The 144179-nt window shown below is 41.8% G+C and overlaps 4 protein-coding genes across 6 annotated transcripts; 1 reads left to right on the forward strand and 3 right to left on the reverse strand.

The window, feature by feature from the left end:
* Positions 1-21322: 21322 nt before the first annotated feature.
* On the reverse strand, positions 21323-30262 carry mrgbp (MRG/MORF4L binding protein). Its single transcript, XM_083975619.1, has 5 exons — positions 30036-30262; positions 26828-26949; positions 26638-26719; positions 25747-25821; positions 21323-22821 (listed from the first exon to the last, which is right to left on the reverse strand). Exons 1-5 carry the CDS (start codon positions 30175-30177, stop codon positions 22526-22528), a joined length of 717 nt encoding a protein of 238 aa, XP_083831745.1. The 5' UTR covers positions 30178-30262; the 3' UTR covers positions 21323-22525.
* Positions 30263-36567: 6305 nt separating this feature from the next.
* hm13 (histocompatibility (minor) 13) lies at positions 36568-58996 on the reverse strand. Of its 2 annotated transcripts, XM_083975617.1 has the most exons (12): positions 58612-58996; positions 55394-55429; positions 47007-47105; positions 46814-46896; positions 46611-46699; positions 45141-45226; positions 44921-45046; positions 44746-44803; positions 43650-43770; positions 43452-43554; positions 41875-41960; positions 36568-37543 (listed from the first exon to the last, which is right to left on the reverse strand). In XM_083975617.1, exons 1-12 carry the CDS (start codon positions 58831-58833, stop codon positions 37471-37473), a joined length of 1182 nt encoding a protein of 393 aa, XP_083831743.1. In that variant the 5' UTR covers positions 58834-58996; the 3' UTR covers positions 36568-37470. The 2 variants fall into 2 exon arrangements, with proteins under 2 accessions (XP_083831743.1, XP_083831744.1); XM_083975618.1 differs by lacking the exon at positions 55394-55429.
* A 3790-nt stretch (positions 58997-62786) lies between these two features.
* Positions 62787-86977, reverse strand: LOC310988573 (deoxyribonuclease gamma-like). Of its 2 annotated transcripts, none has more exons than XM_083975224.1 (10): positions 86926-86977; positions 78290-78443; positions 78085-78173; positions 76375-76386; positions 72216-72305; positions 70107-70204; positions 69849-69961; positions 68089-68246; positions 65304-65400; positions 62787-63305 (listed from the first exon to the last, which is right to left on the reverse strand). In XM_083975224.1, exons 2-10 carry the CDS (start codon positions 78434-78436, stop codon positions 63186-63188), a joined length of 924 nt encoding a protein of 307 aa, XP_083831350.1. In that variant the 5' UTR covers positions 78437-78443; positions 86926-86977; the 3' UTR covers positions 62787-63185. The 2 variants fall into 2 exon arrangements, with proteins under 2 accessions (XP_083831350.1, XP_083831351.1); XM_083975225.1 differs by having other exon boundaries at positions 86863-86947.
* A 4407-nt stretch (positions 86978-91384) lies between these two features.
* Positions 91385-109209, forward strand: snx21 (sorting nexin family member 21). The gene is made up of 6 exons (XM_083976222.1): positions 91385-91585; positions 98359-98674; positions 101194-101390; positions 104149-104290; positions 104385-104550; positions 108614-109209. Exons 2-6 carry the CDS (start codon positions 98374-98376, stop codon positions 109140-109142), a joined length of 1335 nt encoding a protein of 444 aa, XP_083832348.1. The 5' UTR covers positions 91385-91585; positions 98359-98373; the 3' UTR covers positions 109143-109209.
* The last annotated feature ends 34970 nt before the right edge of the window (positions 109210-144179 follow it).

Genomic DNA, 144179 nt, shown 5'->3' on the forward strand with positions numbered 1-144179 from the left:
AGCACCTGCAGACAATGCATTCCTGTTTATCAATCAATCAATCAAACTTTATTTATAGAGCACTTTACATAGACAGAGAAGCAGGCCAAAGTGCTTTACATAAAACCATAGATTAGAAAAAATAAAATACCCACACACACATCATGCAGAATACAACAATCAAAAACACTGAGTAATTGAAAATTCTGAGGAAACACTGTCTGACCCTCAACAATTTCACATGAGGAAGCACCAGAGAGTTGATAAAAAGAAGAAAAGCAACATAAAAAAAGTCAAAATAAATGAGTAAATAACTGTTCAGGTCATAAAAGGACAGAAAAATTGCATTTAAAAAAAAAAAAAAAATACATGTGTGTATATATATATATATTTATATATATATATATAAGAGGGTAAAACTGTGTAAATTAGAATTCTATAAATCAATCAAAGGCAATTTAAAGCAAGAGAGGGTCGTTAAAAAACAATAGTGCTAATAGCGCTAAGAATAAATAAATTCTGTATAAAATTAAGTTAAAAGTCAGGCTTAAAACATAAATCTTGAGTTTGCCTTTTAAAAAGTGGCATGCAATTATATTTATTCTAAATTAATCTGTCTCTATACCTGTTGTTATTATTATTATTATTATTATTATTATTATTATTATTATTATTATTATTATTATTATTATTATTATTATTATTATTAATTTTATACAACTTGCTATTGGGATCAGTTTGATCAGACTGGCAGAATGACTTGCAGTAGATCTGGAGGCAAACCGCTGATCACTGGGCTTTGCCAACATGTGACGCGCTCTTAACCATTCCACCACCAAACACCCTTTTTAACATTGCTTTAATATTATATCTTGAAATTATACACGAGACAAATATTGAGAGCATTTTAGATTTTTTAACGATATTGAAATGGATTTTATGGGGTTTTTTAGCTTTGGTTTTTATACAAAACATATCATAGTTTGAATTGAACTAACCTTTAATGCAAATACATCATGTGGAAACTCATAATATAACAACATGCCTGGTGTAAAAATCAGCAGCACACAGTCATCAGTGTTGTTTCATGTCACTGCAAAGGACTCAACATCTGCACAACACAAAAAGAACATGAGCATATTTGTACAATAAACACCGTGTGAATTGTTCCTATTTTGTGTGTGTGTGTGTGTGTGTCAATCTAATTGAACCAGTGCCTTTTATTCTAAGATGTTATTCCTGCTGCTCTGGTGCTTCTGTTTTATCTACTCTATTAAAAACAGCACATAGCAGAAATTGTACGTGAGCATAATGACAAAGATTATTCTGTGATCTCTTCTGAAAAAACAACACAAAACATAACGTCATGCAGACCAGCTGTGTTTCTCAGTTTTGCTCCCAGTCAAGCTAAACATGGACCTGGACCTCCATGCCTATAGTGCACAGAGATTAAACGGACTTAAGTGTATTTATTTATAAATGTTTGCTTGTGTTGCTTGTGGGTGAGGATCAGTTGTTGCAGGTCACAGGCCAGAGGTCAGGCTGCCTCTCATCCTCCTGTACAGCTGGAAACAGACCGGGGGCGCGGGGTTCATGGAGCTGTTCACGCTGCCATGTCCTGACTGGAATGTGAAGTCCTGACTCTGTTAATGTCCCTGAGGAGACAGTAGGAGAATAATTTATGACTTCAGACGTTATATCACACTCAGGTTCTTTCTGCAGCTCGCCAGAGGACGGGGCGGCCGCTCCTCTTTACATCTTCTCTCATTTTCTTCCCCGCTCTTTGCTTTTTTTTTTTTTTTTAATTTCCTCCACCATTTCAGTTGAATTCCCATCTGTCCCCTGTTTTCTCTCTCGTCTCTGATTGGTCAGGAGAGACCCACGTCCACTTCAAAGACTAAAAACAGCATTGCTACTCTGCAGGGGAGGAGAATGAGCTACGGACGGAGAGAAAAGAAAGATTGAAGTCGACGGTGAAAAAGGAAAAGGTCTGATGGAGGGAGGATGAGGACGGGGGGGGGGGGGTTTCAGAAGCGTCTCATCCTACAGAAACAGTACGACTTTGAACTGAGCCGCAGGTCGACATCAACCACACACAAACTCCTAACTCCAAACTCTGCACACTTCAACACACTGGTCTATTTAAATATACACATGGTGCATGGAAGTAGATATAGAGAAATAAATATATAGAAGCTATGTCAGCTTCTATATTTCCACTGCACTGTTTATTATTGCATCTGTACATGGATCAACTGGGCTCTGAGCCTCTCTTCTGATTGGCTGACTGATCCAATAAAACTAGCTGATTTCAGGTAAACACAGAAACCAAATTCCGCAAGGTTGGATGGTGGGTCCAGGTTGGTTGGGCTTGTGACATAATATCGATCAATAAAAAATCGATCAATAAAAATATATACTGTAAGTATCAATCTTTTGTCAAATAAACTGCAAATATATTATTAAAGTGACCCAGAGGAGTTTGCTTTTGGTCATAAAATAATCTAATGTGGATGAATCTACATGGGGAGTCTACGTGGGTGGACTGCCGAACAGAATTGCCCTCTGGGATTAATAAAGTTGATCAAATCAAATCATCAAATCAAATGACACATGACACTTGTTAAAGACCCCATCCAATGGAAATCGTGTTTTCCGTGCTTTTCACATGTTCCTGTGGCATTTTTCCTATGTTAGAGGACATATGAGCAGAAAAGGAAGTGCAAAATTGCATTTCTGAGTTTTTCTGCCTTCAAATTGCTGTGAACCAATGCGTGTGAGGGGGTGGCTGGGCGGGGCAGTGCAGTCTCCGCCCCCCCTCCAGAAGTGCATTGCTAAGGTGCTGTGCAGAAGGAGACCCCTGGGAAATGGCACAGGTTTTGTGATTTTGGCTAAAAACTTCATAATCACAATTTAAAGACCACAGAGAATGTTTTAAAATAACCAAAAAGGGTCGTGGGAGGGGGACTTTAATGGGTCCATTTTATCGTTTTGTCTTTATAATTATTTTGATATTATTATTTAGTGGTCGACTTGCCCAGCATTTCCTAGTTGGCATCGTTTATGGACGGAACTTCAGCGATGAATTTGACCGAAATGTCTTTATGGGTGTCTTATAACCATTTTTAACGGACACCCTGCAGCCAATCAGCATTGAGCATTCACCCAGACCATGCTGCTACTACTACGTGACTCTGATCATCAACCTCAGAGTTCATTCATTCATTCTTCTGTAACCAACTTAAACCTGAAACTAACTTTACTCTGAAACCTAAAATCAAATCTTGACCTCAGTGTCAGAGGCCACCAGGACACACACACACACACACACACACACACCACACACTGTCAAAGCAGGACCTGTGTGTGTGTGTGTGTGTGTGTGTGTGTGTGTGTGTGTGTGTGTGTGTGTGTGTGTGTGTGTGTGTGTGTGTGTGTGTGTGTGTGTGTGTGTGTGTGTGCGTGTGCGTGTGTGTGTGCGTGTGTGAGTGTGTGTGTGTGTGAATACGCCTACTTACTTTTTACATAATCCAGTATGAATAAACATGAGATGATTTATGAATAAACATGGCCAGGGCAGCACTGTGAACACACACACACACACACACACACACACACACACACACCACAGTACACACTCTCTCCCTGCTGGGAACTCTCCGGAGTTGATGAATATTCATGCAGCAGCCGTTGTCGTTCGTTCTCACACTCGTCCGTTGTGTTTCCTCTCCGTCAGACTGACAGCTCTCTCAGGCTGGATTGACACTCGTCCCGCTAAGCTTCTCTCTTCCTCCTCCTTCACTTCTTCCTCTCCCTCTTCTTTTCCTCTTTTATTTTTCTCCTTCAGGGAACCAGTCCTCATGCCCTCCTCCTTCATTGTGTTATTCTTCCTTTTTTTTCCTCAGCTACATCCTTCTTTCCTCTCCTTCTTCCCTCTCTCCTTCCCCCTTGCTCCCCAGGTCAGGTTCATCCTCATCTCCTTCCTCTTCCCCTTGTTCATCAGGTTTGTCTTCCTTCCTTCTTTCCTTTCCTACATCCCCCTTTCCTTATTCACTGTCTCCTTCTTCTTTTCCTCACTTGCTTCCTTGTGTCCTCTTCACCATCTTCATCTCTTGTTCCATCTTTCCATCCTATGTCATTTCCTCTGTCCTCACTCCTGTCCTTTTTTTTCCCTTTTTCCTCTCTCTTCCTTCACTCTTACTCTCTCACAATCTTTATACTTCCTTTCTTCTTGTGCATCCTTCCCCTCCCTAATTATTTACAATTCTTCATTCCTTTACACCTTCTTGGATCTTCTTTCCTCTCCTCTTATTCTCTCACACCTTTCCCGACTCTTACCTTCTGTCCTCCTTTCCCTTCTTCTTCATTTTTCCTTATCCAGTCATTCTTTATTCCCTCCCTTTTATATTCTCCTTCCCCATCCTCTTTCCCCTTTTTGCTGACCTTCTCTACGTTTGTTTTATCTGACGTCACCTGGCTGTGTCTAAAGAAATCTGTGAAGAGCTTTTTCATCATTTGTGACATTTCACAGATTAAAAGATAAAAAAAAAAAAAAAAAATCTACTTATTACTCCAGAGTGATAATTATCAGCAGCTGCAGCTCAATAAAAGAGATTTGCAAAGAAGAAATGTAAATTCACAACTTCATTTCTTATTTAGACAAAATATTATAATCATTTCACACAAGCCTGAAAACAAAACTTTTAATGAAAAATCCTTCAAAAGCGAGCGGACCCTTTGACACTCAGGTCTCATGACAACTGACACAGAGAGGAATTCTGAGTCTGTTGTGTCTGTGAAGTGTTTGTGTGACACAACGACCACGCCAAAGAAAGCAGTGAGTCAACACACAACCCCCACACAACTGTATGAGATGAGACAAAGACCTCATACAGACACAGGAAGGGGCAGAAGCACAGGAAGTTCATTTTTACTTTCCTATTACAGTTTTTCTCGATTGCTAAGACACATTTCTTGAAACCTTCCCTCCTTTTCTCTGTGAACACAAACCCCAATTTTCAAGCTACATTCACAAAACCTCAGACTCTTCTTGCAAAACCAAACTTTCACCTCAAAACAGTTCAATCTGTGCCCAAAACTGAACTATGTTGTCAAATCGTGCCCTGAGTCAATCAAAATGACAGTAAAAACACTACTGAGCAGTCAAACACTATAGAAAAATAGAAAACACAATGCTCAGCTAGAAATAAATGTTTATTGTTCACTGTAGCTAAATGCATGTTGCAAAACAAAAAACCTGTGCATTTACTGTAGCACTTCTCTCCTTCCCTTTCTTTCACCCTCCTCCCTCCCCACATCCATTCCATCCCCTTTTCCTTCCTTCTTCTTTTTTCTTCCCAGTTCATCCCTCCCTCCCTCATCCTCTCTTCCTTCACCCTGTTGTCTCTCATCTTCTCCTCTTCCTCTCCTCCTCCTCTCCCTCCACAAATGCATGAATGAATTTATATTTATTTACGTGTCGTGCACCAGTTAAGGCGCCCAGCCTATCAGGGCTTACAAGACACATTATCATCATATTTAGACACCAAACAAAATCATCAGAGCACAGACAAAACCAAACAAAACCAAAAACCACATGGAATTCACATAAATAATTCACTTTTTCTTTTTGACCAGGCACTTTTTATGAAAGTAGGTCTAGTAAAGACTTCTTTTCTGAAGAACCATTCCAACTTTACCTCATCATCAACCCAAAACAACTCAGGTTTCACATTTTGCATGTTCTGAAACAAAAGCTGCCTGGCTTCGTCATATAACGGACAATGAAACACAAAATGCATGTTGCAAAACAGAAATCCTGTGCATTTACTGTACACGTAGCACTTGTACAGTACAAAAACGAACAGAAATCTTGTGCATGTAGCACTTGTATACAGTAAACCTACGTAAAAATAAAGTACAAAAATATACAAATGAGAAGTGCATTACTCAGCCACGCACAGCATCATTTCTCTGTACTGGATCAGGCCACAGGACTTCATCCTGAGCTGGTTTATATATGTTCCCTCACATCATTAGACACAAGTCTGATCAATTTTGAGTTGTTGTGTTTAACCGGTGACACCCGTGCTTTAGTTGTGTTTGACTTTTGCCACCTGTGCTCACCATTATGCAACACAGGTGCATCACAATGAAAACGTGTTGGCAAGTTGTGTCTAAACAGGTGAAAAGTGCTGATGGTTTTGCCAAAAGAGTGACTGATTCAATCAGTGGGTTCAGGAAACTTAGCAGTAGGGTTTAGTGTTTTAGCAATTGAGAAAAACTGTAGTATATTTTGAGTAGAACCAGTTTATCAGTGTGGGGGGAAAAATGGATTTCTGTGTATCACCCTGAAGTTTAGGTTTATACACAGAAATCCGTTTTTTTTCAGGACCTGAAAACCTGGTGTTCAGGTCCTGAACACCAGGTTTCCCAAAATAAACCAGCTGCAGCTCCTCCACCGTACTGATCACAGTCATCGCCGTGGCTCCCGCTGAGGAAACTCTTCACATTTTACAACCACAGTCACGGTGAGGAGAGGAGAAATGAAGCAGACGGTAGAAATGTGCTTTTCTTCAGCAGACCTGGAATCAGATCCTCGTGGTCGTATCTCTCCTTCCTGAGTGACAGCTCTGGACAACGACCAGAAGAGTTCTCCCAGAACATCATGATGTCCCAGTGAAGTCGACCTTTGACCTTTTGGATATGAAATGTCATCACTTCATCATTCTATCATGTTCCACATTTGTGATAAATTGTGTCATAACACATGGTCTCAACTTGAATCACTTTCAAATGTGAATTAGAAACAGACTCATTTCCATCAGGACTTATTTCCTCAGCATGTGTAGCTTCACACTGGGCTGTTTCTGAACCCAACTTCACCCTCTGCTCTGTACTTCATTCATATTGATAATATCTGAATTGATTAGAAATTATTTTTATGTCTTTGGTTTAGCGTCACTCCATTTCTTTCCATTGAGTCCCCGCTGTGTTTTTATGCTCTGTATAAATAAAGCAGTGTATAACAGAAACGCAGCCGTCTGCTCATTGAAGTTAACGAATCATTTTGCAGCAAATAACGACAGAAAGAAACTGTTGAGAAGCTCCTGCACAGCAACAATCAAACACACTCCACAATTTATATGAGACACAATTGGCCCCTGCAGCTTGTAAGTGGTAAGTAAGTGTAGTGTCTAGTCCACAGGGAGACACACTACAGGACTCGAGGTTGGGGACAGAAGGCTGAGGTAAGATACACCCCGTTTACACCTGGCATTAAAGGGATAGTTCACCCAAAATTCAAATTTCACTCATTATCTACTCACTCTCATGTTGACTAAGGGCTGGGAGAATTTCACAGCTTCTTTCTCATTCTTGATCAGATGATCAAACAACCAAAGCAAAGCAGCAGGAGAAGTGGAAGAGGAAGTCAGTATGTTTAGATGACATTTGAAAAAATGCATGCATGTGTTAGTCTGACTAAGACTGGATTTTTCCAAATCAGACTAAAACCCCCAGATGATGCGATTGGAAACAGGTTTTCTTCTCCATGTATATGCCTTAAAGGGATAGTTCACCCAAAATTGAAATTTCACTCATTATCTACTCACCCTCATGTCGACTAAGGGCTGGGAGAATTATCCATTCCTTCTCTGAGTTACGGGGGGGGGTCCGCGCAGCAGTATTTGTCCATATAATGGTTGTCAATGGATACCAACTTTCTTCGTCCAAAAAGACACACCAAAAAACATCCAAATACCTCCATGCTGCTCGTGTGTAATGTCCCTCTTGTATTGAAGCCCCGACATGAGAAATATTTCCGCCGGTCAGTGCAAATCACGAGAGATTTGCACTGACACAGGAAGAGCAGTGAACTGAGACACTGGGAGCTTCCGCTACAAACAAGCTTAAAGCAGAAGTAAGCGGAATATTTGTGTTAAAGGGACAACGAGGAGTTTTGGAAAAGCGAAGCGTTTTCACACTACATTTATGAGCCTCCGCACGCACCGTAAAATTCTTTTGACCGGCGTAAGACGGACTCATGTTTTCATTCATCAAGAATTAAAGTCAGAGGTTCAAAGAGGTTCACCTACCGTCGTAGTTCCGACCATAAACGGCGATTGAGCTGCGTTATTCTCATGACTCGTTGCGAAACCAAAGTAAAAAACGCTGGTCGGCTCGACCAGCATCTCCGCCACCACTAATAATAACAAAATAACGATAGAGACAGAACGATATATTTATCGAAAATGGGCCCATTAACAAGTGTGGGTAGCGGAGATTCATCCACATTAACGTGAGACTTTTTTATAACCGAATAGAAACTCCTCGTTGTCCCTTTAATATAAGTCTTAAATAGTTATATCTTCCGATGGCAATCACTTATATAGAGTGTTTGGTCTGAAACACGGGTCTGTCAGTCACTCTGCTCTGCTGTAAGCCGAGGGAAAACTTTCCTTGTATCCTACAACCTGTGTGTGCAGCCAAGGGATGCGCGTGAATGTGGTCACGTAGGGACGAGGACCAATACATCCATGACGAGGGCGGGGGCTGCTAACTCCATCGGCTGACAAGAAGTTAGCCAAAACGATCGGATCGCTTACTTCTGCTTTAAAATATAGACTTATTAAATTTTTTTCAGAACAATTTCTCATGTCGGGGCTTGACAAATACTGCTGCGCGGACCCCGCCCCCCCCCCCCCCCCGAAATTTGAATTTTGGGTGAACTATCCCTTTAACATGTGTTTTCAGTGATCAGATTGCAATCAGAAATCTACATGAACTGGTTCATTCATTCATTTATTTCTTTATTTCAGACTCAAGGTTCAGTTCAGTAGTTCAACTAAGTTCACGGTCCAAAACTGAACTAGTTCTTTTTTCTCAGCCCATACCACAAACAGCAATTAGTTACTAGTTACTTTCCCCAAAAAGTAACTGAGTTTCAACGTGATGAAAATAATTAAATTAATTCATTACCAGGAAAAGTAACTATTGCGTTACTATTTTATAAATTTCTCAAATATGTCAAATGACTTGGACTTCCCTCCCTAACCCCCGTTTATCTGGTACTAACCAACTGGGTCAGTATTCCTCTGCACAGCAGGCTCCGCGACGCGCTGTATCACTCCGCCTCTTCCATGTGTCGCTGATCCAAACAGCTGATAGGTGTTGCCAGATTGGGTGGTTTTTCCGCTACATATTAACGCCTGTTTACGGTGTGTTTTAGCTGGGTTTTTGCCTAGAAGGCTCTATGGAAACCTGGCACACTCCTGAACGAAGTCACACTTTGAGAAAGCGCCGAGGTGGCTGTGTGTAAGGAGGAAAGGACGTGCAAAACCAGACCTCCAGGCGGTCATTGACCTCTTGGCAAAACGGTTTGCATCGTCGCCCGCGGTGCGAGAGAGCAGGGTTCGAAATGTTCTTCCGTGTTTACATCATACATCCAATGGTTTACAACAACGAACAAACATCTTGCAGCAAATCTTGTGCACAAACATCAACAGAGCCACTGGGAGCTACTGCTACAACAAGGATAAAAACAGAGATCACATTCATTTTTTGTGGCGGCTTCAGGACACTTGGGTCAGTACAGATGAGCAGTATGGAGGTATCTGGATGTTTCATAGTGTGTGTTTTGGAAGATTCAAATGTGAACTCTATCCACCGCCATTATATGAAAATCCGTTGCCAGCCGGACCCCCCCTGGAACTCCTAAAGCGTTTTGATGACTCTGAAAGTTCTCCAAACCCTTCCTTGACATGACGGTGAGTAGAATATTGGTCAATTGTTGATTTTGGGTGTAGTATCCCTTTAACTCTGTTACATTTTTACCTAAATTACAGTTTTTCTCAGTCGCTTTGGTGCTATTCTCAGATCAGAATGAAAGTTCTCATAACTATGAGTTCAACCTCCACAACATGTAGTCATTTGTCCACATCATAGTAGCAGTTTCTCCTTCCTCTGAACAAATTGCAAATGCTTTTGGACATGTATCAGTTGCTTTCATACAATTCTCTGCTGTTTTACAACATTATCATTTGTTTATGTCATGTCAGTCAAAATGAACTATACTTTTGAAGGCTGAATAGTATTTCCCTATAAAACTAATAGTCCTCATTTCATTGCTTGAGTCATTACATACAAAATTCTTGAACTAGTTTTCAAAATCTGTCAAACTAGTTTTAAATGTTGGGAGAAGCACTGTGAAGTCAATTATTCAAACATTAAGGAACAACAGGTATGTATGGTATTGGACAGTAATTCAGCACTAAACAATCTGCACTGCTGTCATTGTGTCAGGCCTTACTGTAAGATACAGTGGGACAAGAACTTTTTACATTTACATTTAGACTTACAGCTTCACTAGAGAACAGATTTACTGTATTGTAATGTATTACAGCAACCACAGTAAAGATTCCCCATCTTTACAGTACGGTACTGTAATACAGCATTTTACAAGTAGGAAGCACTTTTACAGTATTGTACACTACAGTAATAATGGTTGATGCAGTACATGTACTGTACATTACTGTAATTTTACTCTGCATCACATAGGATTACAAGACAACCTCACAGAGCTGGAAGAGACTGAGCCCATTACAAACAATGGCATAAGGTTGAAAGAGATACAATGTAAGGATGACATTACTGTATCTTTGGGAATATTGAATCTGTTTCAATGGCTACAGTTGACAAGTGATGTAGATGACAATGTGACTGGAACGTCTGGATGTGCAGGAATGATTTACAGTACTCTGTAGGTTCACTTACTATATGTACTGAAACATTGTTTACGTAAAGTTGTACCCAAAGAGTGTTTCTTATGTTTGTTGTAGATGACTGTAGTGTATTTTTCCTTTGCACAACGCTGTGAACAAATCAGAATTGCAAAGAGCATACAGTATGCAGTAGAAATGTGAAACATACATATTCAGTATCTCCACTAAATACAGTAATGTGTAACTTTACTGTAGTTTTCACATGGCTGTACAGTACAAGTAGTGTATAGTGCTGTCTGGAGCATTTTCAGGTAGTATCATCACTTTTTGCATTGGAAAACACTTAGAGAATAAAGTGTCCTAATGAAAACATGACAAAGCCATTTGACCATCTTGTTCATAAACGATGGTGTCAGGACTTCTCATTTTGACGACACTGACAGTTTCATTGACATGAGTACTTGCTTTTGAGGGATGGACAATCCATTTTGAGCAAGTGACGCACTTTTGCAGGTCATCCACTAGGTTTTGCAGTTTGTGATAATTGTTCTGAGAAATGCACTAACTGTTGTGCAAATGTTAAGAGTGATGTGAGAATAGCACCAAAGCGACTGAGAAAAACTGTAAACGGCTTTGGAGCAATTGTGATGAACTAGTTCCAGGGAGAATGGAGGCTCTCTACCTTCCACCTAGTGTCTCTTGGCTGAAAACCAACCTTGTGAGATCAGAGCCTCCGACCCGGTGTCCCAGCTCTGGTCTCTGCGGCACCGCAACATTATCTACTGGACATATAAAACTGCTCTCAGGTGTGGTTGTCTGTGGTTTTTGCATGAAGAGCCAGGCGTTTGGTGAATGTAGTTTTTGTTTTTTATGAGTTGAGTTTTGAAGAAATTTAGCAATAGTGAAAAACTGTAATATCAATACAGAAGCAGCAGACGATGTCACAGACGCTAGTGCAGCTCACACAGGAGCATCACAGCAAACACACCTGTAATCACCTGATAGATAGATAGATAGATAGATAGATAGATAGATAGATAGATAGATAGATAGATAGATAGATAGATAGATAGATAGATAGATAGATAGATAGATAGATAGATAGATAGATAGATAGATAGATGAGTAATGACTACTACTAACCCTACCGCCACCACAAGAGGGCAGTAAATGATGAATGCAATGAATATTAGGCTACATCTACTTCAGTATTGTTCTAGTTAATGTATATCTCAGATTTAACTCTGCTTTTCTTATTAAATCAATCAAATATGAACGTTGAACCTTCATGTTGATAATATTTTCTTGATAATATTTTATCTTATTTTCTCTTTATATTTATTTATATCTTATAAATACCTCCTGTATGTTATTTATTGTTGATCTGATGTCCATATGTTGTTGTCTTCTTTTTTCACTTTGAACCACTGCATCATTGTCCAGTATCACCGACTGAATATATTTGGGTTTTTACTAACAAAGTGGAGTACTTGAAAGCATCAGCTTTGCTCTGATAACTCTGATATAGATAGATTTAAAAAAATAAATGTGTAGCCTATGTGTTCACGGATCTTTTAAAAAGAGTGTGACAGAAAAAAGTGAAGATTAAAAATGCTTCTAATGTACGCATATGTGTGAAGAGCTATTAAACAAAACTGGTCCAAACTAAATAAGTGAGTTGGCTGAAGGCTCCAGGGCCAAACAAATGGACAACAGATAAAAGGCGAACTCCTGCAGTCCTCAGACCTTTCTAACTGTTTGTTCATTGACTCTGACCTTTGTCTGACCTTTACCTGTCTGACACACACAGATCAATGCACATCTGCCACTCACGCCTACGTGATTCAGCTCCAGATTGCCTTGGTGCCTCTGCTGCTGCTGTTTGTTGATGAAACATTATTTTTTCCACAGACACCGTCTCAGAGTGGAGGTTTGAAGTGAAGTGAAACAATAGTCGCTCTGTCCCTGTCTTCTTCCTGTTCAAACAGCTGCAGATTGTTATCTGTGCTTCAGTCTGATTGAAATGATGTGATTATCGTAATGAGTTTAAAGGGTAATTCATGTTGTGGTAAGCAGACTGCAGGAGCAGCGCAGCAGGAGGGGGGGGGGGGGGGGGGGGGGGGGGGGGGGGCGTAGGGGTTTAATCATTTCATTTTATAAATATTTTTTAAAATAATGACTTGAATTGTTCATTGTCATTGTTAACGTGTCAGTTTTGTCTGCAGATGAAAACTTTTTAACATTTGGGAAGGAGCCGTGACAGTGAATGCAACATCAAAGAAAGGTGGATGAAAAGCAAGATGGCCGACGGTATTCCTTGTGCCTTGACCTCCATGAGGTCCGTGCATCGATGAGATGATCAATTAGAAACTAATATAAATGTAGTTCAACGGAATGACTGAGCACAGTAGGAGCAGCTGAGGAGCAGCGGTGGTCCTCCCCCTCTGCAGATGGACAGCGCCCCCATGTGGCTGCTCAGAGACACTGCAGCCTCAGCTGCTGGACAGACTGGGACAGGTCCTCCAGTCCACAGGAACCACAAGAACGATGGAGCTAAGGTTATTAAGGTGAAGGGACCCTATTGTTTTCACCAGTCTTCTTCTTCTTCCTCTTCTTCCTAGGAAATCCTACTTCCCATACATGCAAAATCACCAAACTTTGCACAAACCTCCAGTCCCATGCCAGATTTGCTCAGATGCAAAGACATGTCAATAGGACATGTTAAAATTCCTAACAAACCAACCGTACGTGCTACAGTTTTGCAACTTTCACCAAAATGTCACTCTAATCCTTTACTGTAGAACCATTTTTGTTCGATTAAATCCAGTGCAAATTATGAAGTCCATCATTCTGTTTTTTCAAACACTGTAGAATGTATGGCTCCAGCCTCCACTGCATCTTTAGAACGTCCTACACAAAGTTAACACCCACATTTTTGATATTTGAAAAAACTGCCTACAGGGCACCAAAATGTTTGACTATAAACAGTAGGCTACTGTAAACATGTACCAGCCAATTCTTGAAAAGAAATTACAATATTTTGGAGTCATGGTGGATGTAGTTTGGCAAATATCAGATTTTTTTTTATCTAAAAAACTGAATTTTTTTGAAACATTTAGAATTCTGTTCTCATGGGAACAATTGGAGTCATTGTGTGAGTGGCATTTTTAAACATCAGTTTTTCACTTCTGGAGCATAATGTGAAGCCACACAGTCCCTTAGCCCAATGAGTTAGGAGCTTCTTCTTAGTGTCAGAGGATGTGAGTTCGGGCCTCAGCTAATGCAAAATGGACATTGTAGAATAGTATAGAAAAATACTTTATTCATCCCCCTGGAGGGACATTTAAAGGGATAGTAGCATTTTTTTTAAAAGTGGGGTTGTATGATCTACAAATAGCCCCTAAGTACTTTAATTGCAGTAGAAGACTCTCTGTACTCCTCCCGTTAGCAACGCCAGCCCATAGCCCTGCCCAGAGATTTACAACATACATTGTTGTGAACAGACCCAAAGAAACGGCCTATTTTCACGGCCTAAAAGAGGTTTTACGTGAAAAAAAAAGCACAGTTCCATTGTTCGCTATAATATAATTTTTTCCAGCCCTTCAAAGTGCAGGAAAGACACTGTTTTTATTTGGACCTAACCAACTCACATATCCCTCCGCCCAGGGTTCGTACCTGCCGACCAGCAGTTGGTTAGGTCCAAATAAAAACTGCATTTTTCCTGCACTTTGAGGGGCTGGAAAAAATTATATTATAGCAAACAATGGAACTGTGTATTTTTTTTCAGGTAAAACCTCTTTTAGGCCGCGAAAATAGGCCGTTTCTTTGGGTCTGTTCACAACACTGTACACTCAAAAAAGTGAATGGGGTGGGTTGTTCACTGTATATTATTTTAATGCGTTCAGTTTACTTAAAATACATATCTTTGTTGAGGTCAAATATGTTTTTCTAATAAACTCAATGTAATTGTGTGTTTCGTTATGTGTACAAAATAATTATGTGTTGGTTAAACACAAACCATTTAATTTAAGTGAATTATGTGGAAATACTAATTAGTCCAGAAGGTGGCAGTAAGAAGAAGATTAAAATGCTTCAGACTGCGCATGCGCAAACAATCAAATCTTCCTTGATTTTCGCGGTGAAGTTGCCAACGGTTTGCTGTCAACAGAGGTAAGAGGACATTTTATTGTTTCATTTCATTCATACTGAGCATGATTTAGTTGTGTTTGTGATACAACACTCGTTCTATATTTGTGCTTGTGTTTTAGAGAGCTTGAGGGTCTGGCACTTTTACTAGCTTAAGTCGCACGTTAATGCCACGTTGACGGTAGGTCGGTCTGCTTTTATCCCTGTGAACACGTTAACCGTTAATATAATACATCCATGACGTTAACACGTTCACTGCTTCATATTTAAAATTTTCCATTTACAAACTTGTGGGGGGCTTTTATTTTGAAACAGGACAGGAAATGCTGCGTGTGTTAACAGCAAATTAACGTTGGGCTACTCGGTTGGTCGAGCATACCGGGACATGTCACGGGCATGCTCATCGGACCCGCTGGTTCACCGGCAGACCGAGGGGACTGCACCAAGTCTATCCCCGTTAACGTAAACAGAGCCACGGCTGAGCTAAGCTGCTGTCGCGGCTGTTAGCCGTTAGCTGCTAACGTTAGCTGTTAGCACGTCGTCCCCTACAAGTCAGAACACCGAACCGGAGGAGCAGCGCTACAAGCCGGTTCATGGTGCTTCGAGACATCGGTGGCATCAGACAACTCGTATGGTTCGTGTTCACACACACGTGTGTTTCCACTCTGGTCAAAACCATAGATGAGTGACCGGAAAAAGACATGTCATGTTTACATGAGAAAAATTATTTAGTTTAAATTTTTTTTTGGTCGTTTGAAACAGCATTTGCGTGTGCCTTTTTGAGTTTATATTTAAACACCACCTCTATAGAGGTGTATTGTAGGCCTATATAAATATTGCATTATTTTATTCATTTCCTGTTTGTCATTCATTTCCTATGCTTATAGAAATGCAAGGTGTAGTGTGTGTCTATGTGAAGTCCTAAAATAATTTTCTGTATGTTTTCTCTCTTTAGAATGAAACAAAGAGACTGGAGTGGATTCTCAGGGCACTTTGTATCCACCTGAATGAAGACCCCAACATCCTCTTCAAAGAATACCTGATTGGTAATTTTAATAGTTTAGTTTCTACCTGTATTAAATCAAATCCTGAATAATGAATCATGTTACTTTGTTAAAATTTGCATGGAGTCAGTTTGTTTAAGCTTTTTTGGAAACCTAAATACACTCACAGAGTATTTTATTAGGCACACCTGTGTAATCCAACAGCTCTACCATACTCTACTCTACTTTTACTAAGCTTATACATGTTCATTTTTTATTGACATTGTCAGAAAGGTGATAATTCTACTTTGTTTATTATTGAGTAAGTAAGAAAAGTGTTGTGTCTACCCTGTTAAAATACTTGAGGGTGGCAAAGTCTTAAGAACATTTTCTGACGCAATGTAAACAAAAATTTAAAATGTATAAGCTTAGCAAAGTAAAAAAAAAAAGATGGCATTGCTTTTGTATTGGATTGCATTAGATTGTTGCTAAAAAAAATGCTTGTTGAGTGTATATTAGAAATATCTGTGAAGGTTCTTGTTCGTCCAGGTCATAGTTATCTCTCAGAGTTGAATCCGGTCATCTCCACTTCAGTCGGTCAGTCAGTTCATGCTCTTCTGACTAGATTAAGCTAGTCTGACTATGGGGGGGTCGTGGTGCACATAATGAATGCAGTGTTTCCCTTACATTAATTTATTTGTGGCGGCCCGCCACAAATAAATTACGTCCGCCGCAAATAGATTTTTCGGCTTTTGGCTCGACCAACGCAATATCGTTTCGTTCCTTTTTCTCCGCATAGCGCTCTTTGTCCGTTATTGGCGTTCACACACACAGAGAGAAGCGCACATGCATGACAGCAGTACATAGTCAACTCTGAGAGATATATTAGAAGTATCATGCTATTTTCATTAAGGGAAACCTGAAAGGCAAACGTTAATCTTTGGAATTCTACAAAATCTGTGATTTCATAGATTGGTTGTGTCCTTTCTTTCTCCCCTATGTAAAGGATACTGATGGTGCTGCTGTCCAGAGGGAGCTTGAGCAAGTTACCCATGGCATCTACAGCATCAGAGTTGAGGGAGGTGATGCCACCACCACACCTCCAGCTGATGTTGGCATAGTGATCGAGGATGTTGAACTTCTACATGAACTGGGAGACGTTGCCTCTGCATGTGAACTCTTAATGGGTGTAGCACTGAACCTCAGTTATCCTAAGGAACTGTACTTCAGAGGCTCTTCCTTCAACTGGATGCTGGCAGACTCTCAACCAAGGTACAGATGCTCAAGAACAAACTGTATGAATGAACCAAACATTGATCTGGATGCCGAATGTGAATAAAATGGTTATCTGTTAGAAAATAGCAGAGTTGTTTATGCTGCATTAAGGTGGTTTATAATTGTTAATGTTGGGTAACTAACAATGCTACATCACAAGTGACATGTTTGTTAAAGGGATAGTTCAATATTTTGGAAAATTGGCCCATTGCCATAATTGCTATCGTCATAGCAGTAGGTTCGTTACCTTTAATTGTCGATGTAAGCTATTTTTAGAACGGCAGAGCAGAGCCGTGAGCTGCTCAGAGCTACACTACGGAGGCTGAAGGAATTTCTTGGTTTCCCTCATCCAACTCATCAAATACACAATCCAACAACTCCAAAACGCTGTCGTGGACAAGTTGTGATCTGCACATTCACCACGCTATGAGATAACAGAACGTTACCAGACAGAGTTGTTTTAGAGGTAAATTCATGCAAAACCACTGATGCACGTTGCGTGCAGGGACAGTTTTTCAGCAAGCAGACTCTGTACCCTGTATTTACCTCGAAAACGGCTCCGTTTCGTAACGTTCCGTTATTATCTCATAGCGTGGTGATTGTGAAGGTCACAACTTGTCCACGACAGCGTTTTGGAGTTGTTGGATTGTGTACTTTATGAGTTTGATGAGGGAAACCAAGAAATTCCTTCAGCCTCCGTAGCGTAGCTCTGAGCAGCTCACGGCTCTGCTCCGCCGTTCTAAAAATAGCTTGCACCGACAATTAAAGGTAACGAACCTACAGCTATGACTATAGGGATTATGGCAATGGGCCAATTTGCCAAAATGTTGAACTATTCCTTTAATTTAAGTACATTTCAGGGTATTCCCTCCACAATATTAAAATAAAAGTTGACAGCAGCAGGTGTCATGGTTAAATGATCATGCTGTTACAAAAAAAATGGAGAACTGCAAGCCTGTTGTATTGTGGGACTGCAGTTGGATGGTAGTTTAAAACTGTTAGTGTTGAACCATGCTGCACCATAATGTCTTGTGGGGTATTATTTTGTACCAAGTGGCAACAAAATGTTGAATGTATATTGGTGAATAAAGGAAATAACAAAAATATGTTGGGTTTACTAAATTCATTTGTGTGGAACCTGTTGACAAACTAGAATTAGGTCAGACTAATAAGTATAAGTTAAATTGGATGAAAACCTATTTTAATAAATTGAACTTAAATGTATTATGTTGAAAGGACAAATGTAAAATATGTAGCCTGTAAATATATTATTTATGTCCATATAACATAACTAAATTAGATTGGGTGAGCTTAAATATCTCTTGTTGATCAGAAGTAATTTTATCTAGTTGGGTCAATTCACATTGTGTTAAGGTAATACAAATACATTAAGTTAGATGAACCTATCATTTTTGCTTTAAACTAACATAATACACTTGTGTGGAACCTGTTGACAAAATAAATTTAATTAAAGTCAATGTTTCATTTTTTTGAGTGTATGTTGTAAATCTCTGGGCAGGGCTATGGGCTGCCGTTGCTAACGGGAGGAGTGCAGAGAGTCTTCTACTGCAATTAAAGTACTTAGGGGCTATTTGGAGATCATACAACCCCACTTAAAAAAAAATGCTACAATCCCTTTAAGTCGTCCAGCAGTTTACAAGAACACGCGACAAAACGCACACACAGAGCAATAAATAACCATGCGCATTACAGATGTCAAAGGACCTGAGTCTTCTCAAAAAGAAGAGCCTGCTTTGTGTCTTTTTGTACACAGCACTTGTACATCAAGGTGTTTACTTCAAGGTACTTGTATGACTGAACCCACTCAATGTCCACAAGGATCTCTTGGACCTGCCAAAGTCAATAATCATTTCTTTGGTCTTCGATGTATTAAGCAACAAGTTGTTCTTGTTGCACCAGTCTGTGAACGAACGCCCCCACCAGGTCCCTGTATTCAGGGCTGTTGCTAGGAATTCTGGGCCCCCTTAAAGAATACTAAAGTGGGCCCCTCCCCCTAACTTTTCCTTTTTTTTCCCTTAGACTACGTATGTATTATAGTTTTTTATTTAGCCTTCTTTGTTTTGATGCTAATGCAGCATTACACAGCAAAAACTCAAGTATCTTAGCAAGAATATTTGTCTTATTTCTAGTCAAAATGTCATTTCTAGTCAAAACAAATCTCATTCTACTTAAAATAAGACACATCATATTAAAAGTAGCTTGTTTTTAGACACTTTTTACTTCTTTCAAGCATATTTTCACTTGAAATAAGTAGAAAAAATATGATAGTGGAGCAAGTTTTTCTTCCTTATTACAAGCACAAAAAACTTACTTTCACTGGCAGATTTTTCTATTTATTGTGAATTTAACTGAAAATTATCTAAAAACAAGTTAAGTTTTAGGTTATGAGTCTTATTTTAAGTGGAAAGAGATTAGTTTTGACTAGAAATTAGACATTTGGACAAGAAATAAGACAAATATTCTTGGAAAGATGTTGAGATTTTACAGTGTACTTTGAGTATTAGTCAGGGTCTTATGCAGAATAAATCAGTCATACAAAGATTAGACTACTGGGGTCTTTTATGGGCCCCACTGGGCGCTGGGCCCCTAGAATTATCATCACCTTTCTCCCCTATAACGGCCCTGCCTGTATTCATCTTCCCGTCCCTTCTTCACACATGCCACGATGGCCGTATCGTCAGAGTGCTTCTGAACGTGGCAGGATTCAGATTTAGATGTAAAATCCACAGTGAAAAGTGTGAAGAGGTAAAGTGAAAGCACAGTACCCTGCGGTACTGCCACCAGTTCCCCAGCCTCACATACTGTGGCCACTCTGTAAGAGTTAGTTATAGAACCACAAGATGTCATGTATGTAATGCTGAAGTTCTTTTGTCTGTTGTTGCTCAGAACTGCCTAATTGCCTGGCTCCCGACCACTGCTGTGAAGCAGCTTTAATCATAGTTTTAAAATTGTCATTGTTTTTATTTCTTTATTTAGTTTTTCAGCTTACTTATAAACTGATTTCAGTTCAGGTTTAGTTAGTTCAACAAGTGATTAAACAGTTTTAGTTTAGTTTTTCAGGTATTAGGAGGAAAGTCTTGATTTGCAGAAGCTGGAAACGATAAAAGAATGTCCTTTAATTTTATACTTTAACCATCACCCAGGGCTAAATCAGATGATAAAGCAGAAGTAAGCGATCCGGTCGTTTTGGCTAATGCTGCGTTCCAGGCAGGCTTTTGAAACCGTAAATTACAGCTTCAAGTCACGACTTACGACTTTGTAGCGTTCCAGACAACCCACTCGTGTTTACATACGGGTTGCCTTGAACGCACCATAACTTCTTGTCAGCCGATGGAGTTAGCAGCCCCCGCCCTCGCCATGGATCTACTGGTCCTCGTCCCTACGTCACCACATTCAGGCGCATCCCTTGGCTGCACACACAGCCCTTCATGCCGTTCTCTCTCCTCATTGGATAAAACTTGTAGGATACCAGAAAAGTTTTCTCCTCAGCTCAGAGCAGAGTGACTGACAGACCCGTGTTTCGGTCCAAACACTCTATGTAAGTGATTGCTGTCGGAAGATAGAACTATTTAAGACTTATATTAACAAAAAATATCGCTTACTTCTGCTTTAAACTTCTGCATTTGAGGGAGAAAACAAGACAACAATTAAGCTGATCCGCAATTTGGGTTCATTGTATTTTTTTTTCTTTTTTTTTCTTTTCATTTTGTCATTTTTGTTTCTTTCAGTTAACCTCATTATTTTTTCACTGCTAGTTTCAGTTTAATGTTTCTTCAGATATACAAGAATAGAAATAGAAACGTCAAAGTTCTGTCTTTAAATTCTAACCAAGTGGAATCACAGACAAGTTCAAAGAAAACTGTAATTAAAAGAATCAAACATAAAACTTTAATCAGTGGTTGCAACTGCTTATTTTCAGCATCAGCTAATCTCTTTTATTTCTTAATTAGATGACTAATTGTTTTGTGTGCATTGCTTGATGAGCTCAAGCTCAAATTTGCACCCTGGTGGACAACAGTTTATTCTCTAGTTTACTTTACTTTCCCAAACTGCTGATTTTAACTTCCAAGAGCCTCATCAATCACTTTGCAGCTTTACCGTTTTAATCCTGGTCTTTTCTGTTCTAAATGTTCGTTCGTTGTAGGATGAAAGAAAAAAGAGAAGTAGAAACCTCAGACGTCACTGATCTGAATTCAGCTTTAATGACACCACAGCCTCATCAGCTCATCGTCAACATCAATAAATTAACACGTCGTTAAAAAAAAGTCAGAGTGAACATTTTATTTTTTATGGTTTCCAGATGTTAGTGATCAGCTGACTGTTCAGCCGATCTTCGGTTTGATGAGGCTGAAGCTTCGTGTCGCTGTGGAAAACAAAGAAAGAAAGAAAGACAAAAAAAAACAACACACACACGCGCTTCATCTAAACGTCACTGATGCTCAGACAAACAGCTGCAACATCCGTACGGAGGAGATAACGGTGCGACAGCTGGGATTCGAGTTGTTCGTCGCCGGATCTTCACTGAGCTGCTGACTGGAACAGACCTGACGTGAACTCAAACGCCTCACATACTCACACTCTCTTCTCTCTCTCTCTCTCCGTTAGCCGATCAGACTTTAAAATGAACCGAGTCTCATCTCTCTGGTCTGGAATAAAACCTGACACGTGCTCGTTGCTTACCACACAGCAGGCAGAGACGTTTTCCCACACTTTTTTTTTAGATAACCACACACTTCATGGTTTCTTTCTTTCCATGCACAGAGAAGAGAGGGCTTTTTTTCAGCCCCTTAGTCTTGTCTGCAACAACCTGCCTGACAGGCAAAACCCAGGGGGGAAAGAGCCTGGGAGACCTGGCTGCTGAAACCTTCAGCGTGTGTGAGCGCCGTCTGATGATGTCGCCTCCTCATGTCCGCCGTGTGTGTGTGTGTGTGTGTGGAGTATAACCGTCTCTGCTGCAGGATCCAGGGTGTAATAGCACCTTAATCTGTCAGTGGTCCAATTGCATTGTGGGTTATGTAGGCACCAGTTTATTTTTTTGACTGTGACAGTTTTTGAAGTGAGACTCTACAGGTCGAAGCTGAGGTCAGCCGAGTCGGACTGAATCCCACCGACAGTAGACGTGTGTGTGTGTGTGTGTCTCTGATAATTACAACTTCTTCTAGTACAACAATAAAATCAAAAATACAGATAAAAAAAAAAAGGAAAAAGAAAAACGGGTCGCTTCCTCCCTCTGCGGCCGGGTGATGGGACGAAGCGACGGGTACCAGGAGGAATCTGTTTCCTCGTGGCGCCGTGGCAACCAGACGGCGGGCAGTCATGTGACACAAAGCTTGGCACCTTCTCCGCCAATCGCTCCCCCCTCTCTCTCTCTCTCTCTCCATCCATCCCTCCTTCTGTCCCTCAGGTGCGTCTCCTCTTGACTCCTCCTGGACTCGCCGGGTTGGAAGACGACAGCAGCTTCTCGGCCGCCCGGCTCCTCTTCCTCTTCTCCGCCTCCTTTGCTCCTCCTCCTCCTCCTCCTCCACCACCTCCACCACCTCCTCCTCCTCCGCCGCCGCCGCCGCCGCCACCACCACCCCCTCCTCCTCCTCCTCCACCTCCCCCTCCCTCGCTCCCTCCTTTCTCCTTGTCGCGCTCTCTGTCCTTGTCCCGGGCGCTGCTCGTTCGCTCCGACATCTTCACCGATGAGTTGCTGCCTGAGGAGGGAGAGGAGACGCCACGTGAGCTTAGCTTCCTTATCATGATGAATTATGGCCCGATATCAGCATAATGATATCCACCATTTTATTTTCCCATGATCCATTGCGTCACACCACAACGGAAGTCGGTTTTAGTAGCATTCTAGCGAGCGGCTAACTGGTAGCCACCGGTGTAGGTACCAAATGTGGGGTCTCCGGGCTGCCAAAACCGTTTTGACTAAATCTGATGTTTGTCAAGTCTATAAAACAAATTATTGAACAAACATTACTATTTCTGTGTGCACGTTTTTGTAATTAGTCATGGTTATCATAGTTGTTAGCTTTGCTGCTGCTGCTGACAGCTAATAGCAGCAGCAAACTAACGTTAACATCAGGACGTCCCTCCCGTTGTCGGACACGACATGAAACTACTCCAGTTAGCTCAGTCATGTTGTAACTAGGATATCCTCTGGAAAAAATTTTTTTTTCATGGGCCATTTATTGAGTTATTTAACTCATTGAGTGCCGTGCTCCTTTCCAAAGTTTTAGTCAAGTGTACCGGCAATTTAGACCATTTTTGACTTTTTATGTAGAGCCACAGTGTATTCTATATTATTGCCACCAACACATACTGTGGCTCAATTGAAAGGTTTACCTTAATGCTTCAAGTGGCCACAAACCGTTTGTTTCTACGTGCCTCTGTTCCTGAGAAAAGTCAAGCTAAACATGGCTGGGTTTCACCAAAATCCCTCCTTTTTTTCTAGAAAAGGAGATAGAGCGTCTTTTATGAAAGGTGCTCTGTTTGTGTCTGTCGCTCTTCTGACACTCGCATTTCTGGATCAAAGGGCTCGTATAAGATAAATATATACACCAATTGTTGTTCTATTCACAAAACCACCATCGGGGGCGGGGGGGGCGCCACTAAACAACAATAACACAGACGCACCGTGCCGTGTCACAGCTTCTCCCCGCGGAGCGTGAGGGTCAGTCGGCCACCGCGGCTCGGGAAGACCGGTCCCACCGGTGGTCGCGGTCCTTCTGTGGTACGGGTCGGTGGTACCGGTCTGCTTTGGCCCAGAGACCATCAGATTTTACCGCGGGGGGACTTTGGGGAGGACACGGTGTTGCTCCAGCTGAAGACCGGGCGGACTGTCGGCTGAGAGCTTCCTGGTTCAGCTCCGAGCAGCTCGAGCAGCTGGAGCAGCAGCGCGGGTGAGAGCAGAGCAGCTGCGCTGCAGCAGCTGCTGCATCTGCATGCAGAACTCGTTTGCAGAAGCCGAGTTATGATAAAAACTTCCAGATCATGAGCTGTCATGTGACTTTGATCGTCATCTATTTCAGTTCTCCTCGTCGTAGAGTCCCCAAATTTACATATAATGTGTATTAAAGTGTCTATTTTCATAATTTAAAAAAAAAGCAAAAAACGTAAAATTACGTTTTCGGCACTCAACGCATGGGAACGAAAAACGAGAAATTACGTGGTTGGCACTCAATGAGTTAAGACACTGCTAACGGCTAACAGCTAACGGTTAGCCCAGCTAATCTAAAATGTTTGTTCAACAATTCGTTTTATAGACTTGATAAACATCAGAGTAGTCAAAACGGTGATATAGTGACGTGAAAATGTGACATAAAATAACGTGATGATAATAAATAAAGTCGTCACGGCCAATGTCTATCAACCTATCAACCAGTCTATGCTATCAACAATACAGTAACGGTGGAATGGAGTGCCATGGCGACACCCAGCGTCATTCTCCGGAAAGTGGTGGATAGTATCTGTCCATATCGCTATCGGTTTTTCTGCCGATAATGAAAACCCGATAACGGAAACGCAAAGCGAGTGAAGTAGCCAACAGCCCGCCGCTGCTTCAGACGCACAATTAGGCTGTCTTTGCACTACATGGTTCAAGTGGCGCAATTCCGATTTTTTTCCTCTAAAGTAGCACAGATTGGATCTGGAACATGAACGTGTAAATGGGAAAAAACGCATGGAATTGGATATTGTCAGATCGGATCCAGGCATATGTGGAAATAAATCAGATCAATCTAGAGCCTCGGGTTGAATTTGCCTGGAATTGTCCTGGAGAAAAGTGCACAGCATGAGGCCTTTAAAAGGAGAATTCTGGCCATTTTTGACCCCTAAATCGTTGTCCTGATGGTCACCCAGTGTTGAGGGGAGCAAAGAACACGACTAAAATTGATGCAGGCAAACCGGAGTTACACCATGGCTAGACGGCGCTAGGGATAGCGACAACACTAGCAAAATCAAATATTTATGGTACATGACTGGAATCCTTATGACACACCACTGAACTCATATAGTGTTACAGTATAAACTTTGTGTTTTTGCATGTAGTCACACAAAAATAAACGGTTTGAGATGTTTTGCACATTACCACTGCACTGCTCCACCGTTTATTTTTGTAAAGAAATCATCACAACAAGGAAAAAGTGTTTGTTTCTGTGGCGGAGAGCAGGCGCTCTGCGATCAGATAGTAATGTCTTTCCAGGATGTTTCAGAGTTCGGCTATCTGAGGTGATGACTACATGCTGCAAAAACACAAAGTTTATACTTTTTATAGTGTACACTATATGAGTTCAGTGGTGTGTCATAAGGATTCCAGTCATGTACCATAGATATTTGATTGTTTTTTGAGTGTTTGTTGTGGTTGAAAGAATTGCCCCCATAGTTTAGGGGGGCTAGTCATGGTGTAACTCTGGTTTGCCTGCATCAATTTCAGTCACGTTTTTTGCTCCTCCCAACACTGGGTGACCATCAGGACAACGATTTAGGCAGTGTTTCCTCTACATTCAGTTAGGAGTGGCCGGCCGAGATATGAGCCGAGATACACACACACACACACAGAGAGGCGCGCATACATGACAGCAGTGTGCGGTGAAAGGGAAACTTATATGGTCCGATCGTAGACACTCTGGTACCTTCTTCATGTGTAGCTGGAGGTTCTCTCTCCATCCTGAACTCTTCCTTGGTCTCTTCTTCTGAGCCCAGCTTCCCTACACACACACACACAGACAATTTAATGACTCTCCAATGAAATCTGTCTCTGTTCAGTTTAGCAGGTTTAAAGGGATAGTTCAACATTTTGGCAAATTTGCCTATTGCCATAATCCCTATAGTCATAGCAGTAGGTTCATTACCTTTAATTGTCGGTGCAAGCTGTTTTTCGATCGGCGGGGCAGAGACGTGAGCTGCCCAGAGCTACGCTACGGAGGCTCATGGTATTTCTAGCTTTTCCTCATCAAACTCATCAAATACACAATCCAACAACTCCACAACACTCTGGTGGACAAGTTGTGACCTGCACATTCACCACGCTATGAGATAATAACGGAGCGTTATGAGACTGAGTTGTTTTTGAGGCAAATACGTAGCCGGAACTACATTACTGACACGGCTGCCCAGCAGAGTGATTTCAAAAACGCAAGTAGTTCTGAGTATTTGATTCATGGGTCGTACTTTTACATAATTATACGTTATTATCTCATAGCGTGGTGAATGTGCAGGTCACAACTTGTCCACCAGAGTGTTTTGGAGTTGTTAGATTGTCTATTTGATGAGTTTGATGGGGGAAACCGGGAAATACCATTAGCCTTCGTAGCGTAGCACTGAGCAGCTCATATCTCTGCTCCGCCGATCGAAAAACAGCTTGCACCGACAATTAAAGGTAACAAACCTACTGCTATGACTATAGGGATTATGGCAATAGGCTAATTTGCCAAAATGTTGAACTATCCACAAAGTCATGTTGGACAAATGTTGGTGGCAGTTAACGACCTGAGCGTCTACACACAACAGCAGTGACGTCTCACCTTCTTTCACTTCCTGGATGATGTCATCAGGCAGAGAGAAACTCTTCTCTGTGTTTGGAAATGGTAAGATCTCCGACTCGTGCTGCATCACACACACACACATACAGGGAAATTTCAGAGATCAGCAGCCCAGCAGGCAAACAACACTTGTCATGTGTGTGTGTGTGTTTCTGTGCATGTGCGTCCTCACCAGAGCCTGCATGTCGTACATGGTTCCCAGATGATCCCAGATGACGGAGGAAGAAACCTGCCGGCCGATGTTCTGACTGAACTTGTCTCTGATGCAGATCATGTGGAAGTGACGGTTCACTCCTTCACATGGGAGAGAGGAGAAGAAAGAAAGACAGAAAGAGAGAGAGAAAGAAAGACTTGGTCTTCAAATTTGACAAACAAATCAACACTGCTGTGAAAGGTTGTCATTTCCTTCCAAACTCAAACTGGTTTTCAGTCACATTATGCTCTCATGCCTTTTTTTTTAAAGGGATGAACGAGAACTTATTTTTCCACCAGTCCTTATAACCGATAACTTTCTGCTTCTTATAACCAAAAACATTTTTAACTGTTTTGTTTTTTTTTCTCTCAATGTCTGGTCGGTGAATGTTTTCAATATCTGGTGATGTACATTGTGCGTTATATGTGTGGCAGACTGTGAGAAAAAGTTATCCCTTGGGACAATAAAGGCATTTATCTGTCTATATCCACACCTGAGGCCAACATGTCGTGAGTAAAGATGAATTTAACAATATAGCTCTGCCTCTGACTTCACATACCATAATACTATAACTGACATCACTACTGTAAACACAACAAAATGAAAACAGACAAAAACAGTTGTGACTCTTCAAAAATCAACATTCATCATTGTTTCAAATCAACTCAGGAGGCAAACAGACTGAAAATGAGCCAAGTTGGATAATTGACCCTTTGTTGGCCTTCTGATTGGCCTGCTGATCCAGCAATCAGAGCGCTTCTCCCCATGTCACGAGTTGCGCAACGTTCTAAGTTTGGACAACCCTGGGATGAAACCGTATGAAACGAGCTAGCTAGACAGCAATTTTTTCGGCAAAAACTACTTTTTAATTTTTCAATATGGTTAAAAGGTGTAACGTAACGTCACCGTTGCTAATGTCTTTTGAACTTTGTGAAATTTTACGAGGAGAAATGGGAGATCGGCAGAGATTAAGCGTTAGCTAGCGTCGTTAGCTAGCTAGCTATTGTGAGTGACCAAAACAATGATTTTTCACCACTTTTCGAAAATGTCATGTAATGCCCTTTAACGGTGCATTGTGTAGGAATTCCTCCAATCTAGCGATGTGGTTGTATATCGCAAGCAACTCAATCGTATTTTTCATGCTGCATTCACGTGAAATTGGGCAGACGGCAGACAGCCGCTGCACGTAACGGCATAAACAAGCCTCTATGTAAACAAGTGGTCCGTCAACATGAGGCAAAATAATACACGTGACAATATGTTGTCATGGCGATGTGGTATTGTTGACCTGACCCACGTTTTACCGTCTTTCTCTGGACTTCTGTGACTAAAATGACATCTGGTTTGTTACCGACGGCCGTTTGCCCGACTGCAGGTGAATGCAGCATCAGTGTAACGCTCCATTCCTCCTCACTGCGTTACCGCGGTGACTTTTCACAGACGCCACCTCCACCTGAGCCGACAGCTCCGGTGTCTCCGCTGAGTTTCCGTGGTTTCCTACCGTCACGCTGCCACTGAACGTAAAAACATGGCGACACCACATGGCAGCCAGCACCGAGCTTACCCGCTCCATGTAGATATGAATGATATGAACGGCTAATTCAGAGCTGAAAGGAACACTTCACTTTGTTGATGGGGGGGATTACTGATTAATGAAAAACGTACTTTTGAACGAAATAATCGATTTTTGTGATTAGATAAGAGGAGAAGTTACACAATGTCCCTTTAAATCACTCTTTAGCCACGTCTGTCTTCTATGACGGACACCATTTTTCTGATGGATAAGTTCATTCAAATTTACCTTACAAGCTATTTAAATCTGCCTAATTGTCAATGGTTTCCAATGGGAGATTTAGAATATGTGCTAGTAATCAGCAAAATGTCATTACCAGACTTATCTCTGTGATGTCATTTTTCCCAGTATCGGGCCGATAATTATAGTTTTTTTTAGCTTTAAATGGCCCAGCACCTGGACACATCTCAGAGCTCCTGTCTCCATCAGCAGAGCCCTGAGAGCCTCAGACCTGCTGCTCCTGGCTGAGTCTGGAACTGGGTTCCTGTGGCAGCTTCTCTACATGAGGTGTTTGTCTTCCACGGACATCTTCAGGACTTTAAAGACATGTCTCTCAGTCTTTTTAGTGTCCCTAAGGTTTTTATCCTTCAGTTGTATTTAGCCTCTGAGCTCGTTACACTTCACACATTCACTAGACTCTATGTTGTGTGTTGTCTTTTAGAGAATCGTGTTCCTTATCACTGATGTTGACCTCCTCAGTGCAGCAGCTGAACTGAACCAACCAATACTCTCATCAGTATATTAACAGACTGACTGACTGACTGACTGACTAGAATGGATCTGGAAAAAAAATGGAGTATCTGCTTGTTATTTCATTTTTACATTATAGCAGAACAGTCTCCAGACACAGATGATGCTAACTTGCCGTTTCTTGCATTTAAACACTGATCAATCAATCAGTTATTGGGAAAATATCAGTCTGTTGATGTGACACAGGGCTGAGTGAATTATGTTTTACTTTCCTCAGCATCATGGAGACGGACAGGTGACAGTGTGACAGTGGGACCCCACAGACAGAAGACAGTGTAAACCCACAGAGACAGACAGCACGGACCCCACAGAGACGGACAGAAGACAGTGTAAACACACAGAGACAGACAAGAGACAGTGGGACAGTGTGGACCCCACAGAGACGGACAGAAGACAGTGGGACAGTGTAAACACACAGAGACAGACAAGAGACAGTGGGACAGTGTAAACACACAGAGACAGACAGAAGACAGTGGGACAGTGTAAACACAGAGAGTAGCAGCAGGTTGGACCAACAGGAGTGAGTGTCTCTGCTGTAACCCAGCAGGACGTCCCTGTCTCTAAACCAAGAGCTGGCTCAGAGTTGACGGACTGGTGTCCCTGTCTGTGTCTCTGTCCATTAGACAACACGGAGCTGGTGAACGTTACTAACTTCCTCCGCTCCGACAGCAGACAGCTAAACTAGTTCAACCTTCACTGCTGTTAAACTAACGCTGTTTCCCAGTAGATAGACGGGTCCTTCAGAGACACTTCCCAGACCCTGAACTGTCCCCGTCCCCCCGGTTGTACCACCTCTGTGTTGCCGTTAGCGGCGGCGGCAGCAGCAGCAGCAGCTAGCATGCTAACGTTAGCCGCGGATCTTACCGACAGGTTTGTGTCCGATCATCGCGTGAAACAGACACACTTCCACCTCGTGGCTCCACACCACCGAGTCCTCCCCCGAGACCAGCCCCGAGTCCGGGGGCTTCTCCTCGGTCTGGTTCAGCGTCACGTCTGCCTCCCCCATCGTAGACTGTGAGGACCGAGCAGCCTGAAGAGAAGACGACCTCCCTACACGGAACCGGAGTCCGTTTTGTTTCTCCTGCACCGGCAGCCGGAACCTCCACAGCGCTTCCGGCTATCGCTGCTCCAAAATAAAAGTCTCCTGGCTTTAAATGTTTTCAAATTACATAGGGTGAAGTCAGGTAATATGGGACACTTTTTGGTAGAATGACCAAACCACCATCAAAAAAGGTGGTTACTCACTCCATTGATGTTTGTATCATTTATCACAGATCTCTTCAATATTTCTGTGGTGAGACCTATAAACTCACTGAGACCCCCTCTCTCCCCCTTCTGAAAGTTTCAGGTAATATGGGACATTCACTTTCAACCAAATTTTATTTTCTTTAATTGAACATGTATGTGCTGATTTTAGTTTTTAAACATAGACGATAATGATAATTGATAATACAGTGCAAATAATCAATGATCAATCCTCTCAAAAGATGATTTTGGCACATTCCTGAGTGGCAATGAACCTCAGCCTAGGTTTCTGACCTGCCGCAAATACCCTATATGCATTGTTAGCCTTGGCTAGCCTATATTAGCGTAGAGATTATTGTAACTGTGTGAGGCAAAAAATGTGTAGCAAGGTTAAAAAAAAAAGTATACAAAAATACCAACAACAGCACTAACAACAGGATTGTTCACCATAACTGCTTAAATCATGATTTTATTGCAACTACTAACAGTTTATAAAGTGTCCCAATATAGCTGAATTGTCCTATATTACCAAACACGGTTTGGTAATATGGGACAGTGCTAAAAATGCTAGTTGACAAAAAAACAATGTGTATTTGACAAATATTTTAATCAAAATTATAAGACTTCATTAAACACTATATAAAAATACAATTTTGCAGATTCTTAAATAGTTTGTTTTTTGTCTAGAACCCTTATTATGCAAAAATGAAATTCCGCATGCCACTGCTCTTTTCGCTTGAACTTCCCTCCTGAGTTTCCTTCAGTTTCATCAACATCTTTCTGGTTACAAACAACTGATCAAATTGTTTTCTGTCAAGAGATGTTATGGCAACAATTCAAATTCATTTGTTCAGGCTTGACCAGTATGATCTGAGCAACTTTTTCTGCACTTCACTTGAGGTTTTAGAAAAGAATTAGACAAATGAACAAAACTACGTAAACATTACATTTTTGTAATGACACTCTGGAATTTCAATGCTAAGAGGCATGTCCTTGTAAAATATTCAATGTGATGGGGTATGTAATGAGTTTATTGGAAGTTTCAAATTATCACAGCAATTCATCCATCCATCAACTATAGGCTATTGTTTATCCAAACAGTCTCATGTGGGGCTGGAGCCAATCCCAGCTGACATAGAGTGAAGGCTGGCACACCCACAGGACTGACACAGTGACAAACAACCTCAAACACCACTTCCAATCCGCCCCCTAAAGACTCATCATCAATAATGACAAACTACACACAGTGACAAGCAATATTACTTAGAGCAGGGGTTCTCAACTACGGTAGTCTCACTCTGGGCTCCACATTTTCCCATGGTCATTAAGTCGCGACCCACTTATATAGAATTCAAACCAAGATTTTTTTTAAAGCCTTTAAAAACTCATTTTGCTCTTTATTGAGCAAAGTGCATTTCAGAGCACATGAATGAAACTGAGGAGGACCATGACAACTGCATGTACGGAAGTGAATAAAAAAATATCAAACTGCACAAAATGGAGACCAACAAAACGATATATTTGACTTCTAATGCATCTCTGCATTCAGAGCATATTCACAAAAGTGAATAAATATCAAATTGCACAAAATAAAGACCCACAAAACAAAACAAGATTCACTGCATTCAGGCCACATTAATAAGAAACTGATATCTTTGCATTCAGAGCAAATAATAAGAAACTGAGGAGGACCATTACAACTAGATGTGTTCATGTGACGCATGCCTTTCAATATAAGTTATTTTTCAAAATAAAAGACATGTCCAACATCAAATGTGCATTAAAGCAGATATCAGCTTCACGGCCGTTTCGGCTAATGCTGCGTTCAAGGCAGGCTTTTGAAACCGTAAGTTACAGCTTCAAGTCACAACTACGACTTGGTAGCGTTCCAGGTAACCCGTAGCTCGTGTTTTTACCATCCTGTTGTCTGTGAAAGTTCCCTATAACGGCCACTCGTAACTTCCGACCCGTGAACTCGTACCAGATCGAACTGGTATGACTTCACAGGAAGGAAAAACACAAAGTACGAGTTTCTTTGAACGCACCATGAGTTAGCAGCCCCCGCCCTTGTCAGGCATCAATTGGTCCTTGTGCTACGTCACCACATTCACGCGCATCCCTTGGCTGCACACACAGCCCTTCATGCCGTTCTCTCTCCTCATTGGATAACACTTGTATCCCACAAGGAAAATTTTCTCCTCGGGTTACAGCAGAGCAGAGTGACGGAGAGACTCGTGTTTAGGCTGAAATACTTCATGTAAGTGATTGCTGACGGAAAATAGGACTATTTAGGACTTATATTAACAAAAACATTCCACTGATATCTGCTTTAAATAGCCTATTATTTACTTTTTTGACCAGCTGTCCGCGACCCACTTTTGGGTCCCGACCCACCAGTTGAGAACCACTGACTTAGAGTAAACTTCTTTTTTTTTGCTCCGTCCATTAACAATAAGGAAACCTGGGAGCTCTCCGTCTAGGTTTGTTTATTCACAGGGTTTTAAACGCTTGTGTTCCAATGGCATCCCTTTTATTTGACTTCACAGTGCTATGAACTGTGGGTAATTTCATTACGCTAAGTCAGCATCAATGCCAACTTACGATAAGGGGGCATATAGGGCTCATTCACTGACCCACTGACTTGATGATCTGACAATAGAACAGCATCTAAGTCAGTGAATCCGTAAGGAGTCGGAATTGGAATTGGGCCTCATATTCACACACTAATTCACAATCTCCAATCAACCTAGTGTGTATGTGCTTGGACTGTGGGAGGAAGCTGGAGAACCAACACAGGAACAGGGAGAACATGTTAACCACCCAAAAAGGCCCCAGGCCAGGAATCAAATCTAGGACTTTCTTGTTGAGAGGCGAGAGTGCTGACTGCTGCATCACTGCTATCGTTTGGGTAAATATGGAGTTCCACAGGGATTTATTTTGGATCCTCTGTAGATCTGTAGACTCAAAGAATGACGATGGAAACACTTGAGTTAGGCACCAAAGAAACACACAAACTCAGATGTATGCTTCTCTATACGGTGATCAAAACACCAAAAAGTTTATTGCAAATAAAATAGATACAGTCGGGGCCGTAAAACGACCTCTTGCACAAATACAACCAGAGAGAGAAGGAAAAAAAAGAAAAACATTTCAGGTACATTATATTTAAAATGAGGGGATACTGAACTTCACTGAACTGAAAATGAGAATGATCCTCTTGTTTATTTTCATTTTTTACATCAAAATACAAAACTGTGCATCTCTTAATAAAGCATCAACATCCATTACAGCAAGAATATCAATGTGAGGCTGAATACATCCAGTCTGAACGGCTTTTCTCAAGCAACCAAACACCTGAAGATCTGTGCTGCAAAACAAATCCACTGTAATATAAACTTCAAAATTACAACATTCATCTCCAGGACTGTTGCTGTATTCACCATGTCTACAACATAATGTACATCTCCTGTGATATGTTTGAATTTTGCAAGACATTAAAACAAAAAATCAAAAATGCCAATAAATAACGGCCTAATTAAAATAGTACAAAATCTAAAGTTTTGTCACAAAATCTGAAATACCAGAGTTCTTTTACACTCATGTTGGATTTATTGTCGCAAACAATTTCCCTTTTCCAAATGTTGTTGTATTAACGTCTCATATCCTCTATTAGAAACTGACTTTAAAGGGCCACTCCAGCTTCACACATACTCTCAGAAGATGTTATACCTTTCTTTTCACAGGCTAACAAGTTGTCTTCCAAATGACTACTTCAGCCTCTGCTGCTTTAATTTTGACCACTGCTGTTTTAACCTGTCTTTAGTGAGAGGAGTGGCCCTTTAATGCAAAAAAAAAAAAAAAAAAATTCAAACTTCCATCTGTGAATTATAAACAAATACAGTTTTCCACAAATAATTCTGGCTTTTTCATCAAGGTCAGGCTTCCATCTTCAAACTTAGTCACATAGGACACGAGGGTGTAAGTCTAAGTGACAAAAATCCAAAACAACTGTACGTCCACTGAAAAGCTACAGTGTCTTTCAGTTTGTAAGAACATGACAAAGGCTTTGAACTAAAGTACCAAGTGTTTATAATGTGCCACAGCTGATTTTTGTGACACACTCTTAACAACTCAAATATTTTAATGCGAACCTAGATCTTCTCCTAACTAACGAGACACAAAAATGATGCCATTTGAATTCTCCTGGTTTCAAATTGGTGTTGCCGTTTGGCTTTGTGGGTCAGATCTGATGTTGAACTCGTGTTTCTGATTTTAACGTCTTTCTATAATGAGGAAGCTGGGCATTTACCAGTTTTTTCATCTCTTTAAATGATGAAATTGACATTCATTTTCAATTTTAACTGAACTGGACTCTTTAATTGATTACCTTTGTACCGTTTTTTTTTTTTAAGGAGGAGGGGGCGATCTAAAAGCAGCTCTTGACCAATAACGTACGTTGATCATTAACTACGAAAGCATCAGATCTGAGAAACACAAGCCTGTTCAAACACACATCACATCTGTCGCAGTTTGAGGACGCTTTTTGAGAGAGGGTCCCCAAACTTTCTGAATTCTGGGAGAACTGGAAGTGTTCAGTGTTGGAGGTTCAGTGTGCCGCCTCCTCCCTTTACTCCTCTTGTCACAGGCCAGAACTTTAAGACTGAAAACAGTTTGTAGGTAAATGCTCACCTGACTGGTTTGATAACTGCTTTAACATTTCAGACTCTAAAGAACGAGAACAGAAAGGCGTTGATCTTGAAGAAACGTTTGGTCCCTTTTGCTTTCTGAGACGAGCTGTTGTCCATTTTATCTCACTCGTATTTGAGGAGTGCAGTGCTCCAAAACATTCCCACTGGTAACCGTCTTTCAGGTGTTAACAAGCGTTTGCTTTTTAGTTTCTACTTTCCCCTCACACTCTGCACTGTATTACCACTCAGAGATAAAACGGAAGCAGACACAGTGATCCATGTGATGGAAAACCTCTCTGCAGCACCAAGTTTCAAAACTGCAAGTTGACTTTTAAAGAAATGAATCGAAAACCAATGAAGAAAACATAACAGTCAGCAGGTGATCAAATAGGTTCAATCAGAGCGGTGATATTCTACACAGTTCTTAGCGCCTTCAAATCCCATTTAATCCGCCGTTTTAAATAGTCCCCAACTAATGTTTTCTTCTGTTTGTTTCATAGTGGGCAGCCAGCCAGGAAATCACTGTGTGTGACACAGCATGGGGTTTGGGAAACATGGGATTTAAAGGACAACAAGATAACAACACAGAATAACACCAGTGTCAACTTTTAAAGGGAGGAAGAGGCAGAATTTACTGAGCAAGAAGCATGACCACAGAAAACTCTACACTGACTCCACCTCTACATGACGGACAGCTGTATGAACCTCTAACAGTAATTTGAAACCATACTAGCACCACAGGCCTGATCAGTGACATGAGATGTCCTGTAAGCAGCTGGGAGAAAGAAGAGATCCACAATGTACAGTCAGTATTCAGACAGGTGGTGTAAACACAGAACGGCTCTGACAAATCAAACAAACTGTATACGCTTGAAACCTTTAACTTGACATTTTTTTTATTTATTTTTTTTTTTTAAGAGAGAGTTCAACATTTTGGGAAATTGGCCCATTGCCATAATCCCTATAGTTTTAGGAGTAGGTTCTTTACCTTTAATTGTCGGTGCAAGCTGTTTTTAGAACAGCAGAGCAGAGCCGTGAGCTGCTCAGAGCTACGCTACGGAGGCTCATGGGATTTCTTGGTTTCCCTCATCAAATACACAATCCAACAACTCCAAAACGCTTTTGTGGACAAGTTGTGACCTGCACATTCACCACACTATGAGATAATAACAGAATGTTACCAGACAGAGTTGTTTTAGAGGCAAATGCAGAGACTGTTTGCCAAAAAACTGCCCCCGACGGAAACGCGCATCAGCGGTTTTGCACAAATTTACGTCTAAAACAACTTTGTCTCGTAACGTTCCGTTATTATCTCATAGCGTGGTGAATGTGCAGGTCACAACTTGTCCACCAGAGCGTTGTGGAGTTGTTGGATTGTGTATTTGATGAGGGAAACCAAGAAATCCCATTAGCCTCCGTAGCGTAGCTCTGAGCAGCTCGCGGCTCTGCTCCGCCGTTCTCAAAATAGCTTGCACCGACAATTAAAGGTGACGAACCTACGGCTATGACTGTAGGGATTATGGCAATGGGCCAATTTGCCAAAATGTTGAACTAGCCCTTTAAATCTTAAAATTCTGGCCTTTCACAATGAAATAAAACTGAACCAACAGAAAACACTGATGTGAGAAAGCAGAAAAGGCAGAGTGAACAGCGGCCCGGCCACAAATGCACCAGGAAACGAAAGAAAGCCAGAGACAAAGAACCACGTCAGCATTTCAGATTTCGGGTTTCCATCATTGCTGAGAGTGGAGACAGGAGCGGTGCGTTGGCGTCAGATGTTAGGTTGTAGCGTGTCGTCAATGAGATCCGTGGTTCTTTGTTTGAAAGCTTTAAAGACGAAGGAAGCTAAGAACACGACAGAGGCGCTTGTTTTTACGCACTCCGTCGGACAGAGGGGGTTTTCCTGGTCCATCTGAGCCGCCGAGCTGCAAACACACACGAGCTACGGATCGTCGGCGCTGCTCCCGCAAAGTACACCGTGGAACGAGGCGTCGCTCCCGTGAAGTGACGACAAAACCCGACGCGACGCCGTGCTTCGCCGTGGACGTTTTTACGATCTGGCGGCGCCGAGGTTTGGACTTCCTGTGTGAGTGCAGCTGAGAACAATCATGGTAGGCACCGAGTCTCGACTGTTGGAGCAAAAACAACCTTTAATCACAGACACCGCCACCGCTAGCGTGACTCTCAGGGTTTTTTCCAAAAGACAAAAAAAAAAAAAAAAAAAAACACGTTGGCAACACGAGCTCCGTTTCCCCACCGGCGACGAACAGGAAGCTGGAGAGGTGGGAGGGGGAGGGGCTTCTGTGAAATGTGGTGGCAGCAGGCTGGATGAAGGTGTTTAAGGGGGGAGGAGGAGGGGGGCGATGCTATTGGTCCTTCTTATCTGATTCTGACGAGTCCTCTTTGGCCGCCTCGTCCTCAGGTGACACCTCTTCGTACCTGCAGGACAAAGACATAAAGGTGAGAGTTCAGTGTGATGAGAATAATGTATTCCACATGATTCATTTGTGTTATTGACAAAGTTCTCCAGCCCTGAGTCCAGGGGCTCAGGTTCAGTCACATGGCATTAGGCTGACCAATGGAGGAACAAGGATCTCTCAGTCAGTAGAACTCATAGCCACCAGGGCCGGGCCCCGCTGCTGCAGCACACCCGGTTTTATGAGAATCCCGGGAAACAGCCACTCCGAAAGTGAACATTAAAATCTAGGAGTGTTTACAATAATGATAATCATTAAAATAATGATTGTTGTTGCTCAGAAATCACAAGACTGATTTGTTTTTGTTATTCAAGTGGTCTAAAGTCACTTGTCTGCTACTTTGACTCTATCTCTATCACTGTTATCTTCTTTCCAAGTGTCATGGTTTGATTAATGTGGAGGAATGTGACACTTGTTTTCATCCTCCTACAGAAAGTTCAAACATTTTAATATAGTTGTATTGTTGAATTTATTTTTACATAAGCATGTAGTAGCCTTTAAGCAGTATTAAAATGTATCTTATTATTTTTGGGGGGGATTTTTGTCCTGGGAACTGACAAGAGTCAAATTCTGTGGACACCAGTCCAGATAAAAACACTACAAATAAACCTTAGTGGTTCAATTCAATTCAATTCAATTAACTTTATTAATCCCAAAGGAGGGAAATTTGTTTGCCCCAGCAGCACACAACAATAAAAACAAATACACAATATAAAAAAAAAGATCATCATCCTATGAGATATTCTGAAGATTAACTCGTGACTTCATACTTGTTAATACATTTCTATTAATTTCCTAAGAAACTTTTCTCAAGATGTGAGCTGCACTCACACTTCACGAAAGGTGAGAAATTACAAAGTAAAGAAGCTTCATGACAAAGGAGTCAGTGTGTCCTCATATAGAGACACTGTGAGATGCAGTTGAAAACTCTAGGGGGATAGTTCAACTTTTTGGCAAATTTGCCTATTGCCATAATCCCTATAGTCATAGCAGTAGGTTCATCACCTTTGATTGTCAGTGCAAACTGTTTTTAGATCGGCGGGGCAGCGACGCGAGCTGTACGGTATTTCCACGTTTCCCCCATCAAACTAAATACACAATCCAACAACTCCAAAATGCTCTGGTGGACAAGTTGTGACCTGCACATTCACCACGCTATGAGATAATCATGAATAAATGTGTCACTCTGCTGAGCAGCCGTGTCTGGAATGTAGTTCTGGTTACGTATTTACCTCGAAAACAACTCTGTCTCATAATGTTACATTATTATTTCATAGCGTGGTGAATGTGCAGGTCACAACTTGTCCACCAGAGTGTTTTGGAGTTGTTGGATTGTGTATTTGATGAGTTTGATGAGGGAAAGCCTGGAAAGCCATGCAGAGCTCACGTCTCTGCCCCGCCGATCTAAAAACAGCTTGCACCAACAATTAAAGGTAATGAACCTGCTCCTAAAACTATAGGGGTTATGGAAATATGTTGAACTATCCCTTTGCTTTTTACTTTCCAACAGAGAGAAGTTAAAGGGAGGCAGATTCATTAGGCGGGTTCCTCCCTGATGATCCAAACCTGGCACAAGGTTACGTCTTTTCTTCAGCTCCAGGTCAACAAAACATCGCTTTTGTGACATCGGTTCTTTTGGAAGAAACATAAAAATCTCTTCCAACTTTGTGAAAGGAAAGAAGATGATGTGTTGACCCCATGAAGCTGACGGAGTGATGACACACAGAACAACAGATGGACAGACGGAGGGATGGAGGGATGGAGGGATGGAGGGATGATGCTGTTGGTCTTATTAATGGGCTGTTTACCTGCCCGGGTGAGACAGGAAGGGTGTGAGTAAAGAGAGGGGGGGCGGGGCCTCTACATGGAGGTGGGCTGTAACCGGCGGCGGCGGGGAGAGGAGGAGCCTGTCGCCATAGAGACGGCATCCATGGAGCTAGCCAGGCTGGCGGGTGAACCGCTGACAGTTGGGTAAGAAGTGAGCCTGGGAGAACCAGGAAGGACTTCCTCTGAAGACTCATAGCTAACCACGGGAGGGACAGGGGGAGGGGGGGAGGGGAGGAGAGAGAGGAGGAGGACAGACATGGAGGGGTGGAAAGTCCCAGAGAAGACAGAAAGTATGGGGAAGGAGAAAAAAGATTCAGATGTGAGAGAATGTGATAATTTGAAGAAAACAGAACAAGAGAGAAGGAAAAGACAGAAACAGAGAGAGAGAGAGAGAGAATGTGTTACATTTTATCTTAAATTCTAAAGTTAAAACTACTACAGAGCTCTACTGCTAAAATATCAGATCAATGAGAGGGAAAAGCTGAGATGAGACAGAGGACGGAGGAGAGGAGAGGAGAGGAGAGGAGAGGGGCTGGTGAAGGAGGACAAGCCGTGTGAAGGACAGACAGGCGGGAGATGGAATGAAGAGGCCCGAGGGGGGGGGAGCAGCTGTCAATCAAAGAGGTCACGGCGGTGAGGAGGGAGGAGGATGAGGAGACGAGACAGATGGACAAGAAGAAGAGGAAGACAGACAGGTCTGAGGTCCACACACTGGACACTGCAGGCTCCTGAAGATGTGATGATGGCGTTTTCAACCTCATTAACTGCAACAAGTGACCGGCTGTGGTGGTGGGAGGGGTCAGGGGTCAGGGGTCAGGGGTTAGTGGTGGCAGCAACATTTTCTTTGTTACTACATCTTCTATTGTGAAGCTGAAGGATTGAACCTTCCTGTCATTCTGTGTTCCTTCTAAATGTTATTACACCATTGTTATTATTGAGGGTTTGACTTGTACACAGACTTCTCATGCAAAATGTGACAATAACACTTGATAAAAACTATGAAGCCATTTCCATAACAGTTTGCTGCTTTTTGTGTTTTTTGGTGCGTTCACACCAAAAGCGTCTACGGATGGTCTGGTCGCTGGCATTGCGCCATCGGCTGTCACCATTACTTGTTTTCGCAAATTAACTGCAGTGTTAATGAAACGTAAAGATTCCTAAATACCGTCACCTTCCAAAAAAGATGGTGTCTGCACCACATCAGCAGATCAGCACCAAAGTCAAGGGAAATGCACAGATACTGGTCCATTAATGTGACACTGAATTGGTAGGAATTTACATTAGCGTGTAATTTGTAATTTAACCCTCCTGGGTCAAGGAAGAAAGGAAGGAAGGAAGGACGAAGGGAAAGAAGGAAGGAAGGAAGGAAGGAAGGAAGGAAGGAAGGAAGGAAGGAAGGAAGGAAGGAAGGAAGGAAGGAAGGAAGGAAGGAAGGAAGGAAGGAAGGAAGGACAAAGGGAAAGATGGGAGGAAAGAAGGAAGGGAAAAAGGAAGGAATGATAGAAGGAGGGAGGGAACAGATTGGGTCAAAAAGGAAGGAAGAAGGAAGGACCAAGGGAAGGAAGGAAGGAAGGGAAAAAGGACTGTGGAAAGAAGGAAGGGAAAAAGGAAGGAAAGAAAGATGGAGGAAGGGAACAGATTCGTTCAAGGAGGGAAGAAGAAGGAAGGAAGGGACGGAAAAAGGATTGTGGAAAGAAGGAAGAGAAAAAGGAAGTAAAGAAAGATGGAGGTATAGGGAACAGATCAGGTCAATTGGATGAAAAGAGGAAGGAAGAAGAAGTAAGGATGAAGGGAAAGAAGGAAGGGAGAAAGGAAGGAAAGAAGGAAGGATGGAGGAAGGAAACAGATTTGACCCAGAAGGACAACAGGAGGGTTAAAAAAAACAATAAAAATAAACTTAAACATTTGGTATAGATGACAATTAATGATCTTACTGTAATATTTCAAATACTTCCCCTGGGAGATTAATAAGTGGCCATATATTAACAGATACTTAGAATATTTTATTAGTAATGTAATTATATATTGACTTTATTTGATTTTACACATTCATAGTGTTGTGAAATTAATTAATGTATAATAATCATGATAACCGTAATACCGTTATTATTTCTCTGACAATCTGTAATGGTGACATCCCTAGTGTGAACGCAGCTAGACAGAAGAAAGTGCAGCCTAAGCTTAAACAAAAATCACAAGACTTCAGCCCAGCAGCAGCTTCCAGACCATAACATCAGGAATTACACCTGTACCCACTGTATGCTCAGCAAACTGATCATTATACATATATGCCTCCTGTGTGACATAAGTATCAACAATGTTTGACCAATTAAAAGCCACACATCTGTTGTTACTGTACACAATGATAGTTTTCTGCAGTCAGTATCTGAGATGAGTGTTAATGTCAGGACTTACTCATATCACATAGAGGTAATGAGATAATAAGCTCTGTGCAGTGTGACTCACCTGAACATCTCTGTGAGCTCTCCTTTGATCAGTGCTACGACGACGGGGAAGCCCACGCAGGCCGGCACCAGGTAGAGCAGAGCAGGCTGCACACACACACACACACACACACACACACACACAGGGGAGCAGGTTAACTACACACACACCGACTGGCAATGATGCTGTTTTACAGCTAATGAGTGTTTCATACACATGTCGATGTGACCTGTATGTACACACAGTGGCAACACACGCTGGATGTGGGTAGTGTGAACAGAGAAAAACAATTTCATTTGCTGCTGCCATTTCAACTAGTTATGCATATCCACCTATTTCCAAACGTCAAAAATATAAGCTGGTTTTGCTCTTCCGGTGAAAATGATTGTTTACGTTTCCTAGTCGTTTCAGTAGTCGCGGTAAACGCATGGATCTCTTTTTTCTTTTCATTGAAAATCTTGTAAAACGCATGGATCATCATGCCAGATTTTAACAATGGATATCACACAAATGGACATCCATTGTTAAAAGCCAGCGTTAATAGATCGGAAGAGCAAAAGCGGCTTCGTTTTTGACGTTCAGTCAGTCAGTAAACCCAGAACTCCATTTCCATTAGCTCCATTTAGCACTTCTGGTTCCCTCGTCTAAAAGTCAATACGTTTTCTCTGAATGGGATTTTGGTAAAATACCTCAAATTAGGTCTGTGGTGAGTTCCAGGTTTTGTTCCTGGACATAAAACATGTCAGCAAATAGCCTACTTGTGAATTTTGAAGCTTTTACGTGTGGTAAAAAAAGGCGGTTGCTAACAAGTTGCTCAATACGACTACAAACCCTGTCTGGGACATTAAACGTCATCACCCCCAACAGGCCAGAGTGTCTTATGGAGGTTATTTGATGTTATTTATGGCTCTTCAACAAGTAAACGGTCCCATTTCCCCATTAGACAATGCTTTTAAAATAAAGCAGCTGAAATCAGTGGAAAGCTTAGAGGTGGTGGCGTCAGTCCGTTAAAGCCTAACGTTAGCTTTTTACTTCTGGCCATCGCATTTAAGCTTCAAATACGGTAGAAAAGGTGTTCATATGTGAAGATTATCTCGCTTAAGTATCATAAACTTGTGTTTTAGCCACAGAGCTGATTTTCTGACATCATCCAAAACACAATGCAAAAATCCCATTCACTTTCTTCTCCTGGAACCAGCGCGATGCTAAACTTCTGGGTTTTGACGTCGGCCCTGGCAACACTCCATTTGCCCATGTGTTAAAATGTCATTGTCGTTTTAATTGTTACTTCCAAATCTTCAAGGACCTCCATGTTTGATAATTAGAGCCATTTTGTCAAAAAAGGGCAAACATCAGAAAAGAAATGTGTGTGAATGTTTGAGCTGCACCACAGATCCCTGCTGTGGTTTCAAGTACAAATCGAGTGCTTTCTTATTCACTCACTTCTCACCAAAAAAAAAAAAAAAGACAGAATGCAGGAAATAAAGAAGACACTGAGTTTTGTCCGTTCTTGTTGTAAACTAAGTCTGCCAGGATGTTTTTATCCATCAGTCTACATTTAAAAGGGAGGCTGGTGTGAGAATCTGTTTCCTACACACCTGTGCGTGTTTGAAGGTGTGCATGACGAAGATGGTGAGACCCAGTCCGAAGATGTAGGCCAGGAAACTGGAGTAGAAATACGTCCTGCTGTTCTTCTTCAGGCTGCAGACAGAGGAAGAGGAAGAGGAAGAGGATTGAGCTCAGAGAGAAAAGTTCAATGGGAAGCAGAGGAAGGAAAGAGGGGGGCGGCGCTTTACCTGACGTCGAAGCGGAGCAGCAGGGCGATGAAGATACCTGGGATGACGATGTCACCCAGACCCAGCATGGCGAAGTTGCTGGCTCCCAGACCTTTCTCCAGAAGGTCCTGAGGAAACACCACTGGAGGGAGACAGAGAGGCAGCGTCATCAGCTGCTGTCACATGAAACCAAACCAGCAGCTCAGGCCGCTCAGACACTGGCTGTGTTTACATGGACACAAATATTCAGAATAAAGGGCTGATCAGAAGAAAAATGCGTCACGTGAACAGGAAGATTCTAATCTGATTCGGCTCAATCGGAAAGAAACTGTGTTCCTATCTAGAGGGCTGGTCTATGCCGATCTGATTTATTCCCATTGTTTTTTTAGCGGCACCATCCTTAAAGGGATAGTTCAACATTTTGGCAAATTGGCCCATTGCCATAACCCCTATAGTCATAGCAGTAGGTTTGTTACCTTCAATTGTCGGTGCAAGCTGTTTTTAGAACAGCAGAACAGAGCCGTGAGCTGCTCAGGGCTACGCTACAGAGGCTCATGGGATTTCTTGGTTTCCCTCATCAAATACACAATCCAACAACTCCAACACACTCTGGTGGACAAGTTGTGACCTGCATATTCACCACGCTATGAGATAATAACGGCTACAGTCCTGCAGCGAGGACTGTAGCCTCTAAACTTGGTGCCCCTCTGCTCCACCGTTCTAAAAATAGCTTGCACCGACAATTAAAGGTAACGAACCTACCGCTATGACTATAGGGATTATGGCAATGGGCCAATTTGCCAAAATGTTGAACTATCCCTTTAACAGTTAATCATGTTCATCCCTAGCAGGGAAAAATTGAGTCACTTCTGCGTTTGTTGGTTTGTTTACAGCACAGGAGGAAGTACAACGTCTTGTTTGAGGGAAATCAGACGACTGTTAAAATGCTGCTGTTCTGAACAAAGCTTGGTTTATGTATGATATGCGCGTCACGGTTGGATTATTTGAGCTTGTGCCCATATAAACAGTGGATTCAGACAAAGTTTTTAATCTGACGAAGAAATTTTGCTCAATGTAAACACAGCTACTGTCAAGGCCCGAGAAGCATCACACTTACATTTGATCGGCGCTTCGAAGGACTTGGCGACTGTTACCATGACGTTGGTCCCAAACACCTACAGAGAGACGGAGACAAACAGAACGGGATCTTTTAAAAGCGGAGCCTGAGCTCTGACGCGTGTGAATCTAGAGCTTCACTCCTGATGTGGTGGACGGGCGGTGGATGCTCTCACCCAGAAGACGTCGTAGACAAACAGCCCCCCCAGCAGGATGCAGCCGGTGCTGACGTTGTTCAGGTGGAGGAGCTCCACGCCGTTCAGGGCGAAGGCCAGCCCAAACAGGTTATTGGCTATCCAGTGCTGTGATGTCACAGAGTGCAGACAGGTTACTGGCACTACTCAACAAAAACACACAAACACGACCTTTGACCTTCCAGCTTCCTGTGGACTTTACCTTTTTGAGCAGGTACCAGACTCCCACCACGCTGCTGATGAGCAGACACACCAGGTTCTTGGTGTCAAACTCATAGTTGACTATTTCTGTAGAAAGACACAGATGTGGGTTTAACATGAAGAGAGGTAGAGAGATGCAAACAATTTAACCAGGGCTGTTTTCACACCAGGAAAGTCCATTGGTTCACTGGCTTTGGTCCAGACCACATGTTTTATTATTTTTTGTTTGGTGCTGTTCAATTTCACATTGCACTTTTTGCATGTGAACCAGAATTTGTAAACAAAGCCACATGTATGCAGATGTCTTTTAATCATTGGTCAGAAAGGTCAGGGGGTGGAGAGATCACGGAGAGCTTGTACACTGCACTCCTTCAGATATTGATCTGGTTTTTTAGTTCTTTCAAAGTTAACGCATTCATTTTGGCGATTCATTTTAAACATTTAACACATTTAACAAATTTGAGTCTGTTTCAAGTGAACTGAACAAGGCAAGTGTGAAAACGCCCTAGGTTTCAATCAGAAATCTTAGAACACATAAAATCAAGACTATCCACGACAGCGGGGGTGTCTAGTCTGTCTAGTCTGTGTCTAGTCTGAAGGCTGACGTAGAGGCTATGTCACTTGATTGTAAAGGGGTGTTCACACCAAACGCGATGAACGCGATTTTGTCGTGCGACAAATGAGAATCCGTCGCGCTATCGCTCGTGTTTTGACGCGTGACCGTTTTGTGTAAATTCGCGTCATTGCGTCCCCCCTCCCCTCCCCTCTACTGTCAATCCAGCTAACAGGACGGATGTAAAAATGTGTTGAGACACATTTTGTAGTTTTCTTCCTGTTGGAGGGCCGCGTAGCCACGCGACGAGGAAATAAAATAGACTCGGCGCGAAAAAAAAGAGAGACGCCGCGCGACGGCCGCTGGAGTGCGCGTCGCTCACATGGCCGGTGGAGGAGCTTCCATTGACTGAATGGGTGCGAGCTGCTGTGGGTGTCGCGCGACATACGTTTCGCAACGCGACCGTTCCCAGTGTATTTCAGCCGTGACTGTTGCTCAGTTGAGGACTTGCTAGCTAGGGTTGGTGCCAGGATCTCCAGGCAGGACACCAACTAAAGTTACAGGCGCTTCATTTCAGCGGCAGAGTGCCTGTCCATCTGTCCCCGGTGAGTAGCAGTCAGTAGCAGTGTATTGTTGTGTCAGAATCTCAACGCTGATAGGCTGTTGCGTCACGGCGTCACGCGATGTCGCGTCAAAAGTTCAATATTTTCAACTCGCGCGTTGACGCGATTTTCGCGGCATCGCGTCCATCGTGTCGCGTGTGACGCGCGTATCGCGCCACCCGGCGCGATTTCGCGTCTAATCGCGTCTGTGCATTGACTTTACATGTAATCTCGACGCGCGAAAACGCAGCATCGCGTTTGGTGTGAACACCCCTTAAGGGTTAAGAATAGAAAGACTGCATGGGAGGTAACTCACCTTCTTTGGCCTCTCCAGTGCCCTGGGTGAAGAGCAGCTGGAACTGTTTGTTTGGGAAGGAAGCTGGAAAGATTCTGGACATGAGAGGGCTGAGAGACGGAGACAAGAGCAGAGACACACACGTCAGACGGCCTCAACGCCAGCCGATCCGCTTGTGACGGACAGAGTTCACACACAGTGCACGTGTCTGCGCTTCCTTTTACCTCATCGTGTGAGACAGAGCCAGGACGCCCAGGACGAAGAAGTAGAGGGACAGGAGCAGGTTGATGTACTCTTGAGAAAATACCTGCATCGAAACACACACACACACACACACACACGCTACGTTACACTGACTGGATCCATCTGTCCAGACGCTGCTCCAGACTTCCACAGGCTGAGGGGACGACAGCTCACCTTGAAGAAGAGGTACAGGCCGAACAGGGTGCAGCTGGCGATGATGGGAAACCTCGCCGCATCTCGACTGGTGATCGTCTCTGGCATGTCTGATGCATTCTGGGAAAGAGAGTGACAGGGGAGATCAATCTGCGCCCACACCGACTTAACACCTGCCACTGCACACTGAGTTCAAACAGGAAGAGAGTTCAGTAAGTAGTAAGTGAATGATTGTATTTCACTTATTCATATTCCATGTTAAAATTGACTTATCACTGTGTTCAAATTTCTATTTTCTCTCATTTCTGTTCTTCCTCCCCCACTAAACTCATGTAATTATTGTATATAAACTGTATTTATAATATTTATATAGACAGGACTTGCTTTTTTTTTAGCAGCGTAATGTATCTATTCATATCGTTTCATCAGTGGTCAGACCCGACCATGCCTTCCAGAGGTATAGAATTAGACTACTTAGAAATAGCGTATCTTCACACTGATGGGCTCATTTGCTGTTGTAGGTAACAGAGACACATCAGCAGAAAACAGAGACTTTTGCGTATCCAGTTAAAAGCTCCGTACAGGGGCTTTAAAGATTTAGGTCTAAATGTTGTCATTGGAGGTCTGATGTGTCTGACAGTGAGCAGAACGGTGGAAAAGCGTTGTTGTTGTGCGGCCGCTTCAAGGAGACAAGCAAAGTTTCTTTTTTTTTCAACAGTCAACAGTTTTTCTTTGATTATACACATTTTCTGATCGTATGGATCCGGAATCGTAATTGAAATTCCAATAATGGCACAGCCATAATGTGTGTTCAGTTTTTTAGAGCCACATTAAAGGGATAGTTCAACATTTTGGCAAATTGGCCCATTGCCATAATCCCTATAGTCATAGCAGTAGGTTTGTTACCTTTAATTGTCGGTGCAAGCTATTTTTAGAACGGCAGAATAGAGCGTCAGGCTGCTCAGAGCCAAGCTACGGAGGCTAATGGGATTTCTTGGTTTCCCTCATCAAACTCATCAAATACACAATCCAACAACTCCACAACGCTCTGGTGGACAAGTTGTGACCTGCACATTCACCACACTATGAGATAATAACACAACGTTATGAGAGAGTTGTTTTCGAGGTAAATACAGAGTCTGCTTGCCGAAAAACTGTCCCTGAAGGCAATGTGTATCAGCGGTTTTGCATGTATTTACCTCTAAAACAACTCTGTCTGGTAACGTTGTGTTATTATCTCATAGTGTGGTGATTGTGCAGATCACAACTTGTCCACCAGAGCGTTGTGGAGTTGTTGGATTGTGTATTTGATGAGTTTGATGAGGGAAACCAAGAAATTCCATGAGCCTCCGTAGCGTAGCTCTGAGCAGCTCGCCGCTCTGCTCCGCCGTTCTAAAAACAGCTTGCACCGACAATTTGCCAAAGTGTTGAACTATCCCATTAACTTTGCAGCCTGGTCTGTCACACACACAGGTGACTGACAGGGAGCAGGTGAGTGGATGACAGCCGTCGTCTTCCTTCTACTCTCGGCTCTGAACGGCCGACGTTACCGAAGACAGACGGGAGGCGGCTACTGCCGACTGACAGACGTCCCACAGAGAGGAGCCTGAGAGTCACCTCCATCTATATTCTCCTCCGTCTACTCCCCGGAGAGAGAAACTGGGACAGAGGAGAGGGAGAGAGGAGGTGGTCCCGGTGTTAAAGGAACGACTTGTAAAAAAATGTGTCACTCTTTTGTAAAGAAACTAAAGGAAGGAGCAGCACTACAAACACCTCAGGATAAGTTGAAGCGGTGGGAGAAGCTGTGGAAATGTAGGTCTGTGACTGACCATCACACATGTTTTGAGGAGTCAAACTGAAACATCCAGAGGAGGAACAACAACAGCAGGTCCCATGACTAGACACAACAGCCTTCCATTAGTCCTAATGTCTCCTGTAAACCTCACACAGCTCCAGATACTCTGCTTCATCAAAAGGAGGAACACACATAGATGCACCTGCGCTTCCCCTCACTAACTTGCGAGGTACAACTGCCACACTTTAAAAATAATTTTTTATTGTATTTTATCAATTTTTATTTATTTTCTTTCATTTTTAATCGCAATCGTTGCTGTTTCTTTTAGAATTTTAAAGGGATAGTTCAACATTTTGGCAAACTGGCCCATTGCCATAATCCCTATGCACACATACCAGTACATTCACCACGCTATGAGATAATAACGTAACACAGTGTTTCCCCCAGAAATTGTGTTAGTTAAGGTGGTGTCTGTCCTGTTGGCGGGGGGGGGGGGGGGTTCGGCACGCCGTATTAAGTTTCGCTTTCACCACGCGCGCTGCTGTTATGCATGCGCGCTTCTCTGTGGTGTGTGTGTGAGAAGAGGTGCTCGTCCGACGGGGGGGTAACGCACATTGGCGGTTTTGCATGAATTTACCTCAAAAACAACTAATGTTCCGTTATTATCTCACAGCGTGGTGAATGTGCAGGTCACAACTTGTCCACCAGAGCGTTTTGGAGTTGTTGGATTGTGTATTTGATGAGTTTGATGAGGGAAACCAAGAAATCCCATGAGCCTCCGTAGCGTAGCTTTGAGCAGCTCACAGTTCTGCTCCGTTGTTCTAAAAATAGCTTGCACCGACAATTAAAGATAACAAACCTACTGCTTTGACTATGGCATGGGCAAATTTGCCAAAATGTTGAACTATCCCTTTTATGTGTCCTGTCCTATCCTAAATGTCTCTGCTTATAAAAGTGTCAAGTAAAGAACATGATGTCAGAAGAACGGCTGCTTGCTCAGTAATAATTTTTACTATTATTATTATTATAATCATTAATGCTGTGACAGTGTAGTGGACCTTGTGAACATGAGCTGAGAGTGAAGGAGATGTTTTCTCAGACGAGCTGTAGCTAAATAGAAACGAGATGGACACAAGGAAAATGTGAGTAAATCAGAATTTCCACAGAATGTGGATCAGAACTGTACTCTTCCACACACACACACACACACAGAGAACATTACTCCATCCAATAAAACCTCCTCCTCAGAAGCTAACAGGCATCAAACACTCACAACCACATAACTTTCATCATGACTATCGTTATTGATAAAGTACAGTTTTGCAATTACTCATCATTACAAGCATCTGAATCCATTTGATGCCGTTACTGAGAGATTTAATTGCTAAGAAAACAATATTAGTAAAGTAAGAGCTTGTAATTGTGATGGGCAATATCATCATTTGAACATTTCCAGATTAATGTCTAGAGGAGAAGCCACGTGATCGTCTGATTTATCAGCAGTAACATCTTTATAGCTGCAGCTCTGAGGTCCTTACAAAACTTTAAAAGACACCTGCACCTGCTGTGAGAATTGCACTCTGCTGACACCTGTATGTAGCTATGGGTGTATGTATATATACACATACACAGTGACACACACGTGTACTGTGTGATGCAGTTTCCTATTCATTTTGATATCATACTCATATTGAGATCATGTATCTTGTATGTAATTTGTGTTTTGAAATGTGTGTGTATGTATATGTATATACCTACATTAAGTTATTAATCAGGAAGCTACACATATAATATAATTAAAGGGATACGCCAACATTTTTTTTTCGTGTCTTGCCTCACTCCCGAGTCCATGACAAGCAGATAGACACCATCCTTTCGACTGTGCGTGCAGTAACAAGGGAGATAGAGCCATATCGCCTGTAATTAGCTTAGCTCAAACGCTAAGTGTATAGGTAGTGTTAGCCTGCCTCCTACCTGAGCCGAAATCAGCAGTCAGAAGCTAATTTCATTTTAGCTCTAAACTCTGTAAATATATCACTTTATCAACATTTCAAACATTTTTAGGCAAGAAGCCGTTTAGATCAGCAGTGTGTCGTTAAGCTGTCTACAATTTTGTTCGGACGAATTCGGCGCTACTCAAGCTAACCGTTGTGACCAACGCACTTCCGGTTACTTTCACAAAATAAAACACCCGTTGCCCTTTACATACAGAAAACCATGAAGATAGAATTTGTGCTTTTACTTTGAAATAGGAAGCTAACCTACCCTCGATGTAGCTAGCTTGAACCAAAATAAACCGTCTTAGCTTGAACCCTCCATTTTGACCGATCTCGTCCCGTTACCGCCATTTGACCGCTCAAGATGCCTTACCGGAGAGTTTTGTCAGCTCTGAGACGAAGATCGGCCCGCCGGTTTCCGTTTAGAGTTGCTTAAGAGTGTCTCTGATGACTTTAGGTGGAGGCAGGCTAACACTACGTATACACTTCCAGCGTTTGAGCTAAGCTAATCACGGGCGATACGGCTCTATCTCCCTTGTTACTACACGCACAGTCGAAAGGATGGTGTCTATCTGCTTGTCATGGACTCGGGAGTGAGGCAAGACACGAAAAAGAAATGTTGGCGTATCCCTTTAAGGGGTGGGATTAAATAAGTTCATACTTCTTCCCACTCCCTTGGAAACTGTGCAGTATAAACACACATATTGTTGCTTTCTTTTCATGGTCCTTTTATGTTCATTTGTGGTTTTTGTTCGATATCATCACATATTCAAATCAAGCTGAAGTGAACTGAAGCTGCATGTTAACTCCTGTCAGTCAGCATGCAGACACGTCATGCTAGTCTAGTGCATCAGCAACACAAAGGAGCAGCTGATCCAGTCAGCTGCCGGGCATCCACAGATAACACTGCACAAAGCAAACAGTTAATGACATGCACCAGTAACAATGTATCACCACCCGTCACCGTCTTACATGTACACCTGCAGCTATTTGTATACTGTTAGCAAACTGCAGCCTGGTGTGTGTTGTTTTTGCTTTGATTGTCTAAATGACATTGTACAGATGTTACTGGTTCAAATTTGCGGGGTTTGTCCTGCACTGCAGGATCGCGTGATCGCGTGACTTTTCACCACAACTGTTTTCCTCTAGGTGGAAGCACCGTACTAAATACTGCTCAGACGTTTTGGGGACAATGCTGACAGCCTGATAGCCGCGATTAGGAGTGGCGCTGTTCATGATACAGAATACAAGAGGATGAAAGGAGAACTAGCTGCAGACAGTAAATAATATAGTAGCCTCGTTTTTCAATGACAAAATGTAACGACGGCAGCTACAGTAGACTATAGCCCACGTCTCACTCTCTTTTTTCGGTCATCTGTCTCGTCATCTCCAAAATGTGTTTTTAAAATGAGCCAACTACAGTACTGTGCAGTAGTGCCGCAGATTTCTCACTCCGCACCTTGTTTGAGAGTGCAGCTGGATGATTTCTTGTGAATGAACGGGTCTGTGTCACTTTGGGGCTGGGCGATAAAACATAGGATAAATAACTTTCCCTCGATAGAAGACGCGGCCGATACAAAGTGACACCGTCAGCCATGCAGCCGGCCTGGACTTTTTATTTTTAATTATGAAGGATCATCTACGCAAGGCAAAGATGATAGCATCAACAAAACACGGCGTAACACACGCGGCTGTATGGGACAGGCTTTTATTTAATTCAGAACAAACCGCTTAGCAAAAATGGAAAATATAGTCTATAATAATTAATTGATCTGTTGTTTGGCCACTGTTTGAAAATAACCCGAATTATGAGCAAATAATCTGATCCAGAACAGCAGTCATAATCAGACTTCTTCTAAATAAACCTAAACATTAAATAACTGGGTCAGGTCGGACCATGGGGTTATTTTTTCTCTTCTTCTTCACAGGAGAAGAGGAGGCTATGTGCAAAGTACCACATTAACATCTCTATTCATATAACGCCCATCGAAACAGCTGATTTACATGTCGGCCGTTAAGGCAAGGCAAGGCAAGGCAATTTTATTTGTATAGCCCGTTTTTACAAACAGTTTGTCTCAAAGGGCTTCACATGGCATCGTAGCAACATCCTCTGTCCTTAGACCCTCACATCGACTGAGGAAAAACTCCATGGAAACCCTTTTAACAGGGAAAAACAGGAGAAACCTCAGGGTGAGCAACAGAGGAGGGATCCCTCACCCAGGACGGACAGACGTGCAATAGATGTTGTTACAGACAAGAAAACAGTTTACAGTTTGTCACAGAATGTGCGGAATATGGAAATGTTAACACATGGCGATTGGCCATTCACGCGGCTTTGTTCTTGGTTTCGGCCAATCAGCTTATAAGCACATGGCTAATTATCAGCTTTCAACCAATCGCACTGTTTTAATGTGTGTGTGTGAAAGTTATTTTCTTTAGTTCATTTTCGTTTCTTTTGGATTTTTTTTACAACAATGTATCAATATAATATTGTTTTCGTTTCATTTCGTTATAAAAATCAATCCCTTTTCTTTGAAACAATGAGATTGAGCAGCTAAAACTCAATAAACTCAACCATGGCTTGTCTTATTGTTAATCTGAACGCACATGTATAAAGGGCAGAGTCAAGGCAGCAGATAAATCACAAAACATCAACGCGTCCGTGAGCGCAGCGCACCTCCTCTTCTCCTGTGAAGAAGAAGAGAAAAAATAACCCCATGGTCCGACCTGACCCAGTTATTTAATGTTTAGGTTTATTTAGAAGAAGTCTGATTATGACTGCTGTTCTGGATCAGATTATTTGCTCATAATTCGGGTTATTTTCAAACAGTGGCCAAACAACAGATCAATTAATTATTATAGACTATATTTTCCATTTTTGCTAAGCGGTTTGTTCTGAATTAAATAAAAGCCTGTCCCATACAGCCGCGTGTGTTACGCCGTGTTTTGTTGATGCTATCATCTTTGCCTTGCGCAGATGATCCTTCATAATTAAAAATAAAAAGTCCAGGCCGGCTGCATGGCTGACGGTGTCACTTTGTATCGGCCGCGTCTTCTATCGAGGGAAAGTTATTTATCCTATGTTTTATCGCCCAGCCCCAAAGTGACACAGACCCGTTCATTCACAAGAAATCATCCAGCTGCACTCTCAAACAAGGTGCGGAGTGAGAAATCTGCGGCACTACTGCACAGTACTGTAGTTGGCTCATTTTAAAAACACATTTTGGAGATGACGAGACAGATGACCGAAAAAAGAGAGTGAGACGTGGGCTATAGTCTACTGTAGCTGCCGTCGTTACATTTTGTCATTGAAAAACTAGGCTACTATATTATTTACTGTCTGCAGCTAGTTCTCCTTTCATCCTCTTGTATTCTGTATCATGAACAGCGCCACTCCTAATCGCGGCGATATGTGATACATAATCATCAAGTCATAAAGCAAGACAGGCTTTATCATATTACAATAGTTTCTGTGATTTAGGCAGTGTATACAGTAGTTAGTTCTAGTTTAATAGCCTAGAGTTTAAGCTGTGGATTACTGCACAGATCACTGAGTCATCCGCCTGTCGTCCTCCGTTCTCACAGATGCCACCTGGCGGTTGTTTTGGCACATTGAGGCTTTTCATTAAAACCTCTTGTCTCGCCAAAGAAAAAAAATGCATGAGTCTTGTGCCGTCTCGCGTGGACCACGCGTGAAGTCCGCAAATTTGAACCAGTAACATCTGTACATGTAAGTCAGGCATGTCCAAAATAATGTGAAAGTGCATTAAAGGGATAGTTCAACATTTTGGCAAATTCGCCTATTGCCATAATCCCTATAGTCATAGCAGTATTACCTTTAATTGTCGGTGCAATCTGTTTTGAGATCAGCGGAGCAGAGCCGTGAGCTGCTCAGCTAACTCAATGGAGGTGCGCTGTATTTCCGCCTTTCCTTATTCAAACTCATCAAATACACAATCCAACAACTCCAAAACACTCTGGTGGACAAGTTGTGACCTGCACATTCACCACAATATGAAATAATAACGGAACGTTCTAGGCAAATGCGTAACCGGAACTACATTCCAGACACTCTGCTGGGCGGAGTGACTTCAAAAACGCAAGTATTTGCTTCATGTGTCGTAATGTCACAAAATTATACGTTATTATCTCATAGCGTGGTGAATGTGCAGGTCACAACTTGTCCATGAGAGTGTTTGGAGTTGTTGGATTGTGTATTTGATGAGTTTGATGAGGGAAAGGGAAAAGTACCATGAGCCTTCGATTAATTTGTGGCGGACGTAATTTGAATAAATTAATGTGTGGGAAACACTGCAGTTTTTTATTCTATGTGCAAATAAATAAAATCTGAAGAAAAAAAATTAAATCTAAGATTAAGATTTACTTTATTAATTCCAGGATGGGATAATATTATCCCCATCAATTAAATAAATGTAAGAAAATACCAGAAACATGTCTGTGGTGTCAGACTGTCATGTAAAGCATGAAGAGAGCATATTTCCATGTGTCACTGACTCATCCTCACTCTGTTAGTAAGTCAACCAACACCCCCAGTGTTAGTGTGTGTGTGTGTGTGTGTGTGTGTATTGGGTGGTCTCTGCGGCTCTTATACTCACTCTGAAACCAGAATCGTAATCATTTTCTCCGAGCTCCTACAGACAGACGGACGGACCAACAGACAGACAGACAGAATGGGGTGGACAGACAGATGTGCACAGACAGACAGGGAGAGAGAGGGATCAGATTGGCAACAAAAAAAAAGAAAAGAGAGCAGTGTGGAAGCAAGCAAGGCCCCAGATCAAAACAAGAGGCCCACAAGAGGCAGATGCAGGAAACTTAATTGTCAGTTGAAGAGGGAGAGGGTTAACAGATTCACTGATTCCAGATCTGTGTGGAATTTGACCTGATTAGAAGAAGACGGCTGAGGGAGGACAGAGAGGAGGAACGGACATGCCACAAAGATTCAGGAGCTGGAATCCAACCCTCACCTGAGACGGCACCTGTCTCTGTCTGTCTGTGTTGAACTGTCTTCACTTGTCCCCACACACACCGTGACCGTCCCCACCACACACTCTCACTGTCAAACACATATCGCCTGTTTTATTCTTAATTGTTTTAATGTTTGATGCTTTTCTGTGTTTCTTGTGTTACTTTTTTTGCTTCTCGTGCAGAGTCTTTGAGTTCTTGAAAAGCGATTTATGAATAAAATGTATTATTATTATTATTATTAACCCTCCTGTTGTCCTTCTGGGACAAATTGACCCAATCTGTTCCCTTCCTCCATCCTTCCTTTCTCCCTTCCTTCTTTCCACAATCATTTTCCCCTTCCTTCCTTCCTTCCTTCCTTCCTTCCTTCCTTGACCTAATCTGTTCCTTCCCTCCATATTTCTTTCCTTCCTTCTTTCCACAGTCCTTTTTCCCTTCCTTCCTTCCCTTCGTCTCTACTTATTCCTTCCTTTTTGACCCAATCTTTTCATCTATCTTACCTTCCCTTTTCCCTTCCTTCTTTCCTCCCATCTCTCTTTTGTCCTTCCTGCCTTCCTTCCTTCCTTCTTTCCCTCTTTCCCTTCGTCCTTCCTTCCCTGACCCAGGAGGACAACAGGAGGGTTTAAACACATGGTCTGAACTCATGCGCCACAACTTTTCACAATTTCGCCATGTTTTTAGGAATTAAACGTTGTATAAATCAGGCTTTGAATTATATATCAACAATCCCCTCTGTAAAAAACCTTCAGAATATAGACAGGAATAAAACTGGAAGGTTTGGTGTCTCTAAGTGCTGCTGAAGTGGAGATTTCTAGCTCAGAGTCTGAGGAAAAACTAATTTTGAGAAAACGGCCTTTAAAGACTTGTACTGTTAAATTCTATAGATTGTTAATGTAAATCATACTTTTACGATTGGTTGCTGATAAAAAGGAATGACAATTTTTGGAGCCTACATCATTGTTCAGGAGAGAAAGAGCTTTACAATGATACCTGACATGACATGGGTCAGACAACAGGCACAGCACAGTATGTCACAGTAGCTGTTAACTTTTGGTGAATTTAGGAGAAATCTACTGACAATAGAAGACACAATGAAGTAAAATAACCTCCTTAATGTGGATTTTCTACCATTTCTTTTGACTTTTCTGAGAGAATACATGTTAAGGAAGAAAAATAGCTCAAAATTGAATGATCAGTGCATGAAAAAACAGTGTTTTTGCCTGTAGTGTCTTATGAATATCAACATATTACTTTGCATTCATCTGATTAATTATCCATGTGTATTTATTCATCTTTGTCAGGACTGTCTCAGAGTTAATGTGATGGATTTATCTACAGTCAAAATTACCAACTTCATTTTCTAACATAACTATAAAGTTGCCAAAGAGATTTTAGGGGTGTTTCATTCCCTTAATTTAACATCAACTACAAGCAGTTGACCTGGATGCAGACTCACTGGGCCGTCCTCCCACCACCACTCAGTCTTATCTGTACGTGGAGCTGCGCGGTCATCATCACACTGAGCTGCCTGCAGCAGAGGAGGATGTGGGTGTTTTTACAGTTACCTAAGGCCAACAAGTCCCAGCTGCGCATGTGTGCTGAAAACCCCCTAAATGAGAGGAAACACTTGTACACGTCTCTCACTCTCACACACACACACACACACACTTCTGATGCTCCTATTTTCAGCCCTGAGGTCAAATAACTGTCTGTCATTACCACCTCCTCCATTCATCTACTTATTATCCACAGAATGCCAGTGTTGGGCAATTTACTTTTAAAAAGTAATCACTTATAGTGACTAGTAGGCCTAACCTTCTCCAAAGAGTAACTGAGTTAATAACGGAATAATCACATTAGCCTATACAAGTAACTAATTACGGGGAAAAGTAACTATTGTTACTTTTTTTTATATAAATATGCTCAAATATGTCAAATTTTTCTTTTCTTTGTTACTGTGTAGAGACAAATAGGCTAACACAACACCAAAACATGTCAAATTACTTGGACTGGACTCCCTAACCATAGCCTTAACCTCCCTTTTATCTGGAACTAACCAACTCACTCAGTATTCCTCCGCACAGGCTGCACAACGTAGCGTCAGACTAGTTTGTGGACTGAAAAACGTTTCTTTCTTTTTTGTGACGGGACTTCTTAGGTCAAGTAACGGTGCGTTCTCTTTGCCAGTAACGGTAACGGCGTTATAATGGGGGAAACAGTAACTTTTTTTGGGTTACTCTGAAAAAAGTAGCGCCGTTATTTCCATCACTGCAGGTTAGTGACTTCCCCCCCTGTATCTAGCTGTTTGCTTTTACACCACCTCTCCTTCTGACGGGGAAAAGTCCGACAGCAGGTAAACACACCGGCGGCAGTGTAAATACACATCTGGGTACAGCTGCATGCATCCCACCTGAGGCGACCATCACCGGACAAAACACACAGTCAACAATACTTTTGATTTAAACAGCCCACAGCCCCAATACATCAGACAATAAACGTGCAATAAGTGCAACAGGTTGAGATACAGACTTTTACAGCTATTATTGAAAAGCTAATTGGCAATTATGTTAACAGCTGTAACGTTAGCGTCCGTTGAAACTAATTTTACAGTTCAAAGCCGTAAATAAATGGAAGTTTTATGAGGCCTTTTTTTTTTAACTGTACAGTGAGGTTTCCTTGGTGTTTACTTTGACACGTGTTATTAAAGACATGTCATAGCCTGCTCGTTCAGAAATCACCGGGCGAACCGTAGCTACCAGTTAGCTCCTCTGGCTAGCCGGCGGAGGCCTACGGCAGCCGGGTTGAGGTGAAACCGCTACACCGAGGTCCCGCTGCGGGAAAAGTTTACCTTAGATTTGGAGCACGTCACGGACCGCAGGGCTCCGAAGAAGATGGGCAGCAGCGCCATGACCACCAGGCTGCCATACGCCAGCGCCGTGCCTTCCGGACTGGCCACGAATTTGGCCGTGGCGTTGAGCGCCTCGGTCCCGTTGGAGTCCGTGGCGTTCAGGGCGTCCAGGACGGCGGCGGCCTCCTGGGCCGACACCGAGACTTGTTCTGCTTCGGACATTGGTGCTTCAAAGACGGACTTCAGAGGTCCGCGGACAGCGCTGGATGTGCGGCGGGAGCTGACAGGCGGATGGAGCTGGAGGTTGAAGCTGTGTGTTTGTCATTCATCTACACCGCTGCAGCTGGAGACTGGATAAGGCCACGTTTCCTAAAGCAGCAGGCAGAGAGCGGCTGGAGAGACGACGTCTCACTCTGCCCTCATTTCCGGGGACCGTAAACATCATTCACTTATTGACGGTTCCCATACAAGTGTTAAATTACTCACTGAGCTTTTCTTTTCTTTTCTTTTCTTTTCTTTTCTTTTCTTTTTAAGAGGCACCCGTACTTGCGTATGGTTCCTGCAATATTCTAAATACCTGATGATGCGGAAGCAAAAATGAAATGAGCAAAAATATGATCAAGAGATTAAAGTTGTTTTAAAAACACTTAGCCTACATCACACATCACATCTTATTGTTTACTTTGCCCATTAGTGTTCATATGTGTTTAGAATATCACTTTTTTTATACCACTGAAGTAAAAAAAAAAAAATTAAAAAGTAGGCTACAAGTAGCCTAGGCTATTTCACTGTGACACACAAAGAAACAAGAAGGGAAAGAGGCAGGCTGGTCGTTCCATGAAATCGGTGCCTTTTGCCTCCCCAAGTAATCAGTCATATAATAAATTACGATAACAACAAATGAATATGTAATTTAAAAATATAACATTACCATGTCTTCTCTCCTTACTATAACATCAAATTAAAGTCAATTAGGCCTAAATATAATTTCAAATACTTAAAATTACTTTTCTGTTGATGAGGGTGAGGTTTAAATAAATAATAAATTAATTTATTCAACTCATTCATTCATTCATTCATTCAAAAAAAAAGGATTTTCAACTGTTACCATTATAATTAAAACTAACTATATATAGAAAATAATCTCAATAATCTCTAATTAGAAATATTGTAGCCTATATTGTAAAATTTATGTCGGTAACAGGGTTGACAAAATTAGGAAAACATTAAAACTGTAATAAAATATGAAATTCCACAGCCTGAGATGGCACAATATCATTTCTTGTCATTTTAAACTTTCTTTGATTGGTCTGGAGTGTTTGGTCTGAAACACGGGTCTGTCAGTCACTCTGCTCTGCTGTAAGCCGAGGAGAAAACTTCTTGTATACTTCCTTGTATCCTACAACCTTTATCCAATGAGGAGAGAGAACGGCATGAAGGGCTGTGTGTGCAGCCAAGGGATGCGCGTGAATGTGGTGACGTAGGGACGAGGACCAATAGATCCATGACGAGGGCGGGGACTGCTAACTCCATCGGCTGACAAAAAGTTAGCCAAAACGACCGGATCGCTTACTTCTGCTTTAAAAAATAGCAATTAAATATAGTTTAAAGTTTAACGTTTCAAAGTTGAAAAGGCACGATTTCATGGAATGACCCTGCGCCGAGCGGTTATGATCTAAAATCGGTAAGACAGAGAAGACATTAAGCACCTCTATTTCACTTGAGTGTGACTCATCTTTACAGAATAGACGATCTCTGCTATGAGGAACAAGCGCCTCTTCCTCGTTGGTGGAACGAGTTGTTGACAGGTGTGTACCTGCTGAGCTGCAGCAGCGCCGCAGGAGGACGGACAGACAGACAGACTGACTGATGAGGTCTGCTGCAGTACAAGTCACAACACTGCAGTGTAGAAATACTCACAAGTACAAGTAAAAGCACTAGTATTTTACTAGTAGTAAGTAAAAACATGAAAGTATCAGAATCGGGAATTAAAAGTAAAATACTTTTTTGTGAAGATCAATTTCAGAGTCTATATCAGAATAATGCATATTTCATTATTGTTAAAGGGATAGTTCAACATTTTGGCAAATTGGCCCATTGCCATAATCGCTATAGTCATAGCAGTAGGTTCGTTACCTTTAATTGTCGGTGCAAGCTATTTTTAGAACGGCGGAGCGGAGCAGCGAGCTGCTCAGGGCTATGCTGTGGAGGCTAAAGGAATTTCTTGGTTTCCCTCATCAAACTCATCAAATACACAACCCAACAACTCCAAAACGCTGTCGTGGACAAGTTGCGTAACGTTCCATTATTATCTCATAGCGTGGTGATTGTGCAGGTCACAACTTGTCCACGACAGCGTTTTGGAGTTTGGGGATTTTGTATTTGATGAGTTTGATGAGGGAAACCAAGAAATCCCGTGAGCCTCCGTAGCGTAGCTCTGAACAGCCTGCTGCTCTGCTCCACTGTTCTAAAAATAGCCTGCACCAACAAATAAAGGTAACAAACCTAGTACTGTTATGACTATAGCGATTATGGCAATGGAACTATCCCTTTAACACTAATCTGAATCTACAAGGTAACAAATAACTAATGCTATTATGTAACAATTATGTAATATAAACAATAACACAGAATTAGACATAAACAACCAGCATAAAAATATTCCTCCAAACTTCTTTTCTCATGCTATAAAAACATACTCTTCTCTCTGTAGATGTTTTCTAAACACATTAGTTTGAATGACTGATGGAATTATTATGATTGTTGTTAAAAACTATAAAAAGTGTTATATAATGTTGCTGCTGACAATAAATGTATCAATGCAAGGACAGGGAGTAACCCAGAGTGTGGGGATTTATGTTCAGCCAACCCAGGTTTTTTTCTCAGGTTATTATTATTGTATATTGACAGTTGTGTGGTTTGAAAATGTTTTACCACTGTGTCACATATACCGCTAAATCATTTGTGACGAATGAGCTGAACATGAAAAAGGGTGGATGTCGACACCTTGTGGTGAGTTTGTTATCCAGCAAGTAAAACCATCATAAGAACTGAGTTTGGCTTGATAATTAAGGTACATTTGGTTTGTCTTAAATTATTTGAGATATTCTGCATATTTTAAGATGTTTACTTCATAAAATGACATATTATTGTTCTTGGCTTCCCATATGGTACTTAGTGTATATGTTTTGTTTTTAGTAAAGATTTCATTGGTGTGTTGTGTTGAATGGTCCCACTCAGATCCAGTAATGAAGCTTTCTCTCTACAGTAAAAGTCAACAGCCTGCACCCAGCGACATCTTTACCATTTTAATTTCAACATACAAAAAAATGTACCGGACAATAAAAACACACACGATAAATGTCATATTTCAAATATTTACATCAGTTTCTGTACAGAGTCGAACAGACAGACACATGAAGCTGATGAAAAAGAGGAAACCAGGAAACACCAGATAAGAGAATTCATCAGCTAGAAAAAGAGCAGTTGTTTGTGTTGTATGTGTCCTCAGTGGCAGGACATACAGACTTCCACCAGAGTGACTGTTCTGGTGATGACAATACTGTCACTGTTGATGTTAAAGGATCACTCCGCTTTATTTAAACTCATGTTTTGACCATAAAAAAGTTGCTTCTTGACTTTGTAAACTGTAGTTCAGTTAAAAAACTAGTTTTTTCCTCTACATCTCAATCAGACGTGAGGCTGCAGGTTTCTGTTTGTCTGGACTGACATACATACATAATAGCTGAGTTTCTGTTAAACTAGAATAATCGCAGTAACACTTTATCTAAGTCCCCATTATTTGGCATTTTACAGCAGCTTCTATCAACACGGAATAGAAGTTGTATAACACATTATAATGTAGCTGTAAGTTGATCTAAGTGTTTATTATTGTATTTACAGCCTCATGTGGACACCTGCTGGCTGCTTCATCATCTGTTAGAAACACTTTATGAACCACGTTTCACTGCTTACGAACAATAAACAAAGGGGATTTAAAGCAAAGTGTTATAAAACATGATGTGTGAGTGTTAATCAGAACGAGTTTGATTTTTAGGCTTCAGTTTGCCTCCACGTGTGAGTCTGTGTGATGAAGATCAGACTGTCTGTATGGACTCCTTCACTTTGACTGATCTGTGTTTTACAGGGAACCAGAGGTGAGTTGTCGTAACACAACTAAACTAGATCCAGTAAAGTACGGACGGTGTTATGGTTTTAAATGACCCAGTTGTTTGAGAGAACTTAGAACGTGGGTTTATTTACACTGAAGTAATACACATGTTCTTTTGTGTGTGACGTGGCTCCACTGATTGTTTTACCTGAAGCTGAAGTTTGATTTTATAATCTGTAAAACCTGGAGACACCAAATAAACTGCAAAAATAAATACTTAAAAAAAACTCATGTGCCTTTGTATTGTACTTCTTGTTTTTGTTGTTTCTGGCTGAGTCAGCTTCACTTTGACCGTATAGACACATGAGCAGGTCACCTGACTGTTGAATGAATCTGTTAAACCCTGTGCAACCCTCCCTGATCCCTGTCGGCGCTCAGAGCGGACGACGTACAGGTGACGGGCTCACAGAGTGGACAGCAGGCACTGGAGGAGGAGGAGGAGGAGGAGGGGCGTGGCCTGGAGGAGGAGGGCCGAGCTCTTCAGCTTCACCTCCACAGGAAAGTGGTCGCTCACCTCCAGCACCTGGCAGACAGAAACAACAGAGCTCAGAGTCACCTAGTGTATATGAATATTAAAGGGATAGTTCACCCAAAATTCAAATTTCACTCATTATCTACTCACCCTCATGTGGACTAAGGGCTGGGAGAAGTTTCAGAGTCCTCCGTGCCTTCTCTGAGTTACAGCGGGGCTCCGTGCAGCACTGCATGTCCATATGACGGTTGCAAACGCCACTCACTTTTCTTCGTCCAAAAAGACACACCAAAAACCATCCAAATACCTCCATACTGCTCGTCTGTAATGTCCCTCTTGTATAGAAACCCCAACATGAGAAATTGTTCCGAAAAAAATAAAATAAGTCTATATTTTAAGCTTGTTTGTAGCGGAAGCTCCCAGCACTGCTCTTCCTGGTCCATCTAAATCTTGCGCGATTTGCATTGACACTGGTGCAAATTGACACCGAGATTTGGACGGAGCAACACTGGGAGCTTCCGCTACAAACAAGCTTAAAACATATACTTATTTAATTTTTTTCGGAACAATTTCTCATGTTGGGGCTTCAATACAAGAGGGACATTACAGACGAGCAGTATGGAGGTATTTGGATGTTTTTTGGTGTGTCTTTTTGTTACGAAGAAAAGTGAGCTCCGTTCGCTACCGTCATATGGACATGCAGTGCTGCACGGAGCCCCGCTGTAACTCAGAGAAGGCACGGAGGACTCTGAAACTTCTCCCAGCCCTTAGTCGACATGAGGGTGAGTAGATAATGAGTGAAATTTGAATTTTGGGTGAACTATCCCTTTAACAATATGGTAATATGTATGTTCATATTAGTTTAAATGGTTGTTATATTTGCATTTTGTCTGAATATAAAGTTTTTCTTCACTAACTTTAAAAGTCATGTACTGAGCTTTCAAAATTGGTGTTCAACCAGCTCCTTAGAAATAAATGTCCTAAAGACCAAGAACTTAGTCCTACAAAATAACAAATATAATGAAGCCGGTAATCATACATGGACATATGGTTGAGATGGTTGATGTTTTTAAATCTTTTCAAATCAATACAAAAAAGTTGTTTTAGAGGCAAATGCAGAGACTGCTTGCCGAAAAACTGCCCCCGACGGGAACGTGCATCAGTAGTTTTGCAGGAATTTACCTCGAAAACAACTCTGTCTCGTAACGTTCTGTTATTATCTCATAGTGTGGTGAATGTGCAGGTCACAACTTGTCCACCAGAGTGTTTTGGAGTTGTTGGGTTGTGTATTTGATGAGAGAAATCAAGAAATCCCATTAGCCTCCATAGCGTAGCTCTGAGCAGCTCGCGGCTCTGCTCCGCCGTTCTAAAAACAGCTTGCACCGACAATTAAAGGTAACAAACCTACTCCTAAAACTATAGGGATTACGGCAATGGGCCAATTTGCTCCTAAGACTATAGGAACTATTTCACTATCCCTTTAAATATAACATAACTGTTCAACACCGTGGTTTGCTTGGGTAGCATATGGTACAGTGGGTACAATGATTAACACTGTCCCCTCACAGCAGCAGGGTTCTGGGTTTGAACCCTGGGGTGTACAATTTGCATGTTCTTCTTGTTCTCTCCAGCTCCTCCCACAGTGCAAACACATGCAAATTAGCTTGACTGGCTACTCTGAACTTAAAATGTGAGTGTGTGACGTTGTTTGTCTCTTGTTGGCCCTGTGATAGACTGGTGAGTGTGTACCTGTGTGAGCTGGGACTGGCTCCAGTGACCCTGCATGAAGAAGAGGTAGAGCTACCAGATGGATGTTGCTGCTCTGTTCTCCTGTGTCTTTATCTATCCTTTTAATATTGCATTTTAATTCAGTATTATGTGTTTTATAGCCTGTGTTTCTGTATTGTTTTTTATTGTAATCTTCATTCTGTTTCCATGTTACTTTTACACTAAATGCCCTCTGTTGTCATCGTAGGCCTCTGTCATCTTGACACTGTGCATGTCCTTTAACACAGCAGCTGTGTGATGGAGGCAGACACACAAACACACCTTGGACCTGGTGAGTCGAAACTCTTGGGCAATGTTGTAGACCTTGGCAGACAGCGGACGGATTCCCTTCAGGAAACGTTCCCCGTATACGACGATCCTGACACACACACACACACACACACACACACACACACACACACACACACACACACACACACACACACACACACACACACACACACACACACACACACACACACACACACACACACACACACACACAAACAAACAAGAGCACAGATAAAAGCGGACAATTGCTGCTCAAAATTCATTCAGAATTATCACAAATATTTCCTTTATCCCATCAGTATTTCCTGCCTTGGCCATAACTCCCTTCACCGTTTAAAGGGATAAACAACATTTTTTTTTCGTGTCTTGCCTCACTCCCGAGTCCATGACAAGCAGATAGACACCATCCTTTCGACTGTGCGTGCAGTAACAAGGGAGATAGAGCCGTATCGCCCGTAATTAGCTTAGCTCAAACGCTGGAAGTGCATAGGTAGTGTTAGCCTGCCTCCACCTAAAGTCATCAGAGACACTCTTCAGCAACTCGGAACGGAAACCGGCGGGCCGATCTTTGTCTCAGAGCTGACAAAACTCTCCGGTAAGGCATCTTGAGCGGTAAAAATGCCGGTAACGGGACCAGATCGGTCAAAACGGAGGGTTCAAGCAAAGACGGTTTATTTTGGTTCAAGCTAGCTACATGGAGGGTAGGTTAGCTTCCTATTTCAAAGTAAAAGCACAAATTCTATCGTCATGGTTTTCTGTATGTAAAGGGCAACAGGTGTTTTATTTTGTGAAAGTAACCGGAAGTGCGTTGGTCACTCACAACAGCTAGCTTGAGTAGCGTCGAATTCGTCCAAACTAAATTGTAAACATCTGGGCCCGTATTCCTAAAGATTCTAAGAATCCTCTCAGAGAGCTCCTAACTTAACCTAAAAATTCCTAGCAAGGAGTCTTAGCTTAGGAGTGATTCCAGAACACTCTCAGAGAACTCTGAGCAAGGAGTGGACAGAAACTCCTATCTTAGTGAGGAGGTGTGGTTGACCCCCGTTGCTAGGTATGAGTCATCATTTCAAACGCTGTGATTGGTTGATCCCAAAAGTCAGATAAAGAGCACCCGCCCCATGTGTTGAGGCTATAGTCCTCACTGCAGGTGGCCTCCTGTCTCTCTCTCAACTGTTCTGTCAATTAAAGGCCAAAATGCCCAAAAAATATACTTTAAAAAAATAGCTAGATAAAAAATATACTTTTGGTGATAATGGGCAAAGGATGGACCCTCAAATCGATAAATTTAACCATGAAATCCAATCTTATGAAGACTGTGTAATTGTAAAAATTATTTCACATAACAGAAAATATCTGTTAAATGAATAGTAGGCTAAGCTATACTTTAAAATTATCCTACAAAATGTGTGAAAACTTGAACAGTATCCACATAGTGAAACTTAGATTTATTTGCTTATATTAATTACCATACTGGTAATTTTTGCACTTTCAACTTTCCAACTCAATTTGGTATTAACGAGGGTAAAATGGCTCAGCTTTCATCAGTGTCTGTGATTGCTGACCGGCCTATAAGAAGCAGTGTTGGTTGGCTTTGAACTCTACCACAAACCAGTGAACAGCAGTGGAGAAGAAAAGAACAAGGAAATCCAACTGGACAGAAGAACAGGAACAATCTGTAGTTTCATTAATTCACTGTCATCCAGTTTGGAGAATATCTCTCCTGCCTCTTCTGTCCACCATGTTGTCCTCTTCTTAGGGAACTCCTAAGCCACTTAAAAGTCCTCCTCCCTACTCTTAACAGATCCCACCTTAGGAGCTCTCTTAAGAGCTAGGATTCTTTAGGAATAGGCTTTTATCTTTACTAGGATCTACTCTTAACTTTTAGGGGAAATTCTAAGAAAACATCATGATTCTAAGAATTTTCTTAGAATTTGGCCACTAGGAGCAACTCTTTGCACTAAGAATCTTTAGGAATACGGGCCCTGGTATTTAGACAAATTAACGACACACTGCTGATCTAAACGGCTTCTCGCCTAAAAATGTTTGAAATGTCGATCAAGTGATATATTTACAGAGTTTAGAGCTTAAATGAAATCAGCTTCTGACTGCTGATTTCGGCTCGGGTAGGAGGCAGGCTAACACTACACACTTCCAGTGTTTGAGCTAAGCTAATTAACAACAAACATTTTTAGGCGAGAAGCCATTTAGATCAGCGGTGTGTCGTTAATTTGTCTAAATACCAGCTGTTATCAATTTAGTTTGGACGAATTCGGCGCTACTCAAGCTAGCCGTTGTGACCAACGCACTTCCAGTTACTTTCACAAAATAAAACACCTGTTGCCCTTTACATACAGAAAACCATGACGATAGAATTTGTGCTTTTACTTTGAAATAGGAAGCTAACCTACCCTCCATGTAGCTAGCTTGAACCAAAATAAACCGTCTTTGCTTGAACCCTCCGTTTTGACCGTTCTCGTCCCGTTACCGGCATTTTTACCGCTCAAGATGCCTTACCGGAGAGTTTTGTCAGTTCTGAGACGAAGATCAGTCCATTTAGAGTTGCTGAAGAGAGGACTTCAGGTGGAGGCAGGCTAACACTACCTATACACTTCCAGCGTTTGAGCTAAGCTAATTACGGGCGATACGGCTCTATCTCCCTTGTTACTGCACGCACAGTCGAAAGGATGGTGTCTATCTGCTGGTCATGGACTCGGGAGTGAGGCAAGACACGAACATTTTTTTTGGCGTATCCCTTTAATTACACACACACACCTACCTGTCATAAGCGCAGTTGGTGTCCTCGCTGACGGTCGTGTCCACTTTGTCTCTGATCAGCCAGGAGAAGCTCGTGTTGGTGAACAGTCGGATGCTTTTCCTGTTGGCTCGAGTCACATAGGCACAGGCGGCGTGGAAGTCTCCCAGGAACATCACATTCTACACACACAGCTCAAATATCACATTCACATACAGTAGCCTACACACACTACTAGTAAAGAAGCAACATGACCTGAAAACACTGGACCAGAGCTCCACCATGTGCTTTGACATGTTCATATAAAATATTTATTTTATTTAAAGGTACATTGTGTAAGTTCTCTTGTTATCTATTCACGAAAATCGATCGTCGGTAACAAACCAGATGTCATTTTAGTCACAGAAGTGGAGAGAAAGACGGTAAAACGTGGGTCAGGTCAACAATACGACATCGCCATGACAACATATTGTCACGTGTATTGTTTTGCCTCGTGCTGACGGACCACTTGTTTACATGAAGGCTTGTTTATGCCGTTACCTGCAGCAGCTGTCGTCCGTCTGCCGTCTAACCGATTTCACGTGAATGCAGCATGAAAAATACAGTACGACTGAGTTGCTTGCGATCTACAACCGCACCACTAGATGGGAGTAATTCTTACACAATGTACCTTTAATAAAAGAAGCATCTTTAATTAAACTTAATTAAGCTATTTTTTTTAACAGTCCAGGTTTAACAGCAATACAACACTTCCTCAGAATGAGTTTCCTGTGTGAAATGTTCCAGATCAGATGGTGTTAATTCATTTTAGGGTTAGGAAGTGAGGCCGGAGTGTCAGTAAACTTGTGGTTGTGAAGTTTAAACCCCCCCCCTTTAACAAACATTTAAGCACACATTACAAGACAGTTACACAGGCAGTTAGACATGTACAGAACCATATAGGACAAAGGGCTATCACAGAACAAACTAACAAACAAGCAGAGAACAGAGGGGTGGAACTGTGAAAAGGGGTGTTGAGTAGGCACATTGAATTTGTTGGGAATAAAAACAGAGATTAGAGAGGTTAACAAAAAGAAAAAGGAAGGGGCGAATGGAGTGACTTAGTGTTTGGAGGGATCAGCTCTGGACAAATTGTATGAAAGGGGACCACCAGGCATTATTGTAGTGGGTGATATTATCTTTTCCAGATTGGAGTGATCAGTTAGCAGCTTGTACCAATGTTTTAGTGATAGTTTTGTTCTGTCTTTCCAGTTGTGTAAAACTGTTTTTTTGGCCGTGGATGTTGTGAAGTTTAAATCTTGAGGTGGAGGGTTTAGTTTAGATGCTGTTCCACCATCCAACAACATACTAGATAAGAAGAGGATTATACAACAACTTCCTGTCCTATACATTTCTTTGCTGTTGTCTGCTGCTGTAAATGTCCCCACTGTGGGACAATTAAAGGATTATTTTATCTGATCTCTTATTATCTTTTAATATTATCATTATCATTATTAAGGGTTTTCTTGGAGTTCTTCCTCCGTGGATGTGAGGGTCTAAAGGCAGAGGATGTTGTTATGATGCTGATAAAGCCCTTTGAAACAAACCGTTTATAAAAAATAAGATGTACAAATAAATGTGCCTTGCCTAAAATTAGAGAGAGGTGCGATCTGAAGTGACGTAACTCAAACATTTAACATTTAGAAAGATCAAGAGATCACCAGTTTGGAAAAAAGTTGTAGACACTGACTGACACAATCTCTCCTAATCCAGTCGTTGAAAAAAAATAAATCCCACTCCCTCACCGTGTTGTTCCACTTCTTGCTGACTTGCTCGAAGACGTCGTAGAGTCGATCGATCTCCTGGACGGCCTTGCCGGGATCCGAGTGGAGAGGAACCAGGATGAACTTCTTGATGGCTGCAGGGCGGGCACAAGGGAAGACCAGGGAAGAAGGTTAAGAGGAAGAATGAAGAGAGGAGTGTTGTATTATATTAACCTCCTCCCAAAAACATCAATGATTTAAGGGGAAGCATTTTGTCTTTTGTGTTGTGTGTCCACTGACCGGTGTGTCTGCTTTGGAACTGGACAACGAACGGTGCTCTGAGGAAGGAGCCGCTGCTCTGGTACTGAAACTGGTCTGTCATGTTCACGGTCTCTGTCCTGTTTGGACCCCAGGGTGAAAAGAAAGGTGAGGGATGTTGCTTAAAATATTGCAAAAGAGTGTTTCATGTTTGACTTTATGCTTTTTTGGAGATCATTTCATCTTCCACTTGCTTCACCGTTCACATTAACACACATTTTGACCCCCAAACATTTGCATGCCACTGTATATGAACATATTAGTGGTGGTCTTTAGTCCAGTCCTGGACCCATCAACATGGTTTCTTGTTAACCATCAAACCCAATGAAAGATCAATACATCATGTCAGACTTTGATCAATTTTTTTTTTTATTATTAAAGGTCCAGTGTGTAATATTTGTCATGGTTTTAGGTGAAAATCTGAATATACTACCAATAAATATATTTGTATAAGTGTATAATCGCTATAAAATACAATCTGTTTGGTTTTCGTAGCCTTATAATTCTTCTTTTAAATCTACATACAGTATAGCAAGGGTCTTGCTGAGTAGTAACAGGAGACAGGTAAAATGGTTACTTTAGATCTTCACATCATGGCTCCATGCTCCTGAAATACTCCCAGTTGTACCAGTTGCGGTAAACAAGTTTTTTTGTCCTTTGAGACCACCGTCACTTTACCGATGGGAGGGGTGAGTGCGAGTGAGTGCTGCAATCTAGAATCTGAACGCTAGATATCACGGTTTTACCCTCATTTTACACACTGGACCTTTAATACAATATAAACCTTCCTTAGCTGTGACTTTGACAATGGTAAGTTTATTTGTCTTGTGCGCCTGTTAATGTCTGATAAGAGCAACAGTTTAAAAATACAACCTCATTTCCCTCCCTCATTTTATGTCACATCATACACAGAAGCAGAAGTGAGTAACCTAGCTGCCCTCTTTTGTTTGTTCATGTGTGATGCTGTTATGTGATGTGGAACTCTTCTTTATTTACACTACAGGAACGTTTCTTCAAGTTCTTCACTCTGTGAACTGTTACTGCTTCGTTTCTTTCCCTTTACCCCCATTTAAAAGGTACATTGTGTAGGAATTACTCCCATCTAGCATTGCGGTTGTATATTGCAAGCAACTCAATCGTATTTTTCATGCTGCATTCACATGAAATTGGGCAGACGGACGACAGCCGCTGCACATAATGGCATAAACAAGCCTCTATGTTAACCATAGACTGTAAATAGAATGGACGTAGCACCCGTGACATCACCCATTGGTTTGGGGGAGTCTGTTTTGTGATCCTACTACGGGCATTAGAACTGCGCCATCTTGGATTTTAGTGGGAGTCTACTTTCCATATTTGGAGAGGTGCGGCGGTTTGCCGGCGGAGAACCCGCCCACTGAACTCGAAGCAACCAATTACAATTAAATTAAATTACTACAAGCTCCCGCCCCGCTCTGCATCTGGCTCAGAGGTAGGTATAGCTCACCTGGTAGAGCAGCTAGCACTGTGAGCAGGGACTATATTCCAGTCTGGGATTGAATCCCAGTGAGCAGTTTTACGATAAACGTGCTGAATCGGTAATTGTACAATGTCCAGCTGTCAGCGAGCGGGGGGGCGGGGCAGCACAGTCTCCGCCCCCCCTCCAGAGGTGCATTGCTAATGAGCTGCTGGTGCTGTGCAGAAGAAGAGCCCTGGGAAATGGCACAGGTTTTGTGATTTTGGCTAAAAACTTCATAATCACAATTTAAAGACCACAGAGAATGTTTTAAAATAACCAAAAAGGGTCTCGGGAGGGGGACTTTAAGCTGTAAAGTCGGCTATTTTAACATGGGGGTCAATGGGGAGTTGCTCACTTCTGGTCCCAGCCCCCAGTGGCCGCCGGAGAACTGCAGCTTTTTGAACGCGGAAATGCAATTTTGCACTTCCTTTTCTGCTGATATGTCCTCTAACATCAGAAAAATGCCACAGGAACATGTGAAAAGCACGAAAAACACGATTTTCATGGGAGGGGGTCTTTAAGTATCAGTGTGACTGAGGCAGTAACTATGGAGACGAGCAGGTAGAGATATGAATGGGCGCTGTTTGTCTTACCTGTAGATGAAAACATACTGTTGCATATCGTCCTTAGACTTTCCCAGACCCGTACTGGACACTGTCTTGTAGTGGTAGTCCTCGTCATACCTCAACACAAAGACAGATAATCTCGTAAAAATGCAACACATTGATAAAGATTAAAAGTGTGGTTCTAAATGTCGTTGGTGTTGGGGCGCCAAGTGGCTGGTTAAGCAGGCGGCCCATGTGTTGAGGCTAAAGTCCTCGCTGCGGGCGACCGCGGTTCGAACCCTGCATCAGGCGGCCCTTTCCTGTATGTCATTCCCCCTCTCTCTGCCTCCCCATTTCCTGTCTTTCTCAGCTGTACTATCAAATAAAGGCATTTTAGCAATAGCTAAAAAAAATATACTTAAATGTCGTTGGTGTTTTAAAAAATCTATTTCTGATTGGTCACATTTAAAGGGATAGTTCACCCAAAATTCAAATTTCACTCATTATCTACTCACCCTCATGTCGACTAAGGGCTGTGAGAATTTTCAGCGGGGGGGTCCACGCAGCAGTATTTGTCCATAATGGTTGTCAATGGATACCAACTTTCTTCGTCCAAAAAGACACACCAAAAAACATCCAAATACCTCCATACTGCTCGTCTGTAATGTCCCTCTTGTATTGAAGCCCCAACATGAGAAATTGTTCCGCCGGTCAGTGCAAATCACGAGAGATTTGCACTGACACAGGAAGAGCAGTGAACCGAGACAGTGGGAGCTTCCGCTACAAACAAGCTTAAAATATAGATTTATTTAATTTGTTTCGGAACAATTTCTCATGTCGGGGCTTCAATACAAGAGGGACATTACAGACGAGCAGCATGGAGGTAGTTTTAGATGTTTTTTGGTGTGTCTTTTTGGACGAAGAAAGTTGGTATCCATTGACAACCATTATATGGACAAATACTGCTGCGCGGACCGCCCCGTAACTCAGAGAAGGAACGGAGGACTCTGAAACTTCTCACAGCTCTTAGTTGACATGAGGGTGAGTAGATGATGAGTGAAATTTGAATTTTGGGTGAACTATCCCTTTAATAGATGAGATAGATGTATTAGGCACAAGAGCATTTTATTGCTTAATAAGTAGTTTCACTTTTTATACATTGAGTGTAGACAGTTCTTATGTGCCTTTACTTACGTAGTATTTACATTTTATTTTTACTTTATTTACTTATTTTTCTGTACTTCTTCCACTACTCCTAGGAGTAAAGCTCCTAAGATAACTCCCTTATTAGTCTTCACCATTTTCCCCACACAGCCCCACCCATGCACAATGATCTGGATTTATACATTTTAATTGACAATACAATTTAGAAGTGGACATGAACCTTAACCCAAAAGGAAACAAATCCCACAAATCCTGAAAATCTCACATTTCCATTACGGTTAATCAACATTCAGTCAACTCTAATAACGAGAGTGGACCTGACACCAGCCACCACCACAGATTATGCATGAGGCAAACTAAAGGAAAAACCAGATTGTCTTAGTGAGGTGTTTTTCCACTAAATGTTACCAGAATAGCTCCCAAGCTTTTTTGGCAGAATGGATTCCTTCAGTTCGTGTGATTCACATCAGGAACACTTTGTGCCCTGTGGATAGGAGCGCTCTCAACCTGTCACCAAACTCATTTTTCAGGTTTTTCCTTTAGTCCTTCACCCTCTGTATGTTCCCTGTTAAATGTCAGAGAGAAAGCAGAGGCGAACAAAGCAAAGAAAACCCCTGATTTACTTGGGATTAAATTGGGCCATTCAGAAGGTCAAGCAAAAAGTGGCATAATTACAGCTACTCCTGATTATATTGATTAAGATTTTTGTGGAAAATGATCAATTTGATTAGCAATAGTGGAATGAGTACTGGCTGGGACAATACGATACATTGGATTAAACATTACTTGAATAGGAGTTGTTGAAAACTCTCCTCAAGTAAAAGAACATAAGAGTTGCCTAGAAGGAAAAACAGTCAGTTTCCAATGACTCTGGTCTAATTGGCTAATTTCACCTGAATGCGAAACTGCATCAAACTAAATCATCTCACTGAGATTAGGAATAAATGTCTGACTGTCCCAAAGGAAGTTGAATGCGGTGTCCCACAGGGCCCAATACTCGGCCCACTTCTCTTCTGTGAGCACATACTGCACGTGGATCTGTTTCAATAAATATGTCTTATTCATTCATTAATTGCTGCGCAAACAACACACATAAAATATGCAAACTTCACACCAAAATGTATTTATTTTGATTGGATTACTGCAAATAATTAATCATGCATTTTTCACTTTGAATTTAACTTTATCATCTGAAATGTACAGTATGTCTGTGAATTGTAGTGCTAACCAGGTCTTTATCATGCTGAATCAAGGAGTAGTTATTAGGATTTAGCATTTAGCCTGTTTCAAAATATAATATAATCCCAATTTAACCATTGGATGTAATGAGGTGTAACACTTTATTTTAGTAAGTCAGTCGATGGATTCCCAACAAGGACAATTTCAACAGGATACCCACCAGCCTCAGCTGACGTGTTTACGCAAATTGGCCTGTAATTTCTAACACCTGGGTCCGGATGCATAAAACTTTTGCGCAGGTTTTTGATTAAAACTGTGAGTATGCACAAAACAGGCAACATGCATAGCCTATGTATCCTTTAAATCAGAATTACAAAGGCCTGTGCATGTTTCCACTCTATAAATCTCATTCATAGGCTCATTCACAAGCCTAATTATTAATTAGCCATTATTAACCAAATAAAGTCTGCATTAAAACAGTGCATGTGCCACAGTTTGTCAGGCACAGAGAGGAAAGACAAGAAATGTAATGTGTAATGCACAGTGTAATTTCATCTATTATGAAACTGAGTTAAAAACATGCTTACACTTTAGCACAACCACTGCAAATTGTAATGCTAATTTTCTTCATTTATTGGAACAAGCGATGTCTTTAGTGGGCAACAAGACAGGCATCTAAAACTGTGATTATGAAGCAGTTGACTTGAGATAAGACACATTAAACACACAAGGATAACTATGATGTTTATGAATGCAAACTCAGTAAGCTCAGTGAAGTTGTTTATTTTATGCTAAATGATATGTCTTTGTGTGCAAATAATTTATGCATATGGCCCCAGGATGTGATTTACAATTGGCTGGGCTAAAAACATTATTCTAAGACAAAATGCTGGCCTGGCCCCATTCATATCAAACATTAAACAAAGATACTTATGGAAAACTCCACAACTAGCTTAATTGCAATGTTGTATCGTGATTCTCTGAATTCGGTGCACTTTGTGTCCCTCAGTTTTACCTCTGATTTTCAGATTTTCGAATAAAGTAACTTTTTTTTTCTTTGCATTTTAAGGCCATAAATTGATGGATCCATGTGTTTTTGGATTATGAAACACAAAACACAATACAAATCTTTAATAAATTCTTTATGGGTTGCTAAGAAGTAGATGGCAGCAAAATTTGTATGTCCTTGCTGACCCCAATCACTTTTTCATTGAATTTAAAACAAATCAAAATTGCAATTAACTTTTTTTTTGTTAATATAATAATATTCCTGACTACTTTACCCAAAACAATACAAAAATCTGAAAAAAATATCTAAAATATTTATGAAATAGCACTATTTTATTATGTCCCCTTTTGTTCAACCCCATAACAATATACCAAATCCCCCCTTTTTAAAAAGAATGGTTCTGTTCAACCTAACCCTAAAGGGTCATTGTTACAGGGTTGAAAGTTTTTTTTCAAAAATCAGACAAGCCAAAGTGCACCGAATTAAGAGAATCACAGGGTCCAAGGTTTAGTTGACAGAGGAGTTAAGGCAGAAGTTAACATGATAACATGACATGGTATTATTTTTTATCTTTTGATGACACCAAGCTACTAGTTTCCTTTATATTTGTGCTGAGCTAAGCTACTCGTATTCTATATTCCTGCTACGGACACACAGCGCTAAACATAAGTTCAACTTGAGACACATCAGACTGACATTTAGCTGACATGTCAATGTCACCTAAATGTCAATATCCAAAATAAAGTGTTACCTGTTACAGGCAATAGGATTAGTAAGGAGGGTAAATTAAGTGATTGATTGAGATGATTTGTTATGATTATATGATGTCACACATGTTCATAAAAGCCACTGTACCTGTCAGTTCCCCTGTTCAAGGTAGACAGCAGACACATAATGACCATATTGTATTAATACACACATGATGTGGTTACAGCAGTGTTGGTTTGAACTACAAATATTTCATGAGAACAAGATTTGGGTTAAAAATATCTTTATGATAATGTTGTTCTGATAGATTCACAGCTATCAGAGCTCAGGCTTCTCTCCCTGTCTGCAAGTCATACAAAGGGAGGAGTAAATAATGTATTTGTGATTATTAAAGTGATACGCCAACTTTTTTTTTCGTGTCTTGCCTCACTCCCGAGTCCATGACAAGCAGATAGACACCATCCTTTCGACTGTGCGTGCAGTAACAAGGGAGATAGAGCAATATTGCCCGTAATTAGCTTAGCTCAAATGCTGGAAGTGCATAGGTAGTGTGGGGTCATGCCTATGTTCCCACAGCCCTATGTTCCCTCAGCCCTATGTTCCCTCATTTCTAACTTTTATTGTCACTGAAAATTAGGCCCTATGTTCCCACAGCCCTTTGGTCCCACCATTGGTTGGGTTTAGGCAATGAAGAAAGGAGTTGGTTAAGTTTAGTAAAAAGACCAGGTAGAGGCTAGACAGGCCAGATGGGTAGAGTCCAGATAGGTAGAGAGAGTCCAGAGGGAACATAGGGCTGAGGGAACATAGGGCTGTGGGAACATAGGCACGCTCCCGGTAGTGTTAGAGCTGAAATCAGCAGTCAGAAGCTGATTTCATTTTAGCTCTAAACTCTGTAAATATATCACTTTATCAACATTTCAAACATTTTTAGACGAGAAAGTAGCCGTTTAGATCAGCAGTGTGTCGATTTGTCTAAATTGTCTAAATGTCTAAAACTAAATTTTGTTTGGACGAATTTGTCCCTACTCAAGCTAGCTGTTGTGACCAACGCACTTCTGGTTACTTTCACAAAATAAAACACCCGTTGCCCTTTACATACAGAAAACCATGATGATAGAATTTGTACTTTTACTTACGAGGGAAGCTAACCTACCCTTGATGTAGCTAGCTTGAACAAAATAAAGCGTCTTTGCTTGAACCCTCCGTTTTGACCGATCTCGTCCCGTTACCGGCATTTGACCGCTCAAGATACCTTACCGGAGAGTTTTGTCAGCTCCGAGACGAAAATCGGCCCGCCGGTTTCCGTTTAGAGTTGCTGAAGAGTTTCTCTGATGACTTTAGGTGGAGGCAGGCTAACACTACACACTTCCAGCGTTTGAGCTAAGCTAATTACGGACGATAAGGGCTCTCCCTCGTTACTGCACGCACAGTCGAAAGGATGGTGTCTATCTGCTTGTCATGGACTCGGGAGAGGGGCAAGACACGAAAAAAAATAAATGTTGGTGTATCCCTTTAAAATCATCTTTTAATCTCAGTGAAGAGTGATTATTAGAGATGCTGAGACTGAAAACCAGCAATTGAGATTTCTGACAACCTCACAATTAAATGCTTGTTTTATCAATGGTTTATGAAGCGTAAATAAAGTATTTATTTACCCTTAAAGCTACTTATTAGAAGGTGGCAACAGCTTTTTAATGACTTGTCCAGTCGTGGCCTTTAACCCCAGGATTTTTCAAGTTTCAAGTTAAATCTCTAGCCAAAACCTCCCAGTGTCAAAGCTTGTTCCTGCCTCCTGCAGACCAAGCACCAGCAGCAGTGGTTACAGTGTGTGTGGGTGTGAGAGCCTCTTCACTTTACCTGTTGAGAGACGTCAGCAGAGCCTTCATGGCCTTACCATCAGCATCCACCACATGCTGCAGGAGACAGATGTCACAGCGAGAGATCACCTGCACCAAGACAGACAGAGATTATTGTCACTGTAAAACCAAAAAGTTACATATTTTAGACTCTGCTTCAAGCTCCTACAGCATCAGAAAACTGTGTGTGTGTGTGTGTGTCCTACCCGTGTAAGAGTGTGTATCACTCTGTAGTTTGAAGCTTTCTCTTGGTTGAACTTCTGCACATTGTAGGAGCAGATCTTGAGGTCCGGTGCTGCGAGGGCGAGGGATGAGAACAGGAGAAGGAGGGGACAAGAAGAGCACCACCTCATGGCTGCACTGTGAACACAACAAAAGACACACGTCATTTAATTTCCAATATAAATAATGACATAATGTGGATCAAAAGTTACGAAACATCTTTCTTTTTGCGTGTTATTCACATTGCAGTGCCTCATTGTTTCCAACACAGTGCAAATAAACCGGAGATTTTTAGATCGAATCATGACCTACAACTAATAAGACTTTAAAAATCTGTAGTAAGACCTTGAGATCCAACCTGAACCACAGTGGAGAGAGGCCAGAAAAATACAGGTGTCTGCACACAGCACAGTGCACTTAGGTGTGCCTGAGCATACAATACTGTAGGTCAGCAGTTGTCAAAATGTAGTGACAAAGGAAAGTGTGTAATTTCCATATGTAGTTTTTATAAGATAAATGGGGGAAACAGTCTTTTTCTTGTCGATTAAAATAGTTCATTTTAATCTCAGATGGTAGATCAGGTAATGTGCAGTATGACTATAACACACAACCCTATGTCGAAAAACCCAAACTATTCCTTTAAATTCTACCACTGTGAGAATGGGGCTCTGGACCTCTGACAACACTGTCAATAAACACATTGGATTTGGGCTATGAACATCAGATGGATGGTACACAACTATAGGTTAGGTTAAAGGGATAGTTCAACATTTTGGCAAATTGGCCCATTGCCATAATCCCTATAGTTCTAGGAGTAGGTTCGTTACCTTTAATTGTTGGTGCAAGCTAATTTCAGAACGGCAGACTAGAGCCGTGAGCTGCTCAGAGCGAGTTGTTGGATTGTGTATTTGATGAGTTTGATGAAGGAAACCAAGAAATTCCTTGAGCCTCCGTAGCGTAGCTCTGAGCAGCTCGCGGCTCTGCTCCACCGCACTGTCAATTAAAGGTAACAAACCTACTCCTCGGATATAGGAATTATGGCAATGGGCCAGTTTTGCCAAAATGTTGAACTATCCTTTTAAACTTTATTCATCCCCGAAGGAAAATTAATTTGTCACTGCAGCATAATAAAAAAGACACAGGACATTATGAATAATATCCTGGACTATATAAAATTGTACAAGATACATAATACATAAAAAATACTTTAAAAATACTGTGCTCTCTGCTTGCTGGATAAAAAAAAAAGACTAACAGTGCTCTATGGTAGACAAAAATGATAAAAGCAGTTTTAAAGGGATAGTAGCATTTTTTTTAAGTGGGGTTGTATGATCTACAAATAGCCCCTAAGTACTTTAATTGCAGTAGAAGACTCTCTGCACTCCTCCCGTTAGCAACGCCAGCCCATAGCCCTGCCCAGAGATTTACAACATACATTGTTGTGAATGGACCCAAAGAAACAGCCTATTTTCGCAGCCTAAAAGAGGTTTTACCTGGAAAAAAAATACACAGTTCCATTGTTTGCTATAATGTAATTTTTTCCAGCCCCTCAAAGTGCAGGAAAGACGCAGTTTTTATTTGGAGCTAACCAACTGCTGATCGGCGGGCGCTAAACCTGGGAACTGTGGGTTTTTTTTCAGGTAAAACCTCTTTTAGGCCGCGAAAATAGGCCGTTTCTTTGGGTCCATTCACAACACTGTATGTTGTAAACCTCTGGGCAGGGCTATGGGCTGGCGTTGCTAACGGGAGGAGTGTAGAGAGTCTTCTACTGCAATTAAAGTAGTTAGGAGCTATTTGTAGATCATACAACCCCCAAAAATGCTACTATCCCTTTAAAGTGCTACAGCTGATAACGACGGAACAACAGCGTCCACAACACCACATTACAGACTATCTAGGACTGTTAAAAAGTCTGACTTCCATCGGGATAAAACCCCTTCACAAACGCTCTGTTGTGTGTTTTACATGACACAACATAATGCATCAACACAATGACACCATCAGTTGGTTTTCCCAGTGTTTACAACCCTGCACACAAACAGGAATTGTCAAGATGGCGGAAACACTCAGAGGGGACTGATTAAATCTGTTCTACTTCAGAGAGACTGTGGGTGACAGGAGACATTTTTTACAAGAGAAACAAAGTGAGCAGGAACGGCAGCCAGGAGGAGGAGGAGGAGGAGGAGGAGGAGGAGGAGGAGGAGGGGAATGTTAAACATCGGCTGCAGGGGAGGAGACCAACGCAACTCAAGCGTCTTTGTACTTCAACTGCAGGAAATCTGCTGAGTCTGATTTTAAATATTAACTTAGTCCTTGAAAGACTAAGTTGAAAAGAAATGCACAATGACAAGTGAATGCAGAAGTTATGAATGAGTGGTTGAGCGGTTTGACTGGTTGGATGAGGGAGGGGGAGCGTGTTCAGACCTGAGGTACTGCAGGCTAAAGATAGAAGGAGACAGCCTGTTGTTTACTACGACCCCAAACCTGCAAACACAACAATCAATACAATGGATTTTTTCAACCTGTTTGAATGGTAATCAAAACAAATATATACACAGCGATTGGTATGCTTGTAGTGTGTAGAAATGTCAAATTTGTCTGACAGTTGGAGTTGACAATCCCTGTCTATAAAGTCTAAAGCCTCTGTGTTTCTCATTGCCAACAGATGACTTGTTGTGCAGAACCAAACCAGCACCGGATGTTTCGACTGACAAGTTCTGTTTGTGTGTCAAAGCCTCATGCGTCTGGTTCTTGCTGCGCCACAGAGCTGCACTGCTGCTGGATCACAATAAACCACATTCTGTGCTTCAGTCACACGACGCTTCAAACAGCAGCAGAGGAGCTGGAACTGGAGATTGTAAATGGAATGCAGCTGTTGCTCGCGACAGGAAGAAACACCTACATCTGAACCCGGACTCAGACACCCGAGGACATCAGCAACTGAAGCTTTTAAAAGGGATAGTTCAACATTTTGGCAAATTGGCCCATTGCCATAATCCCTACAGTCATAGCAGTAGGTTCGTTACCTTTGATTGTCGGTGCAAGCTATTTTTAGAACGGTGGAGCAGAGCCGTGAGCTGCTCAGAGCTACGCTACGGAGGCTAATGGGATTTCTTGGTTTCCCTCATCAAACTCATCAAATACACAATCCAACAACTCCACAACGCTCTGGTGGACAAGTTGAAAAACTGTCCCTTTAGAGTTTAAAAAAAATAATCTTTATAATTGAAAAAATAACATTTAAAGGCAACGCACCTCAGCTGTTTTGTATGAATTTACCTCGGAAACGATCTCATAACGTTCCATTATCATCTCATAGTGTGGTGAATGTGCAGGTCACAACTTGTCCACCAGAGCGTTTTGGTGTTTTTTTTGGAGTTGTTGGATTGTGTATTTGATGAGTTTGATCAACTCACCAACCGTTTTTTTCCTAACCTTTGGAACACAAAGAGACACACTCCCCTGGGAGCGTAGAGAACGTGTGGGCACATACACATTAATTAAATCACTCAAGTACAAAGGTGCCAAGCCGTTTAGGATTTTAAATGTTAGTAATCAATAGATGTAACAAAGGCGTGAATAAGGATCTCGGCATCTTTCATTGACAGAATTTGTCTGATCTTGGCTATATTTCGTAGGTGAAGAAATGCTACACGTGTCACCATATGAAAATCAAATGAAAGGGACTGATCCAGGAAAACACCGAGATTCTTTACTCTATCTGTGGAATGTATGATATCGCTGTCGAAGGATAGATAGAAATTATCAAACTGTTGTCTGTAAGTCGGGGGTCCAATAGCTATCATCTCAGTTTTAGCTGAGTTTAGTAGCAGGAAGTTGGTTGATAGCCAAGACTTCACTGCACAGAGACAGACAGGCTATGAGTTTGTCACAGTCTGACCTTCTTCCTGCAACCACTGGCATAAAAATTTGGACATCGTCGGCATAACAATGAAAGACAATCCCAAAAGAACGTAGAATCTGACTGAGTGGTGCTAAGTACAATGAAAATAGTAATGGCCCCAGGACGGAGCCCTGTGGAACCCCATGGCTAACAGGACAAGGATCAGAAAAAACATTGTTATAAAGAACACGTTGAGATCTCCCTGACAGATAAGATGTCAGCCATGCAAGTACCTGACCAGAGATGCCAAAGTAATTTTTCAGCCTGTCCAATAGTATGCAGTGATCCACAGTATCGAACGCAGCGCTAAGATCTAATAATAGAAAAACCGATGTTGAACCTGAGTCCATGGCTAATAGTAGGTCGTTAACAACTTTTGTGAGAGCAGTTTCGGTGGAATGATTGGCACGGAAAGCAGACTGTAATGGTTCAAATAATTCATTTGATGACCAAAAATGTATAAACTGGATTGAAACCACTTTCTCCAAGATTTTTGATAAAAAAGGCTAAGTTCGAGATGGGTCTGTAATTTGCTATGGAGTTACTGTCAAGGTGTGGTTTCTTTAACAAAGGTTTGACCACAGCAGCCTTAAAGCATGCAGGAAAAACCCCTGTAGAGAGGGAGAGGTTAAGGATGGATAATATATAGAGACCTAATGTTGACCAGAGTTCCTTAACAACCCATGCTGGCAGAGGGTCAAGAGAACAGGTAGTACTTCTTGCAGCCATAACAATATAGGTAAGCACAGCCAACGAGATCTGCTCAAACGTACAGAAGCCTTGTTCAGGAAAACAATGGCAATGGACCAATTTGCCAACATGTTGAACTATCCCTTTAAGTCAAAGTGTCACATAAGTCAAACCTCTTGACCTCCACCTGTGTGTGGGACACAGCGACTGTGGGACTTTTTTTAGTCCAATCACGATTGAGCAAACGACATGTTGGAACAGTGGTGCTCTTAGTTGATCCAGTTGTTGTTGTTTTTAAGTGGTCAGGTTAGTTACCACACAGACAGACAGTCAGTTGGTCTTTCTGTCCAGCAGTGAGTCAGCTGTGTGTGTGTGTGTGTGTGTGTGTGTGTGTGTGTGTGTGTGTGTGTGTGTGTGTGTGTGTGTGTGTGTGTGTGTGTGTGTGTGTGTGTGTGTGTGTGTGTGTGTCAGCCTCTCTGGGCCCCTCCCAGGTCTGGAGGTAGAACGACCGGTAGAGTGACTCTGTAACACACCCTCATGCAGCAGTGTGACACTGGCTCACCTCATTATGTAAACCAGAATAAGACACAAACTCACTGCTGCTCAGGTTAAAATCCGACAGGTTGGACACAATTACAGAAACACGTGTCCAACTCATGTGATGTGCGTCTGTAGTTGTGGTTTTGTGGTGGTGTTTTGTTTGACTGCACTGGATTCAGAAGCTCTGTGTGGTGGTAAACATCATTTTAGTGCAACAGGCTGAGCCACCTGTCATTACAACACAGTGAACTCCCAGGAATTACACTCGTCCCAACTGCCACATGGTGAAGTCTCTATAGGAAGGCCCTCTGAGTCAGGTCTGCATGTTCTCCTCACACACAGCCTATGGCTCCTGTGTGTGTGTGTGTGTGTGTGTGTGTGTGTGTGTGTGTGTGTGTGTGTGTGTGTGTGTAGGCCGGCTTATCTGCTGACTCTAGGTTGCCTGCAGGTGTGAATGTGAGTTTGTTTGTAACTGATACTGGTCATCTGTCCAGGGTGTAGCCTACCCAGCCCTTTGCCCAGTGTCATGTGATGGGATTGACTTAAAATACTTAAAGGATAATTACCGTTTTTTACATTCTGGACCTTATTTCTAGCATAAAATACGACCATTTACTCACCCAGATAACTTTGGTGTCATTACAAGTCGTTCTGATGAAATTAGCTCCAGCTGAGAGCTGCGTATATCTGTATAATGTGAGAACACGGGGCAGCAGAATGCAGCCTCTAAATAACACATTATCTGCTGCGAAACTCATTAATTTCACCAATATTTTGTGATCATACGCTGGTGCTATTCCCCTCTGAGTCCGGGGTTAGCTGTTATCAACATCCGGGGTCTGTAGGTTGACCTACTGACCTCTGACCTGGATGATGAGTAAATGATCATATTTTATGCCAGAAATAAGGTCCAGAAGGTAATTATCCTTTAAAATATGTGCTTCCTCAACATTAGACAACCTTTGTTGTCACGGTTACAAAATAGAAAGCTAGTTTAAAACTATTTTCCTAAGTCATACCCAATCACCAACCACACACCTCCTCCAGTTACTACTAGGATGGGTCCTGAAGTCCAGGACTGGACCAGAGACTAGTCCTGGCCCAGCGGCAGAACCACCCAAATGAATACATTTCTTTGGATGTTTCAGCTCCGTGTACTTCGAGGGAACAGAAACTGGAACCGAAATGGTCCGTCTACTACTCGGCTATCCGTTTTTGGTTGGAAAATGAACCGTTTACCGTTTTTTATTTTTCATTTTGTATTATCAAAGAAAAAACGGGAAACGGTTCATTTTCCGTTTTGTTCCAAAACCAAAAACGGATAGCCACGAAGTAAACGCAACGTTTCGGTTCCAGTTTTTGCTTCCTGATTTTCGTTTTTCGGCCAAGAATTTGTATTTCAGTGCATCCCTACTATTTATATTGTAGCGTTGGTTCCCCCTTACCCTCACACCTGAAGCTCTAGGCCTGCCTCATTTTAGTTCAGGGTCCAAATTCAGCACAATTTGATTTCTAAATTTTTCCTTTTCAGTGTTTCCCATACATTCATTTATTCGTGGCGGGCCGCCATAAGTAAATAATAATATTATATCCACCTCGAATAGATTTTTCTGCTTTTGGCTCGACCAACGAAATATCTTTCCGTTCATTCATCTCCGCATAGCGCTCTCTCTCCGCTATTGTCGTTCACACACACAGGCAAGCGCGCATGCATGACAGTAGCGCGCGGTAAAAGGAAAACTTGTACGGCCCGATCACATCGCCATCGTTCTTCTACACCACTGAGCTCCATGTACACACACACACACACACGCGCGCGCGCGCGCGCGTCACTTAACACCACAACTACATCACTCTATTTTCACCTTTTTACGTGGCAAAAAAGTGTAGCTATGGGCCATAGTTACATCTTACAGGTTAAGTGTACAGCTTATGTAAGAATGAACTAATGCATGATTAATGAAAAAAAATGAAGAAAAGATCTGGTCGATGAGAGAGTGATAAAAACAACAGCTGAGTGGAAGAGTTCTCAACGTGGTGCTGAAGCTGCAGGGAGGAGGATAAAAAGACCTTGTAGTAAAACCATTGGACTCCTCTGCTGCACTCTGTTTTAATTATGTGTTATTTGATTGTGTCCTCACCCTGAATTGCACGTTATATGTATATGAATATGTATAAACCTCTCAGAAACTCCAACAATGTCAACCCATAAGAAAATAAATAAAATGAAGTACTTCCCTGCTTGCTATGCTACAGATGGAAGAACTAGGGTTGGAGATGTTTTTTGATTTCCTTACACTCATTTACCAAATGTCTGTTACATCTGTCATATGAGTAATAAGAGAATAACACAACACCAAATGTGCTGATACACCTGCTGTGTTGTGTGTTCTTTTAAAGTCCTGTGTGCTCAAGACACAACAAAGCCACTGAGGTCAGTATCTAAGGTCAATTGGACACAAACAAACAAACCATAGCATCATTCAATAACCATCAACTGATATATTTTGTTACAGTTAATAACTTCTCTGGCATTAAATGATGATCATGTTTGTGAATCAAATCTGTTTCTGTGTTTGGTTTGGTTTTGTGTAGCTCTGAATGTGTCAGTTGTTCAGGTCAAAGTCACTCATTAAAGTTAAAGTAAAGTTAATGGTTGACAGCTCTCTTCACTTCACCCTGATCTGGTGGATGTTTGACATCACAGTGAGTCTTCAAGCCTCAACTTCTCCTTAAATCAACCATAGGTTATTTTCCAAAGTCTACAACACTCACGTATTTTGCATATTCTGCAGGTATTCTACCGATCCATGCAGGTTATTCTCATACTGAATTCTGTCTAAAGCTGCCACAGCACAGGAAATCCTCAGCTCTATTTGCATCCGTTTCAAAAATGTCTCCTAAAAAATTTGAGATCTTGATGGTGAGAATCTAAATCTTTGGAGATTTTAAACAAAGCTTCTTAAACTGTGCCGGACTCGTCCAGTTTTAGTTCAATTTGAAACCCAACTAACTCTAATTTTGAATATTTTAGCAGTGGCCTATTAGAGATTCTGAAGTTTGATGTGTTTGACTGAATTTTGCAAGTTAACACATCTTGAATGTTTCCATTTATCTAAATAGCACAGTCATGAAAAACATAGGGGTTGATTTGACTGAAATTAACAGTTTGGAAACAAGATTGTGAAATTTCTATTTGTTACCAGAAGAAGCTGTAAGAAGAAAATAAAACCCTACAATAAAAAGTAGGCTACTACACACAAACACACACGTAAAGGAATGCGACACACTAACACAGCATACACACCTTAATCTGGTGACACACACCACACGACCAGGCTTCAAAACCTCTTCATCAAACTTTTAACCTCTCACACTTCTAACATACACACACACAGGTATGCACTGAGCAGATGCAACAACCTGTACCAGGTCCGGTCCCGGTCCGGGTCCAGAGTCCTGGTCCTGGTGCTGCTGGGTTCTTACCTGTCCAGGTGAGTCGCAGGTCGACCGTGTGTGTTCCAGCGTTGAGTGTGTTGTTGCGTGGAGGAGCAGGGTGGAGGCTCCAGACCTTTAAGCCCCGCCCACTCTGCACCATCTTCCTGTTTCTGTCAGGGTTATGTCCACGCCTTCGCGAGTGCTGCGTTCACGGGCCGTGGGAAAGACGGGATAAATGTGCTTCATGATGAAAAATCCCAGGTGCTGTGTTTCAACTGAAGACATTCAAATAGGAAACAGGTGACACAACAAAGGGGGATATTGATTGAAAAGGCTACATATTAGATAGATAGATAGATAGATAGATAGATAGATAGATAGATAGATAGATAGATAGATAGATAGATAGATAGATAGATAGATAGATAGATAGATAGATAGATAGATAGATAGATAGTTTTTATTACGGACTCAGGTCCATTATTAAAAAGAGACAATACAAAAACACATACAATACAAGATTAAAAAAAACATCATCATAATTTTAAAACACGTACAGACACCTGTTCCAGTGTCTCCAAAGACCTGACAGGTATTTCATATCACTGTGTGTAACTAGTGCCGCTATGATGCTATAGACCAAGGAGCTGGGGGATATGATGATGTGTTTGTTTATGGTCTTAGATGTATTGTTTTGTGTTTTGTTCATGGCGCCTGGAGTCTCTGGTCTGTCCAGAATGAATTTCTCCCAAGGGAGACAATAAAGACAAAATAACTAACTAACTAACTAGACCAGAGCGGCTTTTTTATGCAAATGAGAAAGACTGATGCATCCTGGGTAATTTAGGGGCAGCACCCGGCATTTTTACATTGCACTCAGTGGCTTTTTGTGTTTTGATGGAGCGTAGACTAACTAACAATCAATTTGAATGTTTTATTTTTTGTTTCTTTTGTAGCACTATGTCTCATAATTATTTTGACACCCTCTTTGAAACCCACCGTTCACGCTATCTTGAAAAATTACAATTAATTAATCTACCGGTATGCTCATTTAGCCTCCCACAATGATCAATGACTCCACACAGTGGCCAGAAATGTCTGACCCAGACATCTACACGTATTTGGTCGAATCACCGGGTAGGTTTTGGCTAAGTGTTGTCTGTAAATAGCCTGTTAATAGCCAACTTTTTGTTAGTTAGTTTGTCAAGCCAGTTAGGCTGAACTTTTCAATGGAGGGATGCCGGGCGCTGCCCCTAAATTACCCAGGATGCATCAGTCATTCTCATTTGCATAAAAAAGCCGCTCTGGTCTATTGCTTGCCTGGTTAAGTCGACACTTGAACCTATACATGTAGTTTCTTAAAAGAGCATGAAAGGTGAATACATTACAAGATACAAACATATGACTCGCGCTTGTCCATCTTGGGCGCCTAAGTAGGCTAATATTCGAAATGCATCATTGTAAGCTACAAACAGTTTTCTCATTTTTGCAGCACTGTACCTGCACCACAAGTGTGCCGTGTACAGTGTAGTACAATATGATCTGAACAAGGCTATCTTTACATCCTCTGTGCATTTATTAAATTTCCTTGCAAGCATAATTGGTCGGTAGAGTTTACAACACTGACGTTGAACGTCATCATCATCACATAGATCTTCTCTGATTATGTGGCCCAGATATCTAACTTTTTTCACAGGACCAAGTGCTTAACCAGCTAATATAAAGGAGGGGAATTGTGAGTTCCTATCCTCCTTTGTTTTTACAATCATAATCACACTTTTTACTGAATTAAACACAGTATCAAACAGGAACAGATTCTCAGCAGTTGCTGTAACCCAACACTAGAGGGAGATATAATGACCAAGTCATCAGCATAAACCAAATGATGAATGAGTCTGTCTCCCACTATACATCCAGTCCTGGTTCAACTGTCTAGACAGATCATCCACATGCAGATTGAAGAGGACAGGTGATAAGATTCCTCCTTGTCTCACACCATTAGTTACAAGGAAGGGTGCAGATACCCCATCTAACATGCAGGTGATGTTCTGGGTCAGGATGTGGAGACTCCAAACATCTACAAAGCTTTGTTGGGTAAACTCCCAAAATACCTTAGTACCCTCCTCTTTGGCAGTTATTATAGCAGCTACCATCTGAATGCATCCAAGTTGTTGCTTTTGAATGTACCTCGGGTCAGGACAGACCTTGGCAAAACATCAATTTCCTAACATGCACCATGGTCTTGGAAAAAATGTCAAAACATTTATTTATATCTATTCATGATCATAAGTGTATCATAAAGAATGCAGTGAGAGAGGAGTGTTTATCTTTGGCCAGGTCTCCCTTGCAAAAAAGATTTCTGATCTCAATGGGACTTCCTGGTTAAATAAAGCTTAATAAATAACAAGTTACATTTGGTCTAATTACTGTAGCACAAAAATGTCACTATGGCACTAGAGGGTTATTTAGGCTCACTAAATAGAAGGTAACTGGTTTGTACTTCTTTTCAGCATAGTGATTGTTTCAACTAACACTATAATTTAGATACAAACACGTGGATGTTCATTTTTAATTAATAATGATTTATTATCATAAAGGAACTGAGATTGTGTCTGATGAGGTGGCTCATGGGGAATTTTCAGGTCATTGTCCTGTTGTAGAAGCCAGCCTTTCACTTTCGTTACTGACCACAGGACAGTTGCATGTTGGCATGTTCAGTCTATTGTTCCCTTTATCGGTGCAATGTTTCCTGTCCCAGGCAATCACAAGGCACAATATTTCCACTCACAGTGAGGAGCACAGTTAGTGTGTGTGTATTATTAGCATTGATTGCTCATTCAAGAATAATTAGACACAGAGAAATATCATGTTCATGTGGGTCCCTGTACACAGTGGTATCCAGAGGATTAAGAGAGCAGAAACTGGCCGAGAGAAATCTGTTGAGGTCAATATTATATTATAAATACCACACAGACATGTGAAAATGTCTTCATATTATCCAGGAAGTTTGAACAGGAAACAGTGGAACTGATAGCAGGGAAAACACCATCAGAAGAAGGCAAGGCAAGGCAATTTATTTGTAGAGCACAATTCACACACCAGGCAATTCAAAGTGCTTTACAGAGGCATAGAAACACATTAAAATCAAAAACAGAAAAATACATTAAAAAGGAAAAGACAGTAAAAGACAATGTACTTTCCCCAAAAAGTAACTGAGTTAGTAACATTATACAAGTAACTAATTACCAGGAAAAGTAACTATTGCGTTACCTTTTTATAAAATGCTCAATATGTCAAATATTTGGACTCGCCCTCTAATCCCCTAACCATAACCCTAACCTCCTGTTTATCTGGAACTAACCAACTCACTCAGTATTCCTCCTGCCTGTGCGGAGGAATACTCCTCCAACTTCTCGTGGAGAAGTTGAGACCTGCACATTCACCATCGCCACGCTATAAAATAACCATATATAATCATGTAACATAACGACACACGAAGCAAATACTCGGAACTACTTCCACTTTAAAATCACTCTGCCCAGCAGCCATGTCTGGAATGTAGTTCTGGCTACGCATTTGCCTCGAAAACAACTCTCTCGTAATGTTACATGATAATTTCATAGCGTGGTGAATGTTCAGGTCACAACTTGTCCAAGAGAGCGTTTTGGAGTTGTTGGATTGTGTATTTGATGAGTTTTGAGGGACTGGGGATCTGTCGTTCACCTCCATTGTGTTAGCTGAGCAGCTCTGACCTGCGGATCTCAAAAAAACATGCACCGATAATTAAAGGTAATGAATCTAAATAGACAAATTTGTAGATGCTCCCCAAGTTTACAAAAAAACGAGACAACGTTTCGAGCAATGCGCTCTTCTTCAGGTTTTTTGACCCGGCGAAGAGCACATTGCTCGAAACGTTGTCTCGTTTTTATGTAGCCCTCCAATAAAAAAATTTGTAAACTTTGGGAGCATCTAGCCTACAGTGTGGCGAGTCCTCTTCTTCTTTTTGTTGTTCACCTCCCTGGACTCAGCACCTGCTACTCTGGATGTGCGTGAGCCTTTTTTGTTCAATAGGCAAATTTGCCAAAATGTTGAACTATCCCTTTAACGGGATTATTATTTTGTGACAGACTTCTTGAGTAAAGTAACAGCGAGTAACTGCACATTTTATTGATTGATCAATAAAATGTGCAGTTACAATTATTTAATTATTTTTTGATTACTCGTTAATGAAAAAAGTTGTTATTCCCATAGACATACTATATTGTCTATGGTTATTAGGCCATCACTGGTGAGCACTGATCTTTGACCTTTCATTTCTGGGGCCAAAATCCAATGCTACAAAGTGCATGTCATGGATCTCATTGGGGTCAGAGTCAGACGTGTGCCGCCCCCCTGTGGCCAGTGTGCGGCGGTGCACCGCCCTATATGGAGCCTGTCCGACATCTGAGCCGCCGCCTCCTGCTGCTGCTGCTGCTGCTGCTGCTGCTGCTGCTGCTGCGGGCTGCAGCGGGGGAGAGTTTCAGGAATCAGGATACAGTCAGTCAGCTGTGTGTGTGTGTCTCTGTGTGTGTGTACGTATGCGTGGACTACAGCAACACTGACAGGAGCGGGTCCAGCCCTCGGGTGCCGCCTGGAGCTTCACAGTCTACAGAAACCTGCTGCTGAGATGGATTAACGGGAGCGGAGACGGTCAGCTTCCAGCCGAGGGGTGAGTGGCTTCTTCCACCTCCTCCTACAACTCAACTCACCGACTGTAAACAAAGTTGTTAGCTCGTTCGCTAACTTTTGCGGTGCCGTGAGGTGCTAGCGGGGTTTAGCCGATAGCAGCGCGGAGCGGAGCCCCTCATTCAGTCAGCGGCGCGTGGACAGGGACGGACGGAAACGGGACTGTCCTGGTTTTAACTGTGTGTCGGGGCTTTAAACTTTACATTGACAGTGTCCAGGTTAATGAAAGGTTGAAGTTATTAGCTTCAGGCTCCAAACCCCGCCGCGTTAGTTACTGACGTGACGTTGTCGGTGTCAATATCACCGACTAAACCCCGAAAGATTAAACGCATAACCCTCGCCCTGTTTGCTGACTTGACCGTGCTGTTTAGAGCTAACAGTGTTAGCAGTGAGCCCCGCAGCACCGTCAGTCAGGGTGGACCTGTAGCTGACTTTATGTTTGACAGGTTCAAGTTACTTATTCTGATGTTGACCAGCTAAACTGTGTGCTGCGTTTACGGACACCTCATTAATTCCCACACTTGCGCCTTCTTGCGTTGTTGTTTTTTTTCTTCTCTCTCCCCACAATTTAAGAAGCTTGGTGGGTGGGACCAAGTCACACATGTGCAAGACTAAAGTAAGTCAAAAGTGAAATCAAGTCTCATTATTATTTTGATTTTAACCTGCAGAATCTGATCTTAATAAAATGAAAAGACAATATTAGTAGGCTAACTGTCAGTTAACATCATTGGCCAATTTATCCAACCTGTTTAAAAAGCATAACACCAAACGAGATTTGCATTATAATTACTGATATTTAGTAAAATATGGAATCAAACATGGCATGACTGACTGACAGGGTAGTGATTCAATTACGGCCATGCCATTCTCAGCTTGTGCTCATACTGGGTAGTTTTAGATATTAATTTTATATCAAAATCAAACTGAAAACATCAAATGAACAACACTCAAGTCCTTCAAGTCATCATCTCTCAAGTCAAGTGGAGTCCTGAGTCTTTAATGTTCAAGTCTGAGTCGGGTCTCAAGTCACAAGTCATCAAAATAGCAACTTGAGTCCAAATCACAATGACTCAAGTCGAGTCTCCATCTCTGGAAATGAAGTCAACACATGCTTTAGAAAGAAGCATTTAACATTCCCATGTAGTTGTCGTCCATAAAACCTCATTGGATACACATATGATCCCACTCAGTCAGTCCTCTCACGGACAGGACAGCATAGATAACAGCACATTTATTACATTTATCACCAGAACAGAGTCCAAAACTGTAGTAGTAGGTGATTAGTTACATAAATTGCTGTTTACAGCTTTCCAGATGGAAAGATGTGCTTCTTCTAACAGTTCTATATAATTCAGTTGGATTCGGCCAATATTTCTCATGGTTCATACAAAAGAAGTTGGCTACACTCCTAGTCCTACTATACCAGCGTAGCCTAATTATAATGTTCAAGAAAAAAAGAAAGAAATGGCATACACACACATTAAAGCTGACATCCAACTCTTTCACAGGACTTTGGAACACTTCAAAAGTTCAAAAGTTGTAAAGTGTATGTTTGTAAACAATGTAGTACTGTGGCAGTAAAGATCCATTGATAATCTATTGGAATAAATGATGAAATAAACCATATCTTTTAGGGCTGGGACGATATGCTTTTCTCCCGATTCGATTCTTCTACGATTTTTTTGGATGGCGATTCGATTTAAATTGCGATTCTACGATATTGCCGATTCTCTCGATTTTTAGTCTGCATTTTTAACATCTGCACACAAACACTGTAGGAGCCTATAAATTAACATACTCCATTATAAAGTGAACTTAAACCCTTTTCAAAACCAGGACTCTCTGTATGTAAAAAAGGCGAACAAATGCACATTGCACAATATTTTAAAACATTTTAAAAAAAAATAATAATAATAATAATTCAAAAAGAAAAAAATCGATTTTTGAAAAAAGAATCGATTTAAAAATCATCAAAAAAGATATTGCGATATTTATGTGAATCGATTTTTTCTCCCACCCCTAATATCTTTTACCACTTGTATTAAAGCTAATGGAATCTAAATCTAAATGTGGAAAACACTGATACATACAACAGGGTTGGGTCTAGGTTTGTTGTCATGTTGTTATTCATGCAGTGACTAATTCAATTTTTAAAATAACTACAAACACATCAACCTGTTTTTGTTCATCAGGAACAGATGGTCATTTACATGGCTGCTATTGTAGTCTATATTGTTCAGTGATGTGTTGATTTGAGCGAAGAAGTGTCAAAACACAGTCGGACACACACAATGATAAGTGGACATCACCATGGTGCATCAGCCGCTGCCACAGCAGACTTCCACACTGATCTGATGCATCTCAGTCAGGGGCTGCAGAGAAACTGCTGAACCTGTGACTGAAGGATCCTGATGAAGCTCTGCAGGCCAAAGCCTCGCCGCTGTGTTTTCCTGGCCTCGGGCTGACTTAGCAGGCGGCTGTGTATTATTAATGTGTGACATGATTTCCATTCAGTGAGGCTGCCAGCCCCGTAACCCGAGCCAGCTCGGCCTGCTGCACAGTAGATCAGTGTGTTTGTGGAGCTCCGATGTGACCAGCTATTTTCTTCAGTGACCTGGATTGTGGAAGTGAAGGTGTTGATCTTTTACTATGGAGCTCTGTTAACACCTTGTTCTCTAGTGTCACTGCAGCAAATGGGTGACAACAGAATACAGATGTGTGTTGTAAATCTTCTTCATAAAATGTTTGCTATCATAGAAAACCAAAAAGCATTAACGGGGACATATTACTCGACACGCGGCGCTAAAGGGCAAAGTTTCACGGCACCGAAAAAAAGCTTCTTATCGGTTCTTGTGACAACCTTCAATCAGCAGCAGTGAGCGAGCGGTGCGAGCGAGCTGTGCACACTGCAGTTGCTTGCAGGTGGTGTGCTGGCGTCCCAGGGCACAGAAAGTACATGCTCTGTCTTTGATCGGGTCGGGATTTGTTAGACGATTTCATAGAATCATTTCAAACCACAGGGAATTAATGTGAAATTAGATTTATTACATTTTTTACTTCTAATTTTTTTTCAAGGCATCTGCTAGCCCTGACGCTTTTTTTTTTCAAGTAATGTTTTTTGGCGTGTTTGCCTTTATTTGATAGCACACAGTATAGATAGACAGGAAAGGGGGAGGCAGAGAGAGGGGGAATGACATGCAGGAAAGGTCCGCTCGACACGGGATTCGAACCGGGGACGCCTGCGTTGAGGACTGTAGCCTCTACATGGGGTGGCCGCCTTAACCACTGCGCCACGCACCACCCTGACGCTTTTAAAAGTCCATCCGGGCCACCGGGCCATTTATATTGTCGACCCCTGCATATATGTCTTTAACATCAAAGCTCTCACACTTCTCCCTTGTTTGTATATTATACAGACTATGGAGAAAACATGCACATCAGGCAGGCCCGGTTGGGATGGGTGCTGGATCAAAAGGAGGAGATACTAGAAAAAATACAGAAAATCAGCACACCATAAAAAGCTTCCTTAACAGAGATTTGCTGTGAGACACAGCAGTTTGAAAAAGAGCGGTGTGCTCGAAACGTCACGTTGCCAATAAATCTCTGTTAAGGGAGCTTTTTATGGTGTGCGGATTTTCTGTATTTTTTCTTGTTTGCATTATTATCACAAGGTTACAGGAAGTCCTGACGGCTTGTATCAAGGCTCAGTTTTCTGAACACAGTCTGTGTGCATTTCTCTGAGGACTTAGGCTTTGATACGTTTACAGTATTAAAGGGGACCTATTATGCTTTTCCAGCTTTTCAGACTTTTATATATGTTTAAAATGTTGGATAATGGTTCTAGAGGCCGTGGAAGTGTCATATCCTGAGGTTAATGCATTTGGAGGTAAACCCTGCTAGATTATTGGGATTTCTCTGCACACCGTGTTACACTCAGTTGCACTGACTTTTTTTTACATGAGGCACGCCATGACGTCATGGCGTGCCGGACTCCCCTACATGGTCATGCCGAGGTCTCTGCCCCAGCCGGCCCCGCCTCCTCCCATGCTCCCATGCTGGGCGGCACGGTGGCACAGTGGTTAGCACTGTTGCCTCACAGCAAGAAGGTCCTGGGTTCGAATCCCCGGCCGCCCAGGTCCTTTCTGTGTGGAGTTTGCATGTTCTCCCCGTGTCTGCGTGGGTTTCCTCCGGGTGCTCCGGTTTCCCCCACCACTAAAAACATGTCGGCTAGGTTAATCCTCCAGTCAGCGCCCCTGACCAAAGGCACTGGCTCATAATCTGGAGTTGGTCCCCGGGCGCCGTGGCTGCCCACTGCTCCTCAGGGATGGGTTAAATGCAGAGAAAGAATTTCACTGTACTAGCTGTATATGTGACAAATAAAGTAGGGCCCGACCGATTTATCGGCGAGCCGATTAAATCGGCCGATTATAGCCCGTTTGAAACTAATCGGTAATCGGCCAAAACTCAGCGATTGTCGCCGATATTTTCAGGAATAAAATGCAGGGAATAAAACTTGGTTTTACTTTGAAAAGATTCCCCCGCACCGACGCCGACCTCATGACAAACTCCATCCACTACCACCTCAGTCACAGCACACAGCAGAGTGACTGATCTGTCTCAAAACCAGTGTTGCCACTGGCTTTCTGTTTCCCTTTTTTTTTTTTTTTTTTTTTTTTCCGGGTCGGGTTGTGAATTAATTAATTAATGCTCGTCTCCGGCCGTGTTGGGTCCGAGATTCAACAAGCCGGTCGGGGTCGGGTTTTACCGTTATATACCGGCACGGCAGTATGCTCATTTATCACCAATAAACACAGTAGATGAGGGTGAGTGACTGAGCTGAGGCTGTGTGACGGGTGGGGCGGGGGGTCCGCGGCGTGGAGCGGTGCGGGACTCTGACTGCAGCGGGGACTATCATGTCTCTGCTCCGTGACACTGCTGTGAGACTGACCGCCGGTGAGCGCTTTGACACGGTGCCGGGCACGGCAGCAACCGCTGATCGCTTTTAATTGAAAAGAGAGAGAGAGAGGGAGAGAGAGACGCCGTGCCGTGTAAAAAAAACAACACGTGTCATGACTTCCTGTATTTGGCCCTTCAAAATAAAAGCCCATATTGATTCAGGGCTTCAAATGTTTTTTTTTTTCATGCAACCAATCGACCAATGAAATTTTAGTCGGCTAATGATTTTTTGGTCGACCAGGCAGCCCTAATTTATATATTATATAATATATATAGATGTATTATTATAGTAATACCATTTTAAAACTTAATTTAAAAAAAAATAATAATCGGCCGATTAATCGGTTATCGGGTTTTTTTCCCCCTAATAATCGTAATCGGCATCGGCCCCAAAAAATCCATATCGGTCGGGCCCTAAAATAAAGTACCTTTACCTCTGTTGTGGCTGGTGGCTACTTCCTGCTTTTTCCCTGCATGTTTTAGCGCTGTAGCGTCACTTTACTAAGTTTTATTTATTTACGCCGACGTTTCATGTAAGTGAAGCTGTACCTGTGTGAGAAGCAACGTACCGCCGGGGCGACGTTGTTCGTCGGACCGACGTAACGTTGGACCGACGGAGCACCGGAGCTCCGGAGCTGCAGCGGCTCCTCACACAGGCAGAGCTCGTCTGCAGTTAGAGAAAACCATCGCTAATAAACATACCCGCAGGTTTTTTAGACGTTTACCACCATGTGGTTAGTCTATTTAGGAGATAAATGTTGGTCTCATTGATGAAATCTTACAATTGTGGCAGTTGGATTAGTTTGAATGAAAAGTGAAGCTGTGAGAAGGAGGAGGAGAGAGAGGAGCAGAGCTGCGGAGCTCTGTAGTCTCTGTGCACAAATCACCACATTTACATCAATAAATAACTGTTTTACAATGAACTGACCAGTCTGCATATATTTTTAATTTATTTTATATATTTATTTTTGCATTTTTATATTACATGTTACATGGTTACAGTAGCCTACATGGCAAAGACTACTCTATACCATCTTTGGTTAGGGTGAGACTAGGTCATGGGCACATTTCATTACACAATGTAGACTGGTCAGATGCAGACTGGAGATCTGGCAATTTGCCTACTGCAGATTTAGCTTTTGTTTGCATACTACATTTTGGCCAAATCAGTATAGGTACTAGTAGTAGACATCGTCATGGTAACGCAATGCTGAGGGAGTGGTTCATTTGCATTTAAAGGGAGGGGCCACTGAAACAGACCGTTTTGCAGAGCCCTGTTTTTGAGAGTGCTGTGATGTTTGATCTTTGGGGTATTTTGACCGAAGCACATCACAGACATGTCTTTAAGACACCTAGGAACTATTTTAGTTGGTGCAAAAAGGAGCATAATAGGTCCCCTTTAATATAGAACCTAGAACTGCTGTATAACTAAAGCAGAGATGGACATTTATCTTTATATTATATGGACCTTTAATGAAAAATTGAACTAGCAAACATTTGGCAATTTTTCTCTCAAACTTTTCTCATATTGTAAATGGATGTATATAATCACTGTGGATTAACTGTCTATGGATTACAGGTCAAGTGAGGCAAGATGATTAAAGTTCTTATAGATATTTATTAATGGGCTGCTCATCTGGCAGAAGGCTCAGTCTCTATGGCAGCAGCCCTGCTGTTGAATCTGACTCATGACCCTTCACTGTTTGTTACCCCCTCTCTCACTGTCGCTGCCCAATTACAGGCTGAAACCACTCCCCAAAAAGTTAATCTGTGCTGTCCCCCCCCCTTTTCCTCCTGCAGTGGCCAGGCAGCGTCATGGCGTCCAGGCTGCTGGACCGTCTGAAGCGCTCGCTGTTCAAAGATGGCCAGGCGGCGGGGACTGAGCAGGAAGCAGGAGGCGGACAGGAGGAGGAGGAGGAGGTGGAGTTCACCGAGGACCGCTGGGAGGCGGAGCTGGCGGAGGAGGAGGAGTGCGTGACCGATCGGCTCGGGGGGACGCTGTGCTTCGACAGCGGCGGAGGAGGAGCTGAGGACGGAGCCGACGGCGAGGGCTCGGGGCTGGACAGCGACTCTGACTTCCTGGGAGAGTCGATGGAGGAGGGGCTCAGCAGCACAGGTTAGGTGGTGTTCTGCTCATTAAACACAAGATTACTTCTTTCAATTTAATTTAAAGGATCCATCACCTGGTATTTATATCTGTTTCAGGTGTTGAATGGGTCTTAAATGCACATTTTTGAGAAATAATAATGATCCAGAAATGCGAGTGTCAGAAGAGCGACAGGCACAAACAGAGCACCTTTCATAAAAGACGCTGTATCTCCTTTTCTAGAAAAAAAGCACCCGAGGCAGCGCTGCTCTTCTGTCCAGTACACACATGAAGCTTCACTTTTCATTCAAACAAACTAATGCTACTGCCACAATTGTTAGATTTCATCAATGAGACCAACATTTATCTCCTAAAAAGAAGTTAACCAGCCGGTGGTAAACCTCTAAAAGCCTGCGGGTAAGTTAATTAACGATTGTTGTCCCCCGGGGTGACGACGTAGGTTGTAGGCAGCGCTACAGCAGGAAATAAAACAGCTTTTTGCCTGTTTCACAGCTACCGCTGCCGGCTGCCGCGTATGGCATGGGGGTGGTTTTTATCAGGATCAGACTTTGACGTAAAGAAGATCTAAATGTATTTAATGACCCAATATTCACTTGAATTCTTTCTTTGATCATTTATCTTGACAATATTAAAATGGCAGGTCACATAAAGCCTTGTGGCACATCTGCTTTAGAGGTAAAGAAGCAGTTTGAATGTGTTGGAGTTAGTGGAAACAGTGGAGTGAAGCTAATTTCCAGGACTGTCCAAAATGTAATGCAACTACTAATTTTTCTCTCTTTTTTTTCTCTTTCTCCATTTTCGTTATTCTTGCTATGTTTTTATGTTCACATCATTGATCCTTGTTATTCAATATGTCTATTCTGTACGTTAGACGTAATGTGGGAAGGGGGAGTGGCTGTTTGTCATATGTTATGTATGTCTACAATGTAATGTAGTGTATTATTGTCATGTGTTCTATATGTTTGTCTAGGGACCCCCTTGAAAAAGAGATGCTACATCTCAAGGGGCGATCCTTCAATACATTCAAAAATCAAATTCACTCCTCTAACATAAACAGCCTCAGTGGTTGTTTATGTCTTCAGTCGCTTTAAGGTGTCTCATCCATGCAGCAAGTGAACCGGACTTAGGTTGTTATAGTTATTACGGAACTATCATGGCTGGGTTATATTTAAAAGAAGATCTCTGTTTGTCTCCAAAGCCTGCCACACACATAAAGATAATCGGGCTGATTTTGCCCCGATTTTCCCCCTTCCGACCACGGACAGACATCGCCCGATTATCTTAAGCTCTTAAGATTATCTTATAAGATTCTCTTGTAGTGTGTGGTGTGTTAAGAGTCAAAATTCCCCCGACAATCGGCTCGGAAAACGAATATTTACGATTATCGGGGCCGACAACCGTGGCCGTTTCAATCAAAAGTCATCTTGTGTGTGGAAAGCCGGTGTTGTGCGGAGAAGCGCCTGCTTGCTGAGCTCTGCTCACCGAGCTCTGCATGCTGCTCGCGGCAACAAGCCACTTCTCCGCACAACACCGGCAACCTCACAGAGAGCCACGGTGCAGCCCTGGCAATACATGAGGTTCACACAGACATTCACACATACACGGGAGGTTTCCTGATAGCTGATAGCAAAGACGGTAGCGATCATAGCCGGCAACAGCCAGCAATAGAGCAGCCATGTTTAAATGATCATGTGACCGCCGCTCACAGCTCGTCATGTGACAGCGCACGGCTCCCTATTGGACAGCCGCTTGACTGCTCGGCGTCCAGAGCCACAGACACACAGACACACACAGATCGTTGTAAAGGCTGAAGTGTCCCGCTTTCAATAAAAAAAAATTACGTCCTCTCATTGTCCATTCCGGAAATAGACCCGAAAGAGTAGCTACAACGACACCCCTGGTATCGCTGCTGATGCCGCGGATCTCTTTCTGAGTTTTCTGACCGGAGGGTCAAGATTCTGAAAAATCTTGATGTGTGTGGTGTGCTGTGTTTGGAATATTGCAGCACACCACACACAATACGATCAAAACTGTTCAATCACAGATTTTTTATCTTAATGTGTGGGGTCTCTCACAGATAATAAATCGGTTGAGATTTATAAAATCTTTATGTGTGTGGCAGGCTTAAGATTGTATAGTTGTATTCGGTGGCTCATGGATCAGAGAAACTAAATGTTCTCCTGTTTCATACTCGTCCATCTATCACATCCTTGTCCTGACCTGGACTTTGTCGTTCTTTAACCTACGTCGCCACATTTTGAGCAATTCTGTGGATCAGTGTTTGACATCCTTACTTCAATTTTTTTATTTTTACATCAGACATTACATCATCTTTTGTTTTCATTCGGTACAAGTAGGTGAGCTGGTTACTCATCATAACCATGGAAACAGGATTGTTCTTTAAGCTAATGAGTGACAGCTAAAAATGTCACTAATGTCCAGAAATACATACATATGGTGGATCAGGCAGAACACACTATGGATTATTGGTCCAAAGGTGCTAAAAGTCACCTGTCTGTCTCCTGTAGATACCAGTCCTGTCGGCGTGTCTCCAGTCGGCCCCTCCCCCTCCTCCCTGCTGACCCGCCAGCTCCAGGAGAGCTGGAGGAGCCTGCGTGGACTCGGAGGAGGAAGTCCCACTCCCTCTGGGAGGCGACTGACGGACAGCTTGATGTTCGAGGTCACCGACGCCAGCGTGGTGCAGGACAGTTCCTCAAAATATGTGGTGAGTTCCTAATTAGAAATTCCTGATGTGAAATAAAGAACTGAGCAGAAGTTTCAGGTGCTTAAACCACAGACACACAACCAAAAATGATTTCTCAAACAAATGGAGCAAACAGAAAAATGACCAACCAATGAGAGATGAGAGATTTTGCTAAATTCTAGCACCTGGCAATTTCAAGATGGAGCTACAAATGAAGAAATAGGGAAGGGAAGACATCCCTACACAGGACCAATGGACTCGCCTTGTAGAGGAAAAAAATGACACACCGCCTACAGGAAGTGCTGTTTGAAGAGAAATGGATGAAATGGACAATATTTATGAATGAACAGCGACTAAACAAAAAACTTGATTGAGTAAAAGAAAATGGAATATGGACAGATTGCTTTGATAGTGACTCCCATGTGTTATTTGTTTTTATATTTACTTGTATTAATTGAGTTGTTACATCTGTATAAAGGAAACAACCTCAATAAAAATTACAGTGGAAAAAAAAAGATACAGCTTGTCGTGGAAATCTTGATTCTGCCGGTGATGAGTCAAAAAAACAAGACTGGAGTGGTAGCATGCACCCAAGTTTATTCTCTAGAGCAGGGGTTCTCAACTAGTCTCACTCTGGGCTCCACATTTTCCCATGGTCATTCAGTTGTGACCCACTTTTATAGAATTCAAACCAATAATTTTTTTAAAGCCTTTAAAAACTCATTTTGCTCTTTATTGAGCAAAGTGCATTTCAGAGCACATGAATGAAACTGAGGAGGACCATGACAACTGCATGTACGGAAGTGAATAAAAAATATCAAACTGCACAAAATGGAGACCAACAAAACGATATATTTGACTTCTAATGCATCTCTGCATTCAGAGCATGTTCACAAAAGTGAATAAATATCAAATTGCACAAAATAAAGACCCACAAAACAAGGTATTTTCACTGCATTCAGGCCACATTAATAAGAAACTGATATCTTTGCATTCAGAGCAAATAATTAGAAACTGAGGAGGACCATTACAACTGCATGTGTTCACGTGTATAGTGTGCCTTTCAAAATAAGTTATTTTTCAAAATAAAAGACATGTCCAACATCAGATGTGCATTAAAGCAGAAGTAAGCGATCCGGTCGTTTTGGCTAATGCTGCGTTCCAGGCAGGCTTTTGAAACCGTAAATTACAGCTTCAAGTCACAACTTACGACTTTGTAGCGTTCCAGGCAACCCACTCGTGTTTTTCCGACCTGTTTTACCTGTGAAAGTCACTATAACGGCCACTCGTAACTTCCGACCCGTGAACTCGTACCAGATCGAACTGGTACGACTTCACAGGTCGGAAAAACACGAGTTACGAGTTGCCTTGAACGCACCATAACAGTCCTCGTCCCTACGTCACCACATTCACGGGCATCCCTTGGCTGCACACACAGCCCTGCATGCCGTTCTCTCTCCTCATTGGATAAAAACTGTAGGATACGAGAAAAGTTTTCTCCTCGGCTCAGAGCAGAGCAGAGGGACTGACAGACCCGTGTTTCAGACCAAACACTCTATGTAAGTGATTGCTGTCGGAAGATATAACTATTTAAGACTTATATTAACACAAATATATTGCTTACTTCTGCTTTAAATATTACTTTTTTGACCAGCTGTCCGCGACCCATCCAGAACGGGTCCGCGACCCACTTTTGGGTCCCGACCCACCAGTTGAGAACCACTGCTCTAGAGAAGGGAACAGAACACAGAAGTACACAGCAGGTAGCAGTTCAGAGTAGTGCCCCAAGAACAGAGGTTGCAGTCCCTTCTTATCCACCACTTTATGACTCTGGTTACTTCATTACTACAAGCACTTCTAGCTTTCTCAGACAATAAAACAATCCAACAGATGTGTTACTCAACAAATGTCTACCCCCGTTGTTGGTTTCTCTGTAGGTATTTACAACCTAGAGCAATTAGTGAACAAGGTTGTATGTGGGTCATCCCAGTGTCCTTCCTCTGTTCCCGGTTTATTATGGTCAGTTCACAAATGTCTCTACTAATGGAGTTAACAGGAGTACAAACAAGGTTTTGCTACTACTACTACTAAGAGCTGCCTTCCTACAACTCAAAAACATCTGGCGCTCCAGAGAGATAAAAGAAGTAACTAAAATAAGAATCTTCAACTCCAACGTAAAATCTGTCTTGTTCTATGGAGCCGAGACCTGGAGAATGTTGAAAACCACAATCAGTAAAGTGCAAACCTTCATTAACAGCTGCTTAAGAAAAATTCTGAAAATCTACTGGCCAGACAAGATTACGAACCAAGATATGTGGGCAAGGACGAACCAAACACCAGCTATGGATGAAATAGGACGAAGAAGATGGAACTGGATAAGACACACACTTCAGAAACCAGCATCTAACATCACTAGACAGGCTCTAACCTGGAACCCACAAGGGAGGAGAAATAGAGGCCGGCCCAAAAATACCTGGTGGAGAGATCTCCAGGCTGACACCAGAAAGATGGGATACAACTGGTCGCAGATCGTAAAGAAAGCCAGTGACCGAGTGCTCTGGAGGTCCCTTGTCAATGGCCTATACCCCAGCAAGGGGTGTCAGTAAGGGGTGTCAGTAAGTAAGTACTACTAAGACTACGTTACTACTCATTACAAGGAAAATACTAATCATAGCAATTTTCCACCACACAGCTACAAAATAACAACCCTGTGAACTGTGAAGGAGGTCATTTTTACAGCTGAACCTGAACGCTCCTTGGTCGGTCTCTGTCTCTCCAGCTGTACACCATCCACGTCATCCAGTCCGGCGGCTGTGACAAGACTCCGGCCATAATCACCCGCAGGTACTCCGACTTCCAGCGCCTCCACGCCACGCTGCGGCGTCACTATGGAGACCAGATGGAGCGTGTCTGCTTCCCACGTAAGTAGAAATTATGTCATCATCATCATCTGGGGTGGGAGGGCGGCTCCTTTTCTCCCAGCTGTACCCTGACCTCCTGTTGTGATGGCGGCAGGAAAGAAGCTTCGCAGGAACTTCACGGCGGAGACGATCGCCAAGCGGAGCAGGGCCTTTGAGCAATACCTGTCTCACCTGTGTTCCCTGTCCACCCTGCGGGGGGCGCTGTGTGTCCGACAGTTCTTCTACCTGACCGACCTGCAGACTGGTCAGCTGCTCATCAGGTAACTAACACAACACATTAAAGGGATAGTAGCATTTTTTTTAAAGTGGGGTTGTATGATCTACAAATAGCTGTGTTTTTCCTGCACTTTGAAGGGCTGGAAAAAATTATATATAGCGAACAATGGAACTGTGTTTTTTTTTTTTTTAAATAGGCCGTTTCTTTGGGTCTGTTCACAGCACTGTATGTTGTAAATCTCTGGGCAGGGCTATGGGCTGGCGTTGCTAACGGGAGGAGTGCAGAGAGTCTTCTACTGCAATTAAAGTACTTAGGGGCTATTTGTAGATCATTCAACCCCACTTTAAAAAAATGTTACTATCCCTTTAAACTATGACACTCTTAAAGGGATACTTCACCGCTGTATCACTCAAACAGCTGATAGGCGGTGTGATACGGTACGTCGCGGAGCCTGCCTATGTGGAGGAGTACTGAGTTGGTTAGTTTCAGATAAACAAACTTTTTTTCCAACCAGCTGATGCATTGTAAATTTTAACTTTATATCGTACTCTTGAACTGGTGCATTATTTTGAGACGGGACTGCTCGTAGGCGCCAAAAATATGCAGATTAATTGTCCCCCATTCACAACAGTGTACTGCCTGTGTCTCGGCGCAGCGTGATACGCCGGTGTTTCTCAGTGGGAGAGCAGAGCAGAGAACTTTCCACTTTAGATATTATAATCAGTGGCCATTTGTAGCTCATACAACCCCACTTCAAAAAAACTGAACTATCCCTTTAATATGAATCTGAATATCTTAGTTACCTGTGGCACATTCCTGCATGTGTGAGGTTTGTACATTCTCTTATGTATATCATCAATACATTCGGCTTTCTATGAACTCATGTAAGTGTCATGAGATTACAACTTTTTTTTTTTTCTGATGTTGCTGAGGCAGTTTCTTTTTCATTCAGAAAAATCCTGACTCAGGAGTAAAATGGACAAACCGTTCAGTTTCCTGTTCCTATCTTTGAACACAAGGAGGGTGTGTTCAAGAACCACCTTCTAATGGTTCTATTGAAAGAAATATTTCAAAGGTTTTTTTCCATAAGTTCTAGGGAAACTAATAAGATAACAGACAAAACAGATTATGGTTGTACAGCCTTGTCTCCCTCCTCTACTTTCCCAGTGTGTTGCTCACAGTGTTGTCATGTTACCAGATGTTGACTGTAGTATGATACCAGTTTAAAAAATGTCAATATTGAGATTGAAGCAACACAACAGCAAACACTTATGAAATATAATAGTATAACTGTTAACTATTATTATTATACAATTAAAAATTCTTATAATACTGGGTGGGTACTGTGATAACTGTCTATTATTGTTATCCTGTACAGCAGTGGTTCTCAACCTTTTGTACATCAAGGACCCCTAAATTGACACAAATTAGACCACAGACCCCCATTGGACCAAATTTAGAAGTAAACACCAGAAATACACAAATATTTGTTCTGAGACTGAAGAACATTACTTTTTTATACTTTTAAATTAGGGCCAATGGTGTGAATTTTTGGAAATATTATAGAGAAATTTCTGGAAAAAGTGGTCCAATTTCTCCAAAAACATTTAAACATTTCTAGGAAGAAGTGGTAGAAATTCTCAAAAAAAAGTAAAAAATAAAATAAAATAAAATAAAATGTCTTTAAAAAAAAGTGGTAAAATTTCCCCGAAAAAAATGTTCAAAATAATTTTTTTTTAGAAAAAAGTGGTAAAATTTCTAAAACAAAAAAGTTTTTAAAAAATCTAGAAAAAGTGGTAAATTTTCAAGAAATAAATTGGGGACCACCTTCAGATCTCTCAAGGACCCCTATGGGTCCCCGGACCCCACGTTGAGAACCACTGCTGTACAGCACTTAATTAACCTCAGACAGAATCAAACAGACTAAAATGTGGTTCCATTTTCTCCTGGTGCTTTTTGCTGTGAGCACGCCTTAACCCACCAGCAGCAGCAGAGGTAATAAGTTAACAGTGTAATATGATAATGTAGATGTGCAGAAAGGCGTCGTCTCTGACTGCTGTTCCTGCAGCCAACACAGACATTATGTTCTGAATTAAAACTGTGCAGCATTTCACAGTTTGACCTAATTAACTTCAAGATGTGTAAATACCTGTAGACGTTGAGGGTGGGGCCGGCTAGTGGCTACACCCTCCTCCCTCTTCCCGTGGTTCCCGTCCAGCACTAAATCCCTTCGAAGACTGTTCCTCATTTCTTTTCCTCAGTCATCTAAAGGGATTGGTATCAGGCAGTATCAGTAATCTACTAAACAAACAAGCAACATGGGAACTGAGGTAATAATGAAATAAAATCCTGCTGATACCCGTAAATGTTGCAGGGTGAGGTAAAGATGAAGTCACACGGACGGAGCTGAAAGCCCCCGAACCAGGTCAGGCGCCTGAACGCCTCCTGCTCTAGTCTAGTGAGTGAGGACAGCTGAAACATTTGATGCAAAACAGCTGTTTTTAATGAATCGCAGGACTTTCATTTTCAAAGTAAAGGCAATGCCAGCGATATAAAAATGAAATATCATTTATTAAAGTAAAATCGAAGATTCTGTGAGTTGTAATTTCTTCCTGTAAAATTCCCGGAAAATGATTTCTTTCTTTTCTTTTTTTTTAAATAATTTGTTCATTGAATTTTACATATTAAAAAAAAACAATAATGTTTCATACAATAATAATTACAGATGTAAATTCAACATACCACAAAACAAATACCAACCCCCATCCCTCCAGCACCTAGCCCCAACAGATGGACTCATATACAGTAGTTAAAAAGTAAAGAAAGACAAACAAAAGAGACATGGGTTGATAGAGGAAGAGAGAAAGAGAACAAATAAACGAGTGAATAAATTAATAAAATAAATAAAGAATAATGATAATAGTAATACTGGAGAATGGTTTCTTCAAACAGAGGTCAGTCTTCTGGTTTGGTTTGTGTTTTCTGTCATCATGTGTCTTTTCTTTGTGAGGGTTTTAAAGGTCCAGTGTGTAAAATGGGGGGTAAACCGTGTCATCTAGCATTCAGATTCTAGATTGCAGCTCTCGCCCGCTCGCACTCACCCCTCCCATCAGCAAAGTGACGGTGGCCTCCGAGGACAAAATAAACTTGTTTACCACGAATGGGACGACTGGGAGTATTTCAGGAGGATGGAGCGATGAGATGAAGATCTAAACCATTTTACCATGTCTGCAGTTTCCTCCTCCTTCTTCTTTTCTTCCTCCTTCTTCTTCGTTGGTTTATTTATGACCACGAAACTCGCAAAGCGCGCTCTCTGGCTGGCTGGATTTTCTGTTCGGGCTGCCGCACAAACATGGTGGCGCAAGATGGCAACACTCTCTAAAGCATTTACATTTATTTCAGGAACGGTACAGTTACTGTTGGCCGTAACCCACGTTCCCAGCTGTTTGGGGGCCAAATGGCCATGACAAAATTAAAATACTTTTGTATTCAACAGCAACAGCTTTTGGGTGAATTCTTCATGTCATATTTTTAATAACGCACCAGGTTACTGTCCCAATAGCAATCTATTGCTGCAGGTGCCCTGGATCAGGTCAGTAATTCTGCCCTACAGCATGTTTGTAAATTTCTAGTCTATCAACATTCTGGGATTGGTCCTTGCCATTTTCCCCAGTCTTATAGCCATCATTAACTACCAATAGGCCATGTCATTAATTTAATACTAGTATTAATATGCTGTATAACTAGACAATCAGGTATTAAAATGTTACATAACTAGACAATGAGGTAACAGCTCAAAAAACAGTTTTAATGACACTAACCCAAATTGATATCGGATCGGATCGAATCGAATCGGATCGGAATGAATCTGATCGAATTGAAAAAATCAATTCTTGAAATTTGAATCGATACCCAGCCCTAATATATATATATATATATATATGACTGTATATATAAGTATATTCATGGGTTGTATATTCAGATTTTGTCAATAAACCTTGCCAAATATTACACACTGGACCTTTAAACATATGAATAGCTCTTGGTGTAGAAGAAGTGGTGTTGTAGCTTCAGTGTTTCAGAGCTGCATTTGTCTCGTTGTGGAGGGTGGGACGTTACCAGGAGGCCTTGGGTCCGCTGCTCAACGCCAAGAGACTGCAACAGAAACTGGGCTGGGCGAGTTACTACGACAGCCAGGCTCAGGCCCCGCCCCCGCCCCCCTCCCATTGGTTCTTCACTCTGGTGGGGTTGTCGTGCTGTTTCCAGGAAGTGGACCAGCTGGAGGAGGCCCGGGAACACTGTGACCTCGCCCTGCGCGTCCTGACCCCCGCCGAGACTCAGACCGACACGGAGGAGGACAAGCCCCTCTCTTGTGAGGACGAGCCCCACCCACTCGGCGACAAGCCCCTCCCACAGGCCGGTGGGCCGCGCCCATTCACGAACAGGCCCCACCCCCTCCTGCTGCCGCTGCTCCGGGCCGTGGTGCGGCTGTCGTGGCAGACGGGGAAGGACAAGCGGCAGTGGGAGGAGCTTATGCAGCAGCTGGAGGAGCAGTGGGCGGAGCTGGACAATCAGCCAACCGTCAAAGAGTTTCTGGTAAAACACAACCTGCAGGAGAGCGAGGCGGAGGTTTAGACAGAACAATCACCAAACTGTCGGGGCCACTGTGACTTCAAATCACCAGACGGACAACTATTCAGGATTAAGGCAGAATTTAAAGGGAGAGTAGCATTTTTTTTAAAGTGGGGTTGTATGATCTACAAATAGCCCCTAAGTACTTTAATTGCAGTAGCAGACTCTCTGCACTCCTCCCGTTAGCAACGCCAGCCCATAACCCTGCCCAGAGATTTACAACATACAGTACATTGTTGTGAATGGACCCAAAGAAACGGCCTATTTTCGTGGCCTAAAAGAGGTTTTACCTGAAAAAAAATACACAGTTCCATTGTTCGCTATAATATAATTTTTTCCAGCCGCTCAAAGTGCAGGAAAAACACAGTTTTTATTTGGAGCTAACCAACTGCTGATCGGCGGGCGCTAACCCTGGGCGGAGGGATACGTGAGTTGGTTAGCTCCAAATAAAAACTGTGTTTTTCCTGCACTTTGAAGGGCTTGAAAAAATTATATTATAGCGAACAATGGAACTGTGTATTTTTTTCACGTAAAACCTCTTTTATGCCGCGAAAATAGGCCGTTTCTTTGGGTCCATTCACAACACTGTATGTTGTAAATCTCTGGGCAGGGCTATGGGCTGGCGTTGCTAACGGGAGGAGTGCAGAGAGTCTTCTACTGCAATTAAAGTACTTAGGGGCTATTTGTAGATCATACAACCCCACTTTAAAAAAAAATGCTACTATACCTTAAATAAAGATTTAGAAACTATGTTGAGTAAAATCAGAAAAATCAGTAGTGCAGGGAAAAAATGATTTTAACAGTGGTTACAATACTGTTGCCCTATGCATCAATCATCTACTCAGACATACTCTTAAAGCCTTAAACCCATCAGTGATGATGGTGATGCTTCTTATCAGGAAGCTCAATAATAACCTCAATAATCCTAGACCTGGGTTCTGATATAAAAGTATCTGTCAGAGCTGCTTTCTACTGTGACGAGCTACAAACAATTATAAAGGGAAGACATTTCAGACATAAACAAATGCTATTCACAAATCACCTTTTTAAAAGTGACTTAAAATACTGTAGTTTAAAGTGTTTTATGATTTGGAGGAATTTATTTTTTCATGTTTTTAGAAAGGAGAGTTGACAATTACAAGAAGCAGAGGAAGGAGCATGTTCAAGTTCAGCCTTAATATGCAGACTGCTGCCAGGTCAGGGCGTCTCTATAAGTTTCATTATAGGCAACACGTTCATGATTTTCACTGTGGCCATGGCGACGGTCTGAAAATGAAGTAAAACAATTCATTTAGCCTATTAAAGGTTGAACAATATTTTACAGCATCAACTGATGGAAACACCTTAAAGAGACTATCTGATATACTTAGATTCATTCCTCAGTCTTTGCGCTTTTATCTGCAACTTCTTCAACATACAGGTACATGTCACCACTACAGATACAGAGATGACGAGCTGTGATTGGTCATCAGTGATGCTGGAAGTGACGACGACAGACTACCTATGTACGTTATCAGCTGCTTTAAAGGGATACTTCACCCAAAATCGATAATTCACCAATCACCTACTCACCGTCATGCCAAGGAAGGGTTGGAGAACTTTCGGAGTCATCAAAACGTTTGTTCGTTCGTCGTTGTAAACCATTGGACGTATGATCTAAACACGGAAAAACATCTCGCAGCAAATCTCGCGCATGCGCACAAACATCAACAGAGCCACCTGGAGCTACTGCTACAACAAGGATAAAAACAGAGATCACATGAATTTTTTCCCAACAACTTTTCCATGTGGTGACCCCCCCCCCCCCCCCCCCCCCCCCCCCGGAACTCCGAAAGCTTTTTCCGAAAGTTCTCCAAACTACGGTGGCCCTGAGGTGCAAATCACAACAGCAAATCAGAAAACACAACAGCAAAAGAGAAAACACAACACAAAAAGAGAAAACACAACAGCAAAAGAGAAAACACAACACAACGACAAATTACTAAACACAACGACAAAACAGAAAACACAACGGCAAATTACTAAACACACCAACAAACAAAAGAGAGAGAAAACACAACGACAATTGTTGTGTTTTCTGATTTGCCGTTGTGATTTGCACCTCAGGGCCACCGTACCAATCCCTTCCTTGCCATGACGGTGAGTAGATGATTGGTGAATTATCGATTTTGGGTGAAGTATCCCTTTTTAAAGTACCAAACATTTATTATAGTTGTCGTCACTACAACGGCTCTGCACGCTGCGATCAACACTCCCACAGCGGAGTAAAGGACGAGTTCATGAACTTTCATGTGTGTCCTAACCCATTAAGACCCGAGCCGTCCCCCTCAACCTCCTAAATCATCCACATCTACAAAAAAGCTTCATTTCTCAGACTCTGAGCAAATGAAATCAAAACATAAAAGAGCTAAACCCATTGGCTTTTATTGCAAATCATCGACCTTTGACAGTCAGAGGTATAAACTTTGTGTCAGCTGCTGTCCCAGCCTGAGCCCTGACAGAGGACAGAGGTTGCACTTCCTTCATTTTTTCTTAGCTGTCATCTGCAAAAAAAAAAATTCTGTGCGAGTATCACAGTGTGCGGGAATCTCTATGTTCTGCACTTTTGCGGATCTACAGTACCTGTCCCTCTCCTACACACCTGTCAATCAAATTGAGGTGTGAATTTTTAACATTTATTTTAGAAGTAACTTCAGTACATAGAGACGACGGCCTCGGCTTTAGTTCACACGGCATTGATTGAGACAATCATGGGTTTACACTAGAGCCTGACAGAATGATGGTGAACTATTAATAATGTGTCGTCTGTGGCTCAGCTGTGATGAACCGGGAGAACCGTCGACGCTCCAGCGCTTTACTCCGACTGTATTTCCTTTTCTTTACTGCCAAGTGTGTATCCATTATTTCTTCCAGCTTGACGGCGTCCAGTCGCTATGTTTCATTTCACCTGTGCTCTGTCATTGGCTGGGGAAAACACACCGAATTCAACCAAACACCAAAATACAGGCAGAGGAGGAGGTTTAAGCAGGATTCCTTTTGTTTAAGTCTATATTTAGTATTTTAGGTAAATCCTACAGACTCTACCTTTAACATTTCAATTTAGATTTGAAGAGCTAAATACGTTTATGGCACTTTTCTTTAAGTAAGCACCTGAGTGAATTGAATCAAAGTGTCTGTTGCCAGCAAGGGGGGAGATGTGGGTTCTACAAGTGAAGACCACTTCCGCGTTCAAAAAGCTGCAGTTCTCCGGCGGCCACTAGGGGCTGGGACCAGAAGGGAGCAACTCTCCATTGACCCCCATGTTAAAATAGCCGACTTTACAGCTTAAAAAAACATATTTACAGCCTGGTATATTTTTTGTTTTTGGTCTCTACCGATAGTTTCCACCTCCGTGAACACTGTGGGGGGGGGATTGAATTATTTTGTACCACAACCGTTTTAGTGTTGTTTAGGCTTAAAATCTGACATAAATGGGGGCTAAATGGTTACATTGAGTGACAGGTTCACAGACAGTTACCGGTCGTTAATTGGTTGCTTCGAGTTCAGTGGGCGGGTTCTCAGCCGGCAAACCGCCGCATCTCCTCCAAATATGGAAAGTAGACTCCCACTTTAATCCAAGATGGCGCAGTTCAAATGCTGTAGTAGCGGCACAAAACAGACTCCCCCAAACCAATGGGTGACATCACGGGTGCTACGTCCATTCTTTTTACTGTCTATCGTTGCCACTTTATAATATTCAACAGTTACGGAGACATTCAATCATCAGTAAACTCCAAAACTCCACCTGGTGCAGCCGTTCCTGCATGTTTCAGGGAAAGATTCTGTCTCTTTTTTTTCCCACTGATGATTATGTGGACTTTTGGTTACTATGGAAACCAGTGGTTTTTGTAGTTATGGTGACCTGGCGTGGATGACCGGATAAGGGACGAAAATAGGCGCAAAGAAGTGATTTACATCAGCAGAAGGAATGTGGAACGGATCTGATTGGTGGAGAGTTTCTAAGCACCACAGAGAAGGTTTTCACTAAAACCAGTGATTTAATCTAAAAAAGGGAACAAGACCCATTAATGATGCAACAAATCAATAAGTGGAACAAGTAGAAACCGTGTCATATCATGCTGACTGGAGGAAAACGTTCACATTTCATCTTTATGACATTTGGGATGGGAGGAAGTCAGATACCAGTGACATGGAGCGTGGAGCACACCGAGGACTAAAACTATGAAACACAAACATTATATTTAGCTTCAGATGCCTTTTTCAGAGCAGCTCTGTCATTTCTTGCTGCACCTTAATTTTTGTTTACACAGCACCACATAGTGGAAAACTCATCCGTGTTATTTCAGTTCATCAAAACCTAATCAGACTCAGAGAGGCTGCAGGACATTTCATCAAATGTTTAACACGTAGTGTAGTATCCCCCACAGTCTTCAGTTTTTGCCGGAATGAAATATCTTTCCTTGCCTTGTCAGCCTTTTCTCACCTTCATTTAATCTGCATCGTTTTCACAACTTTTTTTTTCTGCATACTGCAAATGTCACAAAAACCCTCATCAGAGGAATCCACAAGAACAGCTAAATCATCTAAAAGAGCTCATGTTTGAATTAGTGGGATGAGCAAAGTCTACCGGTTTTTAAAAAGCTTGAATAATGGATTCAGTCCAGAGAAGTGCTGGGATTTAAATGTTGTTGAGAGAACAAGTGGCTGATGGGTCACCGTAGAGAGAATCAAAAAGAAATCTGCGTGCAGACAAAAGTTTGTGGAATCCGACATGTTATTTTCCTGTACTGGCGCATGCCTGTGATGTAAACGCGGAGCAGACTTTAGCGTTTTTACCCTTTACACCACATATTGACATAAAAACAAAACAAAAACTCTGTACTAAAGACTGCACTTATTTATCACCTTAGCCCTAATTTATATTTCAAAATTATTTCTAGGGTTTGCACAGCTTCTTAATATATTTTAGTTATTTGTTTATCTTCTCTATAGGTCCGGGCAGATATTTGATAATATTCAATAATATTGATTAAGACCTCATTTATGCAGTATTTCATATAAAAACTATCATTTTTGCAGGTTTTTTTTTTGCAGTGTATTAGTTTAGTAGCAGCAGCTTTTAACTGCAGTTTAGTGCCAGCATAAACATACAAAAACACGCCTAATAATATCTTCTATCAGTATTAGGGTTGCAAAATTCCAGGAATTTTCAAAGTTGGAAACTTTCCATGGGAATTTATGGGAATATATGGGAATTAACGGGAATATATGGGAATAAACGGGAATAAATCTGAAATTTACAAAATTTAAGGTTGGCCCTTAAAGGGATAGTTCACCCAAAATTCAAATTTCACTCATTATCTACTCACCCTCATGTCAACTAAGAGCTGTGAGAATTTTCAGAGTCCCCCGTTCCTTCTCTGAGTTACGGGGGGGTCTGCGCAGCAGTATTTGTCCATTTAATGGTTGTGAATGGATACCAACTTTCTTCGTTCAAAAAGACACACCAAAAAACATCCAAATACCTCCATACTGCTCGTCTGTAATGTCCCTCTTGTATTGAAGCCCCGACATGAGAAATTGTTCCGCCGGTCAGTGCAAATCACGTGAGATTTGCACTTACACAGGCAGAGCAGTGAACTGAGACACTGGGAGCTTCCGCTACAAACAAGCTTAAAATATAGACTTATTTAATTTTTTTCGGAACAATTTCTCATGTCGGGGCTTCAATACAAGAGGGACATTACAGACGAGCAGTATGGAGGTATTTGGATGTTTTTTGGTGTGTCTTTTTGGACGAAGAAACGTGGTGTCCATTCACAACCATTATATGGACAAATACTGCTGCGCAGACCCCCCCGTAACTCAGAGAAGGAACGGAGGACTCTGAAACTTCTCACAGCTCTTAGTTGACATGAGGGTGAGTAGATAATGAGTGAAATTTGAATTTTGGGTGAACTATCCCTTTAACAGGGAACTTAAATATAGGGGGGAAATATATTTAAGCAATATCACACGAGAGGGAGTGCTGTTGTACTGTATATCAGCACGGCTGTGATTCGGTCGTAGGCACGAGGCCGCAGGCCGAGTGCCGCAGATAATCACACCGTGCTGATATACAGTACAACAGCACGACCTCGAGTGTGATATTGCTTTTATACAACAGTGCTACGAGCGCATTTTTAGAACAGTAATAAACTACAAGAGATTATGATTTGTTTGTTTATTTAATCATTTATTTGGCTCCGCCAACAGAAATAGTTCTGCAACTGGAAGGGAGACAAGGCTGTTGCCAGGCAACACATAAACATTTCATACTAGCTTGCTACTAGCTACTAGGTTTTCCACCGAGCTGCTTCCAGTGCTGGTTCTGGTTCTGAGCCCGTGTCTGATTAGCACCGCAGCAACAGGACCAGCATGACATACAGAGACGTTATCGATACCGTATTACATCTGTTTATCTGCTATGTAATCAATATAAACACAGTTGAAGCTAAGTAGCTGAGCTACGTGGCTAACAACAGCTAATGCTAATATCAAAACACATCACCGTCAAAACGTAGTTGCCCCCGCGGCGATTTTTTCCCCAGCCGGGTTTAGTAGAGATTTATCGCCAATTAGACGGACCAGGTCAGGTCCAGGTTTTAATGTTCAGGTCCGTTTATAACTGTAGCAGCAGCAGCAGCAGCAGTAGCAGCAGAGAGATGGGGCAGCTCCTGTATGGGGAGTGTGGCTCTGACTTAGCTCCTGTGTCCAGCTGAACAGCGGAGTGATTATGTCTGTGAAAAGTCCCAGTGCTGTTATACTGTATATCAGCACTATGGAATGTCTCGTTGTCCAATCAAATTGCTCGGTTGGGACCGGTCGGAACTAACTGTTGTATAATGTAGCATAATATTGGCTAAAACAACCAGATTTAATGCAAGTACACTTGAATATCTAGGCTATTCCTCAGTCACATGCACACAGCACACTGCTGCTTGCTTTTTTTTTTTTAATTTAAATTTGCATTTATGTTTGGATATGATACAGTTTGTTTAAAGTACCCCTAATTTCCAGTTAATTCCCATAAATTCCCAATAATTCCCATAATTCCCAAGGAAAGTTTCCAATTTGGAATATTTCTAAAATTCCCCAGTTTAACTTCCCGTGGAAAGTTTCTGGAAATATTCTGGAAATTTACTGGCAATTTTCCACACTTTTGCAACCCTAATCTGTATCAAGATAAGCATCATATGATCCATTATTTATGGTTGTGAGGACTCTAGCTGGACTAAACTGAACTCGGGTCACAGTTCTGGACCCAGAGATGAGCTCATGACTGTTTCAGAAAGTATTTGGGTGTGTTGTTTTTGTAGGTTACAGTCTCTAGTTTACAATAATGTAGAAGATGAGGAGGCTTCAGATCCTGTGGCCTCTTTCATTCATTCTGTTACAAGGAAAAACAAACATTTCCCCAGCAAACCTCTAAACTCAGAGGGAATGACTGAGCCGTTAAAAGAATCAATGAAATGTGATGAATTGATCAGATTTTACAGAAACTATAAACTGTGGCCTTGTTTGTAAGTGTGTTTTCTTATTTTATTTCAGTGCTGAATGTTAATGAAAACCTCAGTGACTCTGGTTTGAGGTGTGTTTTTGTGAAGTTTTTTTCTACTTGGACTTTGAAAAGCTGTTTATTTCTAAATGGATCAACGTTTCTTCACTTGTTGATGAAAGATGTGATTTCAGATCAGATTCCACAGCCTGCCTGTCCTGTGTGGTTTATTTTCATATGTGGATTGAGCTGTAGCAATGCTGCTTCATAGAGCTACGTGCAAGTATATTTTCAAGTATATTTTATGGAATAAATTTGTTATTTCCAGTGCTGATGTTTTTTTGTTTTGTTTTTCTTGCTCTTGACAATGAACGACACCGAGGATGAACCTGTCGATGGCTACAAAATGGGTGTTTTCTGCATGATTCAGCCAAACTATAGATTTATTATCCTGGTTTCAGATTGAATTTTCACAGCACTCTGTTTCTGTCATGTCATATTATTATATATTATTAGCAGCCATTTTTGCATGAAGGGTGTCTTTAAAAACTACAATACCCATGAGGCTCAGCCCTGGTGTCTCCAGGTAGAGACGATACCTTTAAGGTCCAGGTCATTGTCTCATCTAAGGCCATATGCTGCATGTCAGCTCTTCATCATGTCTCGGCTTATCTCACTGCAGCTGTAATAAAGTTACGAATGACCAAAAACACAACTTTAAAGGGATAGTTCACCCAAAATTGAAATTGCACTCATTATCCCCCCCCCCCTCATGTGGACTAAGGGCTGGGAGAAGTTTCAGAGTCCTCCGTGGCTTCTCTGAGTTACAGGGGGTCTCGGCGTAGCAGTGCATGTCCATATAACGGTTGCAAATGGATACCAACTGTCTTCGTAACAAAAAGACACACCAAAAAACATCCAAATACCTCCATGCTGCTCGTATGTAATGTCCGTCTTGTATTGAAGCCCCGAAATGTGAAATTGTTCTGAAGAAAATTAAATAAGTCTATATTTCAAGCTTGTTTGTAGCGGAAGCTTCTCTTCTGCGCCGGCGTCAGTAATCGCACGAGATTTGGACGGACCAGGAAGAGGGGCTTCTGCTACAAACAAGGTTTAAATATTAGACTTAAACTCTGTATCCATACAACCATCTCAGGTTGTCAGGCAACAGCATCTCAATCAGCACGTGAGCCATTCTCAATATGATGTGATGCAGCTGGGTGAAATACAGTCAGGGAAAAGCACCTGTGTGCAGGAATGTGTTAACGTCAACAGCAAAATTGAAATTTCTATTTAATTCCTTTCACATGTTTCATATTTTCTCAGTGAACTGACTGCATGTCACATCACATCCAGTCAGGGCCGTTGTATAGGGGAGAAAGGTGATGATAACTCTAGGGGCCCAGCGCCCAGTAGGGCCCATAAAAACCCCCGTAGTCTAATCTTTGTATGACTGAATTATTCTGCATAAGACCCTGACTAATACTCATAGTATTGCTGCATTAGCCTCAAAACAAAGTAGGCTAAATAAGAAATGATAATACATACGTAGTCTATGAAAAGTGGAAGAGTGGAAAAGTCAGGGGGCAGGGGCCCACTTTAGTATACTTTCAGGGGGCCCAGAATTCCTAGCAACGGCCCTGCATCCGGTCATTAAATTATTCCATTTCTCTCTTGCAGCTGTGCAGTCCTATACTTTGTGTTTTGTGAGCAGCGGTTGTAGAGCTACGTGGTCTCCAGCAGGGGTCGCCCTGCCTCAGCTCATGTTGCAGCGATGACGCACTAAAAGATTCAGAGGAACAACAGGAGGCTCTGTGGAGTTGAGTGTTTCATCACAGCATGAAAATAGATTCTAAACTAAAATCACAACAACCGCTTTCTACTGGTTGTCCTGGACTTGGGGAGGGGGGGGGGGGGGGGGGGGGCAGTGAGGGGGGGTGAACATGCAGGAGCCAGATCTGCACTCACACTCAGCGCAGGTGGTTTTGATGTCGCTGCTGCTGCGGCTTCTCTCTGCATAGCTGACGAGTGTTAGCTGTAAATAAGCCCCATCATCCTCCACAAAACATCACCATGGCGACGAGGCCGAGAGCTGAGACATCAGCTGCCGTAGAAACACCGGTTGCTGTGGCAACGGTCACGGAGCCGGGCTGAAGCGTCACCGTCCCCGTCAGTTGACAAGTGTTCCATCCAGACCCAGAGAGCTGTCAGTCAGTCAGTCAGTCAGTCAGTCAGTCAGCGCTCGGGGGGAAGTCGACAACGTGAACCTGCATCATGATGATCTGTTCCACAATTAATGAACTCCTTCAGCTCTTTATCTGTCCATCTGGACTCAGAATCCCAGAATTCTTTGCAATACCATACTAGTCAAACAGGTATTATAGGTGACGCATTAGTCAGCTCTGTGTCATAATAATACTTATATAATCCAAAGACAAAATTAGATTTGTCTTGGTAAGAAAAGCACAGGTGTTATTAAACACACCTGTTGAGCTGTTGTCAGTGATGTTTGATGAATGATATTATGACCAACAGAAGCAATAATGAAGAAATAACTTCAGCTCCATGGGAAAAATGAAATGAGACCAATGGTTGTAAATGCACACTGACAGTCTCTCAGTCATTTAAAGGTTCAACATGATCTGGTGTTGCAAATTTCAACTGAATAAACAGATAATCTGCACAGAGCAGTGCTTCATTAGTGGAAAAAAAGAACTGATCACACTCATGGGCTAATTATCGCATAATAATAATAATAATAATGATAATAATAATGCTGATGAAAACAATGTAAGTCAAGCATTAACTTTGGTCTCAGAACCTGGACGTGTTAATCTGCAGCACTGATGTTCACTGGTAACTTGTCCCAGTTAATCACTGTGATTTCCCACTGTCTTTGAAAGCCACCTTCAAGAGCTGGACGGCCTCGTTTTCTCACCGAGGCAGTGAACAAGAACCGACATGCTGCACTAACTTTGCTCCATATGAGGTTTGTCCGTTTGTCTTAGAGCAAAGCAACAATGAGCAGCAGCACGGACACACACACACAGACCGCTTGAACCTGGAAAAGCTGCATCAGCCCGGACTCTGAGCCCCAGCTGTCCTCCACACTCAACTTGTGAACTTGGCACAGCAGTGACTTGTCCACACTGTTGATTCTCTCTGTTTTTCCAAATATGACTGATGATGATTATAAATAAAAATAAAAATAAAATACGTAATAACACAAACATTCTGTTGGTTAGCTGCTCATTAGGAGTCAATGACAAATGAAAAATGAAATAAATCCTAAACCTATTTTTTTCCTTGAAAGAAATCTGTAACTTACAATGGAGGCCATACTAAACAATTGACTTGCTGTTAGTTACTATCAATTCCAGTATTAGTTGAAATCGAGAGTGGAGAGTAGTCAGAGCAAACAGGCCAAAATGAACTGAAGTTGTATATTAATAAGATTCCATATACAGTTTCTAAAAATTGATCAATATTGATCTGATATTTACTTTGACTTCTTTTGTCCCCACAAAAACACCATTGACTTCCAAATTGTATAGGAATTCTTTAAAGTTAATTAAAGCTTAATAAATATACCACTTTATGAGTCTGAAAACTCCAGTATTTCCAAATATTCTAGTAAGTAATACAGTGGACATTTAATGTAATTACAGGTAAATTACATTGAAATGAAGAAAGTCATTTCTAAACTTTTCTAGACTCTGCAAAATAAAATGTAAGAATTTTTCAAAAAGAGAAAAATCTCCATTTCAAAGATCAATAACAATCTTTACAAAGCAAATCTAACCAATTACCTTAATCTGTTATTCCTGGAATTAGAACCTACCGTAATAATAATAATAATAGTTGAAATTAAATTTAAAAATAATTCTGGTTAAAATAAATCCCTTGGAGTTTTAAATCAGGCCATAAATCTGTTTAATATATTATTTAATCTTAATTTGAAGCTAAATGATTCCATTTCACAGCAATGATATTTAAATTGTAAAGTTTACTGCTATTGTTTGACAGGTGTCTGTTTGCGTGATAGAAATCCACCAGACTTCCATTAGTAATTCTCAGGTGACAGCTTCATGGACGTTACACACATGTTGTCAGGTCGCAGGGTTCATGAATACTCACACAGAAAGACAAAGGTCTACACTGTCATGTCAGGCCAGTTGCACAACCCTTCCTGTATCATCATGAGCTCATCACGCACACAGAAACTCCCTCCCTGACATCACACACACACACACACACACACACACACACACACACACACACACACACACACACACACACACACACACACACACACACACACACACACACACACACACACACACACACACCCAGGCACAAGACATTACAGTGCAGTTGTACAACGTCCCTCAGAGCTGACCAACAACACAACTGACTGCAGGTCAGCACTGTGTCAACAGGACCTCTGGTTATTGTACACAGCCCAACAACAGTCAGAATGAAAGAGGGCCAGGTTTACAAAACTGGATCTCTTTTTTTTGTATATATATAACATTAAGCAATATGTCTTTCATGTTAACTTAGCGTTTTTACTCAGATTTCTGGGGCCCCTGAAAGAATACTAAAGGCCCCTACCCCCTGACTTTTCCACTTTTCTTCTTAGACTACGTACGTATTATCATTTTTTATTTAGCCTACTTTTGTTTTGATGCTAATGCAGCATTGCTAAGAGTATTAGTCAGGGTCTTATGCAGAATAATTCAGTCATACAAAGATTAGACTACTGGTTTTTTTTTTGGGGGGGGCCCTATTGGGCGCTGGGCCCCTAGAATTATCATCACCTTTCTCCCCTATACAACGGCCCTGTTTAAAACTTGATAACAAATCTGACAAAATCATCATCTTTTCTTATAAAGCAAAGCAAAATGTAAAGTCACAGATTAGTAGTTCAGATGAGTCAGTTATGAAGGACAAGGCTGGTTTTATATGTTTAAAAAAAATGTTTTTCATGTTTTCAACTAATCTAATGAAAAGAATCAAAGCTGTGTCTAGACGTGTCACTGAATGGGTTGGTCCGTTGCTGCAATACATTGGTGTGTCCACCATGTTGGAGGTGGCAGATCTTCCCCATGAACTAATACAAGTGAACGGACTGAACTTTACAAAGCACCTGAACCCACACTCTAAAGGTTCTACCATACCTAGTTTTACAACCTTGAACAAATCATATAAGGAACGGGTCAAGAAAGTGTATTTTCCCAGTACAACTTTATAAAGCATTCTCTGATGATTGATTAAATGATAACTACTCCTAATATGTTTAGCATAATAGGCACCAAACCAACAGTATTTTTCTGATGCTTTATATGTGTTTATGGTAGTGATGATAAATCACTCTGACCTGGATGATGTAATCTCCGACCGCTGCCCGGATCATTCTGATAATAATCATTTCACTTCGGCATTCGGGTCCATTTTTAGCGCAACTAGCCAGAGCTTTAGTGAGTCCAGGTTGTGGAGAGGAAGCCTGTGGAAGCTGAACTTCATCCAGCTGCTCATTTTGTTCTGACAAGTCAGAAACACACAGAAACGAACCATAGCATTAGCAGTAGTAGTACTTTCAGGTAAACAAGCCGTGCGGCGCTCAGAGATGACATCATCCAGGTCAGAGGTCAGTAGGTCAACCTACAGACCCCGGATGTTGATAACAGCTAACCCCGGACTCAGAGGGGAATAGCACTAGCGTATCATGACAAAATATTGGTGAAATGAACGAGTTTCATAGCAGATAATGTGTTATTTAGAGGCTGCATTCTGCTGCCCTGTAGACTCACATTATATGGATATACACGGCTCTCAGCTGGATCTAATTTCGTCGGAACAACGTGTAATGACACCAAAGTTATCTGGGTGAGTGTATGATTGTATGCTAGAAATAAGGTATAGATTGTAAAAAAAAAAAAATTTTAAAAACGCAATTCTCCTTTAAAGTTTTCCCTATTCTGATAAAATACTGTAAATTATATGAGGCCTTTTTTGGACCTGTAGGTGAACTTACAATGCTGATGGACTTTAAAAGCAACATATGGATTTCTATGGGCATATTTTGAGTTCTGGTATTGGGTTTTTGGGCCGTTTAAATACCCGGTTGGGAGGGTTTTGAGTTGTTTGGCTGCTTTTGCCTCACAGACCTGGCAACCCTGCACTCTCCTTCCACAGACTTTCGGTCATACTGTAGGCCAGTGGTTCTCAACGTGGGGTCCGGGGACCCCCAGGGGTCCTTAAGAGGGTTGAAGGGGGTCCCCAACTTTTTCTTGAAATTTTACCAGTTTTTTCTAGAAGGTTTTTCTTTCTTTTTTTAATTTTACCACTTTTTCTAGATTTAAAAAAAATCTTTTTTTGAGAATTTTTACCACTTTTTTTTTCTAGAATTTTTTTTACGAGAAATTTTACCACTTTCTTTCAAGAAAATTTTTACTTTTCTTTTTGAGAATTTTTACCACTTCTTCCTAGAAATGTTAAAACGTTTTTGGAGAAATTGTAGGCTACCACTTTTTGCCAGAAATGTCTAATAATATTTCCAAAAATTCACGCCATTGGCCCTAATTTAAAGTAACGTTCTTCAGTCTCAGAACAAATATTTTTGGTGTTTACTTCAAAATTTTGTTCAATGGGGGTCCGTGGTCTAATTTGTGTCAATTTAGGGGTCCTTGATGTACAAAAGGTTGAGAACCACTGCTGTAGGCTACCAGTCGTTGCACTAACACACATTTTCACTGTGAGATGTCGCCGCAAACATCGTCACACAACCATTCAACATTACATTACACTTATAGCACCATTTCCAAGACAATAATACATGATCTAGGTCCCTACATGTGAATAGCAACCCATCCTACTCATAGCAGTAAAGCAACATGTCTGCCCTCAGTCCAATTTTTTGCTTTCAGGGTTCTCCACCGAGGAAAAACAACCCCAATGCTGTGAGAGATTTGTCGATCTGATCTGATCTGGTTTTATCAGTGTTGTGTTACAGTATCTAGTAATGGCAAGGGTGTAACAGATGTTTAACATGACATGTAAAAGTTATGCACTACAGCTTTAAAAACATCTCACAAATACTAGCTATAGTTTCATGATTTAAAAGTCTCAGTCATTTCTCAACAGCTCACTGTAGTTTTTATCCAACAAACAGGAGGATATTGTGCATTTTTGGGGATTATTTTCAGTAGCGGATTCATGCACATTTGGTGCAGTATTGTGGTCAGCAGAATGGTGTGTGTATGGGACTGAGTCAAAATTTAACTGGTGAACATGTCAACAAGTGACACAGTGTGACTCAGTGATGTTTTAATGGCTGGAAACAATGGAGCTCAGAGGAATAATATATGTCAGGTTTTCAGATACACACACAACACCTGTAGTTGGGTCAATAAATTATAGGACCTCTTAGTTTGAATTGGCACGTTGGATGCGGACGGTGACAAGAAGAATTGAAGCACAGAAAATCTAGTTAAAAGCTAGTTAGCTAGCTACATACATTGCAATTTTGTCAATGTTTTTTTGATAAAATGATTTCTTTATTATTTTAATTCAGTTACTTGAGCTTGAACAATGTGAAATGTTTGAAGTCCAGTCTGTGAAAAACAAAAAATAAACAAACAAACAAAAAAAAAACATACATAGACACTGACTTTAACACTCACAATTCTTTGGGCTAACCTGGACATGCTGTGCTAATCATGTGTTAGCATGCTAGGTTTATAGCCTACTGCAATAATAAAATATTTATGCTAACAGTTGAATGTAGCCTACACTAACATCTATGTACAGACACTAGCAGATCAAGATGTTGGTGAAAGTAATTTTCTACCCAAGGCAAAATAAAATATATAAAAACTTATATGATTACAAAATAGACTTTTACATCATACAGTGATTGTTATTTTCCAGGTTTTTCACAAACCAAAGTTACACAATAGCTTTGGCTATATACTACAAACAAGTGAGGCCTATCAAACCTTATATTCCATTTCTTTTATGGCCATTCACACACACACACACACACACACACACACACACACACACACACACACACACACACACACACACACACACACACACACACACACACACACACACAGTTTAGAAAAAAGAAATCCCCAAATATATGCATTTGATGAGTCCAGGTTTGTGATCCTGTCCTCAAAACATTGCTTCCTTCAGACCCCAAAAGAATATGAAAATAAATAAATTTTTTATATAATTAACAAAATTGCATTGCACTGTTTCATTATGAACCATACACCGATCCATGAAACCAGTTAAAAAAAAAAAAAACCCTGAATTTCACAGTAAATCAAACAGGCTGGATAAAGAGTGTCATTTAGCCATTTGAAGATTGAAAAGTACAATTATCTGAATGATAGCTGATCGCTCATTTCACCACAGAGCACTGAACATTGTGGTATAGTATTGTTCATGTTTCGTGAACTCGTGTTACCACTTTAGCAGCTGAAACCAAGAGTAGCCTACCCGTATGCAGGGACAAGGGCCCCGGAACTCCTGGAAGTTGGCCGAACTCCCAACCGGAAGTTGCTATTCTTCTTATAGATACAAAATTACTCTGTAACTCAAACGGTCCATGAATTATTATTTTTTTTCCAGCAGATATCTTAGTTACAACATGATTGAGCTAACTGTGGTATTTATTCAATTTTTGTGAATTTTGTGAAGTGGCTGCAGCTGAAACAGCAGCAAAGCTAACATCAGGACATCATTTGTTAAACCCTCCTGTTGACGGACATGTCATTAAACTACTCTAGTTACTGTAGCTCAATCATGTTGTAACTAAGATATCCGCTGAAAAAACATATGTCACAGGGCAGTGGGACTGGTTTTATTGATTGTTTTGTTGTGTATATTTTAGTAGAGATTTTATGCATGTTTTTATCCTCTTGTGTGTTTTAGTTACATTAACTGTGTTTTCCCACTGCCTGTGAACCCACCATCTTGATTAAATGCACTGCACCTGCGAGGCTCTCCTGTTCTCCTACAGACCAATCATCGGCGGAGGAGGAGGGCCCGGACCGGAAACAAAAGACCGCAGAGCACCAGAACACAGGGGGAGCTTGGCTGGAGAAGTTGCCACGGGGAGACCGGACATTCGAGTCGGACGAGGAAAGAGACGAAAGGAAATCCAGACGTTACGATGTGTAACACTCGCAGCGGCAGGGCTTTAACGCTCTGCCTCGTGTGTGAGTACCCTTTTGGGGATATTAGTAACGTTCTGGTGTGGGGGTCGCTAAGAGAGCTTTGCTCATTTTGAACGTGTATACTGGCAGTGATCTCGTGTGTTACAGGTGGCCCTCCAAAGAAGGACGAGGCGTTGCACACGAGTTTCCCCTCCAATCCCACTCGCCTCCAATCCCACTCGCCATCCCGGTCTGGCTGAATCCTTTTTAAACAGAGACTGCTCGTTTTATGGATTTTACCCCTGTTGGCTTTTTAACCCTTTTAACTGGACTGCAGCTGTTTTAGAGGGTTTTTATCAACTGGGTCTTGTCATTTTAAACTGTAAATAAACCTTGTACATGCATTGGCATCTGCGCCCTCTGTTTTTTATCTTCACTGACAGTGTGCTCCCACCCGATCGTAAGAATCTGCAAATAATCCATAAACATTTATTATTCAATATTTATTCACTATCCACTCCTTACACATATTTTAATGTGTTATTTGTATCTACATCGAAATAATATACCTGAAGAATAGCAACTTCCGGTTGGGAGTTCGACCAACGGTATCAGGAGCTATGGCAGCACCCATGTCCCTGGATACGGGTCCCTCTCGCTAAAACACACTAATTGAAGTTTGACATTTTGCCAAATATGTTGTTTACCTCTGTGCTGAGAGTTTGGTAAATATCACCTCTCTGTTGAATATAAAGCTACACCATACAGTTGTTTAACTTAGCATACAGCCCATCCAATGGTAAATTAAGTCTACCAGATATTCCAAAGCTCTCTAGTTAAATTGTTCGATCGTGTTTGTTTAATCTGTACAACAGCGTAGGCTACAACTTGTGGTTTTATGATAGACTATTTAGATTTCCCCTGCTTCAAGTTGTTATGGCATGCTAAGCAAACTGTAGGTCATGTTTAAACACAGACATGAGAGTGCTATAAATCTTCTCATCTGTCTCAAGCAAGAAAGAGAATGAGCATGTGCCCCACATTGTCATGAAATTTAAAAATGATTTGATTTCTGATTTACAGCATATTGTACAACCAGCAAACCTTTATTTTCTCAACGGACAAACTGTATTTCAGTCTTCACACATCTGAAATTACTGAATGCAGCCGAAGACGAGGAACCGCAGAAGTCTTTTAAAACTGAATCCCACTTGCACACCATGCTGCATGGAGACTTGAGACCTCTCCACAGAATCAGATTTATTTACACTCCCAAGTCTGTGTGAGTGCGTGGAGATTAAAATAATAAACCACCCAGGGAAAACCAGTGGAAGTGGTGAACAACATTGTGGTGAAATTCACACTGAGAGGATTTAGAGACTTTGATCATACATGTGTAGAAATCCTCCAACAAGTTTACCCCCACCAGAGCCCCCCCAATGGTTTTGTAGTTTTTTAAAATTCTCGACTTGACCTTGACATCTTAATGCACAGAGAAACAAAGGCAGTAAACCAGAAAAAGAGATGAAGACACTTTTCCACAAGGCAACACAGCCGATGGTGTGATATTTCATACCAGTCACAGGCGGTCTGGTGTGTGAAGAATCCGATCGGTCCATCCAGTGAGTCTGCTAACACTGCAGAGTCTGAGGCCCGTGCAGCTCTTCGGACATTTGTTTCTATAGCGGGTGCTTGATTGGTGTAGCTTTGAATTAGACTGCAGAGGTTTTCCAATATTGTCATGCTTGATGGTTTATGTTCATTTCAACCTTTATGTGGATAGACTGTGTGTAATCTTTTTCTTAAACTCCAGCTCTCTTTATCTATCTTTGGCCATGTTTTTCACATTTCCCAGTGTTCTTTTCTTTTTGACCCATTTATAAAGACATTTACAGGGTTTTGCATCAGCAAATAATTTGGCACTTCCTACAGTAACCCAACTGAGATCCAGATTCTATAGGATTGTGGTGAAAATCCAATTCATATAGTTTTATAATCACTGTTCATTACCGCTCAAATTTTGGACTCCAGTATTGCTAAATCCGCAGAGAGTCAATAGTCAACAATGCTTTCCTGGCTTTTGGTTCTTCAGTTGCATATATACCATGTTGTTGAGTCCATCAAGCTCTAACGCACCTGTCCATGTTAAACTGTTTACAACAAGTTGTAGAAAAGCTATTTTTCTCACTAGATTGTCTGATCTTTAAGATGTGGTTATGTTCTTTCTTTCTTTTCTTTTCTTTTCTTTTCTTTTCTTTTTTACCTTTACCTGTACCTGTCTTTGTTCTGAAGCCCTCTCCCTTGTGTGGCAAGGTGAAGAGGGCCCGGGCGGGGATTGAACCCACACCTCCCGGGTAAGAGTCATGCGCGCTTGCCAGTCACCCAAAGGGACATCCCCTTGGCCAAGTAGCCAGGGCACATGATCAATTGGAGGCATAGTGACAGGAACCTCAACTGTCACATCTCTCCCCCTCTTTTCACAAGCACGTCCTCGTGCTTCCGCGCTTGCCACACATTAGGAATCCATGGACCCACCCCTAGTGCTACATGGATCCTGCCAACAACGCCAGAATGTGGCAAGGTGAAGAGGGCCAGGGCGGGGATTGAACCCACACCTCCCGGGTAAGAGTCATGCGCGCTTGCCAGTCACCCAAAGGGACATCCCCTTGGCCAAGTAGCCAGGGCACATGATCAATTGGAGGCATAGTGACAGGAACCTCAACTGTCACACTTGTTTACATCTTTCTGAATCTGAGTTAATGAAATTATTAAAGAAACTGGAATGTTCTGCTATTGCTACTTTGGCCATCATTAGTAATAACAGCTGTTAACTGTTAACCCTAACCTAATGTCTAGAAGAGACATTGAAATATCAGCATCAAACTTCATTAATCCTTCACCCACAAGAGCTGCATGGTGCAAACTAAGGCCAGACTTAGAGCAGAAGTAAGCGGAATGTTTGTGTTAATATAAGTCTTAAATAGTTCTATCTTCCGACAGCAATCACTTATATAGAGTGTTTGGTCTGAAACATGGGTCTGTCAGTCACTCTGCTCTGCTGTAAGCCGAGGAGAAAACTTTCCTTGTATCATACAACCTTTATCCAATGAGGAGAGAGAACGGCATAAAGGGGCGGTCCTCTCTGTGTGTGCAGCCAAGGGATGCGCGTGAATGTGGTGACGTAGGGACGAGGGCGGGGACTGCTAACTCCATCGGCTGACAAGAAGTTAGCCAAAACCACCGGAACGCTTACTTCTGCTTTAACCATCCAGCCCTGGTCTGTTACATCAGTCTTTTGACCCACTGTAGAATCCAGGCTGCACTAAAAAAGTACTGCTGAGTTGGCGTATTATGATACTTGTATTACCTCTGTTCCCTACAACTGCCGAAGCTCTTGCAAACAGGCATCACTACAACCACCCACTCCGACAAGAAACCCTATGTGGCAGCAAAATAAATTATGAATGGACCCTTTAAGCTTATTAATGAGCTGACCTTCTTGCAAGTTAGATAGCAAGCAGCTAATTAACTTGCAAGTACACAAATTAGCATGGGGCCGCCAATATAGCGTGTGCACACAGTATTCCAGGTGGTTAGCTAGAAGGTCTAAATTAGCTGAATGAAACCAAATTCTATCAAACATACAGTAGCTCCTATTAAATGGACTTCATCAAATGGATGTATAAATCCTGGATATATTTTGATGTAACCTCCAGTGGTGGTGAATTTGGAGCCATTCTATAAAAGGAGATAACCTTTTTGATACCGCTCCACTCTCAGAAGTCAGAAATGGACGTGAATGGTTTTTCTTTTTACTGCTTGACTGCTTTCAATTATGGTTTAAATGATGTGAAATGAATTCAACATTACCAGCTTCCACAAGCTAATGTCGCGAGAAACTTGCGAGTTAGCTTGTACGCTAACTAGCACAAGGCTTTCAGCTATGCATTGTGAGACTTCATGATGTCTGTGACAGGTGTCCACTGGGATTGGGTGAATGACAGCATATAAGACTTGATGAGACTAGCCTATATGAGATAAACTTGCTCTGAAATAAAAGCACCCTGCCAAGACATGTTCATAGTTTTGCAAGGTAAAGTCTGTCTGTTTGTCCTTCTCTTGGAAAGATCCCTGATATATCACAGTATTCACTGAGTGCTGTGCTGCTAAATGTTCCAAACTGGGTCTATTGTTGGTAGTTTTGCAAGTATTGTCATTTCTATCATGTCACTGATGGATCCATTAGATCAACAGTGTACAGCGTTACTAGCTTGTCTTTCTGATTTGGTCATTTTTGTAGTAAACACTTTTCACCACACACACCTTTAATGAATCTGGGCCTGAGTGATAGATTGGAAGTTTCAATCAATCTGTAGGTTTTCCCAATCAGACGGTAGTAACCGATAACAGGGGGCTGGGACAGAGCTGACTGTCACTCTCCACGCGTGTCCCATGAGTCAGCAGCTCCTCCACCGTTGTCCAATCATCAAGGAGTTTGCTGTTCCTTAGTCGGTTCTGCTTCATGTGGCTCAGCTCCAACACCGTCTGAGACGACATTGACCCCTGAAGTCCCCCGGCCTGCTCCTCCCCTCCTCTCCTCTCTCGATGTTGCCGTGACAGCGCCAAGTGACGTCTCCTTTCCGTCCGGCTCCAGTATCGCCCCGCCAATCTGCCATCCTCTCCTTCTTCCTCTCCGTCTCTATCCCCATCTCCTCGCATCTCCTCATCTGTTGTAACCTCGCTGCGCTCCCTGGCCAACCGGTGAGCTCGGGCTCTGAGCAGCTGATTCCTGACAGACTTCTGATTGGACAGCCTGGAGCGGGGAGAAGGTGGAGAGCGAGGGCTTCTTTGCGGGGCACCTAGTGTACTGTAATAAGGGCTAGAGGACCCTTTAATGTTGCCGGGGCGATTCCCAAGAGTCTGGAAACCACGAAAGTCTGATGCTCCACTGGAACCTGATCCAGGGCTCTTAGAGAGGGAGTCCTCCTCCCTGCTGCGGTTGGCACCTTGGCTGTTTCTCAATGTGTTCTGATGATTGGTCAGACTAGTTCTGTCTATGCTGAGGTGACTGGAGGGCTGACAGTTAGTGGGATAACTGGCCCTGCTCCTTGGCCCCAGCGTACTGCTGGTAGGATCTTGCTGGCTGGTCTGGAGTTTGTTTGGAGCGTCTGGATCTGCCATGTTGGGGTGACTAGCCCTGCGGCGGCGCTGTCCCTCACTTAAGTCTGTTATTGTCCGACTTCGTCCCGGAGCTTCTATTGTCCCGGCTCCTCCCTGCTGCTGTTCCAACCACAGTGCCCTTCGCTGGCAAGGCTCAGTACGACAACCTGTGAATAGGAAGAAGAAATCATGTGCAGACTATTACATGTAGGGAAGCACCGGGTCGATCTATACACTTTTCAGTTAGGGGAGCGCTGGGTCGATTGATACACTTTTCAGTTAAACGTCTTTTTCAAAGATGAGGTTATGAACACAAACATTTTTATCATGTGATCAACAACTCACATGTGTATTCTCTTAGTTACAAGTGTAATTTAACACATATGTTGGATGATTGCGCTGTTTTCTAACTTTGAATGTAACGACATTTGTCTCAAATGCCCCACCTATGCAGGTCGTTTGAAACACATAGGAGGGACGGTTGAAACAGCATGTTTTAAACAGAAACTACTGACATTACTCTGATTTTTATTAAGCATATCGGACAACATACTAGTGTACTCGTCATTGCCAAAATTTCACATACATTTCTCACAATATAAATAGGTCAAACAAATATTTTTGTCCCGTGCGTAAATGTCCATATCCGCATTTCGATTAAACTCACCTTTCTTCTTTTGTACGAGTTGTTGCATTTTCATTTCATTTACTTATTTCCCTGTCCTAAGTCATGTTTATGGATACACAGTTGAACATATTGTCATTTATTATTATATTGTCATTGTCATTGTCATTGTCATTTTTACATCGTCTGATAGATGAGTGATTACACAAATTTTAAGACCCATAGTGGGCTCAAAATCAATTTTCTTTTCTGAATACCTTTAAAGCTAACATATTGCTGCCTGTGTAAAGAAGTAGACATTGGTTCTTCACTCAACTACCCAGGATTAGTGAAATTTACAAGTGTTCCTCTTCTTGTAAATACTGTATTCAGGTTTGTCCCGAAATTTTTTATGTGTTCAATAACTTTTTATCTTGTGTTGTGGAATGGTATGAAATTAAATATGAATTGATCTTGATATTGAGTACCAACATCATGCTCAGAGAATACTTTGCTGCCTTGACCATCCCTAAAATATTCCCTCAAAGGTCCCTTAAATTCTAACCAGTTCAGTATTCAAGACCTGTTTCTGTTTCAGATAATCTGATGGATTGTGGACTCTATTGTGGACTAGAACCTATAGACTGATGCATCAGAGTGATAGTTTAAGGATATTATTTGAGAAGCTTTATTTACCCATGGAGGGCGAAGGTGGTGAGTGATGGCGAGGTAAGGTGGGACTCCTCTCAGCTCTGTGGAAGTGAACAGTTGTGGTCGTGCTGTTCCCCACAGTGCAGCGGGATGCCTGCGGTACTCCTGGGTGATTCATTGACGTGGTCTCGGGGATGGACTCCAAATCCCAGCGTCCCCTCTGTTCTCGAGGGGAGTGGCCTGAGCCTGAGCGAAGATGATGAGTTTGCCGATGGGCATGACTTCCGTGAATCTTATGCAACCTTCTATGATCCCCGGTGCTGACGCTGTGGAAGCCTGAATCGCTGGGTTCAGAGGAGATCAGGGATTCGGAGGAAGAGGAGGAACCTTGGGAGGAAGGGGTGTGGCCTGGCAGCGACGACATGGCATCCGTCTCTGCCTCGGAGTATGGTAGCCGGTGGTGTGGGCTATCTGGGCCACAGCCTAAGCCACTGTCGAGCTCACTGAGGGGAAGGTACCCTAGGGGACGATCAGGCCTCCAGGGATTATGGTAGTTGGACTTAAGAGACGGAAAAAGAAATTTTTTGTTAAAAAGTACACTTAAAGGGACAACGAGGAGTTTTGGAAAAGCGAAGCGTTTTCACACTACATTTATGAGCCTCCACGCGCACCGTGAAATTCTTTGACCGTTGCAAGACAGACTCATGTTTTCATTCATCAAGAATTAAAGTCAGAGGTTCGAAGACGATCACATACCGTCGTAGTCCCGACCATAAACGGCGATTTGGCGGCGTTATTCTCATGACTCGCCACGAAACCGAAAGTAAAGAAACGCTGGTCGGCTTGACCAGCATTTCCGCCACCACTAATAATAACAAAATAACGATAGAGACAAAACGATATATTTATCGAAAATGGGCCCATTAACAAGTGTGGGTAACGTAGATTCATCCACATTAATATGAGACTTTTTTATTGTCGCGGAATTTTTCGTTCTGCCGATGGAGAAACTCCTCGTTGTCCCTTTAAATCAGCCATGTAAATTTTACCAGGATTAAATCTTTTGAGATTAGTGAGTGTGAATAAAACAATTGCTGGTTACTGAAAAGTTGTTATAGCTACCTGTCCAGGATAATTCTTGGGATCCATCTCATCAGTGTTGTAGCACCCAATCAGACAACTCTCTGAGTTAGGCTGATAGGTCAACATTTCTGGACCCTGAAACAGAAACAAGAGTGGGAATTACTTTTGGAGCGTATATTAATAATAACAATAAAAATAAACATGTTGAAAATAGAATAGAATTTTGAGCACAATGAATCACCTGGTAGTCCAGTCTGTCCAGGTGATCTAAACTGTAAGAGACGCTGGGCAGGTAGTTGTTACCCGGGTGCTGGTCATTTGATGACCTGGGCAGGTAGCCATTAGGAGGAAAGACATCAGGCGACATCATCATGCGACCATTGGCAGAGTATAGGTCAGGTGACACTGTCATGTGACCATAATAGGGCCTGTGGACGACGCAAACGGGATATGTCATGTTTTATAAGAAAATGGCGTCAAGGAGAATTTGTAAGTGCATGAGGATGTTAGCCTTCAGGTCACGTAGGTCTGAGATGTGAGTGAATGGGGAATGATTTGATTTGTAATATGTATGTCTCTTTATGAATATTTATCATCTTCATCTATGTGCATAATAATACCATGTTATGCACTGACAGCAGTCTCAGCAGAACAAACTTCCACTCATTAATATTTATGAGAGCACCAATGCAACATCATGCTGACTTTGCAAACTAAACCTACCCCCAAACCCCACAGCAAAACATATTGTCCCTCCCACAGTAGACCATTCCCAAACCTTTACTGCAGCTTATTCTCCCATCACCTCTACCCTGTTCCCAAATGTTAGCGTTCTTTCAAAATACTTCTTTCAAATCAGTATCCTATTACTGAAATCATACCCCCTACCCCCCCTAACAATTTACACCACATACTACAAGACTTTATGAGACGGTCCTCCCATAGAAATCAACATGTTCCACGGATGGCCGCCTCTACTGGCCATACTATTGGTGGGAGCAAAAGATGAGGAGAGGTGATGCTGTTGCCTGTCAGTATATCCCCAGTTTCCCCTCTTAGTCCAGTAATTTTAAGCCAAAAAAGGGGTCAACATTGAACAAATTGCAACAGAAGCAAACTCATCTGATTTTGTATCCTCAACATGTCCTGAGTGAGAGAAAAAAAGCCCAGAAGAATCCCATTAGGGGAAAGTTTCAAAAAAGGCCCAAATATATCCCATTCATACGCCTATTAATTATTTTTCTCACGTGAATAGGGTAAAATTTTTAACCTTTAGATATCTCCATGAAAATTACTGAGTTGATTACTTACATTAAGACAAACAAAAAATGTTTTACAAGTTTTTTGAAATTCTTTGTAACAATGAGCAAATTTGCGTACATTTGCATAAATTCCACCGTTTTGACGGCACATGTATACTGTATATATAAAGGTGCTGTGGTGGTACCAACATGAGAATTGGAATGAGTTGACGGTCAACCGACAAGAAACCACTTAAAATTTCAAGATGACTGCAATTTTTCTCGTTTTACAGCCTAAGCGCCCTAGCTCATTAAAGCTACAGTTGGTAAGTTGACGAAAGTGAAAGTAAACTCCGTGACTTGGTGCGAAATTTCAAGACAATACACAGGTCCCTTTATGAACCTCTAGAGTCAACTCATTCTAATTTTCATGCTGGTACCACCACAGCACCTTTATGTATACATGTGCCGTCAAAACGGTGGAATTTATGGAAATGTATGCAAATCTGCTCATGTTAACAAAGAATTTCAAAAAACTTGTAATACATTGTTTGTTTGTCTTAATGTAAGTAATCAACTACTTAAAAATTGTACCCTATTCGCGTGAGAAAAATAATTAATAGGCGTATTTTGGGCTATATTTGGGCCTTTTTCGAAACTTTCCCCTAATTGGATTCTTCTGGGTTTTTTTTTCCCTCACTCAAGTCATGTTGAGGATACAAAATCAGTTGAGTTTGCTTCTGTTGCAATTTGTTCAACCTTTTTTCATAAAATGACCCAGGACAATCCCAGTCCCATCAGTCAGTCTTTGTGCCCCCCAGAAATCCCTAATCTTTACCAATAACTCCTTGCCCCCCACTCCCCCACCCCCAACAGTACCTACCCTGCACCATAGCTGTCTCCCTGGCCTTCCTCACCCTCCATCAGTCCCATGGCTCTCAGGGCCTCCCAGTGTCTCTCCGTCGGAGCACTGCACTCAATAGCACAGTGGGATCGCCGCCTCCTATGACCGCGTCCCCTTCTACCGTCTGTCTGCATAGTGATTGGCTGGCCATACTCATCCACATAGTGCAGCTCCTCCCGGTGACGGTGACGAGAAGGTTCGTGAGTCTTGGCCTGGTGAGACATGTCAGAGTTTGGACTGTGGTCACACCGCACAAGTGATTGCAGCAGTAAATGCAACTTTTAAAGAAGAGTGTGTAGCAGGTTGGTTTGAACTAGGGGTGGGCAAAAATATCGATATGGCAATATATCGCGATACGATATCAATATTCAATATTTAAATATAGATTTTTTTTTTCAAAAAAAAAAAAAATCACATTTTTTTTTCAAATAATAAATCATGTTTCAGACTGCTACCTCAGACAGTGTGTTGTACATGCAAATATGTTGTTGTAACTTGCACTTGTATAAAATGGCATGGATAATTTGAATTACATTGTTTTGACTCAGTTTGTCCCATAAATTATCACTATCATCTGATGTACATACAACTCGGATTTTAAGATGCATAATGCCTTTTACATTTTTCAGTGAACTATGTAGAATATCGTAGAGTATCGCAATATATCGCAAAATTTGGATATCACAACATCGTATCGTATCGTGACTCAAGTATCGTGATGCGTATCGTATCGTGAGGTCCTTGGCAATACCCACCCCTAGTTTGAACATATGAGAGACTGTATTATTTTGTTGCTACTGCATACTATTTGTGTTACTGATGAAGAAGCAGCATAATTGCACTGTGCCGGAGTGGGAGTTCAGCCTCCAATACAAGGTCAGTCTTTTGATCTAACTTTTTGGCATGCCTGACTACAATTGAGTTGCATAACGTGGCATATGATTCACACTGTCTTTTTTATATGAAAAGATAAGAGACTGAGCCATTTAGTGCAAGTTAGAGAGCAGGGAAGAAAAATCTGTAGGTTTGTGTTTCAGCCATACAGCAGCTGAGTTCAGTCATTTCTTCTCATCTCTTTCAGGCTGAAGGTGCATGTGTTAAAGGGATAGTTCAACATGTTGGCAAATTGGCCAATTGCCGTAATCCCTATAGTCATAGTAGTAGGTTCATTACCTTTAATTATCGGTGCAAGCTATTTTTAGAACGGCCGAGCCAAGCGGCGAGTTGCTCAGAGCTACGCTACGGAGGCTCATGGGATTTCTTGGTTTCCCTCATCAAACTCATCAAATACACAATCCAACAACTCCAAAATGCTCTGGTGGACAAGTTGTGACCTGCACATTCACCTTATGAGACAATAACGAAACGTTACGAGACAGAGTTGTTTTCGAGGTAAATTCATGCAAAACTCTTCCCAGTTTTCCAGCTATCCTCTCACTCCACCCTTCTCCACCTAATTCATCCAATCACAGTCTGCCATCCTCTCTCTTCTACCAATCATTCATTAGCTGTCAATTTAAAAGTGCTCTCTTTCTTTGCTGTCATATTCCAGCCATCATTTCAGCAAAACTCTCAGCCCACCTCCACCCCTGCACCACCTCCGTCAAGATACAGACCGTCTTCTACTGGATCTGCAACCAAGAAGTTCCCTCATCAGGCGGCCTCATGCCTCCCTACTGGGGGGATATACAGTATCTGCTTCAGAGCTTCTCATCCCCAGATCACTTCACTCAGCTGGTCTAAGCGCCAAAGTTTATTTTCGTGCACATGAAATGTAATTTCATCTTCATCTTCAAACCTGTCTCTCTTGTCATAATTAGTCTGTCCTGATTGAACTGATTTCACTCAGTATCTGAGGTATGAGGTTAAACCAGTGTTTTTCAACCTTGGGGTCGGAACCACACATGGGGTCGCCTGGAATTCAAATGGGGTCGTCTGAAATGTCTAGTAGCCTAATGGATAAAACAAAACATTCTTGAATATAACGAGTTCAAATAAAATGCAGCATATAAAAATATCTGAGCTGGCGCATCTTGATTGACAGATCTGAGCTGATGGGAGCTCAACAGTGCCACCCAATGTAACACAATGTTAATTTGTGGTCAGAAGAGGAAGTGCAACAATTAATAAATATTGAAAGAGAGATTGGACTCCTGGCAGCGGGAAAATGATAATAATTTTAAAAATGTAAAATATGAGCATGGCAGTGGGCCAAAAATAATCAGTCCCCAAATTGGGCAGCCTTGCCTTAACCAAACGGTTTTCTACTTTCAGTCTACATTTTTAGATGCAACCTTTATTAACATAGAAGCTAGACGTCTCTGTGATAAAGTTCTCAAGGAAACTAAGGATTCTGTTATCCCGTACATTTTAGAAAAACATTGATTGATCTCATTGTAGTTCTCTATCTAGTTCAAGTAACAACAGGTCAGGGTCAGCCAATCAGAAAAGTGGAGGCTCTGAACCTGAGATTTGGAGCCATATAAAAACTGACCAGACTTCACTTCATTCAGCTTGAAAGCTTTATACATTTTTCGTAATTTGATAGCTGGATTGGTCACCTCTATGTTTACTTTCTGATTGATTATATTACCTTTTTCAGATAAAAGTATTTTGGCTCATGGGGGCAAATATTATTAACATTTAAATGAGACAGACTTTGTATTGTAAGTAGGCTAATTGATTATAAAATTGTATGTACAAAATCCTTGTATTTGTATTGTATTGATGCAAACTGAAGAAAGCAAAAAGCACAGAGCCTTAATGTAAAATGTAAGTGTGTCACCATTCTATCAATTCAGGACATAAAAGGACAGTTCCAGCCCTAAAGGACTTTCTGTCATTATGTCGACCAAGTCCAAGTGATGACAAAACTGTAAAAGCGGTGGTTTGTGTGAGAACATTACATGTGGAAGTGAGGATGTAAGAGACTTGGACCTTAACAGCAGCAAGATGTAGGTCAGAATGTAGCAGCCCTAGCTCTGTAACCTCTGGGCCACTCTCAGTGCAAGGCCTCAGGCCCACACACACACACACACACACACACACACACACACACACACACACACACACACACACACACACACACACACACACACACACGTAAAGATTCAAGCATACATACATATAGAAAGATGTGCATGTACACTTAGGCATATATAAGTTCATATATGTGGAAACCCGCTTCGCACAAAGTCATACATTCAGAAACATGCACACACATAGACACACACATACAGCAGTCAGAGTGAGAGTGATGTGCTGTACCCTGGAGAAGTGTGTTGCGCTCCACTGCACTTTGACAGTAACGCAGACTGATCTCTCTCTCCCTCTTCATCTATCTGTCTCTCTTTTTCTCTCCCAGTGTTTTTTATGAAGCTTTGACTCCGTTTTCACCAAGTCTCAAAGTGCCAAACGCTGCAAAACGAGACACTCCTCGTTCTCAGCACAAAATCAGGGCTAGCATGCAAAATGAAATCATCGTGTCAAATGCAGCAAACTGTATAAAACTGTATCAGGCCCCTGGAGTTGAAACTGTGATGTTCAGCCACCGCACAGTGGTCTCTATCAAATTGTTTCATCAATAAAAAATAATTTCCATCAAAGATTTTTGGGCCTAAAATGTGTATTTTCATAAATTTCAGCCCAACCTTGCAGGGCTTGGTATCTCTGAGTGTTACAACCTAACAGTGTGACCTGTTGTTACTAGAGTTATAGAGTTGATTTTTGCTTCTTTTTAAAAAATATCTTTTTGCCTTTAAATGACAGGACAGTAGAGATAGACAGGAAACGGGGAGGCAGAGAGGGGGGTCATGACCATGGATCTATTATAATACATCCATTACATGGGAATGACATGCAGCAAAGGGCACACCAGGGATTCTAACCAGGTCCGGCTGCAGCGAGGACTGTAGCCTCTGTATATGGGGCACCTGCTCAACCCACTGAGATAAATGACTCCCCGATTTTTGCTTCTTAAAACCACAAATACATCTTTTCATGGGTCAACACTTCAACTTTTGGATTTAAAAAAAAATCTTCTGCCATTAAAAGAGAAAAAGGAACCAGAGAAAGAACATTTGAATGTGAAAATTAAATGTACATTTCACAGACATTAGACAATATGAAGTGTTCTGTCGTCAGGGCCATTGCTAGGAATTCTGGGCCCCCTGAAAGAATACTAAAGTGGGCCCCTGCCCCCTGACTTTTCCACTTTTTTTATTATCATTTTTTATTTAGCCTACTTTGTTTGATGCTAATGCAGCATTACTATGAGTATTAGTCAGTGTCTTATGCTAAATAATTCAGTCATACAAAGATTAGACTGGGGTTTTTTGTGGGCCCCACTGGTCACTGGGCCCCAAGAATTATCATCACCTTTCTCCCCTATACAACGGCCCTGTCTGTCGTACAGTGTCTGATAAACTTTGAAATGCTGTAGTCTGTTGCTCCAGTAACGGAGGGTCCAGGTGCACTCACTCACCCATAAAGGATGTGCAAACCTGGCTGTTAAGCGGTCATTGACCTTTTGGCACAACGGTTTGCATTGTCGCTCTCCGTGCAGGAGACCAGGGTTCAAACCCCACCTGGGGCAGCTCGTACCGAAACACAACGCAGAGGGCCAGATTAACATCAGCTATACTCCATAATATTTCATTATCTCGCCAGAGCCTCAAACAACACCATTACAGTTCCCTGCGTTTTTTTTAATATGACACTGTCCACTCATAAAAAAGACCCTAAACACCTCATTATGTGTAAACAACATGCAGTTGTGCGAGTCAGCATAAGTTTCATAAACATGAATATAAAGACAGATTTTAACAGTTTGTCTCCTGCTAATGTAGCAAATCTAATGATGGAATCACTCTGGGTTATCAGAGGGTTGTTTAGATTTGTTGTGTAATACAGGGTTGATCACCTGCCTACTTTCTACTTCATTGGACACTGGGCCTAAATAAAGATGTGCAGTTATATAGTGTAATAGGAGCAATTTGCAAATTCGGCTATAGCTGCATATCCAATGCTAGCATTAACAATCATTTACTCACAAGCTGTCTCCAGAGGTGAAAAGCATCCCTTTCGTTTTGCCCCTGTTTCTATGTTAACCACCTAGCCACAGCACCTCACCACATTCTGATACTGAGTCACTTTAGCAACCAATCTGCCCCGAAGAAGGAGCTGTTCAGAAACTGGATGATAACGGGTTTTGTGAACATGATGTAGTAGCAGCTATAAAGACTTGCCTTAAATTTGCAGCAATATCAATACATGTTCTTATAATTTGCTCCCTTAACATTACATTTATGGAATCTAACCTATGGTGGGCAAGCAGCAATGTGCCTGTGAGGCTGCCTGTCTGCCGCAGGTGTTAATATCCACACAAATGACAACACTCGCCCTCGCCCACTGGATGAGTTCCTTTTTTTCTAATTAAGTAATGCCAATATAAGACAGGTGGAAAACAACAGAAACATATAAAGACAAAAAACAACCTATTTAATGGTTAGACAAGACAAATAAACAAAGACAAATGCTATACTGGTGCATAAAGAGAAAGAGTATAAGCAAAGATATATACGAGATGGGAGAGAAAGGAAGAAAAAAGAAAAGAAAAGGAGACTGGATGAGTTCCTGATCCGCTTCACTGCAGAGCAGAGCCCAGGGCAGCTGGATAGGACTACAAGCTAACGTGGTGTCAGCCATGTATTAGTGTGATCAACATGTAAACAAAAGTCAAATTTAGTAATCAAATATACTGAGTTCTGCAATTACCCATAATGCAAATACACATATCATCACAGCACTCTTGATGAGACTGATTAGATTGGTGGACTGTCTGTTTACAGTATATAGAGAAATAAGTAGGCTAAGTCTGAGGAAAAAATCTGGACAAAAACACTAATTTAACCAACTGTGAAATAGAATTATTACATAATAACTAATACATCTCACACATCTTTAATATATTTTCAGTGTAACTGGTTTACTCTGACTATTTTAGCTGGCAGATTCAGAAATATCTATGTGGAGGAGAATAGTTTGTGTGAGCTGGGTGAAGAGGAAAGTGAGTCATGTTTTCCTTTGTATGGGTCATTGCAAGAGTGTCAGTTCTGAAATATTCTGGTGAACAGACAACTAAAGATTAAAATGTGTGATGATGATGATGATTATTATTATTTACCGCAGTTTGCTATCCTCCTGTAAGAAAAGACAGAATATTAGATTATATGGTCTTTAATTATTACAGCCTTTTGTCAGTGAAGGATGAGTTAAGAAAAGAAGATGTTTGGTTTTAATTAGTTTTGAACTACTGTGTTGCATTCTGCCCCTAGTTTAAATTACTTTATGATGTCTTAAACTTGTGCCGGCTGGTCATAGTTACATGCATGATGATGCAATAATTAAAAACCTCATTCATCCACTACTGTCTGCACAAATCCCAGAAATAATTCAAACAAAAATGCATTTCCTCTCTGTTAATCCGTATAGTGACTACTCTGCACCCACAGGCAATGTACTGTAAGGCAGCTCGCTGTGCAGGCAACCACCATCCATTCATGTCAAGCTGTCAATTTCTATACAATCAAATGTCAGTGCTGACTTACATTCAATTCAACCATCCTCACATTGGAAACAAATCAACCAAGTGTGTCACTCTCTCCTCCTTGGCAACACAGACAGATCAAACATTTACATTCAGCTGCGGCAGCCTTGACAGAAGATCCCTGTTGATCCCGTCTGAGACATGACTTCAGCTGCCACCTGCTGGTTTTCCCTCAGGCCAACTAAGATTCACTTCACTGGCATGGAAATGATCATTCAATTATGTGTTCATAAACCACTGATAGAAATCAATGCATCTATTGAATCTAAGGGTGTTTTCACACATACTGGTACGGACCACTGCTGTGATCTGGAAGCCCAAGCGGAAATGATAAATTTGTTTCATATGTCAGATAGGATGTTCTCACACTAGGCCACACCATGGGCAAAGCGTCATGTTTCCATGACGACTGACCAGAAAAAGACCCGTGTTATGTCAAAATCACACACTAAAAAATGTTGGGTTATCTCTGTAACCCAATTTCTGAGTTATTTGTGTTGAATTGTTGGGTTATTTTTCCATTTTCAGGGTTATAGGGCTATGAATTTAACCCAATTCCTGGGTTGTTCAAGTAATTGGGTTAAGTTCTGATAGTATAAATATTATGTCATTTTCACCTGTAGCTAAGCGTTGTCGTGTAAACAGGGCCTCAGTTTGTGTTACAACCCCAACACCAATGCAACACCATGTCATTTCCATACTGAAATAGTCGTAATATGTTGTTGAGCAAGACTTTGAAATGTAAACTAAAGGTCAGAACATTTGCTTTAATTGCAATGTAATTGCATCCTCTGCTGCAGCTGTAACCCATAAGGTTACGGCTAATTAAATATATTCAAAGATGTCGTCTAACAAACAGGACTCCTGCACTTCCACAACCATTTGGGAAATTAAAGTCATATAATGAGATGTAGTGGACTGAATGACATGTGTTGCTGATAACTCACTGACACTCTAACTCAAGTCTCTGTAACAGCCACTGTTTTTTTCATTTCTTTCTTCTTCTTTTTTTAAATGAGAAATGAGCAATAGCGTCACACATACTTATGTAGACTGTAGCAGATGTTTCAATAATGAAAGGAAACTAAAAACAAATTAACCTTGTATTTTAACTTCACCTGATGCATCAGGGATGTAATACAGCATAGTACATTACATGATGTAACCCTATGGAGAATTGGGTGCATTAATATCATTTTAATTCTAGTTTTATTTTCTTATTTCTTAGCGTCTACTCCGTCTAGGTCTGAAATCTTATTTAAACGGCAGTACAGTCTACAGTACTTTGTAGGGAACTACTGGGAAGCTGGAACCGACCTCCAATCAGGGGCAGCGTAGGATCGGTCTTCACAGAATATGTAACAAACCCTGTCCCTAGAACTAGAATGTGGTATTTACAGGACAATTCTGTATTTTAAGGGAAGGATGGGAACCCTACTTTTATCTGGTAGTGGCTCACACAGTGTTAAAAGGGATACTTCACCTAAAATCAATAATTCACCAATTTTCTACTCACCGTCATGCCAAGGAAGGGTTTGGAGAACTTTCAGAGTCATCAAAACACTTTTGGAGTTCCAGGGGGGGTCCGGCTGGCAACGGATTTTCATATAATGGCGGCGGATAGAGCTCACTTTTGAATCTTCCGAAACACACACTATGAAACATCCAGATACCTCCATACTGCTCGTCTGTACTGACCCAAGTGTCCTGAAGCCGCCACATGAAAAAGTTGTTAGGCAAAATCATTTGATCTCTGTTTTTAGCCTTGTTGTAGCAGTAGCTCCCAGTGGCTCTGTTGTGTGATTGATTTGCTGCGAGATGTTCATTCATCGTTGTAAACCATTAGATGTGTGATGTAAACACAGAAGAACATTTCACAGCAAACCTCTTGCATCTCTCGCAGCCACTGGGAGCTACTGCTACAACAAGGCTAAAAACAGAGATCTAATTATTTATTTCCTAACAACTTTTTCATGTGGCGGCTTCAGGACACTCAGGTCAGTACAGATGAATAGTATGGAGGTATTTTTATGTTCCATAGTGTGCTTTTTGGAAGATTCAAAAGTGAACTCTATCCGCC

This window comes from Trachurus trachurus, assembly GCF_905171665.1.
Source record: "Trachurus trachurus genome assembly, chromosome: 7".
In the NCBI taxonomy this organism is placed as follows: domain Eukaryota; kingdom Metazoa; phylum Chordata; class Actinopteri; order Carangiformes; family Carangidae; genus Trachurus; species Trachurus trachurus.

What these genes read in the sequence shown, in the direction of transcription:
- mrgbp (XM_083975619.1), bottom strand. Translation starts at nt 30,177, where the DNA reads ATGGGGGAGGCAGACGTGACGCTGAACCAGACCGAGGAGAAGCCCCCG. An exon ending in GATCGGACACAAACCTGTCG is followed by an intron (nt 26,950 to 30,035) that starts GTAAGATCCGCG and finishes TCCCATGTGAAG; the next exon opens with GAGTGAACCGTCACTTCCAC. An exon ending in CATCCAGGAAGTGAAAGAAG is followed by an intron (nt 25,822 to 26,637) that starts GTGAGACGTCAC and finishes GTGTGTGTGTAG; the next exon opens with GGAAGCTGGGCTCAGAAGAA.
- hm13 (XM_083975617.1), bottom strand. Translation starts at nt 58,833, where the DNA reads ATGTCCGAAGCAGAACAAGTCTCGGTGTCGGCCCAGGAGGCCGCCGCC. An exon ending in GCTCTGTCTCACACGATGAG is followed by an intron (nt 46,700 to 46,813) that starts GTAAAAGGAAGC and finishes TCCGTCTCTCAG; the next exon opens with CCCTCTCATGTCCAGAATCT. An exon ending in CTTCGAAGCGCCGATCAAAT is followed by an intron (nt 43,771 to 44,745) that starts GTAAGTGTGATG and finishes GTCTCCCTCCAG; the next exon opens with TGGTGTTTCCTCAGGACCTT.
- LOC310988573 (XM_083975224.1), bottom strand. Translation starts at nt 78,436, where the DNA reads ATGAGGTGGTGCTCTTCTTGTCCCCTCCTTCTCCTGTTCTCATCCCTC. An exon ending in TGATACACACTCTTACACGG is followed by an intron (nt 78,174 to 78,289) that starts GTAGGACACACA and finishes GTCTTGGTGCAG; the next exon opens with GTGATCTCTCGCTGTGACAT. An exon ending in CAGTATGTTTTCATCTACAG is followed by an intron (nt 70,205 to 72,215) that starts GTAAGACAAACA and finishes GGGTCCAAACAG; the next exon opens with GACAGAGACCGTGAACATGA.
- snx21 (XM_083976222.1), top strand. Translation starts at nt 98,374, where the DNA reads ATGGCGTCCAGGCTGCTGGACCGTCTGAAGCGCTCGCTGTTCAAAGAT. An exon ending in ACAGTTCCTCAAAATATGTG is followed by an intron (nt 101,391 to 104,148) that starts GTGAGTTCCTAA and finishes CTGTCTCTCCAG; the next exon opens with CTGTACACCATCCACGTCAT. An exon ending in GGAGCGTGTCTGCTTCCCAC is followed by an intron (nt 104,291 to 104,384) that starts GTAAGTAGAAAT and finishes TGATGGCGGCAG; the next exon opens with GAAAGAAGCTTCGCAGGAAC.